Genomic DNA, 144,179 nt, shown 5'->3' on the forward strand with positions numbered 1-144,179 from the left:
AAGTAGTGTGAGTCCATGGGCCAGTATTGGTTATAGATGGCTATGGGAGAAAAACAATTTATGCTAAGCAAGAAAATTTAATTTTACAAATTAAACAGTTACCGCCCTGGAGGTACACAGTGTATATTTCTCCTATTCCCAAGTTTATCTTAGGAATTGACATTCCCCAAAATGCCACTTTATAGCCTACCATAGGAGAACTCCACTTCTAATGCAGAGTAATAAAGGCAGTGTTAAGGGGGCACGCTATGTGGTCCCAGTAAAGGTACCCTTACCCCAAAGAATTGGGTACAAACTCCCAGGAGGGCACCAAAATTACTGCTACAATTAAGGAATTAGAAAAGTAGGTATAATAATAACTACTCATAGTCCTTTTAATAGTCTATATGACCAGTATGGAAACCTGATGGAACATGGTGCATGACCATAGATTACCGAGAATTAAACAAAGTGACACCACCGCTGTATGCAGCAGTCCCAAACATCACTGGTTTATAGCAAGAAATTAGTACCCAGTTATGTCACTATCACTTTGCTTTAGATCTTTGTCTTAGTCAGCCAAAGGGGTGCTGATGCAAAATACCAGAAATCGGTTGGTTTTTTATAAAGGGTATTTATTTGGGGTAGGAGCTTACAGATACCAGGCCATAAAGCATAAGTTACTTCCCTCACCAAAGTCTATTTGGAGCAAGACGGCTGCTGACGTCTGCGAGGGTTCAGGCTTCCTGGGTTCCTATATTCCTGGGGCTTGCTTTACTCTGGCTTCAAGGTTCCTTCCTTTCTGGGCTGGCTTCTCTTTCCTCTGCGTGCTGACTTCCCAGGTCTTCAGCATCAAACTCTTAACATCAGAAATCCAGCATCAAAAACTCCAACTCTGTCGTTTGCCAGGACTTTTATCTGTGAGTCTCCTCCCACCAAGGGGTGGGGACTGGGTGGGGACTCCACGCCCTAATGATAACTCAGTCATGCCCAGGTACAGATCAGATTACAAGCATAATCCAATATTTCTTTTTGGAATTAAGTTATATCAAACTGCTACAATCTTACTAATGCTTTCTTTAACAGCTCCATACACAAGTCAAGCTAGCCTGCATTCTCTTCATGTGGGAAGGCCAACAGTGGACTTTTACAGTGCTTCCCCCAGGCTATGTGCACAGCTCAACCATTCTGTCATGGCCTCGAGGCAAAAGATCTGGCCATGGGAAAAAAACCTGCTCCTGTAACCCTGGTTAAGTATATTAACGATATTATGTTAAACAGCAATTCTCTTTCAGAATTAAAAGAAGCATAAAAAACAATAGTATCTCGGGAAGCAACTGTAGCTCAAGTAATTGAGCTCCCGTGTGCCAAATGGAGGACCCGGTTTGGGGCCTCCTGGTAAAAAAAGAAAAAAGATGTCCCAGACCTTCACAAAGAGGCACCAGGCCTCCAGACAGCGTGGGGAGGCGCAGGCCCCCATGCAGTGAAGCAATGCACCAAAAAGATGAGGACGCAACCAGATAAGAAAAACAAAAATTAGGACCTCATCTTGAAAGCCGGGGATGGGAAGTCAATTGGCACAAGCTGCAAGATCCTGGCTGCTCTGTCAAATTCTTGAGTGTTGTTTGGTCGGTAAAACAAAGGATACCCTCTGTTGTAGTTGATAAAGTACTATATTTTCCCACACCACAGACTCCAAAACAATTAATGGCCTTTCTGGGGTTGTTGGGGTACAGGAGACCATTCATCCCTCACTTGGCTCAAATATTAAAACCATTGTATGTATTAATCAGAAAAGGTCATGTATGGAAATGGGAGACCCCAGCAGGCTGCTTTTAAAAAGAGCAAAAAGGACAATAAAGCAGGCTCAAGCACTGGAGAGGGGGGTGGACCCTGACTTACCCCGTGAATTGAACGTGGCCAGAATCAATATTGGCTTTCATTGATGTGGAGACAGTGGCCGCGGGAGTTGCTGAGGGCAGGGAGAGGGAAGAAGAGATGTGACGTGGGGGCATTTTCGGGACTTGGAGTTGTCCTGAATGATACCGCAGGGACAGATGCAGGACATTATATATCCTGCCATAACCCACCGAATGAACTGGGGGGAGAGTGTAAACTACAGTGTAAACTATAATCCATGCAGGGTAGCTGTGCTCCAAAATGTATCCATGAAATGCAATGAATGTGCCACACTGATGAGGGAGGTTGTTGATGTGGGAGGAGTGGGAGGTGGGGTATATGGGAATCTCTTATATTTTTTAATGTAACATTTTATGTGATCTATGTATCTTTTTTAAAAAAGAGAAATAAAAAATTTTTAAATATTGGCTTTGGGTGGGGTTTGAGGCAAAGGCAACATTCTAAATGAGTGCCCATTGGGTTTTGGTCACAATTGTAAAAAGGGGCCAAATTATGATACAGCCCTTTAGAAAAGCAACTATGTGCAGCACACCATGCCTTTTTGCAAGTAGAGGGCTTAACCCAAAATTGTCTGGTCACTCTGAAGACTGCCATCCCTATCCAGGGATGGATTGCAGATACTGGAAACAAGACTCACTCTGGAAGTTCACAATTAAGTACCTTAACAAAGTGGAAAGTTTACCTGCTACAACACAGTGATTTCAACACTAGCCCTTTAAGTAGTGAAATGCATGAGATCCTAGGCCCAGGGTCTTACATGCAGATTCTTCAGTCCAAGTTACAGCCCCCAAGGTGGCTTTTGGGGTGCCCGCTAAAGAAGGCATAGGAACAGTTCCAGGAAAGGCATTGTACATGGATGGTTCAGCAAGTAGACAGCCTCCCACATGAAAGGCTGTAACTGCGCAGTCCAGCATTGACACTATTTGGTTGGAAACAGGTACCATGCAAAGCAGCCAGTGGGCTGAATTAAGAGCCAGGTGGATGGTTAGAGTACATGAACCTGGGAATGCACTAACAATCTGTACTCATAATCGGGCAGTATACAAAGGCCTTATCACCTGGATGACAATTTAGAAACAAGAACAATGGACTCTCATGGGCTGTCCTCTGTAGGGGAGAGATCTGTGGAAGGACGTCTGGGATGGCCGCCAGCAGCAATAGGTAACTGTCTATCATGTCCCTGCCCACTCCCTAACACCCCTCTCAGGAATGTTGAGGCAGATACCCTCATGAAGATCTGGGGCCATACCATTGAAACCCAAAAAGTGGCCAAGTGGCTCCACAGGAAAAGCAAACATTGTAACTACCAGACTCTGTGGCACCTAGCTCAGCAGTTCCAGCCGCCTGTCACTCACCAGCAGCTTGTGAACATCACCCATGAGTGTCCGTCATACTCACTCTGTCAACTGCAACAATTACCTCACTGGATGGGACATGTCTAAGCACAAACTCTGGTTGCACAATGGCAAATGGATTACAGCAGTCCCCTTCCGTTTTTGGAAGGGGCCAGGTATGCTTTCACTGCTGCAGACACTGCCACAGGCCACTATTCACTGCCTAGAAAAAGTAAGTGCCCTATACAGAGTACCAGCCCAAATTGACAGTGACGGGGAGGGGAAGCAGACTTTGCCCAGTGGTTAGGGCGTCCGTCTACCACATGGGAGGTCCGCGGTTCAAACCCCGGGCCTCCTTGACCCATGTGGAGCTGGCCCATGAGCAGTGCTGATGCGCACAAGGAGTGCCCTGCCACGCAGGGGTGTCCCCCGCATAGGGGAGCCCCACGCGCAAGGATGTGCACCCCGTGAGCAGAGCCGCCCAGCACGAGAGAAAGTTCAGCCTGCCTAGGAATGGCGCCGCACACATGGAGAGCTGACACAACAAAATGATGCAACAAAAAGAAACACAGATTCCCGTGCTGCTGACAACAACAGAAGCGGACAAAGAACACACAGCAAATAGACACAGAGAATGGACGACTGGGGTGGGCAGGAGGAGGGGGGTGGGGAAGGGGAGAAAAATAAATTAAAAAAACAAATAAATCTTTAAAAAACAAAACAAAACAAATTGACAGTGACCAAGGAACTCCCTTTACCAGTCACTTCAAGCAGCCTTGGCCTATGGACCAAAATATTGTTTGAACTTTCCATCTACCTTATTAATCCCACTGGTGCAGGTCTTATAAAAAGAATGAATGGCCTTTTTTTTAAAGAAGATTTATTTATTTTTGTTTTATTTCTCTCCCCTTCCCGCCCCGCCCCCACCTCCAGTTATCTGCTTTCTGTGTCCATTCACTGTGTGTTCTTCTGTGTCCGCTTATATTCTTGTCAGTGGCACCAGGAATCTGTGTCTCTTTTTGTTGCATCATCTTGTTGCATCAGCTCTCCATGTGTGCAGCACCACTCCTGGGCAGGTTGCACTTTTTTCATGCTAGGTGGCTTTCCTTACGGGGCGCACTCCTTGCGCATGGGGCTCCCCTATGCAGGGGACAATTCTGTGTGGCATGGCACTCCTTGCGTGCATCAGAACTGCACATGGGCCAGCTCATGACATGGGTCAGGAGGCCCTGGGTTTGAACCCTGGACCTCGCATGTGGTAGGCGGATGCTCTATCTGTTGAGCCAAATCCACTTCCCTGAATGGCCTTTTAAAGAAACAAATAAAAGGTGACAATGGATCTTTACAACAATGAACTAAGAGGCTGTGGCCCCTGCTCCAAATAAAATGCTAAGAGCAGGACCAATGCAGGCATTGAAAATACAAATTAAAGGGTCAGCTGCCCCATAGCCCAAAAGGGTAACTAATAATAATCTATCGTTGCCTATGCCTCAAACTATACAAACTGTTTAAAATGAGGTCCTTTGTCCATGGTACTGGCCTTGAAGCCTCACTGGTTGGGAATCTTCAGTCCATGGGGAATAGGAGTCACCCAACACATTATTCTAAGACCACAGTTTATAAAAAATTTCAGTAAAAATCTTTATTAATAATCTGGGGTCTCCTATTCCTGCTGGGGCTCTATGTGTATCTATGTGGACTCTTCTTGTGCCTAAACTAGTTTTTTATGTCACTGAAGAAAACTCAAGAGAATTTAACCCCCCTCTTACCTAGTACTTTGCTATCTACTACTGGAAATGTTGCTTGTATACTGTTAAACCAGCATAATCTGCCCCTTATCATTCTCCATGAACATCTTACTTTTCACCCATCGTGCCCTAACCTACACCTTCCTGCAGCGGGCCTCAGCAGTAATTCATGCCCACAGTCAGGCCCAATATTGGGTTTGCACAAACATGCCATGCTCGAGTGCTAGTGGCCTTCCTTGGACTGTCATTCCTGCGAATTGGATGGCAAGAAACACCCTGCTGGCGTGGCAGGATACAACCCATCAACTAGTTTGGGACAAGACCTTCTCATTTAAGACTAAAATACAGTTGCCGTCATTCAAAGAGACTCATAATATTTTTCCCTCATAAGGAAAAAGTGAATAGGGCTAAACCTTTACTAAGATATGCTGGATATGATAGTTAAGATGGTTAATGGCTGAATCTGTCATCCTGGATCATGTTGTCCATCTGTATGGAGTAACGGGAGGGAATCAATAATATGGGGCAGTTACCCCCTGAATTGTGTAATTTCACTGTCAAGCTAAAAAATGATAGTCTTTTCCAATGGCAGGTCTACCACTTAATAACTGGGGCTTATCAGTCCCCTAAAAGATGGTTATGAACTTATGGGCAGAAGGGTGGCCATATTTGCCATACAATGGACCAGACAATGTACGTGGTGCAGTCCTATGTTCCCACCACTTTATGTGATTCATTACCCCACACTCCCAGTAATTGGAAAATGGTTAAAGTTAGGTGCAGAGTAAGGCAGACCCCCTCGTGAGTCTATCCATTACCCACTTTTATGCCAGGTGGTGCTGCAATTGTCACTGTGAAACATATAACTATTTCAGCTAATCGTACCACTAAGGCCCTTAGTGATTCTAAGGTAGCTAGTTCATTGCTGAATGATGAAACTACTCAATTGCGTAAGGTAGTTTTACAAAATAGGATGACTTCAGATATTCTTACGGCAGCACAAGGTGGGACCTGTGACCTCATTAATGTTCAATATTGTGTATATATTCCTGACCATTCCATAACATTTCACAAGCTCTAAATCACATGCAAAAGCACATATAACACATTGATAAATTAGCCACTGATCCCTTATCTGACTGGTTTAATTCTCTCTCCCGGCCCTGGCAACATGCCTTGATAGGTCTACTAGCTTTGGGTGAAGGACTCTTATTATTCTGTTGTCTGTTACACTGTTGCTGTAAAATGTGGATGCAAAGCATGTCCTGGAGTCAACACTGGATGCTGTGAGGGAGTGGACTATGAGGGCCCAAGGCCCAGACTACCCCTCCCTAAAGGAAACACAGCCCAAAGCACGTAGCCATTGGCATATCCTAGACGCTCACTAATTAAGAGTCACAGGCCTCCACAGAGGAAAGAAGGTACAGGTGCAAACTTTAATCCTCTCAAGGCTATATATTCCCTTCCTGTGATAACATCACCAAACACCCTGTTTGTGTGCCTCCTGTAACTCTTGCAGAAACTCTGTTCTCATACGCTATGGAATGTCTTTGTCCTGAGACCCCATATGTTGCCCTTCCTTTTCTTTCTTCTTTGCAAAGTGCTACCTTCATTCTTCTATTGGCCGCTATCGAAGTGCTTCTGTTCATAAATCCCAATAAAGCTCATTTGCCTGATGTGTTCCTTGGTCTGGTGGCTGCCCCAATTCAAGCCCTTCAGGAGTTGGGCTGGAACACAACATTTTTAGGGATTCCCATGTCCAATTCCAATTTCCATTACTGGATCCCAATCAAGATTGTGGGGTGAGATGCTCGAGGTTCCATACCCCTCTAGCAGCTTTGAATAACAAGCAAGGAATGTAAAAACATCTTTCTCAACCTCCAGAAAGCAGGTAAAGGATTGCAGTAATAGAGCAAACATCAAATCAAGTAAAACGCTCCTTAAAAGCGGTAGGATCTCCTGGTATCCTGGCAGGCCCCTCCCCTACCCCTTACCAGCTCAGCACAGGGTGAACCCATGCTCCCAGTACAGTCCCTGGCCCCAGTTCCCAGGGGAGCAAATAATGGGCACATGTCAGTCTGGCCTAATCTGTCTGGCTGGGAGACTCCCTGTCCCAGAACTCGCCCAGCATGAAGAAGGCAGTTCAGAGTTCTCCTACAGAGCGCTGCATAAAGGCAGTCAAGATGTCCTGTTTGGGGCAAGAGGTTGCTAGCTGTAGGACATACCCTGCAGAGCCTGGGACAGTGAGGACACTGTTTCTAGGGAAGAGGAGATGTTGGGAGTGGTGTTGTGGGAATTCCTAGGGCCCGACATGCCTGTCCCTATAAGGCAGGATAAGGGAGGCCCTTACACTTTGGCCTGGAGCTCTTCTCTAACTCATCGTCTGGATTAACTCTGAAGGAGAGCACTCTCACAGATCAATGTGCAAAGGCTGGGAAAGGTTTTCTGGAATACTAGGACATTAAAAGAGCAAAATGTTTGGTTTCAACAAAAGATTACAAAATATACAAATAAACAGTAAGCAATGTCCCAGTCAAAGGAGAAGATTAAATCACGAGAAAGACTGATGAGGAGGACCAGAACTGGGACACACCTGACAAACTTTAAACTTCAAAAATATGTTTCTAAATCTACTCAGAGCTAAAGAAAAACTGAAGATGGGCCAGGGCAGTCCTCAGCTGGGCTCGATTGCTCGGTGCCGCAGGATAGACAGACACACAGAACTAGGGTAGGAAAGAAAAGTGGTTTCATTCACTGGCAGGAGGCCAGAGATGTACAATCTCAAATCAGCCTCCCCATTAAGGGGTTTTCTCACAGCTTTTACACAGGTTGAAGTAAAGAAGGTTAATCATCAGGATGACATTTCTAAGAAAGGTCCAGAAAATTTCATTAGTTTTTGTTTGTTTGCTTCCTCAGTTAATCTTAAAATATGCATGGCACCTAGGGCCAGGCAGTCTTGGGGTGATAAGGATGAGAGGGTGGTACATATATGAAGGTACAGATAAAGTCAGATAATGAGTGAGGGAGCACATGTTTACACATTCTTTGGTGGCGTTAAAACTGGTTCATGTTAAATCTGTAGCTCTGCATGCCTCCTGACACATGAGCAAGAGTTACACTGAACTTTTCTAACATTATAAGGTACAGTACAACACCTTAGTATTTAAGTTATACCGAGTTTTTCCAGTACTACAAATTCCTCCTAATAAATACACATTTCCATTCTTGGGAATTTGGGTGTTGTTCAATCTGGCTCCTTCTTGCTGAGATGAGACATAGTAGTTACCGGGTGGTTTGATGGAAAAGTTGATTCATGATGGGCAGATAATGCTGATTGAACTCAGAGAGATAGAGACTTGCTTCAGGGAAGGAAGGTGTTCTGAATAAGGAGGAAGGTTTGGTAATTATTTACATTTATATATGATTTCACAAGGAGATGATACATTTAAGAAGCACAAAGGTTAGAATTATTATTAGAAAAACTACAAGCCCAGTTTGGAGGAAGTTTCCTAATCAGGAACCAATTCCTGCAGGTAACCAACTGAACAAATCATAGGAACTAAAACTAGTAGTTGGAGCAGATAAGGCCTGAATCTGATTACTCATATGGGCTAAAATAGAGGAGACTTTACTTGATTCATCAGGGATATAGGTAAACCATTTTGTTTTAATTATAGCACAAGTCCCTCCTTAAGAGGCAGTTAAGAAGATGCCTCTAACAGTTGAATTGATTTATAGAGGTGGCATAAGAGTGTGCCCATTGAAGGAATAGATTATTGTCTTGTATTTTTACAGGCAGGATTTGGGAGATAGAAATTAAATACATAAGAACATTAGCCATACTAACTTTAGACAGGACCATTAAAAAATAATAATAATAGTAAGCTTATTTATGCAGATGTTCTTTTAACAAGTATTTGAGTCTTTCTAATGCTTCACAAGTATAGTTATGCTCTGGTTCCTGGCGGGAGGGAGGTGGGGGGTTTGATGACAACAGCTGATTTCTGGCGGATTGGTGGGGTATTGCCAGGCAAGTTTTGTGGCTTGACTCTGGTATGATGTATATAAGGTTTGATGCCCTGCAACTTAAGAGAAGAGTGAGTGACAGGTAATACTAGGTATGGTCTAACCTACTTTGGGTTTAGTTGTGCCTGGGGATGTTGGTCTTTCCAGGTACAGAGCTACACCCCAGTCTCCAGGTTAGTAATTAGGCAAAGGAATATCTGTGGGAAACTTGAGATAGAAGTATGATCATTTATCCAGTCAGGGTAGATCCCAGGGATTTTACATATTGTACGGCAGCTAATTCAGAGCTAGGATGCATATTGCCAGCAAATTCAACCTTTAGAAATGACATTCCGTATGTCACTTCCTAAGGATTTAAACCAACCTGCTCTGAGGTGCTACTCTTTTCCTCAGGAAGACAATGGTTAGAACTTTATCTTATTTTAGTCACGTCTCCAGGCATATATTTGTTTGATGTTCTTTTATGTTTAGTTCATACATTCTGTTTTTCCTGTGGATTAAGGTCTATAAGAAGAGTGTAAGTCACCAATCAATACCCAGCAAGCCAGAAACATCTTGTACTACTTTAGAGATGAAAGTAGCGCCATCATCACTTTGAATGGAGAATGGGAGTCCAAACCTAGGAATACTTGTTTTTAGTAGGTATTTAACAACCTCACGGGCTTTTTCAGTCCGACAAAGGAAAGCTTCTACCCATCCAGCAAAACAAACCTAACAAGTATTTACAATTTTCAGGGTCTTTTGACATCACAGTGAAATCGATTTGCCAGTCTTCTCCTCCGCCCAAACCCTGGTACTGTACTCCCTTTGTCAATGGGGAACCTTTGGGCAGAGGGAGCTGAGTGCATGTCACACATTGATGAGTTACATTTTTAATGATTTGGTGAAGATTGGGCCCCACCAGGAACTGACTAATCCATTTGTATAATGTTTCACACCCCTAATGAGTAATCTGATCAAAGTATGTAATGATGAATTTAAGGAGTCCCTCTGGGACAAGAATTTTATGTATTATCATCATATTCATTTCTACTTCTTAACCATCCTTGGTTAAGATTTGTAAATCCCCTTTCTTTTGCCCTTCCAAACCTCCTGAGCTCAGGTCCCTGTTCAACATGAGGTGAAAGTGGGTGTTTTAGACAGAACATGGCAAGAGTTGTAGAAGGGGGATTCCTTTGGGCTGCCTCCTTTGCTGCCTTATCTGTTAGCCTGCTACCTTTAGTTTCTTTACTACAGGTAGACTGATGTTCTTTACAGTGGATGACGGTTAACTCTTGGTTGTAAAACTGCATCGAGCAGCTATAGGATCAGGTCTACATGCTTAGTGTCTTCATTGGCAGTGGTTAATAAACCCTACTCTTTCCAAATAGCTCCGTGTGTATGTAGGATGGTAAAAGCATATTTGGAATCCATATATATGTTTGCCTTTTGTCCTACATGTAATTGCAGGGCTCTTAAAAGAGCAATGAATTCAGCTTTCTGTGCTGAACTTCTAGGGGGTAAAGTGTTTCGGTGAGAGTAACTACTGAGTGGACTGCCCTGTGTTTTCCATGATCCGTATAACTACTTCTATCAGTGACTAGTTCTAAACCTGGATCTGATAGTGGGATGTGTTAGTCCCAGTTGGCTTAGAATACACTTCACTAAGAAGTTGAGTGCAATCATGCCTGGGAATTATCCATTCTGGCTTTTCATTAAACTCAGGTTATAACATGGCTGGGTTGAGTTTATCTCTAATTCTTAGAGTGACATTTGGGTTGTTTAGTAAAATAGCTTGATATTTGCTTAATCTGCCCATAGTTAACCATTGACCCTCTTTCTATTTCAGTCTTGTAAGAACTTAATGTGGGCTGAGAACTTGTGTGGGGGAGGCTAGCGTGAATTTTTTCACCTCTTGGAGAAGGCCACAGGTGGTGGCAACAACACCCAGACATGCTGACCAGCCTCTAACAAGGGAATCAAGCTGCTTGGATAAGTAAGGGACTGGTCGGAGGTCCCAGCCAAAAGTTTGTACTAATACTCCCAAGGCAATGCCTGTGGCTCATGTACAAAGAATTCAAATTTCTTCTTTGGGTCAGGGAGTCCTAGGACTGGGGCTGAAAGAAGCTTACCTGTAAGCTCCAGAAATGCCAGAGAACATTCCATGGTCCAGTCTAAAGGATCTTTTTCATCCTCTTTTAAAGCTTCATAGAAGGGTTTAGCAATGAGTTCAAAATTTAGTATCCAGTACCTACAATAGCCAGTCATACTTAGAAACCCTCTAAGTTCCTTTTTATTCTTCACTTCTAACACTTGCCGTAGATTTCTTTCCTGCTGGGTAATAGGGCTCATTGCCCTTCTGACAATTAAAACCCAAGGTATTTAACATAGGTCTTCATTATTTGGGTTTTCTTTTCAGATATTTTATAACCTTTTCCCACTAGCTTTTTTAGCATTATTACTGTGTTCTGATTCGAGGCTTCTTGGGTTTTACTAGGTATGAGTATGTCATCAACATACCGAAGGAAGAGTCCTTCTCGGAGTTGTATTCCTTGTAAGTTCTTGGACAGTTCCTGTCCAAAAAGAGTTGGGGCATTTTTAAATCCTTGTGGCAATACAGTCCAATTGTACTGATGTTTTATTCCAGTATCAGGATCTTTCCGTTTAAAAGCAAAAAGTTTTTGTGATTCTCTTTCTAAGGGAATGCAGTAAAAGGCATCTTTTAAGGCCAAAACAGTGAATCAAAAGTATGCATCTGAGATATTGACAAGGAGTGTATATGGATTGGTACTATTGGATGGATATCTTCTACTACTTGGTTGATATTAATAGCTCTCAAATCTTGTACCAATCGGTATTCTTGTGTGCTTCATTTTAAGACTGGTAAGATAGGTGTGTTAAAGTCTGACTGATAGCATCTAATTAGGTCCCAGGTAAAAAATTTCTTAATCAGGGGTGAGATGCCCACTTTATCTTCCTGTGTAAGTGGGTCCTGTTTTAAGTGTGGAGGAGTGCTGTTCGGCCAGTCTTATCTTTATTTTTTGCGCATCTCTTACGTATTCCAGAGGTCCATCCTGTAGCTCATACCTTGGCTAGCACCTGTTGTTTTCTTTCTTCAGGTGCTCCAAACCCAGCAAGGCTGCTTGGAGGACACAGGGGTGCACTGCTAGAACCTGTACGTTAACTCTGTTGTTGGAGGGTTTGCTCAGGACCGCTGCTAAAAGATTAACATTTAAGTTAGCCTTATATGTGATTGTTTTCTTTTGATATTTTCTCGGTTATAAAACTCTTTGAAAGTAATCTCCACTGGGGCTGAAAATGGCAGGTCCTAACCCTCCTTCCACTTTTCGTAATTTGCAACAAATATCAGGAGTACTCTGACAAAAGATTGGTCAATATTGTGGCGTTTAGCAAGATCTTCCTGGTCTAAGTCACTGAACTGACAATATGCCTCGAGGACTCTCTCAAGGAATATGGGTACTGGATGTCCTCCCAATTTCGGTTATGAGTCCCAAATATAGACTTGAAAGGGGTCTCCATTTTTCTGGGGTCCTCTCTGTTACTGGGGACCTGATCCTTCCAATTACATAGGTCAGATATTGAAAATGGAGTATGTACCTATAAGTGCCCCTAGGTTGTCCTTGATCATCTATTCCTGCAGGTACTTGCCGCAGAGGGAACTGGCCCTGGTTTTGCCCTCCTGAGGTAGAGATGCCCTGCCTAAAAGCTGTACCACTCTGGGTGTGGTGTTGGGAGGCCATTTCCAGGGGATCTAATGGCAATCCGTTTTCATCTCCCTATATGTTGGTGAGGGAGGTATAGGAGCAGTGGTGTTCTCAATTCTCAAGGTACTTGAGACAATAATTGTATCTGAGAGTTTATCACTCAAGTTAAGAGTCTGGGAGGGTTTTTTCCTGGTTTCTATTCCCCCCATCTTTGCAAATATTTAACACAGGGTTTTGTAAAGATGGTTGATTAACTAATTCCTTATCCTACTGGGGTGTCTCTTGTTTTAGAGTGCTGGGGACCTGGGGCCTGATTAATTGTCAGTACGCTATGTCCAAAACACTTTCTCTGAAGTTTCTCATTCTGGGCTAATTCCATAAAGCACTGGATGTAAGGAATTCCATTCCATTTACTTAAATTTGTACAGAGAAGGTTTTACTGCAGAATAGTCTTATACTCTAGTGATCCTTGTGCTGGCCATTTTTTATTATCTTCTAATGCATATTGAGGCCAGACTTCCTTACACAAGTGGATCATTCTTTTCTAGTCTTAAGTTAATACCTAAATTGTTCCCAATGTTTAATAATATAATCCAGGGGGTCACTTTTTCCTTTCACTTCTGAACTCTGGTTATTTCCCAATCTAGTTAAACAAGCACAGAAATCAAACTAGGCAAGGAATCTCAGCAGCTCTTCCTTATACCAGGGCCTTCTCCCTTCCCTATTCCTTTCAAGTCTAAAAATTGAGCATGGCAAAACATTGCTTACAGATTTGGCAGGAACTAATGTGCTGCTGAGAATAGCAAGAATAGCAAAAGTACACACAATCACAAAACACATAGAACAGAGCCTATTTTCTTTCCTAGCCCACCACCTTCAGGGATCCTAGATGCCCCAGGTAGGAAATTCCCATCCAACTCTCAGAGTAAGCACTCTGGTGGCCACAGAGCTGGGATTAATGAATGTCTTCTCTTGGGGACCCAGGAGTCCACTGAGCAGTGTTGTTCTCATAAGGTCACTAGCCCCACAGTGGGTGCCCAATTGAGGAGGGGCTGAGGCTGCTGCCCTTTGCTGGGTTCATTCACTCAGCATGGCAGAATAGACAGACACATTGAACTAGGCTAGGAAGGGAAAGTGGGTTTATCTGCCAATGGGAGGCCGGAGCTGTATCATCTCAAATCAGCCTCCCAAGTAGGGATTTATCTCACAGCTTTTATACAGGTGGAAACAAAGAAAGGTAATCATCAGGGTGATATTTCTAAGAAGGATCTGGAAAATTCCTTAGCTTTTTGCTTCCGCAGTTTATCTTAAAATATGCATGGCACCTGGGATCGGACACTCTCCAGGTGATAAGGATGGGAGGGTGGTACAGATGTGAATGTACCAATAAAGTCAGATAATGAGTATACATAATGAGTGAGGAAGTGCATAGTTATATAATCTTTGGTGGCATTAACGCTGGTTAATGTTAAATCTGTAGGTTTGCATGCCTCCTGACATGTGACAGTTACATTGGATTTTTTATCATTATAAGGTACAGTACAACACCTTGATATTTAAACTATATTGTTTGTCTAGTACTACAAAACATGAACAAAGAACTAAAGGAAATCAGGAAAATGAAAGATGAACACAAAGAAAATGTCAATAGACAAATGGAAATTATGAAAAGGGGCCAACGCAGCTGAAAACCACAGCAATAAAAATTAAAAATTCCTTAGAGGAGTTTAACAGCAAATTAGAGATAGCAAAATGAAAAATCAGAGAACTTGAACATAAGACAACTGAAATCATTCAATCTGGGGAACAGAAAAAAAGAAAGAATGAAGAAATATGAAACAAACAAAGAAACAAAAACCCTCAATATATACACTGTGGGAGACCCAGAAGGAGAAGAAAGGGGCAGAGAGACTATTCAAAGAGATAATGGCTGAAAACTTCCCAAATTTAATAAAAGACATGAATATACACATCCAAGATGCTCAATGAACTCCAACCAAGATAAACCCAAATGGACCCACACCATTAGTTTTTTTTTTTTAAGATTTATTTATTTATTTATTTCTCTCCCCTTCTGCCCCCACCCGGGTTGTCTGTTCTCTGTGTCTATTTGCTGTGTCTTCTTTGTCCGCTTCTGTTGTTGTCAGCAGCACGGGAATCTATGTTTCTTTTTTTGCGTCATCTTGTTGTGTCAGTTCTCCATGTGTGCGGCACCATTCCTGGGCAGGCTGCACTTTCTTTCGCACTGGGCAGCTCTTCTTATGGGGCGCACTCTTTGCACGTGGGGCTCCCCTACGTGGGTGACACCCCCACGTGGCAGGGCACTCCTTGTGCACATCAGCACTGCGCATGGGCCAGCTCCACATGGGTCAAGGAGGCCCGGGGTTTGAACCGTGGACCTCCCATGTGGTAGACGGACACCCTAACCACTGGGCCAAGTTCACTGCCCTTGACCATTAGTTATTATAATCAAACTGTCAAATGCCAATTCTCTCTTTACGAGAGAATTCTGAAAGCTGCGAGAAGCAATGTGTCACATACAAGAGAGCCTCAATAAAAATAACTGCCTATTTCTCATTTGAAACCACAGAGCCAAGAGGGCAGTGGGATGACATATTTAAAGCACTGAAAGCAAAAGACTGCCAACTAAGAATTCTGTATTTAGCAAATCTGTGTTTTAAAAACAAGGTGGGGATTAAGACATTCCCAGATAAATAAAAGCTGAAGGAGTTCACCACTAGACCAGCCCTTCATGAGATGCTAAAGAGAGTTCTACAGGCTGAAAGAGAAGGATAGTAGACAATAGATTGAAGTAGACAATAGATCAAGAAATAAAGATCTCCATTGAGTATAATGACAATGGGTAAATAAAAATGCCAGTACTACTGTATTTTGGGTTTGTAACTCCACCTTTAACTTCCTACAGGATCTAAAAGGCAAATGTATAAAATGTAACAATAAATCAATAGTTTTGGACTCATAATGTGTAATCATGTAATTTGTGTGAAGAACTACATAAAGGTGAGAAATTGAAGAGTATAGGAACATAGTTTGAGTATACTGTTGAAGTTAAGTTGGTACCAAAGCAAACAAGATTGTTAGATTTAGGATTTTAAATTTCAGCCCCATGGTAACTACAAAGAAAAATCTGAGGATATGCAAGTTCAGAGACAGAAATTAGAGTACAGGTTGCCAGGGGGAGTGGGTGGAAAAGGCAAATAGGTAGTTATTGTGTAAGGGGTGTAGGATTTCTGTTTGAGGAAATGGGAGTTTTAGTAATGGAAGATAGCGAGGGTACTGCAATATTGTGAATGTGATTGATTCTATTGATGCTTGGGAGTGGTTGAGATGTAGAAGTTTATGTTATATATAGGTTCCCACAATTAAAAAAAAAAAGTGGCTAAGGAGACAATGACAAATGCAATATATGATCCTGGATGGGATCTGGTAAGGGAGGAAAAAAGGTTCAAAGGAACATTATTGAGATGTATGAAAAAGTTGAAATACAGGCTATTAAGCCTCATGTCAATATTAAATTTCTTAAACTTGGTAACTGCACTTAAGGTGGTTACACAAGTGAATATCCTTGTTCTTAGGAAATGTACTTGGCAGTATTAAGTGTTTAATGAGCATGATTATACAACCTACACTCAAGTGTTCAGAAACTGGATGGATGATGGATGGCTAGATGATATATAAAATGAATGATAATGGAAAAGTGGCAAAATGTCAAAATTGGTGGGCCTAGGTATTTTGTGTAGATGAAGTCAAGCAATATGTAGTATCATATGTTTATTTCCCTTACTATATATATTTTTTACCCTTACTGGAAGATTATTAATATATTACTATATACTACTGACCATAGTTTGATTTTGGTTGTATTTTTGACTGATATTAACATCTTGTAGCATTAACAAATATTGGTCCAGTTTCAAAGAAAAACAGGTTTATATATGCAATATTATCCATATTCATACTTCACTATTCAGTTTCATGTTCCATTTTTTAGCTTTCCTTCTAGTAATATACATGACTTAGACTTTCCCTTTCAATCACTATCATATCCATATAATAGCAGCACTACTTATAAACAGTATGATATGCTTTTACCTTTTCTATTCATTTTCAAAGATTAACAACCAATCATTTTACCAGTTCTGCACTGATTAATGCTCAGCTTTCCATTCTCTAACTTCATTCTATTTTCTGGTGATCTATATTCTAGTTATTAACTCCATGCGTTCACACAATATATTTAGTTCATAATAACACAACCATACAGTAGTTGTCCTTTTGTGTCTGGCTTGCTTCGCTCAACATAATGTCCTCCAGGTTCATCCATGTTGTCATACTGCTTCACGACTTCCTTTCTCCTTACATAGCACAATATTCTATAGTGTATACACCACAATTTACCCACCAGTTGATGGACACATGGGTTGTTTCCATCTTTTGGCAATTTTGAGTAGTGCTGCTATGAACATTGGTGTGCAGCTATCTGTTTGTGTCACTGCTCTCAGTTCTTCTCGGTATATACCTAGTAGCAGTATTGCCAGGTCACATGACAAGTCTATATTCAACTTCTTTAGGAACTGCCAAAGAGTCATCCACAGTGGCTGTACCATTCTACATCCCCACCAACAGGGAATAAGTGTTTCAATCTCTCCACATCCTCTCCAACACTTGCAGTTTTGTCTTTTTAATAATGGCCGTTCTAATAGGTATGAAATGATATCTCATTGTAGCTTTGATTGGCATTTCCCTAATCACTAGTGATAATGAAATTTTCATGTTTTTTTCACCATTTTTATCTCTTCTTTGGACAAATGTCTATTCAAATCTTTTTTTTTTAAGATTTACTATTTTTTAAATTTATTTATCTCCCCTTCCCCTCCCACCCATTGTCTGCTCTTTCTGTCCATTCGCTGTGAGTTTTTCTGTGTCCGCTTGGATTCTTGTCAGCAGCACCAGGAAACTGCATCTTTTTGTTGCACCATCTTGCAGTCAGCCCTCCGTGTGTGCAGTGCCACTCTAGCAGGCTGCACTTTTTTTGTATGGAGCAGCTCTCCTTGCAGGGTGCACTCCTTGCACGTGGGGCTCCCCTATCAAACTATGTGCCCTGCGTGGCACAGCATTCCTTGTGTGCATCAGCACTGCGCGTGGGCCAGCTCAGCCCATGGGTCAGGAGGCCCTGGGTTTGAACCCTGGACCTCCTATGTGATAGGCGGACACTCTATCATTTGAGCCAAATCTGCTTCCCTATTCAAATCTTTTGCACATTTTTAAATTGGGACATTTGTCCTTTTATTATTGAGTTGTAGTATCTTTTTATATATATCATGGGTATTAAACTCTTATGGGATACATGATTTCCAAATGTTTTCTCCCATTGACTCAGCTTTTTCACCAAGTCCTTTCAGGTACAAAAGTACTTAATTTTGAGGAGGTCCCATTTATTTTTTCTTTTGGGTGTAAAAGCCAAGAAACTACCACCTACCACAAGATCTTGAAGATGTTTCCCTACATGTCAATGCCTTTTGATTAGTATGGTATCTTGTTTTGTGTAGTCTCTTGAAAGCAACTAATCTGGAATAAAAGTTAGACTTTGGGAAACACATTCAAGAAAGAGCAAATAAAAATATTTTAAACCCTTAAAAAGTACCTATCCTTGAGGACAACAAGCAAGATGGCAGCAGAGCAAGGAGCTCCTAGAGTCATTTCTGGCTACAGGGCAGTTAGTACTCACCCAGAGCTATCTAAAGCACCTGTTTGGGGGCTCCAGGAGACCAGAAGAGCATCCTGCAACATCCTTGAAAGAATGGAAGCAGGAGACTGCCCATCTGCAGAGAAGATATATAAGTAGAGCACTTCATGCCTTGGAGGCTGGTACCCATCCTCCCCTGGAGGCATGAGCCACCTCAGGAGCTACTCTGTGGCTGGAATTGGAAGCTCCACTTCCCAAAAATTGGGGAGGAAGAGACAGTTGGGCACCAATTTCAGCTATTGATTAGTAAACTTGGCGGGCTAAAGTATAATCCTAAGAACAACTGAAGTTTGAACCTGTGCCAGTCAGAAAGAGGCAGGTAGCCCCCATTTTAACTCCACACTTGGCATGAGGGGAAGCAGGGTGGACAGAAAATCACAGTGTTGGTAAGGACCAGCTTCTTTCCATCCAGATCAGATTGCAGCTCTAGCAAAAGCCCCATCTCAACTGCTAGCAGGGAGGAAGCTGGGGGACCTCTGCTAGCCCGTCCGGGAAACTACATGCCATGCCACAGAGGCTGATGATCATCCTACTCTGGTGGCACAAGCCGTCTCAGCAGCTATTCTGAGGTTGGAGTTGGAAACTCCATTTCCCAAAAACAGGAGAGGAAGAGACAGTTGGCCATTGACTTCAGCTACTGATTAGTAAATTTGGTGGGCTGAAGTATAACCCTAAGAATTAACTAAAGTTTGAATCTGTCCAAGTTAGAAAAAGGCCAGTAGCCACCATTTTGACTCTGTCCATAGCATGAGGGGAAGCCCAGCTGAGTGAAAATCACAGAGATGATAGAGACCAGTTTCTTTTACCCAGATTGGCCTACAGCACTAGCCTAGGCTTCAACCCCACCTGTAGCAGGGAGGAAGCTGGCAGGCCCTGCACCAGCCTATCCAAGTAAGTGCAGGTACATGTGGCTGGCACAGACTGAAGAGTTGGAAATCTACCAGGGCAACTGCAGTCATCTTGGACAGCACTGTATAGACTGCTGCCCACAACTGTAGCTCCATCCCTACCCCAGGCAGGGGTCTCTCTACAACTACATCAGTCTCTCTACAACTACAGCATAGGCCTGCACGACTTGGATTATAGCACCCAGTTGTGGCTCTGTTCCCACCCCTGGCAAAGGAGAAAGTTGGGAGAAGCTTCATTGGTCCCTGGGGCAATGAGGGCAGCTTGAGCCTTCACTGTTTATAGCACTGACTACATTCTTGGCTCCTACTACACAAACAGGGAGAAAGGGCAGGAAGCCCTAAACTAAAGAGAAAAACTGCACCCAGAATAAATAGTCCAGTAAACTAGATGCCAAGACACCAACCAAAAATTACAATCTACACCAAGAAACAGGAAGATATGGCCCAGTTAAAGGAACAAGGTAAGCCTCCAGATGACATAAAGGAGTTGAGACGACTAAGCATAGATATTCAAACAAATCTTAATAAATTCAATGAGATGGCTAAAGAGATTAAAGAAATTAAGAAGACACTGGATGAGCACAAAGAAGAATTTGAAAGCATGTATAGAAAAATAGCAGATCTTATGGGAATGAAAGGCACAATAAATGAAATTTAAAAAGCATTGGAATCATATAATAGCAGATTTGAGGAGGCAGAAGAAAGGATTGGTGAGCTTGAAGAAATGGCCTCTGAAAGTGAATATACAAAAAGAACAGGTAAAGAAAACGAAAAAAATTGAACAAGGTCTCAGGGAACTAAACAACATAAGAGACATGCAAACATATGTGTCATGGGTGTCCCAGAGGGAGAAGAGAAGGGAAAAGGGGGAGAAGAATATATGAACAAATAATGGTAGAAAATTTCCCAATTGAAGGACATAGATATCCATGTCCAAGAAGTATAATGTATGCCCATCAAAAAAAAATCTGAATAGACCAACTCCAAGGCACATCAGAATGTCAAATACCAAAGACAAAGAGAAAATTCTGAGAGGAGCAAGAGAAAAGCAATGCATAACATATAAAGAATACCCAAAAAGATTAAGTGATTTCTCACCAGAAACCATGGAAGCAAGAAGACAATGGTATGATATATTTAAGATACTACAAGAGAAAACTTCCAGCTGAGAATCCTATATCTGGTGAGATTGTCTTTCAAAAATTAAGGTGAGTTTAGAATATTCACAGATAAACAGAAACTGAGAGAGTCTGTAACAGAGACCTGCTGTGCAGGCAATAGTAATGGGTGTGCTACAGCCTAAAAAGAAAAGACAGGAAAGAGAGGCCTGGAAAAGTCTAGAAATGAAGATTATATCAATAAAAGTAACTAAAACTGTCAAAAGAATGGTGAAAATAAAATATGGCAGATAAGACCCAAATATTCAGGAATAAACTTAACCAATAATGTAAAGCACTTGTATTCAGAAAACTACAATTTATTGTTAAATCAAAAAAGGCCTAAATAATTGGAAGAACATTCCATGCTCACAATTGGAAGACTAATATCATTAAGATGTCAATTCTACTCAAATTGATAGATTAAATGAACTCCCGATAAAAATTCCACCATTTTTTAAATAAGTGGAAAATAGAATTATCAAATTTATTTGGAAGGGTAAGGGGTCCTTAATGGCTAGAAACATCTTAAAAAGGAAAAGCAAAGTTGGAGGACTTTCATTCCAACCTTTAAATCATATTACCTAGCTACAGTGGTAAAAACAGTATGGTATTGGCATAAAGACATATTCCAACTGAATTGAATTGATGGTTCAGAAACAGATCCTCACATGTATGGTCAAGTGATTTTTGACTAGCCTGTCAAATACGCCAGCTTGAGAAGGTGCTGAGAGAACTGGATATCCATAGCCAAAAGAGGAGGACCACTATGTCACACCTTATACAAAAGCTAACCCAAAATGAATCAAAAACTAAATAAAAAAGCAAGAATCATAAAGCTTCTAGAAGAAAATGTAGGAAAATATCTCCAAGCCCTGGTGGTAGGTGATGGATTCTTAAAGGATTTAAGAGGAGGACTGAGATGGACTACTAATGTTTAATGTATGTAGAAGTTTTAGCTTTACTGTAAAAGTGCAGAAACGTACAGTGTTGATAGTAACACATTATAGTAACAGCTGGTTTATAAATGGGAATGTGGCTGAAAACAGTAGTCTAGGGATGTAAATGCCAACTGACAGAATGCTAGAGAATAATCTAGGCACTGACAAGCACAGTAAACCCAGAAGTGGATGAGAATTGTGGTTGATGGTACAAATACAAGAGTGTCCTTTCCGAGCTACAGCAAATGTACATCACTAATGCATGGGAAAAATACAAATGGAGTGACCTATAGACTGTGGTTAACAGTAAAAATGTGATATTCTTGCATCTATGCCAAAGATGTACTGTGTCAATGATGGGGGAGTATGGAAAATGTGTGCCAAAAATATGCTATGGACCTGGTAATAATCGGATATTATCTCATAATCTGTAACAAATATTTTACCACAGTGTGGTGTGTTGACAGAAGGGTGTTGTTTGGGAATTCTGCACATGTGCGTGATTGTTTTGTTAGTTTACAACTTCTGTAATAAAAATATATTTTAAAAAATAATAATAGGGTGGGTTGGGGGAAAAATACACCAAATTTAATATAAGGACTAAAATTAGTAGTAAGATTTTGACATTATTCTTTCAGAATTTGTAACAAATGTCTCACAACAATGCACAGTGTTGGTGGAGGGTTGATATATGGGACCCCTGTATGATGTTACGCATGCTTGCTTTTTAAGTTCACAACTTTCACTATATAGTTTATGTATGTTCATGTATAAATAATACAAAAATAATAATAGGGTGGATTGGGGGAAAATACTCTGGTTAGTAGTAATATTTTGAGGATACTTTTTTTAAAAGATTTGTTTTATTTCTCTCCCCTTCCCCCCACCCCCCAGTTGTCTGCTGTGTCCCTTTGCTGTGCATTCTTCTGAGACAGCTTCTATCCTTATCAGCGGCACCAGGAATCTTTTTTTGTTATCTTTTTTAATGTTACATTCAAAAAATATGAGGTCCCCATATACCCCCCACCCCCCTGACCCCATTCCTTCCCCCATAACAACCTCCTCCATCATCATGAGACATTTATTGCTCTTGGTGAATATATCCCTGAGCACTGCTGCACCTCATAGTCAATGGTGCGTCATCTTGTGTCAGCTCTCTGTGTGCGGCACCTTTCTTGGGCAGGCTGCACTTTCTTTTGCGCTGGGTGGCTCTCCTACAGGGTGCACTCCTTTTGCGTGGGGCTCCCCTACTTGGGGGACACCACTGCGTGGCAGGGCACTTCTTGCACGCATCAGCACCTGTCGTAGTCAACGGACCCGAAGGGTATCGGGAATGAAAGACAAAGAGAGAAGGGAGAAGGAAACAGAGAAAGAGTGAGAGAAAAAGAACGAGAGAGCTCGGATCAGGGGATCTGCGAGTAGAGACTCATCAAACGACTTTATTGATTACAAGGGACTCTTTATATACCACAGTGTACCTGTCTACAAGCAGGACCACAACAGCCTACGTGCCAATAAGCACAAACCTAGCACAAACCTAGCTTATGTGACATTAAGGGGAAACTCGTATTGATTATCAGCATTACCTATAGTCTAAGGAATTTTAGAAAAAAATCTAATCTCAAGGTACAAAGTCTACATTACAAAAGGTATGAGCTCATCTTTTCTTTTAGCCTTTAACAGCTTCAGCCCATTTGCTGGGAACTCCCAATCACTGCATTCCTTAGGTTGCAAGCATAGTCATGGAGACAGCACGTCTCTCCTTGAGAGGCCACTGTGCCTCAGTTTCCAACAAGCACTGCGAGTAGCCAGCTCCACACTGGTCAAGGAGGCCGGGGTTTGAACTGCGGACCTCTGATGTGGTAGGTGGACGCCCTATCCATTGGGCCAAGTCTGCTTCCCATTGAGGATACTCTTTTAACCATTAGTTTAAAATGTTTAATAACAATGGAAGGTATTGGTGGTAGGGTGAGGTATGAGAGCCCTGTATGATGTTACGTATGTTTTGTAAGTTCACAACTATTACTATACACTTATTGTCTATGTATGTTCATGTATGAATGATATACTTGAGAAACTTTTTTAAAAAATTATCTATTCTCTACCACTTCTATAAAAGTCTAGGCAATCCAGCCAGACTTTTCCTACACCAGTTACGTACAAGAATTACTTGACTGGGTGTGGTGACGCTGCTGTCACAGAATAAATGTAATCATACATTACCACACTCTCTTTGGATTCTATGTTAAAGGACATTGCACACTTGACAGATCATTAGCTCGATTCTCATGTATTTTTGGATCAAAAGCATCGAAGTAAGTTTTGCAAAAGTTGTACAAATGTGTTTTAAATCACCTTTAGTACCTACAACAGAACTCAAGCTCTACCAGATTGCATGGGTTTGAATTCCAGCTGTGCCATTTACTTCACTGTAAATGGAATAAATTCCCCATTTTAAAAATGGGGATAATGAATTTTACTCATGGAGTTGTTGTGAGGATTAAATGAGTTATATTTATAAAGCCCCTACAGTGTCTGGCAATCACAAGTACTTTCTACGTTATTATTTTAAAAGCACTGCTCCCACAGGATTTAAATTTAAAAGCTCCTTGAAAACAGAACACTGCCAAATTTTCTCAACACTCACCTCATTTTATTGGTTCCTTAGTACTTTAAAAATATTTAGAAGACCAGAGAGCAAGAAAGGTAATAAAGATTATTAAGAAAATAACAAAAACCACCTCAGGTTTTTTGCTAATTACAGATTTGCCTTCTTCATTTGAAAAATTCTGGTATTACCCTGGTAATTCTTTACGAATACTTCAAAACACACTGATGGAAGGGGATGTGGCTTAAGCTGTTGGGGACCCGCCTTCCACATGGGAGTCTGGAGTTGGGTTCCCCTGTCTCCTAAAGAACAGGAGCTGACCAACGACCAAAGGTGGGGGAAAAAAGTTACACTAAAGCAGCACACACACACAGGGAAAAATTTTAAGTAAAACGAATCCTCAGACAATCTTAGGAAAAAAGCAGAGCATTCCCTCCCCCATGACCTCAACCAGGTCTGAGTGAACAGTGAGTGGATGCTTAAACGCTGGCACTTCTGGATGGTCAGCAATTAAGATTTCACTAACACGTAATTATCAGAAAACAGCAATAGCCCTTCAAGGTTTCAGACCAAAGCTTAAATTCCCCTGAAATCAATCCTTACATTGCTAAGCATCCAAAGGCAAAGACTAAGGAGTGGAGGTGGCTCAAGCAATTATAGGCACCTCCCTCCCACAGGGAAGGCAGGGATTCGGTGCCTCCTAAAAAAAGTCGAGGGGCAGACACAAAGAGCACACAAGGAACAGACACAAGAGAGCAGACAGCGAATCCAAAGAAATGGGGGAGAAATAAATAAATCTTTTTTAAAATTTTTAAAAATGCCAAGACGAGCCTCTGAACCGGAAGGCAAGCGCGGCTGCTCCCCAACTCGAGAACAAGAGGATTTTCGCCTAAAGTCTCTCCGGAGCTTTCGCTACCTAAAACAGGGAAGGCGGAAGCGAGGCGAAGAATGAGCAAGAAGAGGCGGAGCTGCTGCTCCTGCAACCCCGGAGCTGACAGAAATCAGAACAAGACCTGACCCTGTCGCCAGAGGCCGACGCCAGAACCTCCCAGACCGCGCGCGGCAGCGGAAGTGGGCGGGAAGGGGCGAGGCCTCGGCCGCGGGCGGTCCTCTCGGGCGGCGAGCGCGTTTCCGGCGTGTGCGGCGGAGCGCTTGGGCGGGGACACCGCCAGCGCCCAATCGCGCACAATGAGACAGCGCTGAGCGCCGGAAGTGGAGCTGAAAGAAAACACCGAGAGGGAGCCCGGCAGGCAAAGCAAGAGGCGGGGGACCACGGCGTAGGAGTGGAGTGCTCTGGAGCGGTTTCCCAGCGCGTCTCTCCCAGACTCGCCTCCGGACTGGGTCTCCCTTTGGTTTCCCTGGTATCTGGACCTGGCCTCGGAGGTACGTTGACTCCATCCTCTGACGGCCTCCCCTCCTTGGTTTCGGGGACTAGCGAGCCCGCGGGGGACTGGGTTCTTAGGTTCCAGTCTTCACTTTGTGTCAGACGGTGCGGGAGCAAGAGAAGAGAGGATTTGGGTCTAGGCTCTCGGCCGGCCGGGGAACCCCAGAACCCTGCCGAGGCGGCAGGTCACTTCCTGCTTCTGATCCCCTCGGTGGCTTCGTGGCCGGGAGTGCGGGGACGCCTCCTCTTTCTCCGCCTCCGGCCCCGAAGGGTGTGGAAACTGAGACAGATTGGGGTTACGGCGATCAAATTGGGGCCGGAGAGGGCCTTCATTCCCCCAAGAGAATCGATGTTCTCGACAGGAGCAAACTTGTTTGAGGCCGAAGGTTGAGGAATGGGAGGTCTGCTTGAGTTGTCCTTGGTCAGAGACCCAGCCCCTTTAACTGGAGCGGTACCTTGGACGGGACCCCAGCCTCTTGGAAGCGATAGAAGTCGGTCTGTTGAATGGTGGTGGTGGTAAAGGGAGCCGAGGCCCGAGGTAGGGAGAAGAGACAGAAAAGTGGAGTTAAAGAGATGTACTCTGTTCACGAAAAGTTTGGATGCTTTGTATAACAGTTAAAAGTAATTGTCTACTTTTTAAAAAGGCTTTTGGGAGTTTTTTCTAACAGTATAAGTTAAACATGAGGTTTTCTTCGAAGGGACCTGCTTATAATAACCATTCTCAAGACTGTAAGGAGCTTCCCTTATTCACAGATTGAATCTTCAAGTTAAATAGTACTAATTTTCATGCAGAATATTATAGAACGAAGCATCCCTAATTTTAATATAAAGTACGGATTTTGGGGGATGTGGTGGTGTTTATTTTATTAAGATAAAAGGTGGGAAAGAGTTTCTGATAGGCTATTTGACATCTGTGCAATAAATTGAGGTGTTTATGTGCTTGATACCTTATTGTTAAAGTGTGATGCTTTCTCAAAATACCTTCCTTCAGGTGCAGAGTAATAAAACTGAAGTCAAAGACCATGGGAGATGCAGCAAAACCTTATTTTGTGAAGCGTTCTAAGGACCGAGGGACTATAGATGATGATGATTTCAGAAGGGGTCACCCTCAACAAGATTATTTAATAATGGACGATTATGCTAAAGGCCACAGCAGTAAAATGGAAAAAGGCCTTCCCAAAAAAAAAGTTACACCAGGGAACTATGGGAATATACCCAGAAAAGGACCATATGCTGTTGCCAACAATCCATATGCATTTAAAAATCCAATTTATAGTCAACCAGCCTGGATAAATGACAACCACAAAGAACAGAGTAAGAGATGGTTATCTGATGAACTTGCTGGTAATTCAGACACTTGGAGAGAATTCAAACCTGGACCTAGAATTCCTGTTATAAGTCGACCAAGAAAAGATACCTTTCAAGAAAGCGAAGATGGTTATAGGTGGCAAGATGGAAGAGGCTGCAGAACTGTAAGACGACTGTTTCATAAAGACCTAACAAGTATAGAAACCAAGTCAGATATGGAAACAGGAAGCCCTGGTAATGTGTTCCAATTTTTCAAAACTATCTTGTCTTCTTTTTCATCCAAATGAGTTTTTTTTTTTCCAGCAGTGCAGTTCCAATTTTTCACTGTTTTTGCTTTTACAAAAATAGTCATTTAATGTAATTGTTTTGAGGACTGTAATTATGATATTTGGGCTACTGCAATACATTTTGTATATTGGTCTCTTTAAAAGTTACTTTGCTATGAGGCTCAGTTTACTTTAGTAAACATATTTTCTATTGTGCTTTTTACAGAAGAAAGTAGTCATATCTGCCTAAGGACTTTATCATAATTCTGAATGGTGTGTGTATTTTGAAAATATTGTAGCTTTATTTTTGAATAATGAATCTGTTTGTAATATAAATTTCAGAATATAAAGCTTAAAAAAAAAACCTTATTTTGTGTAAAAAAATACATAGAGTGCCTATGTCTCTGCCTCAAGAAGCATTTGTGTTTTTGGGGTGGAATATCAATCTCAAGGGGATAGAGACCTCTGGGTTTTGTTTTTTTTTCTCAAAAGGAGGCATGGCAAGCAGAGGTTTAAGAAACATAAATTTAGCAAGTCAGAAACGCAGATAAAAGAATTGTAGTTTCATTTCCAGTAAAACTAAAACCCATTTTAAGTACCCTTATATTAATAATAATAGCCCTAAATGATTATGCATTTTCCTAACAGGTGAAAAGTAGATAGATTTTGCCCATGTACCTAATGATTTCTATGACAGGAAAGTAATTTTTACCTAATGTACAATAATTGCTAGAATGAAATAGAGTCACAGATTAGATGAAAAAATAAAACAAAATACTTAGTCTGATGATGCAAATTATACTGGGAAAATTGTACTTAGAAAAATGCTTTTTTAGTAGTAATACAAAATGGGTTGCAAACTGTTTAGTACTTTAAAAATTGTTTTGATTTAAATTCTTTTAGTTGACGGGGCACTTATACATACATTTCCAGAGGCTTTTTCCTTCATGTTACTGCATGGTGGTCAGTTTATATATGTGTTATATTACTTGTAAGCATTTGAGATTGTGACTCTGGCCATAGAAAGTTCTTAACAAGAAAGAAGTCATTTTACACTGTAGAGAGTCTTATGATAAAAATGAATTCCTCAAGTGTTTGTTAGTATTAAGGATACTTTTTATATTTTTTAAGGTAGGGAAATTAAGAGAGACTATCTAGAATCAATTACAAGAAACAAAATGAGGTGTTATAAAAGAATCAAATACTAGGTAGTGATAAAACCTAAAGCTGGTAAATGTTTACACGAGAACGAACTTAAAGAAATTTTCTGATGCAGCTTTTTGTTATGGTATATTAAAGGTGAAGTAGCAGTTTTACAAATCAAGTAGTTGTGACTTGGAGAGGTTAAGTTTATCTAGACTTGTTCATGCAGAGTGGCAGATGACAAAGTAGAACTGAAGTCAAACACTCTGGTACTCTGGCCAGTAAGCTTGGCCTCTGCTGGATCTGGAATCCTAAAGGAGGGAAACTAAACATTTTATTTACAATTGTTGGGATTTTGATTTGTGTTTTTCTTTTTAAAGGAAAGGCATATGTATATTTAAGTATTTCTATATTACTGTGTAGTGGTAGGAATATGAATTTTTTTTTAGGGACTGGGGATTGAACCCAGGACCTTGTATGTGGAAAGCCAGCACTCAGCCACTGAGCCACAGAGCTTTCCTGAGTTGGGTTTTTTTGTTTGTTTTGCTTGTTTGCATTTTTTTCCCCAGGAGGCACTGGGAGCCAAACCTGGGACCTCCCATGTGGGAGGCAGGCACTCAATGGATTGAGTCACATCCACTCCCTGAAAGTTTTTATTTAGTTACCTATAGTTGGTCTTTTAGAAAAGGAAGAGTTGGTTTTGAAAAGTATATTTTAAAAAGATTTTTAGATCAAAAATTTGCAATCAGACATTCAAAGGGAACATTTATAGACTGAAAAACCCTTGTATATTTTGGTTTGATCTTACCTGTTTTTAACAGGAAATATATTTTCACTATCCTTTTATTGTAAAGACAATTCAAATGCTTGCATACTTTCTATATTATAGGTGTGTGCTTTCACAGTTACTAAATAAAAATTTTTGTTCAGCTTCTATCCTTTTAAAATCTTCATAAAGGAAATATTAATCTTTGGTGCAACCCTGTTTACTATAGAGAGAAATACAGTTTAACTTTGCATCACATTGAAAGACTTCTAAAAAGGGTCTCTTTGAAGAGACAGCAGTTTGTCTTAAATTGTATCTTAATAAAGAAAGGTTGTATTGTTTGTTTTAAATGATGTGAGAAGTAATGAAAATTATCTTAGAATTGCTTTTCTTTAATTAAGAAGTTGTGGGTGCTTTTTAATATTAACTTTCTATTTTTCAGTTCTACTTTACCTCCCTCTTCCTCCTCCCCTGAATGTCCTAGATTGCCAATTTATTATATTGGGAGAATGCCATTAATGATTTTAGCTAGAAAACATCCTCAGTTACACATGTCCTTGTGAATGGAATAATGAAACATAGGCAAATAATACGTGGGAAACTTGGGAATGTTGAATATTGAAAGCTCATATTACAGTAAACATGAGATGAACCAGATAGTCTTGCTCTAAGTAATTATGGGGATTTTTCAGCCATACCCAACTTTATGTTCTAAGATTCCCCTTCCATATGATTTTGGCTCTACTATGCAGTCCTGTTAAATTCAGTTCAGAAGACTCCATTGTCTTGTCATTTCTGGTCTATTCTAAATGTGAATGGGAATACTTCAAGAAAGACCTTAGTACTTTCTTTTTTAAAAAAATTTTTATTGTGGTACTATATATCCAACCTAAAACTTTCCATTTTAACCACTTTCAAGTATACAATTCACTGGTGTTAATTACATTCACAATGTTGTGCTACCATTACCACCATCCATTACCAGAACTTTTCCAGCACCCAAAACAGAATTAGTACTTTTAAAATTCCTATATTGTTATATAAAAGCTTGAGTTTCAGAAGTATGACAATATTTTAACCTCTATTTCAAATTTCTTTACTTTGATTCAGTTATGTGTCCCTGGAAAAGTTGTTTTTTTCTGACTGTTGTTTTCCCCTTCTGTACAATGGACTAATATTAGTGTGTATGACATAGGATTACTGTAGGGATGAAACATGGCCATGCATATAAAGTGTTTGCATTGCATCTTGTGGTTAATTAAATACTCAGCAAATAGTAACTGCTGCTGCTAGCATCAACATCAGATAAAAAGTAATGCAGTCATCCACATCTCTGTACAAAAACAGTAGGGGTTAATTAATTGGTCTTTGGAGAGAGAGAGAAGTCACTATTTCCAGAAAATGGCAACAAAAATAGTTATATTGAGAAGCCTGTGTGTCCAAGAGAGAGGGTTACAAAAGGAATTGGGTTCCGTATTAATTACTGTTTTGTGAACTAACGTGAACTTTTCTAGTGGATACTCACATATTGTGTAAATCTCTAAAGAGTCTTGGCCTAAGTAAGAAACTTCTGACATGAAGAAATTGGATTATTTAGAGAAGGTAAGAGTTTATATGAATAAGCAAATTAATGAAATGAATATGCCTAAATTTTCTTTTAAGTGCTTATCTCAAAAGCTTGTTCAGACCAAGAGTATTCTTTTTTTTTTTTAAGAGATTGTGATAATTTAGTGGGGTGAGGGGAGTGTTAAAAAGGAAGTGTTAAGGTAGCCCCCATCTTCTATTCAAGTAGCTTTCTACCTGTTAGAATTTGAATTGATCAGTGCATTTTGATCGATTTCTTTCTTTTTGTTTGTTGTGATGTTTTTCTCGATATTTCTTCAATTTAAAAAAATTCACCACATACTCTATTATGTAGAAGCTGCAGAATTTCTTTGATCCATTTTATGGTAGTTTGAGCATGATGCTTGTTACTTTAATTTAGATCTCTTGGCAATAGCTTTTTTAAAATTAGAGGTTCTATACCTCCCTTTTCTGATACAGAATTCTTTTTCATTCACCTGATTGATCGTAATTACTGTACAAGTAATGAGGTTCGCTGCAAACTTGACACAGAAATTGCCTCATGCAGGGCATTGCAATAGGTTTATATTTCCAAAGACAAATTTTGAGTAAGTCATTTAAAACTGTTTCCCAAACTAAAATTATAAAACATTAAATAATTTAATTTAAAATTAAATTTTAATTTAGGAAATAAAATTTATTTTAGTCTTATGTGTTCCTAATAGCTTCATTTTTCAAACTTTATGGAACTTACCAAAATTATTTAAAACAATTTTTAGAGTTCAGTCCTACAATCATCTTCATTTTACAGATTGGAACATTATAAGTTTTTAAAACTTATAACAGATTCACTTATTAGTTATAAGACTTGCAGTACTAATAGTTTATAAACATTTAAATTAGTCTCAAAAGGAAACTTTTATTTTAACTAATTGTTTTTCTCTCTTAAAACATGTTGTGTGTACTAGTCATTCAAAGAAGCTAAAATGAAAGTAAAATTAAAATGGGAAATTGTCCTCAGTAAATTTAATTTTGGTTTGAACTTATTGACATTAGTACTTGAAGGAGGGAGAAGGAAGTGCACAGTTACATGTTATTGAAGGCTAAATTTGTAACTAAATGATTGATTTTCACTCTAGATAAGGATGTAGTTGATTTCTGAGTTCTCCAATTATATAATCCATTTTGCCCTACTGATACTTAGAAAAAATGAAAACAAATGTGGATGATTTTCACTTAGAATAACAGTTATAGACATATTAGAATATATTAGATGCATGTAAATTTTATATGATATGTTAAGTATATTAGAATTACAGGTATACTTCCCTTCAGAGGATTATAATTTTTCTGATGCTTGAGTAAGCCCTACAATAAAACAGTGATAGAGGAATGCGGATGTGGCTCAAGTGGTTGCGCACCCGCATGGGAGGTTGCCTACCCACACAGGAGGTCCTGGTTTGGTTCCCGGTGTCTTCTAAAAACAAGACAACAATCAAACCAATGAAAAACCAACTCAGGGGAGCTGATGTGGCTCAGTGGTTGAGCGCTGGCTTCCCACATACAGGGTCCCAGGTTCGATCCCCAGTTCCTCCTAAAAACAATACAAACAAGCAAACGGAAAAAAACAACTCTCATTAGGGAGCAAATGTAGCTCAGTGGTTGGGCACCTGCTTCCTATGTACAAAATCCTGAATTTGATCCCTGGTCACTCTTTAATATGTATATATATATATCAAATTGTATGATTGAAATAGAATTCTTTTTAGGTTTTCTGATAAGGTGATTTCTATAAATTGGTATGTCCACATAAGGTGCTTAATAAGTATTTGGCCATTGGAGAGGTACCTTTTTTTTTCCTTGATGTTCAGCCTAAGATGTCATTCTGTCGCCTGTTTTTAAATTAATAGATATGTAAGTTCTGCTTTTTACTAGGAGTCATATTATTCAATATTGCCAATATTTTCCCCCAACTTAAGAAAACAAGAAACAGAGGTCCAGACCTAGGAAACCAAGGAGAACTAGAAATGAGGAAAATGAACAGGATGAAGACTTGGAAGGCCCTGTGATAGATGAATCTGTACTTTCAATGAAGGAGCTTCTGGGTTTATTGCAGGCTGAGGAACGATTGAAAAGAGACTGCATTTACAGACTAAAAAGGGTACATCTTTGTCTATATATATATTTTTTTAGCTAAAATACTTATTTTGGTTTATGTTAATAATTGGTAATGCATTCATTGATAAATTAGATATCTTACAAGTTAAAAAGTAATTTTCAATTTGACTTAATAGAATTAAGAGTAGTTATCAGTCTACTTAAATACAGATGACTTGAGGATTAGGTAAAAAGGAGACAATCTATTAACATTTTAAAAAATGAAGTGGAAACTATTTTCTGGCAAATTAATGTTTAACTGTATGTTTGGATACATAATCTCTTCAATTTATAGCGACCACGAAACTACCCTACAGCAAAATACACCTGCAAGCTCTGTGATGTTTTAATTGAATCCATTGCATTTGCCCATAAGCATATCAAAGAGAAGAGGCATAAGAAAAACATTAAGGTAAATTTAATGTAACCCAAACAAATTTACTTACTTGTCAGTGATTGATACTTGTCATTATTTATGCTTTCTTTTCCTTGAGGCTCTGATATTACTAAGTTTATTAATTATGTTTATTGAATTTATTTGAGCCCCCAAAATTGATATTTATAATAACCTTAGAACTTACATTTATTGAACTTATGTGAGCCAAAATACTTTATACTTGTCAAATATGTTTTGCTGGGCAGTCTTGTGAATTTCCTAAAGGACATTATTAGGGTATATGAAGTCATTGTTAGGACTTTGGCATATTTCCAATGTCAGTAATAGTACAGTAAATAATCAGTTTGTCATTACTGTTTTTAATGTTCTTTCCTTTTATTTGCTCTCTATTCCTGTCTATCCTCTGTGATCACTGCTGATCCATATTATATCCACTAAAATGTGTGTGGAAAAAAAACCTAAAAAAGTATGTGCATGTTGATATAATGACAACTAACATAGCTAAGATGAGAGGGAATATTACAAAAAAGATTCCAGAAAATTCTATATCATTTTGTCAGTGAAGTCATAAAAACTGCATGCGAATCATATTTAATCTCATTATTTATCTTAAAAGGAGAAGCAGGAAGAAGAGTTACTTACTACATTACCCCCACCAACGCCCCCCCAGATAAATGCGATTGGCATTGCTATTGACAAAGTAGTCCAGGAGGTTGGCCTACAATGTGAGAACTTGGGACAGAGACTAGAAATTAAATGTATCATGGAAAATGTGTTCCAACACAAGTTACCAGGTATTGTCTAGATTTATTTTCCTATTTGTTTACCTAAAAGTATCTCCTTTTTCCCTCTGAGAGTTATCCTTACCTAATAAAAATTTGCTTACCATTCCTTGATGCTCTTAGTTTTTCTGTTTTTCCTGACTTCCCCCAAGGTAGCAAAGACTTCTGCTTGCATTGTCATTACACGTACCTTATAAATTTCATTTTGTGTATATACCTTAATATAAGCTTAATACCCATATTATTGGGACCTTGTTGGACTCATACATATTTGTTTACCTATCTGTTTGTCTAAATAGACACAATATTTTGAGTTAAAATGAAGAGAAGTATATCTGGGGTCATCTTTAGGTTACCTGTGTTCAAGAAAGATTTTAGATAACCAAACTTAAAAGGTTTACAACATCTAAAATAAGCTTTGAAAACTAATTTGTAATAGGTTTTCTGTACATTCGAACTTATTTTGCAAGTTTATAGTAGAATTAATTACTGTCTTCTGCCTCTTTTTAATTTTAGATCTCTTGGGGGGTGAGGAACACCTATTTAAGGGTATTTCACTTATGGAAATTTAAGGCCAGTTATTGTGAATACCTCATAGAACTGCTGACAATCCTTGACACCACCTCAAATTTACTGGTCATTCCTGTTTAGGTAAATGATTGATTAGAATAGCTTACTCATTTTCAGTCCTTGCTGTGAACCAGTTACCTGTGAAGCCATGGACAGCTATTCTTAGAAGGCTCCGTAAATGATTCTGATCTTCAGCTAGGGTTGGAATCATTTAAACACTCTATCACCCATAGAACTATTTGTCCTACTGAAAACTTACTCATATACTGTTAAGATTAAGATACAATAATATATATATATCTTTCATAAGAGTAAATGGGGTGGGAGGGTGAAATCAATATTATACAGGTAAATCTTCCTTTATGTTGCAGGTATGTTCCTGAAAAGTCACTTGTAATTTCATTGATTTTGCTATTGATTTCCATTGTAAAATTGAATGTGCTATATCATGGAAATCTGTTAAACCCCCCTCAAAAAAAGCATTTGAATCAACAATCCTTTAAAAAAAAATTCCCTGATGGGAAAGGATAGTTTTTGGTACAATATAGTAAAATATTTTAAAAAGCCAATGTACAAATAAAGAACATACATTTATATTTAAATAGAGGCAGTATACATACACATAAATATCTTCCTCTAAAGAATGAAGTGCCTGTGTTTTAAATTTTATCAGTATACTATCATCATTTGTAAAATATTTTCTAAAGGGATTGTTATATTGAGCATTGATTTTTCAGAATAAAATTCATATTGAAGAGTTTTATGCTGAAAGATCATTCTTATGATTATTGTTTTACTAAAACATGTTCTTTACAGTAAATTACACCTGTGTGCATTTTCCAAGAGGTGAAAATAAATATTTGCATTAGTTCATTAGTATACTATCAGGTTTATAAAAAGTAAATTAAAATTAGATATTCTTTTTTAACTTTCACATTTTAAAAAACACTTAAAATAGTATTTTCTACATGAAATGTGAAGGATATAAAGAGGAGTTTTTGTTATATTTTAAAACCAACATGAATATACTGGCAGTTAAACAAAACTGAAGTCAAAACCAACTTCTATGTTAAGTAAAATAAAATGAAGGGAAGGCAAAGAGCCACCCATTCCTGTCATTTCTTTATGCCAGATTTGAATACAGTTTGCTTTTTTGATGGTTCCATTTCTAAAATAGCAGTATTATCCTCTTTCTTTTGAGAAATTTTACTTTACTGATGACTTTTATTTTTTTTACTTTTTTTTAGATTGTTCTCTAAGATTATATGGGTCATCGTGTAGCAGATTTGGGTTCAGAAATTCAGACGTAAATATTGATATTCAGTTTCCAGCCATTGTAAGTACAAAATGAAGTTTCTGAATTTTCATGACTGTTTATGGGAAATTCATTCCTTCAGATGTGAGCTGCATGTGAATGTATTTTTAGGTAGAATGGTAGCCGCTTTCTTTCCTAAAATTTATATCTTTATGTCTGCTGCATGCCTTCCGTTTTAGAATACTTTTTAAAATACAGATGTTGAGCTGTTTTTATACTTCAAATTCTGCTTTTCTAACTATATGAATTTAATGGGGTACTAGATTCTGGTAGCTTGAAAAGAATAAATTCTCTTAGTAAAATCAACTTTTCAATGAATGTCAGGAAAGGATTTCAGATTTTAAAGATTGTAAATATGTAAATATTTATGACCTGAAAGCTAATTAGCTCCTGACTTTCTTCTCTTACATAAACACTTTGTTCAAAATAATTATGCTTTATAGAACCACACCTAACCTACATTTCTGGTTTAAACATGATTCAAAAGATGTTGCTAAGTCAGGATTTTTAAACTGGAAGGCATTTCAGAAAGTTATCCATTTACCCACTGGCATTTCCCACAGGCAGGTTTACAGATGTTTTTTGCCAAGCCACTTGGGTTGCTTATTAAAAATAGATTTCTGGGTCCTACCCCTAGATGTTCTGTTTGACAACCTCTCATTCTGTGGTGTACCTGAGTTCCTTATCTACATGTTTAGCTAACCAATTGGTTTTACTATTCTTTTTATCTTCACAAGTCTTTTCAGTGATTTACTAGCCATGGAAATTATTTTGATTTGGTGTCATTCATTCATTCAGTAAATATTTACTGAGTCCCTGTGGTATGCCAGGCCCTATACTAGATAGCATTCCCCGCTTCTGTAGCTCATTCTAATGAAGGATAAAGAATTACACATGTAATTAATCATAACGAGAGCTGGGCCATTGAGAAAAGGGTCTGTGATAGAGAATAACAGACCGTGTAAAGAAAGAGCCAGTCACAGAGACCTCTTTGAGGAGATAACATTTAAGTTGGTTCTAAAGATGAAAAGGTGCAAGCCCAAGGGTGGGTGAGTTAAAGGTGACAGAGTGTTTCAAACAGATTACAACATTGGCAGACATCTAGAGCAATAAGAAGCTTAGCTTATTCAAGCAGCTGAAAGGAGGATAGTTTAGCTGTGCTATAAGGACCAAAAGAAGGAGGAAGAGCATGAGATTAGGCTGGAGAGGTGAGGTAGGCTGGGGCACAACAGGCAGGATTGTGTAGATCATAGAAAAGAATTTGGATTTTTACTTAAGTGCAGTTAAAAAGCCATTAGAGGGTTTTAAGGAGGAGCATGAACAGATCCATTTCATGATTTTGAAATTATTTTGGTTCATATATGGAGCAAGGATTGGAGAAAATCAGGACTGAAGGAGGGGATCAGTAAATAATTTGTTAGAGTAGTGTGAGACGTAATATTACCAATTTGACAACTTTAGGCTACAACTTTTGACTTTGCTTGGAAGTGAGGATTGGTAAATTAGGAGTTTAAGTACATAGTAAGCTACTTCTACCCACAGTTTGTCCTCATTCGGTGCTATGCACCTGTCTTTGAGTGATGTGTGTACACAGCATGATTGATATCTTTACTCGGGTAGCAGTATACATTTCTGACTTGAAGGGCAGTGTGGGAACTTCAAATGATTATAATTATTTCATAAATGATTAACTCACTGAAGCAAAAGTATTAATTTATTATTTGATGTATTCATTGATTTATTTCTTAGATGTCTCAGCCAGATGTCCTCTTACTTGTTCAAGAATGTCTAAAGAACAGTGGTAAGGCCAAATTCTTTTCACTTTTTACTCTTAAATTTTTCTTTCGTCTAAAATTTAAATATATCTTATTGCTCAAACTTGAAAGTAGGAATAGTCATGTTTTTGAATTACACATGTATGTAATATCCAAGCAAAAACCCAAAGCAAATGACCCTGAATTATTAGCAAGTTAATTATAGAATCCTAGTAGTTCTCCCATGCAAAATAATAATTTCTTAAGTAAAACTTTTAGCTTGTTGATAATGGCACTATTTAAAAAAGGTTAATAAGTGAGTCCTACACCAGGGCTAAGAAATATAAGTATGTGAAAGTTACTATTAAGGGTAAAATTAAAGGATACATTGCTTTACTCATTGGTTCAAATAAAGCTTAGTAAACAATAAATAGGTGTGCCCCCAATTAATGCGCTCACAAGTAGTTGTTTCCAGTTAGCTTTATCACTTTCTGTTATTCCAATATAATGGTCACCTTGGGGCTTTCTGGTTTCTTATGCTTTGCTTAATTCTCATCAAACTGTCTCATCCATCCCTTGAATTAGTCTTTCCTATTTGTAGGAGTTCGATATGGTTCATGAATTCCAAAAATAGATATTGGATTATGTTTGTAAACATCTCTGTACCTGGGCGTGATTAAATTATAATTAGGGCTTTCATTGGACCACATCAGTAGGGTGTTGGGTCCCTATTCCTTGGTGGGTGGGGACTCACAGATAAAAAACATGGCGATAAAAGAGAGTTGGAGTTTTGATGTTGGAATTTTGATGCTGGAGTCTTGAGCTGGAGCCCTGGGAAGTAAGGACACAGAGGAGCTTGGTTGTGAGGAAAGAGAAGCAAGCCCTGGGAAGAAAGGAACCCTGAGCCAGAGAGAAGCAAACCCCAGGAAGAGGGGAACCCAGGAAGCCTGACCCCTGGCAGATGTCGGCAGCCATCTTGCTCCAACACATGGCAGAAGACTTTAGTGAGGGGAGTAACTTAAGATTTATGGCCCGGTAACTATAAGCTCCTACCCCAAATAAATATCCTTTATAATAGCCAACAGATTTCTGTATTTTCCATCAGCACCCCTTTGGCTAACTCATACAGAATTTTGTAGTGGGGAAGTGCTTTTACAATTACCAAAATGCTGGAACGGTTTTATAAATGGGTAAGCAGTGTATTTTGGAGGAATTGTGAGGTGCTTGATAGAAAAGGCCAAGATTGCTTTGCAGAGACTATTGGTAGGAATGTGCACACTAATGAGATTTTATGATGCCTTAGAAGTAAATGATGAAACTATTATTGGAATCTGGAGGAAAGGTGATCTGTGTTATAAAGTTGCAGGGAATTTAGCAAATTAACTTCTGGTGTTTTTATGGAAGGCAGAATTTGAAAGTGGTGAGCCTGGGCATTTATTTAGCTGAAGAACTTTCCAAAGTAAAGTTGGAGAATGTGGCTTGCCTTCTCCTTGGAGCTTTTAGCAAAATGCTAGATAAGTGAGATAGGCTGAGGACTGAACTATTGAGCACAAAGAAAACAGAAACTCATGCTGGAAATTCCAAGCCTCTGGAAATTAAGCTCCCAAATGATAGTGCCCCATTTGAAGACTTAACTAAACTTGAAACTTGTAAGTCTGGACTGAAGATTTAGTTATCTTGGAAAGACTTGTGGAAAGTCTTACTGTCTGATGGCTTGGACCCTTGCTTCTTGCATGCTAAACCAACAAGCTTTCTGAGAGAGATATATGAACACAACCACTGTCACCTTGGGCTAAAAGGGACATGGGAAGGAGAGATTGAAGGAGAAACAGCTTTAAGAGAAAAATAATGGAAGGAAGCTGAGATCTGGAATTACGACATCACCTTGGGCCAAAAGAGGAACCCCACCCATGTGTACAGAGAGGGTGAGTTTGCCCCAGCAGTTGAAGAGGGTGGTTGTTCCCACCTGGTGTTCAGGGAGAGTTTTGCCACCCCAGGGTACAGAGAGGGTGGAGCACATTCCTTCAGGATTAGGGTGGTTAAGGTCAGCACCCCATAAGTCTGAGAGGGGTACGCCTATCCCCCCTGGATTAGGGAAGACCAGGTGGTCTTGTTCTGCGAGGGTCGAGCCTGTATGCCAAATGTTAGGGAGGACGTTGCCTTCATTTCACTGAATTAGGTGGGGTTTCGTGTCTAACCTGAAGATTAGGTAAGGTGTGGTAGTCACCACAGTGCTCTCGAGGGTGAGGTCTAGAGCTTGGTCAGCACCCAGAAGCTTGATGAGGGTGGAACCAAGAAAATGGCTGTTGGGCAAGTCTGTCGAAAGGGTGGGTTGCCATAAGTCACCAAGGAGAAGAAACCATCATCTTAAGAATGACTCTCGGACTTTGACATCTAATGAAGCATGTTCTGCGAGTCTGCTGAAATATAGAGGACCGGTGACTCATGTTTCCCTCCCAATTTCTCCTTATTGTAATGAAAATGTTTATCCTTTTTCTGTCCATTTGTGTATTGGAAGAAGATAAATTGTTTTGTAAGTTTCAGAGGTCTATAGCAGACCGGACTTTGCCCCAAGACAAACTGTATTTCTTTAAATTGATTGTGATATGATTTAGTGCTTGCATTGTTACTGATTTAAGGTTTTTTTGAATATTGTGATGTCTTTTTTTTTTTTTTAATTTCTCCTTCCAAACTCCCCCACCCCCGTTGTCTCCTTTCTGTGTCCATTCGCTGTGTGTTCTTCTGTGTGTGCTTGTATTCTCATTAGGCAGCTCTGGGAACTGATCTTGAGACCTTACAGAGAGGGAAAGAGGTGATCACTCTCTTGCGCCACCTCAGCTCCCTGATCTGCTGCTGCTTATATTGTCTCTCCTTGTGTCTCTTTTTGTTGCATCATCTTGCTGCTCCAGGTCTCCACTCAGGCCAGCACTCCTACGCAGGACAGTGCTCTGCACAGGCCAGCACTCTGCGCAGGTCAGCACTCCATGTAGGCCAGCTCACCATGTCGGCCAGCTTGCCTTCACCAGGAGGCCCTGGGCATCGAACCCTGGGCCTCCCATATGGTAGACAGGAGCCAAACCGCTTGAGCCACATCCGCATCTCATATTGTAATGTCTTCTTGGAATTCAGAGGGTGGAGTATAGCAGTTTGATATGGTTCGTGAATTGCAAAAATAGATACTGGATTATATTTGTAAACTTCTCTGTACCTGGGCGTGATTAAATTATGATTAGGGCTTTGATTGGGCCACATCAGTAGGGTAAAAGACATGGCAAAAGAAGAGAGTTGGAGTTTTGACGTTAGAGTTTTAATGCTGGAGTCTTGAACTGGAGCCCTGGGAAGTAAGCACACGAGGAGCTTGGTTGAGAGGAAAGAAAAGCAAGCCCCAGGAAAAGAGGAGCCCTGAGCCCGTAGAGAAGCAAGCCCCAGGAGCCTGACCCTTGGCAGATGTCAGCAGCCATCTTGCTCCGACATGTGGCACAAGACTAATGAGGGGAGTAACTTATGATTTATGGACTATAAGCTCCTCTGAAATAAATACCCTTTAAAAGCCAACAGATTTCTGGTATTTTACATCAGTCCCCTTTTGGCTGACTTATAACCATCCTTATTGTTTTGGTTGAATAAAACACTTAAAGATTTCTTTCTCAGTCAATATGTATTTGCCTCAACATTTTAGCAGTTTTTGTAACAATTTTGCTTTTAAATCTCCTATTCATATTTATAATTCTTTTTTTTTTTAAGATTTATTTATTTATTTCTCTCCCCTTCCCCTCCCCCCCACCCCAGTTGTCTATTCTGTGTCTATTTGCTGTGTTGTCTTTGTCCACTTCTCTTGTTGTCAGCAGCTCGGGAATCTTGTTTCTTTTTGTTGCATCATCTTGTTGTGTCAGCTCTCCGTGTGGGCAGCACCATTCCTGGGCAGGCTACACTTTGTTTCGCACTGGGGGGCTCTCCTTACGGGGCGCACTCCTTGCGCGTGGGGCTCCCCTATGCGGGGGACACCCCTGCGTGGCATGGCACTCCTTGTGCGTATCAGCACTGCGCATGGGCCAGCTCCACGCGGGTCAAGGAGGCCCGGTGTTTGAACTGTGGACCTCCCGTGTGGTAGACACACGCTCTAACCACTGGACCAAGTCCGCAGCCTATATTTATAATTCTGTTATCCAAGTAACATTTAAATGTTTTGACCCAATAATAAGTCATTTCTAATCAAATATTAGTTTTGCAAAAGAAGAGTTCTTAATTAATTTGATTAGTTGGTTCTTGCATATGTGCTTTTCCTATTCAAGTCATTTTAGAGCTTTAGTTACAGTATTTCAAAAATTGAACTGTTAGGTTACAACTAGTACTTGTACTTCATCTAGTTCTGCTTTTCAACAAAGCTTTGATTAATCTACTAAATATTGTTTTCTTCTTTCCTCAGATTCTTTTATTGATGTTGATGCAGATTTCCATGCTAGGGTTCCGGTGGTGGTGTGCAGAGAAAAGCAAAGGTGTGTTTCTTTAAGCTGTTTATATATTAAATATCAACTTTCCAAAAACACTTATACTTTACTAAAGCTTAATGTCCAATATAGAATTTTAAGTTCCTTTCATAGTTATTTTACATGCTTACTACTGGCATTCTGCCTATGCATTTGGCATTTGATACAAGACAGCAAAAATGTTTTATCTTTAAAAGAATAAAGTTACTTAAAAGGAAAAAATGTAGGGAGTTTTTTTGTGTGTGCTCTTTTGTGTTTTTTTGGTCAGATTGTCACTTGTTCTAATCACCTTTATTTGCCATCCGATTTAGGAGCTTATGTGGTAGTACTGAGTTACAGTTAGTGTGACTGTGTCTGTGTATTTCCCTCCATCTGGAAACATTACCATCACCATTGTAAATGAATGCTTTGTAGGCTGTAATGATTCCTCATTAGGCAAATTCCTCATACCTTTTTACTATTACATAGATGAATCATGCCCCATTTGAAACATTTTACAATGTTTTCCTTATTTGCTTTCCCCCAAAAAATTGTTTTAATATATGAAAACCTGAAATTTAGATCTGAAAAATAAGGCTTACTCAGAAAATAGCTGCCATATCTTTTCTTTTAAAACCAATTTCTTAAATGACCTATAAAAATTGAGTTTTTTCAATTACTTTACATTTAAGGTATTATTGTATTATCAGTGTAAATCACTTGTTGAGATTTTTTAAAATGCCTGCATAATGCTTTTTTTTTTCTCTTTTTCTTTGCCATCCTCATTCCCTTTCCACACCCCCACCAGTGGTCTTCTTTGTAAAGTGAGTGCAGGAAATGAAAATGCCTGTCTGACAACAAATCATTTAACTGCCCTTGGAAAGCTAGAACCAAAACTGGTCCCTTTGGTGATTGCATTTAGGTATTGGGCAAAGGTAGGTTTGAGTTCCTTTGAGTGCATGGATACATTCTATGTATGCATAAACTTTGAGTTTAACTTGGTTAATTTATTTTAAAAGTTTTTATGCATGTTTGTGAACATTGAGAGTATGGCATCTGAATAATGAAATAAATTTGAAGAAAAATTCAGTTTTTCTATTTCATCATAGCAGTATTAAAGATCAAAATGATCTATAGTGCTTATTAAAAATCAGATTTCTTGGCCACATCCTAGAGTCTGTAGCCCAAGATTTTGCATTTTAAATAGTTTCTGAAGGCGATTCTTAGGCACCGAAAAGTTAGAGATAAAGCAAAAAAGCTTCTCATAACATTTCCAATACTGTACTCAGAGACTTTCCAGCAAATGAAAGACACTCTGTCTAGTCTTGTTTATACTTCTGTAATGTTGTAAATGGCGTGTCCCAACTGGAATACTCTTATTAACATTAGAGTATTAAACATTCCTCTAAAATGTAAGGTCAAATCATGATTATAAAGTTGAAATTCTTTGTAGGTGCTTTTTAGAAAAAAACGAATGATTGATTAAAGTATAGTAATAACGATATAAAGTTCCTGTTTATACCTTATAACATTGATATAAAATGGTTCAAGATGACTGGAGGATGCCCCACTTTTAAATGGGTGAATTAATAATTACAGTATACCAACCTTTGAAAGCCCTTCCTATTTCATCACTAAATAGGCCATGTATTTTAGTTGTTATTCTGTTAGTGCTGATGAATTTACCTACATTATCTTCCCTAATACTTTTTTGATCAGAATATGCATTTGTAGGGTAGTAGGTTAGGATGAGGAGACTATTAGACTGAGCAAAGTCAGTTTACTTACACTTGAAATTGAACCATCATTTTGACTTCATTTAACATATTTAAGCCAAGTGCATGGACTTAGGATGGATGTCAAAAAATAAAACAACAAATATGTTTTAGGACCTTCCACAAGTAAGTTTACACTTCTGAGAATTAGAACTATTATTTAACCCACCATGTGGGGAAGCGGACTTGGCCCAGTGGTTAGGGCGTCCGCCTACCACATGGGAGGTCTGCGGTTCGAACTCTGGGCCTCCTTGACCCATGTGCAGCTGGCCCACGAGCAGTGCTGATGTGCGCAAGGTGTGCCGTGCCACGCAGGAGTGTCCCCCGTGTAGGGGAGCCCCATGTGTGCCCCGTAAGGAGAGCTGCCCAGCATGAAAGAAACTGCAGCCTGCCTAAAAATGGCGCCACCCACACAGAGAGCTGACACAACAAAAAGAAACACAGATTCCCATGCCGCTGACAACAACAGAAGCGGACAAAGAAGACGCAGCAAACAGACACAGAGAACAGACAACCGGGGCGGGGAGGGGGGAAATAAATAAATAAATAAATCTTTATTAAAAAAAAAAACAGCATGTGGTTGCTGCAAAAGTGTAAAAAAGTTTTGTTTTGTCACTGTACTTAACGTAATATACTGTAATAAAGTTGCAGGTTTGCAGTTTTTTTTTTTAAGTTAGATTGTATAAGTGAGAAGTTGCTACAAAAAGAATGCATATCCTCTTTTCTCTAATTTACAGCTTTGCAGTATAGATCGCCCTGAAGAAGGAGGCCTGCCACCCTATGTATTTGCCCTGATGGCCATTTTCTTTCTTCAACAGAGGAAAGAGCCCCTTCTACCTGTTTATCTAGGATCATGGGTATGTAAGTTTTTGCTTATGTATCTGATACTGATTTTATTACAGAGCCACAATCACTGATGTATAATTTCAAAATCTAAAACCTAACAACTGGCATGAATTTCCTTGTTTTACTATATATGAATATTCATGTTTTAAACTGCTGACATGTACATGTGTTTGTTAACACAATGCTACCTTAACACCCTACTAGGGACTATGAACTTTTTTAAAATCGAAAATTCCAATTTTTGGAATATATGTTTCTGAGGGTTTCAGGTAAGAGACTGTGAACCTGTATTAAATTTAGCATTTGGTGCATACTTCATTTGGGTACAGTTTTCTAATTTGATACTTGAATTTATGTATTACCTCAGCACATTCTGTAGGAAGCATTTGATTTATTCCCCAGATTATGAAAAACAAAAGACAATTTAAGTGTTAAGATTTCTACCTATACCATAGGATACAGAGCTCAGTAGTCAATTCTTCAATTATATTGTAGTAAAATCTTAAAGATGAATTCATCTTCAAAAATGTGACCATTCTTTTAAAGTTCTGATTAGTTGTTCAAATAAGATTTAAGAGAAAACCATCTCAAAGAGTCAAGATTATGTTCATTTTTAATATCTAGATGTTTATCTTCTTGGGCTGCATGTTTTTTTAATTTATTTATTTTTAAAGAAGCTTTAAATATTGCATCAAAAATGGAGGGGAGGGAAGCAGATGTAGCTCTAAGTGGTTGAGCACCTGCTTCCCATGTACGAGGTCCTGGGTTCAAGCTCTGATACTTCCTAAAAACAAACAAAAAAAGCCCAACTCTCATTGGTGAGTGGATGTAGCTGAGTGGTTGAGCACTTCTTTCTTATGTATGAGGTCTTGGGTTCAATCCCTGGTACCCTCTAAAAATATATATATGTGCGTGAGATTGCCCTATACTTTACCCCCTCCCCCTCCCACACCTTTCCCCCCCACCACCATCTATCATTACTGTGGTACATTTGTCACAATTGATGAACACATATTGAAGTATTGCTACTAACCATGGTCTGTAATTTACATTATGGTTTACACCTTACACCACACAGTTCTATAGGTTTTGACAAAATGTATAATGACCTGTATCCGTCATTGCAGAACAATTCCTATGTACCAGTAATACCCCATGTTACACCCATTCTTCCCTCTCTCTCCTCTCAGAACTTCTGGTGACCACTGCTTTTATTGGTGACCACCGCCTTTATATCAGTGTTACAAGTTCTTCCATTACTAGGATACTAAGTCTACGTTAGTCCATAGTTGCATACCCACCTTAGGTTTGTTCATTCCTCTATTTTGAGGATTTTGGGATGGTGATGCCCACTCTGCTTCTGATTGAGAGGGGACTTAGATCCCATGGATCAGATGGATAGAACTGTCTTTCTTGCTGTTGTCGATACTCTGTTTTGTGGGATAAGTGTCCAACATCATCCTTTTGTTAGTTGTCCTGGGTGAGTCCAGTGAACTGGAGAGTAGGCATTGGCTGCAACTCCGCTGAGATTCAGGGCTCAACTGACCCATGAACAGCTGGAAGATTTAAGTCCCTGGGACACAATATTTAATGGGTATAGTGCTAATTATAGGTTCAAATAACAGGGGCATAAGAACCATGTATAGGAACATTATAAATGAGCCCAACTCCGATACATTGGTGAGATAGGTTATTGTATATTCCAAGGTGAGGCCCACTGACAGGCTACTAAATTCCTGGGGTTGTCTGCCCTACCTAGAGTATCCAGAAGCCTGTAGAGCTGTCAGGAGCCCCCATGCTTGAGGCATCGTTTACCTTGGCAGTCAATGAGAGCCTCCTAATGTGAGCATAGGCATAACCCCTGGAATGCCTTCCTTACTTTGAAATTTCTTAGCCATAAAACCTATTTGTATTTAATATTTTCCCCTTTTGATCAAGGTCTTTTTCTAAATACATTGCTAATTGGTGCTTGGTAATAGTCCGTTGGTGCCAGGGAGACTCATCCCTGGAAATCATGTCCCACTCTGGGGTGAAGGTAGTGAGATCATATGCTGAATTTGGCTTAGAGAGATCCCACATGTGAGTAACACTTAGGCAATGTATGATACTTGGCTAAGTTTCAACAAGGTTCATAAGTACAGGCATTGATATCAAAGGCCTGGCATGTTTATCTGTCTTCCTTTCCTAGGCACTGCCCATGTACTCTAGGGATTCTTGTGTTATATAATCTTATATGTGTACTTTATAGAAAGACTCAATTGGTTTAAAGCTGACTGGCACCCTGGATATTTTAACTGCCTTTCTTACTACACACAGATTTCTTTCAGTATTTAAGGAGGATATGTTCTCAAGCAGTAGTTCTTAACTATGGGTACACACCAAAATAAGTTAAAACTGTACAGGATTTTTTCTTTATATTTAATGGACTGAGAATTAAGCAGGGACTTTTATCTGCCAGGCCGTGAGAATAAAGACTGAAATAGAATAAGTCACTTATAAACTCTGTTCTGGCATAAGGGAGTATAGTACTCTTGTCCTTTGACCTAAAGGTCACTCTCTTGGTGCCTTAGGTACTAAAATGAAAGAATTCAGAGCCCCAAGAGAGTACCTCTGCCAAACTTCTCTCCTGTTAGAAAGAAGAGTAAGGGAACAAAGCGCACTCCTGACTTTTTGACAGAACCAAGTAGGAATCTATGAGAATCTCTTTTCTTTTCACTTTGATCCAAAAGAGACAGGAATTAGGGCTGAAGCAATAGGACTCCCAAGCCCCAAAGGACTTAGAATATGTTTGATCTATTGCCATGTTCACTACTGTCTTACTGTGTGAGATCTGCCTTTTCCCGTGGCCTGATCTTTTCTCCAAGTAATCATGTAGTCACCTGTCGTTGATGTGAGGATGCAGGAAGAAAAGGGTTTCTGTTTGGGTGATTAGATTCTCCTCTGGATTTGCTTAAGACTAGTATTAATACCCTTTTCTTTAACAAATCTCTTATTTCTTTGGCATTCATACTGGAAATTCCCAAAAGTGACTCTGAATTTGATTTTGATTATACCATTTGTTTATTCAAGATTTAATGATAAAAACAGGTATGTGGTGACCAAACACTGGATTGAATTCTGTGAATTAAATAAGGTAGACTATACTTCCTGAACTTGAAATAATCTGCAAAAACTTGAAATAATCTGCAATTTTCAGCTTCAAACTAGTCAGATATCGTTGAGTTAGCTTCTGCCAGAGTCCTAGTCAAAAATATAAAGCAAATGAGGGGGAAAGAAATAATAGTTACTCAGTACTTTATTCATGTTAGTTGTTAATACATATATTATTTTTATGGAACATCCACTGAGATCATTATAACGTTTAAAGTACTGTGCAGGCGGCGGACTTGGCCCAGTGGTTAGGGCGTCCGTCTACCACATGGGAGGTCCGCGGTTCAAACCCCGGGCCTCCTTGACCCGCGTGGAGCTGGCCCATGCGCAGTGCTGATGCGCGCAAGGAGTGCCCTGCCACGCAGGGGTGTCCCCCACACAGGGGTGTCCCCCGCATAGGGGTGTCCCCCGCGTAAAGGGGCCCCACGCGCAAGGAGTGCGCCCCGTAAGGAGAACTGCCCAGCATGAAAGAAAAGTGCAGCCTGACCAGGAATGGTGCCGCACACACGGAAAGCTGATGCAACAAGATGATGCATCAAAAAGAAACACAGATTCTGGTGCCACTGACACTTCGCTGACAACAGAAGCGGACAAAGAAGATGCAGCAAATAGACACAGAGAACAGACAACTGGGGTGAGGGGGAAGGGAGAGAAATAAAAATGAAATAAATCTTTAAAAATAAATAAATAAATAAATAAAGTACTATGCATGTCCATTGTACTAGGTCCTGAAGGGAATAAACTGAATTCGCTGTCAAGAAGTTTAGAGTATCATGCGTTTATACTGTCATGTCTTTTCAAAAATCTTAAAGTCATTCTGTTCAACTTTTCTCTCCTACCTTTTATTCCCAATCAAAACTCCCAGTTATTGTCAACTAAATCTTGATAAGATTAAAGTTAATTATAGTGAGTTGTGAATGACAAATAGATTTAATTGTGTTTCCTCAAGCATCTTTAATCCCCTACAATGATGATTTTACTAGTCTCCCAGTAGATGTATTTGGAATTTTCCCTGTTTAATGTTACATAAAAGTATCCCTTCATAAACAGTTATACTCGAGGGAAGGCAGGGTTATTTAATCTCAGAGTTTCAGAATCCTTTTCTGAAAAATTCTGAAACTTAAGTGTGATGATGAATGTAAAGCTTCTGAAACATGGTAGGAAAACAAATATTAGTCCTTCCCTCCTTCAATAGAAAGTCAAGTTCCACTTACGGTATGGAGGAGTGAACTCCAAACAAGCAGCTCTTCTGCAAATAATAGCTATAAACTCTGGACAAAATACAACATAAAAGCCCTGGAGACCAAACCAAAGTAAACAGACTTTGGAGGGGAGTCAAAACTTGGAGCAAGTGACCAAAATAGTGAGTTTGCTGTTTTTCTATGGCTTTACCCTTTAGGGCAGTATGATAGAACAGCTCGTCCCCTTCCTGGCCAAAGGAACCAGGGCATCAGATAATAAGGGAGGACACCCAGAAAGGAAAAATCCTGAGAAGTGGAACCCTTAATTCTGTGTATAAACTCAGTACATCTCTGGCTAGTCCCTGAACCATGCATGTGTAGGGCAGACTGAAAACAGCTAGAAGTTGAACCTTAGAGAACTGAACTGAGATGGGAGGACTGTCTACTGGAGACATGACAATCTGTAATTTGAGTCTAACCAAATTAATTACCTGCTTAAACAGAAACAACACTCTTTGGAGTAACCTAAAGAATCCAGTATTTTCAACATTATATAGCATTCACATTGTCTAGAGTACAATCCAAAATTACTCAACATAAAAAGAGCCAGATAAATGGGACCCACTCTTAAGGGAAATTATAATCAACAGATATAAACCCTGAGATGACCCATATGCAGAAACGATCAGACAAAGACATTACAGCAGCTATTATAACTGTGTTTCATTATATAGAGGAAAATACAGGTGCAGTAAATGAAGAGATAGAAAATATCACCAGAGAAATAGAAAATGTTGAAAGAACCAAATGAACATTTCAGAACTTTAAAAAATACATTATCAAAAATAAAAACATTTATAGATGAGCTTAATAGAATAGAAATGACATAGGAAAAGTCAGCAAACTTGGAAATAGATAAGTAGAAACCATCTACTCTGAAAAAGAGGGAAACAAAAGATGGGGGCAGAGAGGGAATTTAAAGAGCCCTTAGGGACTACAGGACAATTTCAAAAAGTCTAATCTGTGGGTAATTCGAATCCTGAAGGAAAAGAACAAGAGAATAAGGCAGGAAAAAAAACAATGACCAATAATTTCCCAAATTTGCTAGGACATAAATTTGGAGGCTCAGGCTCAGCAAACTCCAAGCAAGATAAATTGAAAGAGAAGCATGCCTAGCACATCATAGTTGAATTGCTGAAAACTAAAAATGAAAGAGCACAACTTGAAAGCTGTTTTCTTATGTATATATAGAAACAGCTTATGTGTATATTGAACAGTTATTTGAATGATGTGTAAGTACTCATTGTGATTTCAAGGCCAGCAGACATTTTTTAACTGTTGAAAAAAAATGGCAACACAGAATTCAGTATCGAGCAAAAATATTCTTCAAGAATAAAGGTAAAAAAGAAGAGTGAAGGTGAGGGAAGCAGATGTGGCTCAAGCAGTTGGGCACCCGCCTACCACATGGGAGGTCCCAGGTTCAGTTTTCCCAGCACCTCCTAAAGAAGATAAGCAAGACAGCGAGCTGACACAACAGGCTGGCGTAGTGAGCTGGCCAACAAGATGACACCACAGAGACATGACGAAAGAGACAGAAGCAGAAGCAGAAGTGGCTCAAGCTGTTGGTTCCTCCCCTCAACATGGAAGGTCCTGGATTTGGTTCCTGGTGCCTCCTAAAAAAAAAAAGAAGATGAGCACACAACAGAGAGCAGACAAGCAAGCACAAACACTGGGGGCAGGGAGAAATAAATAAATATTTTTTTTAAAAAAGTGATATAAGGACATTGTTGGGTAAAGGAAGTCCAAGAGGCTTAGTTACCACCAGACTTTCATGTAAGAAATGTTAAAGGATGTTATTTAGGCTAAAGGGAAATGATACTAAAGGGAAACTCAGGTTTTCAGCACAGAGTGTATGGGTAAATATAAAAGACTTTTTTTTCCTCTTAATTTCTTTGAAATACGTCTGTTTAAATCAATAATTATAGTGGTGTCTTAAGGGTTTTGTACTGGATACAGAGAAAACACATATGCAGACTTTAATGTAACAAAAAGGATGACAGGTTACAAGGTGCCTATATTTTGCATGAAGTGAGACAATGTTAACTCTTTAAGTATATGATGTTAACTCTTTAATTATATGATGAAGAGTTAAGGCCATGTATTGAAATCCCTAGATCGACAACTAAAGAAAGAGGGAGGGCAAAGAGGCATAGCCCAAAACCCAACAGATAAAATCATATTCAGATACATTCAAACAATCCAAAAGAAAACAGGGAATGAGGAACAATCGGGAACAAAACTCAACAGACAACAAATAATGAAATAGTAGGCCTAAATCCAATACCAGTAATTGCCTTCAGTATTAATGGAAGGAGCTGGTGGGGCTCAGTGGTTGAGTGCTGGCTTCCTGCATTCAAGGTTGTCCTAGGTTCAATCTCCAGCCCTAGTACCTCAAATATATTTTTATATATGGAATGAATACTTCAAATAAAAGACAGATTGTCAGCATATATTTAAAAAGCAAAACTCAACTGTATGTTCTCTAGAAGAGATGCAATTAAAATATAAATACAGGTTGAAAGTAAATGGATGGAAAAAGATATACCATGCAAATGCCATAAGAAACTGGAGAAGCTAAATTAATATCAGATGAAATAGTTTTCAAAAGAAAAGAAAAAACAAGGGACATTTCATTATCATAGGGCCAATTCATCAGAAATACATAACAACCATAAATGTGTGCACTTATTAAGAAAACATCAAGGTAAGCAGGCTTGGCCCAATGGACGGGGCTTCTGCCTGCCACATGGGAGGTACAAACGCCGGGCCTCCTCGACCCAGGTGGAGCTGGCCCATGAGCAGTGTTGATGCGTGCAAAGAGTGCTGTTCCATGCAGGGGTGTCCCCAGTGTGGGGGAGCCCCACTCGCAGGCAGTGTGCCCCATGGGGAGATCCACCCAGTGAGAAAGAAAGTGCAGCCTGCCCAGGAATGGCGCCACACACACGGAGAGCTGACACAACAAGATGACGCAACAAAGGGAGACACAGATTCCCGGTGCCGCTGATAAGGATGGAAGCGGTCACAGAAGAACACACAGCGAATGGACACAGAGCGGACAACTGGGGGGTGGGGCGGGGAGAGAAATAAAAAAAAAAAAAAAGCATCACAATATATGAAGGAAAAATTGACAGAATTATAGGAAAAAGGAGGTCATTACACCATTAGTAGGTTTTAACACCCCTCTCACCACTGACCTCTGTCTCAGCTAAATAAAACTCAAGTTTAAGATATAAGGGATCCAGTAGATACAATCCATCATCTTGACTTGATGTTTGTAGGACACTCTACCTAGCAACTGCAGAATACACATTTTTATCAAGTGCGTTTGGTGTGTTCACCAAGATAGCCCTTATGCTGGTCTATAAAATAAATTTCAATCCATTTTAAAGGATTGAAATTATGTAGAGTGTATTCTCTCAATCATAATGGATTGAACTAGAAATTGCTAATAAGATTACCAGGAAAGTCATATATTTAGAAATTAAACTGCACTTCTGAGTACTCCATGAGTCAAAGATATCACATAGAAATTAGAAAAAATTTAACTAAATGATAAGAAAATACATCAAAATTTGTGCGATGCATCTAACACAGTGCTTATAGGGAAATTTATAGGTTTAGAGGCTTAAATTATAAAGAAGAAAGGTCTAAGATTAGTGATTTAAAGTTCTACTTCAAGAAGCTAGAAATCAAAGAACAAAAGAAATAATAAGATAATAGAGTAGCAGTAAGGAAAATTAACAGAGGAGTAGAAAAAATTAACCCACAATATAGATAAAACCCCAATTGACTGATTAAGAAAAAGATACGTTTGTTTTGTAAGTTCACAACTATTGTACATTTATTGTTTGTGTATCAGTGATATATTTCAATAAATGAAGAAAAAAAAGAAGAACATCATGTCAGAAATGAAATAGGGGGTTATCACTCCCAATCTTATAGATATTAAAAGGATAAAAAGGAAATGTTACAATTTCATGCCAACAAATTAGAAAACCTATAAAAAATGGACATAGTCTTTGTAACACTAATATAAAATATCACTTAATGAAATATATCCTGATTAGCTCTCTTTCTATTAAAGAAATTGAATTTGTAATTAAAAACCTTCCTACAAAGAAAACTCTATACCCACATGGCTATATTCTAGTGAATTCAGATATTTAAGGAAAAAATAATGCCAACTCTACATAAACTCTCAGAAAAATAGAAGAAGAGAGATAGGAGGCCAACCTTATCCCGATACCACCACCAGAAAAGATATAAAATTCAAGAAAGGTATACATCACTATTCCTCAAGAGCATGTACACCAAAATTCTTAACAAAAATTTACAAAAAGAATATGTCAGAACGAAGTGGGGTTTCTCCCAGAACGACAAAGTTGTCTTAGCTTTAAAAAATAATATAATTCACTGTCTTAAAAGAACAAAGAAAAGCCATGTAATCTTTTTAATAAATGCAAAAAAATTTTGACAAAATTCAACACGCATTTGTGAGAAAAACTCTGCAAACTAGGAACAGAAGCAGACTTTCTCAACCTTAAGATGGGGCTCAGGCGAGCTGACGTCTCTTCAGACCCCCTCTGTTGGGAGAGCTTCCCAATAAACTTCTGCCTGCCAGCAAAAAAAAAAAAAAGGGCATCAGGTTGCAGATGTAGCTCAGTTCAATCCCTGGTACCTACTTGGGAAAAAAAAGTAAAGTAGGTGTCTATGAAAACCATCTATAGCTAAAATCCTACTTAATGTTGGAATACTGGATACTTCCCTTGTACCAAGAATAAAGAAAAAAGGTCCCCTCTCACAATTCCTAGCCAATATTTTCAGGAAGTCCTGCCCATTGCAATAAGGAAAGAAAAGAAAAAGGCTTAAAAATATGAAAGAAGTCTGTATTTGCCTGTGATATGATTGTTTACATAGAAAAATTTCAAAACTACCAAATTACTCCTAGAGCTAATAAAAATGAATTTAGTAGTATCATGGAATACAATGCTAAAGCATAGAATACAAAAATCAGCTGAGGGAAGCAGATGTGGTTCAAGTGCTGGGGCCTCCGCCTACCATATGGAGGACCCAGGTTCAATCCCTGGGGCCTCCTGGTGAAAAAAAAAAAAAAAAAGGCAAGTGTGCCTGTGTGGTGAGCCAAGAGCCTGCGCGATGAGCCAAGTGCCCGTGTGGGTGCCCATGCAGCAAGCTGAGTGCCTGCCTGGTGAGCCAGCGCCCACGCAAGTGATTCACACAGCAAGGTGATGACACAACAAAAGAGAGACATAGGCGAGAGTCAAGGTGAAGTGCAGTAGAGACCAGGAACTGAGGTGGTGCAATTGACGGGGAACTTCTCTGCACATCAGGTCCCCAGGATCCAATCCCAGTGAATCCTTGAGAAGAAAGAAGACGGAAAAGAGCAATAAATACAGTGAATGGACACAGCAAAAACAGCAGGGTAGGGGAGGGGGAAGGGAAGAAGAAAAAAAATTTAAAAAAAAAATCAGTTGAACTTTTATATACTAGCAGTTGGAAATGAAATTTTTAAAAATTCTTTTAAGAATTTTTCCAGAAAACAAAATATAACTGTAGAGATATAACTAGTCCATAGATCAGAAAACCGTTAAACTCCTAGGAGAAAAATTTGCAGCCTGGTGCTAGGTAAGGATTTCTATAAAACACTAAAAATATAAATTGTAAAAGAAAAACATTTATAAATGAAACTTTATCAAAATTTAAAACTTTTGCTTTTCAAAAAACACCATTAAGAAAACAAAAAGACAAGCCACAGAATTGAAGAAAATATTTGAATCTATTCATCTGACAAAGAAATAGTCACCACATCTAGCATTTTCCAAAGTGTTTTCTATGAACAAGTTCAGTTAGTCAGCAAATTGTTATTGAGCATTTGCCTTGTCCCAGGTACCATTCTGGATGCCAGAGTTAGCAGCAAACAAAACAGTCCTTGCCCTCGAGAAGTTTATGTATCTAGTGGGGTGAGAGAGAAACAAATACAAAGCAAGTGGTGGTCATTCTCTGAGAAAAAGGAACCAGGGTAAGGACTGAGAAAGGAGGAGGTGCTATTTAGAGACAGTGATATTTGAGCCAGGCCTGAATGAGATGAGGGGAGTCAGCCATGTGGTGTTTTGGGTATAAGAACATTCCAAGTAAGAAGGAATAGCAAATGTCACCCCTGGGTGAGGAGTACAGAAGATAGAACAGAGAAGTAGAAAAGGGTCAGTTTATATAGAACCTTTCTAGGCCTTAGAAAGGGCTTGGAATTTCTTCTTGAGTAAGAGGAAAATCATTGTGAGCAGGGGAACAACATGTTGTCTTATGTTTCAGGGGGATTTTGTTTGCTAAATCAATAAAGTACTCCATCAGATATTCCATCCCATATCCACACCCAATTCGTTTACACTAACTTGTTTAAAGGCTGTGCTAACCCATTTTACAATAAAGAAACCTGTTCAATTTTGTTTACCATTTCCCAGAACTTTTCAGCCCACACCATTTTCTTTCTTCTATGAATAGCCTGTAGAATATACTTTTGGAAGTATTTGATTTAACCAGAATTAACAGCATTTGAAATTATGAGTTTTCTAATTAGGAGGCTCCAGTTTTTGCAGTTTTCATCTCTTAATAATAGCACTAGTGATGACTGCTTTTGTTTATTGATCATTTCTATGTGCCAGACCCTGTATTTGAGTACTTTATGTCATTTTGTATCATCACAACTATCCCATTTAGGAGGGTGTAGTGTTATCCTTTTTAATGGGAACCTGAGGCTTAAAGAGATTGAGAGGACAGCTAGTACATGAAGGAGCTGAGATGTGGGTCCAGACAGTTTTATTCCAGAATCCATGACCTTAGCCACAAGGTCATGTTCCCTTCTCTTGCAATGTTTACTGAAGATTTGTAACTTCTTTTGTAAATCACAACTTTGAATTTTTACTTAAAAAAATATATATATATGTGTGTGTGTGTGTGTGTGTGTGTGTGTGTATAAAATTTGCAGATGTTCCAGGAATTCCTTAAATGGTGCCATCTATATTTTCAGTGAGCCATGAATATGTTGTCATTTCAGTGATTCCTTGCAAGATTAATATGCTCTGATTCGATATAAAATTTCTTCTGCCTTATGATTGTATTTGTCTCATTTTTCCTAGATTGAAGGATTCTCCTTAAACAAACTAGGCAACTTCAACCTTAAAGATGTTGAGAAAGACGCTGTGGTCTGGGAATACAGTGATGATCCTGTAGGGAATGCAGACCCAGCAAAAGAAGAGTCACAGAGAGAAACAACAGTTAAGAGGGGACAGGTCTGCTCTCTTTCCTTTTACTATTTCTTTTTAATTCAGATGTTAATTGTGGAGCTTATGGGTTAATCAGTCTTATTCTCTTATTTACTTAACTGTCTTAACCATTTCTTAGTGTTCTCTTTAATAGCCAAGCAGTGAGAGAAGGTAAAATTCAGATCATTAAATCCACAGATATTTATATGGTTTCTTTTGTGTGCAAGGTTCTTTGAAAGAGACTTAGGATTCAAAGACAAATCTCTGTCCTCCAAGGTCTTACATCTTGGATGTGTTAATAACATTTAAATATATATGAAAAGTTAACTAACCTCAAATTACTAAAGTAATAAAGTGAATAAGGATAGAATTTAATGTTCTTGTCTTCATCTATACCCTTGGGGTTGGAGAGGGGAACTTATACATCAGGAAAGAATTGCCATTAGAATTTCAAATAAAAATCTGATCAGTATAATAGACTCATAATAATAGATTCTGCCCCAAATTGGTGAATAGCCCCTGACCCCACAAACTTCCCCTTGGGGGTGAATTGACAATAACACCCACAAAATACTTTGAGACAAAGATTGTAATCTCGGCTCTATACAGATAAGTCATGTCATTCCTCCTGTCCATACTGAAAATGAAATGGTGATAAATCTTAAGTTTTCTATTTGAGTCTTGTAGAATCCTCGAGCATTGAGGGGAAAAGTGAGGTACTGTTACTACTACCCCTGCTGCCACCAGAACAGCACCACTTTGATGTTTTCTATTTGGGGGTTTCAGTGATAGATAAGAGCACAAGCTTTGGACCTAGAACACGTGGATTTGTATCCCACCTCTCCCACTTCCTAGCTGTGTGTCCTTGGGCAAGTTATTTAACCTTTCTGTGCCCCCGTTTCCTCGCTGATGAATGGATAATAATACTGGTACCCTCACAGGGTCACTGATTTATAGAATACTTAGCTCAGTGCCAAGCATATGGTAAGCACCCATTAAATGTTAGCTGCTATTCTTATTTTATTTGAAAAAGAAAGTGCTTTCTGCTTTTAAAAGTGTTAAGTACCATTAGTCTGGATAATTCTAAGGTCTGTTTTAAGTTCCATGTTATGATGTCATCAAATCATTTTAGTGAGATGCTTAAAAATTATCAGTAACTCAAAAAGGTTTATGGATGAAGAGGTAAAACCAGCTTTCAATATCTGAGGGTTTTGTCTGTGTCCTCAACTATAATGTTTGGGGCTTAGACAACTGCCATTTTTAATCAGTTTGCTTTGTAAATCCACCAGATGACTTTAGTATTTTGACAGTTTTTGTGATTGGTATTTAATAATTAATAAAATACCACGCCACTTGTTTTGAAACTTGGTATAATAAAGTAAGATCGGGTACAAATTTGTATACTTTAGGGGAAAGAAATTTCATATGAATTATAGGAATAATGTGAAGGAAAAGCTATTGCTATAAATCCAATTAATTTAAATACTTTATACTTTTATATTATTTGGAGAGATTAATCATGCTGCCACTTCTGAAATGGAGTGAGATCTGGACTTTGTTGAAATCACATGGTGTGGTGACTGGGTTGGGAGATGGTCTTGTTCTGCCACTGGCAAGCCATGTGGCCTCTGACAAGTCACATAAACTCTTTGGGCTTTAGTTCTCTCTCCTTGTAAAATAAAAGAGTTAAACTAGCATATCTCTTATGAGCATCTTACAATTCTGACATTACATTGCAATAATATATGGATTTCTTGTACTTAAAAAAAGGCTATACCTGAGTGAAAAAAGTACAGACAGCAACCAAGTCTGCCAGATGCTTTCCCTTGTTTCTAATTTAATCCTCATAACTATCCTGTGTTATAGGTGGTATCATCCCTACTCTGCAGATAATGGTAGCGACCATTTTTTGAACATTGTGTGCCAGGCACTGTGCTAAGCACTTTACAGACACTATCTCATTCAGTCCTCCCAACAACCCTATGAGGTGGGTATCCCCATTTTTCAGATGAGGAAACCAGGGCTTAGACAGGTTATATACCTGACCAGGATCATACACAGCTAGTATACAGCAGAGTTTGATTTCAAACCTAAGCTTGTCTCATTCCAAAGCCAGGCCAATGTGCTATACTGCCAGTCTGAGAATGCAGAAGCTAAGTCACAGAGCATATGAGACCCATGAAGTGGAAACTTGAGTATTTGAATCCAGTTATTTTCTGTTCTAAGCCCCATGCACTATCTAGTATATTACATCACAGTATGTTCCAGTTTTTTGTCTATGACTAAGACTAGTATCAATTTCTGATAGCAAGCAACAGTTATTTGATTTTAAAATTAATTGCTGCTGGCATATTCAGTGTGCTTATTATGTAGCTTTTCAGCGCAAATGAGTTTTCCCTTTTCACCGTGCCTTTAGCTTCTGTCCATTTCTGCGTGTCTTTAACTGTTTAAAGGTACCCTCCAGCAGCAGTAACAGGAAGAGTTCAGTGCTGAGAGTATTAGCAACCCATGCACAGTCCTCTCTACCTGTTATTAATAGTTGAAAATTACAAGGAGTACTCTGGTTAAACTGAGCTGATCCTGTCTATTCCTATGATAATGATATATTTTAACATACTCTAATCCTAGGAGTGCAGTGAAATAATGCTATTTTACCAACAAGCAAAATATAATCTAGAATTGCATGTATTTAAATGGATTGTCAAATTCATTTCTTTGCTAAGGTTTTTCAGTATCTTTAATTTAATGCTTAAATAATCTCTTAATTTTTCAGACTGTGCTGACATCTCAAATAAAACCTGTATGTTTTCTTTTTGCTATTGATAGGTATCATTAATATTTGATTTAAAACACCACCCTTCAGTACCAGTTGGGCAGCTCTGGGTGGAATTACTTCGATTCTATGCTTTAGAATTTAATTTGGCGGATTTAGTCATAAGTATACGTGTCAAGGAATCTGTATCTCGTGAATCAAAGGACTGGCCCAAAAAACGCATTGCCATTGAAGGTATCGCAAAATGTTTACCTTTAATTCTTTTTTTTTTTTTAAGGTACTGGCCTAACAGCATGCCTTTATTTCACTATCTTTTCAGCTCCTGTATGTGAGGTAGGCCTGACCTCAAAGGTAAAATAAAAGTAGTCAGAATCTTGCATGTGTTAGAGCAGGTCATTCCAAGGGAGCAAGCATTTCATCTTGGGTTTTTAAGATGCCGCAAAAATATCTTAATTTCTTAAGTAACTAAAATAATGGCTGGCTGAGTCTTTGTTTTCTTTGTGAATTACATAACAACCCCAAAGCATCCAAGTTTTTCCCAGTGATATGTGAATCCCCCACTCTTTACTATTCTTACTTTTGAATTTTAACTCAGTATTTTTGTGGTTTGTCATTGATATAGTTTAGTTTTGCAGAGATGAGAAAATTACTTTTTCTCATGAAAAATAAAATTCTAAATGGCCTGAATGTCTAAACTTTACACATAATTGGATTCTTCTCTTTAGAGAATAGTTATTTTTGAAAGGTCTTGAGACTTATTCCTTAAAACACTTTTTAGTGAAGGTTCATTTAAATCAGTTATAAAAGACACACTGATGTGCCCGGTAGACTTGGTTAAATGGACTAGTTCTCATTTTTTCAGAGTCAGGAGGTTGAAACCCCTCTAGAAATCTTAATTCTCCTCCTTTAACTAACTTAAAGAACCTCCTAAATGGAATTCTCTTTCTTTTTGCTTGATTTTTTTTCAAGCTTTATGTTGCATAAGAGGGTTTTTGCATTTTACATAAATTCTGTGTGCAGTCATGGGGATCTCACATTTTTAAACCCTCCCCTGCAGTTTCTCTGGCTCAGCTCTTCTGGCCAATTGCCTAACCTGCTGGAGTTCTAGGGGAGGAGAAAAGATTGAGAGAAGTGGTGTCTCCTCCTGGTGCCTCCCTCTCGCCCCTGAAATTCAGTCCAGCCAATTCAGTGATGGGGCTTCCCAGGGCAGAAGAGTGGAGGTAAGCTCTACAAACCACAGGTTCTGGCCTAGTGGGGAGGCAGAGCACTCAGCAGAGCCTGCCAGGAAGACCTCACTTCCCAAGGGCACGAGAGCCAGACTGATGACTTTTCTCCCTCCACAGTCACAAAACAAATAGGGAAGGGGTACTGGTTCTGAACAGAGTGGGTTCCCTTCATAGACAAGATATTTTAAGATGCCATTTCTTTTGATTCTTTAACCGTATCCTGTCTCATTCCTGCATCCCCAAGTTTTTTTTAAAAGAATATAAAATACATGATAAATTTTATGGTCATTTATTTGTTGTCCATTTTTATCTACAGCAGGTTAATTTTTAACACTTGAAATAGAAATGTATGATGTGGTAAATTTTATTTGTTTTTGTTACAGATCCCTACTCTGTTAAAAGGAATGTGGCCAGGACCCTAAATAATCAGCCTGTGTTTGAATATATACTTCATTGTTTAAGGACAACATATAAATATTTTGCTCTTCAACCCAAAATGACAAAATCAAGCCTTCCAAAGCCTCTGAGTGCAGTTACACGTATTTCAGAACATTGTAAAGAAGTAGTAAATCATGATCCAGAGGTACAAGCAAAACATGACAAACTCAGAAATTCAGCTTTGGCTCAGGGTCCTGGTGCTACCACTTCATCTGCAAATACCTGCAAGGTACAGCCACTTCCTCTTAAGAAGACAGCTAATAGCTTTGGAAACTCACTGACAGAGAAAATGATAAATGAGCACTGCAGTGTAAACCTGGGAAACTCAGACTGTGTTGAGGCAGAGGTCAGTTGTGACTATTACGAGGATGTTAAAGTGCACTGTCAAGAAATTCAAAGTAAAAATGAGAAAGAAAAAATTGGAAGGGAAGGCATTCATCATTTGACTACTGATGATCAAGATATAAACAGAAGCAAACATGGAGATCATGTAATATGTGGCAACACACATAATAATGAGAGTGACAAAACTTTGGATTTAGAAGTCTTCCAAAATCTTACAGTTAAAGAGTCTGGTGACTTTGTTACTTCAGATGACAAGGCTGATATTGATGAAGAAAGCATTGAAGGAACTGATGAACTAGAAGACTCTCTAAATCACTTTGCCCCTTTGTTACAGGGCCAGACATCAGCAGTCATTCACTCTGACGAAGAAGAGGAGGAGGAAGAGGAGGAAGAAGAACCCAGACTTGCCATTAGCCAAAGGGAAGAGGAGGATGACATTGCTAATGAGGAAGACTTAGACAACACTTACACTGCATCAGGGGATGAGGATGCCCTTTCTGAAGAGGATGATGAACTGGGCGATTCTGCTAAATATGAAGACTTGAAAGAATGTGGAAAGCATGTAGATGGAACTCTACTAACAGAACTTAATAAAATAACTCTTAAAGAAGAAAATGCATGCGAGGAAAATTCAACTGTGGATCAATCTGATCTCTTTTATGAATTCAGTAAACTTCTCTTCACCAAAGGCAAGGTAATCAGTGCCACTGCTAGACATAAAGCTAGGAAATTTTAATACATGCAATTGGAATTTTCCTATATTAGAATAGGCTCTCCCCTTTTTTGGTAGTGGCTAATGGATTGATCATTCATCCTAATACAGTCACTTGGTACACTTCCCTCCTTAAGACTCATGGGAATTTGCTTAGGAAGATGGGAATGACCTTAGCAGTGAAAATAACTGCCCTTTTCTTTTGAGTGTATCATTAAGTGTGTCACCCTCTCAGATAATTTAGAGTACCTGCACATCCTGTTTTCAGATAATTTAGAGTTTTGTACATTTTACTTTCACTCCTTGGGAGGTGGAGAGTAGATGTATACTTTTTTTTTTTAAGTGACCATAACCTCAAGGTTTTATTATCTTCATAATAAAACAAAAGACAAAGCTTACAAGTGATCACTTGGGCCTTTGTCTTCTTGTTTCCTTCCAGTCCAGAATGTTTCCATTTCTTAACAGCCAGCATTTCTCTTACATTTGTATTTGAGCTCAGCACATTTAAGCCTCAACACAATCTTCTCTGTAGTTTTTTCCTTCTTCCAGAAAACCTGCTTAGTCTGCCCACTGTAGCCACTCTGCTTCATATCATAATGCTGCCTTCCCTGGACATAAAGCCAATCCTTGCCCTTCTTGTATGTGCCACTTTGTGCAGTTGGTGCTAGCCACACTTCATACAAGAAGTCTGGTGGGTGTTAGCAAAGTTCACCATGTTTGTAGGATTGCAATCAGCACTAGAAAAAGAGATAGGTGTACTTTTTAAAAAAATTCAAGACCCCTTTATTTGGCAAATAAAGTTTTATCTTCTTTTGCTTTTCCATGTTCCTTCAGTCTCCTACAGTAGTGTGCAGTTTATGCAAACGAGAGGGTCATCTAAAGAAGGACTGTCCTGAAGACTTTAAAAGAATCCAGCTGGAACCTTTGCCACCATTAACACCCAAATTTTTAAATATCTTAGATCAAGTTTGTATCCAGTGTTATAGTAAGTTGTTAACATTTCTTTTGGTTTGTTAAAATGTTAGGTTGAATATTCAAGAGTTATCTGAATCACATTAGCATAAAATCACCATAGGGACTAATCATGTCCATTCTTCATCGTATTCACAGTGCTCTATATAACTCCTGTCCCTTTTGGAACATATAATAAGTAATCTTTGAAGAAAGGAAGGGATGGAGAAAATTTTGGTACTAGTGTTTCCCAACTGGTATCCCTTGAAATGTGTTTTCCAGGTGCAGTTAGTATTATTTCATAACATGAAGCATTCCACAGTATAAGTAAGGAATAACTGCAGACTCCCATAGAGATTTAAGGGGCACATTAGCATAAAAAGGTTCTGAGAAACATAATAAAGAAACTTATTTAACTCTTTAATCCAACAGTACTAAAATTTGAACATAGAATACTTTTTAGATAACACTAATTAATAACTTATATAACTGCTTTTAAGGAACACCAATTTTGAGAAGCATTGGTGTGGTATGGAAGAGGGTTTAAAGTTCTGCAGTAAAAAAAAAAAAAACATTTAAAGCAGAGGCATGCAGCTACTTAGAGTAGAAGAACGTGATGTCTCCAGTTACTACATCTTGGAATGTCCATCTGTGCGAAAAGACACTGGTTCTAAATCAGAGATTTTTTTTTAATCTTTTTTGAGGTTGTGAGCTATAAAAGAAAATTATAGGTTCTTTGGAAAAATGTATATGCGTATGCATGCACACTTTTATATTCACACTTGTGAGGGTCAGTCCCTGAAGGCTAACCTTTTTAGCCCATTGGGATCAGTGAAACCAGGGTTCATATTAGTTTCCATTTCAGGGGCAGTTCTTTAGAGATAGACTCCTTAATAAAAGGGCATCCTCCTTTTCACACTGCTAAGCCTAATCTACCGAGAAGACACAAAATTTTGTAGTTTTCAGTTTTTTTTTAAGCTTGTTAGGTTTTGTTTATAGATTTATTGCAGCCTTTTCCCCCCCAACAAATGTCAGCAGTTCTTTTTTTCTCAATGTGTCTATTTATTTTAAACAGAGGATTTTTCTCCAACTGTTTTAGAAGATCAGGCTCGTGAACACATTCGGCAACACCTAGAAAATTTCATAAAACAAGAGTTTCCAGGTAAATAGTTTTTTATCTTAAAGAAAAGAAAGGTAGCATGACCTTTCTTAAGAATGAGTACATGTGTTACAAGCACATAATTTTGAGAATACTAAGGTAATCTTGTGATGGTGGTGGGGGCAGGTCTTAGTTGTTTTTTGTGCTGTACCTATGATGGTCTCTGGTCTGCCAAATCCTAGTTTACCAACAGAGAAAATAGTAACAATGTAGAGTTTTAATTAGCAGGTGTCATAAGTGAATTTCATTTCATGATTTTTTTTTCTTTTTTTTAAAGATATATGTTATTTATTTATTTCTCCCCCACCCATTTTTGTGCTCACTGTCTGCTCTCTGTGTCTGTTCCTTGTGTGTGCATCTTTTTAGGAGGCACTGGGAACTGAACCTGGGACCTCCCATGTGGGAGGGAGGCACCTAATTGCTTGAGCCACCTCTGCTCCCTGTTTGTTGTGTTTTCTCATTGTGTCTCATCGTTGCATCATCTTGTTGCATCAGCTCTCTGTGCCAGCTTGCTGTCTTGCTTGTCTTCTTTAGGAGGCACCAGGAACCAAACCCAGGACCTCCCATGTGGTAGGTGGGTGCCCAACTGCTTGAGCCATATCTGCTTTCCATTTCATGGGGTTTTTTTTGGTTGGTTTGTTTTTTTAGTTTTCTTCCTATCCTCCTCCCACACTCTGCTGTTTATGCTGTCTGTGTCCATTCACTTTGTGATCTTTTGTATCTGTTTCTCTTTTTGTCTTTTCTTCTCATCTTTCTCCTCTAGGATTCACTGAGATTGGATTCTGGGGACCTCTGATGTGGAGAGAGGTTCCCTGTCAATTGCGCCACTTCTGTTCCTGGTCTCTGCTGTGTTTCACCTCAACTTTCCCTTTCATCTCTCTTTTTTTTGTTGTTGCATCATCATCCCGCTGCATGACTCACTTGTGTGGGCATTGGCTGGCCATGCAGGCACTTGGCTCGCTGTGCAGGCACACTTTCTCTTCTTTTTCACCAGGAGGCCCCAGGGATCGAACCTGGGTCCTCCCGTATGGTAGGCGGAGGCCTCATGACTTGAGCCACATCTGCTTCCCCCATTTCGTATTTTTGAGTCAAAATTAACAACTCCAGAAAGTGAATTTATTTAGAAAGTACTAAGTTTCATTATCATTGAAGCAGTCCACATTTTCCTTCAAATGTCCTTGCATTTAAGATTAAAGTGGCATGTGGTAATCTTTCATGCCACATACAGCTCGTATTTATTTGAAGTAAACTTTGAGAGACAAAATTTCAGAATAAATGGCTGGTTAATAGGACATTATAATGATATTAAACATAGGATAGTTAATAATAACTTGGTATTTTTAATTCATGACAGGACCATTTTGATCAGAAAATTAAATGTACTCAAGTAATTTGTTATTACTTTTCATTTATCCTTAACAGGAACTAAATTGAGCCTGTTTGGCTCCTCCAAAAATGGATTTGGGTTCAAACAGAGTGACCTTGATGTTTGTATGACGATTAATGGACTTGAAACTGCTGAGGTACAGTGACCACATAAAACTTCCGTTTGCTGTGGCAATGTGATTTGACCTATCTTGACTGACAGTACAGCTTGGGATTTTTCTGATTTGTCAGAAATACCATATGGAACACACTTGTTTGGCACAGTGTCTCTGGCCAAATAATTAAGAAGCTTAGAGGTGAATGTGAGGAGTAGAAAGACTAGTTCTTCAAATGGAGTACAAATGAATTTGAAACTGACATCTGAGAATTCTCCAAAGCCAAACCAGCCTCTCCAGTGTGCCGCTGGCATGTCCACTAGGCTGACCTTGTTGCACACACTTTTTTTTTACCAGGCAGGCTGTGTGGTACAATAAGATTGCTAAAATTATACTCCAGAGACCTGGATTTTAGTCAGACTTGGCTTCCTCTTGGGTAGATCTTCAGTACGGTGGAAATCATTTTTGTTCCTCTTGACTCTGAAAACTTTTGTTCACATCAACTTGGATTATCTGTGTCAGGAATGAACAAACTGTGGTCCATTGGCAAAATTCATTCCTCTGCCTGTTTTTGTAAGTAAAGTTTTATCAGAGCACAGCTACGCCCATTTATTTACTTTTTGTGGGATGGCTGCTTTCACTCTACAACTTCAGAGTTGAGTAATTGTGACAGAGGCTATATTGGCCTGCAAAACTGAAAATATTTACTTTCTGACCCTTTACAGAAAAAGTTTGAGGCCCCTGATATATATGAAAGCATTTATAAAATACAAAATACTGTATAAATAGTATAAAGTGTTGAGTCTCTACTCCCTTTTTTTTTTTTAATATATTAACAGTCCAGATGAGCAATGCTGTTATTGTTCATGAGCTTCTTACGTGTTTCCTTAGTTTCAAGTCTTTGTTTTTTGAGGGCGTGTCTGATTTGGGGAAATTGCCAAAAATTACCTAGCCAAGGATGGTGAATAACATGGATGAGCAAGCTTGGGCCTGATACATGGAATACCTTATACATCCTCAAGGCTGGTTTTTTTAACATGACTTAGAAAATACTTTTGAGTACATTTCTATAAAGTAAAATTTCAGATATGTTCTGGGATATGTATATGTCAAAGAGGTTTCTGTCGAAAGGATCAGCCCATATGTATTATAGTATGATTTTTTTTTTAATTCGTATTTGCTGTATGATTTTTATTTTTATGCATTATATTTTTGCCTAGCGCTATGGAGAAATAATGTGAGGTTAATCACTGTCTTCAGCAATTCATCCTCTCTTAATTACCCAGAATGAATAAGAGGGAACAAAGAGGCCCCCTGTTACTTATTCTTGCACATAGAGTACATGTGTGGGATGGTGCTATAATTACATAGAGGAAAGAAAAGAGCTATAAGCAAGTTCCTGAATGATTTCAGCCTTTGTTTCACCTCCAAAAGCAATTAGTAAGTAGGATATTTCTGAGTGTATTTCCTATGAATATTGACTTTTCCCCTATCTCTGATATTTGCCTAAAGGGGAAAAACTTTACGTAGAATGGATTGAAATTATTTTACTTATTTCTGAAGATGATGGAGATTATTTATGACCAGAGTAAGAACCTGTTTTCTATTTTTGATTAGTAGTTTGTGCTGTCTTGTTGCAGGGGTTGGACTGTGTACGAACAATTGAAGAATTAGCAAGATTCCTCAAAAAACATTCAGGTACCTCTATATACTTTTTCCAATTATCTTTTTCTCTTTTTTTGTTAGTGTTTTGCATACTTAGAATTTCCTAATGCCAATAAAGCAATGTACTGCTAAAAATTATAGCATATTTACAATAATAATATCTTTTTAAAAGCCTTGTGTAATTAAGTTTGAAGCTAAGCAATCAGTGATATTGTTGTCTAGTGTAGTGCAGTTTTAAACAGTGCATATACCAGACAGGCAAGGCATTTTGGAAATGATTTTTTACCTTATCAATGTTGTACAAGACTTGAAAAAGGTCATGTAAAGCCTTTATATGAAAAGCACATTGTGCAGGGATTATGGTTTATGTTTGCATGGCCTTGCTCAGTAAACTGTGTGTGATCCTGAACAAGTCACTTAACTCACTTGATCTCTTTTTCCTTGACCTATAAATTGAGAAAACTGAACTGAATAATTTCTAAAGAACTTAACAGCTATAAAATATATCGATTTTATAAATTGTACACTGAAATGAAATGCTATTACATATTCTTTTGCTGTTGGACAGCTATGAATGCTCTTAATATGAAATTTTTCTTTTAAAATGTGATCCAGCAAACTTGTTCTTAAGAGGTTAGAATGAAGGCAAACAATTTATGGTCTCTGCCCTTGTGGAAATCCATGTTCTTTTTTTTTTTTTTTTTTTTAAAGATTTATTTATTTATTTAATTTCCCCCCCTCCCCTGGTTGTCTGTTCTTGGTGTCTATTTGCTGCGTCTTGTTTCTTTTGTCCGCTTCTGTTGTCGTCAGCGGCACAGGAAGTGTGGGTGGCGCCATTCCTAGGCAGGCTGCTCTTTCTTTTCACGCTGGGCGGCTTTCCTCACAGGCGCACTCCTTGCGCGTGGGGCTCCCCCACGCGGGGGACACCCTTGCGTGGCACGGCACTCCTTGCACGCATCAGCGCTGCGCGTGGCCAGCTCCACACGGGTCAAGGAGGCCCGGGGTTTGAACCGCGGACCTCCCATGTGGTAGACGGACGCCCTAACCACTGGGCCAAAGTCCGTTTTCCCGGAAATCCATGTTCTATCCATGAAAAGCTTTCTTGTGTTTCAGTCAAGGGTAGACTTTTCATTTCACAGTATGGGCACGCACATATTTACTTACTTGTATACACACACCTGAGTGCCCCTTCTCTTTGTATTTTTTATTTCTAGGAGTTTAAAGAGGACACTCTCAAAATTTTTTTTTAAATCTTAATTTTAGTTTATTACCAGTGAATGTTAACCTAGAATGTTATGGGTTTTTTTTTTTACATAATAAATGTGCATTGACATGATTTTCTTTGGTCATTAAAGCAGGCATTTCCCTCTAAAGATCATGTACCTTTTTTTTGAAGGTTATACAGTCTCTAGGCATTTTAGACATTTGGAAACCACTGAAGTTTCCTGAGGACAGGAGAGACTTAAAAGCAATACTTAAGGAAGCTTTTTAGGAAGCTAGTTTAGTCTCTCTTAGGGAAAGTATAATGTAGGTGGCAGGGCAGAAGGGCCTCAACCAGAATGCCAATGGAACTAAAGGGGAAAGGACATATGAGAGATTTTAGGGGGAAATTTTCTTAGCTTTAGTACCTGTATGTAGGGCATGAGGTTAAGGGTGACTTGAGAAAAGGAAATGTTTGCAGAGAATACGAGTGTGGAGGCGTTTAATTTTCCATGAAAGTATAACCTCCAAGAATTATCAATTCAGCAAGCCACTAGAAATATGGGATGTCAGAACTGGACAAGAAAATAAAACAAGTTTGCATTGGAAAGCTTTGTAAAATCTAAGCATAAAACAATTCTATTGGGTCATTTGAAAGAAGTTGAGGACTACACCTTGATTTTTGTGGGTAGGAATTAAGAGAGGAGACTGAAAAAGGAGCCATTGGAATTATAAAATGAGAACCAGGATGATGTGCTTAGAATAAATACTAGAAGACAGGTGTTGTAATAGTAAACAGTGTCACATTCCAGAATGGGAGGGATTTTGAGAAAAAGGTCTCATGTATAGGCTGTATGGCATAGTATTTGATAGGGAAGGAGCAGGGATTCCAGAATCAGACTGTGTTTTTAAATCCTGGCTCCCCACTTGCTGGGTTTGCTATCCTAGAAAGTTCCGTCAACCTCATTGTAACCCTCAGTTCCTCGTCGGTAAAGTGGGAATAATAATAATAGCGTTTAATATTGAGAGGTAATACAGTAAAGTTCAGGGCCCAAAATATTTTACGTATTCAGTAAATACGAGCTTCCTTGTCCCTCCTTAGCATCAGTATAAGTTAAATTTCATGTCTCCCACATAGACCTTTTTTTGCCTGAAATTTCCTCTCTTCTACATAGACTTTTTTCCTGTGTTCTGTATCACTGTATATCTGCCTCCTAGATGTCACCACTTAATTCTCTCAGAAGAAATTCAAACTCAGACATCTCAGGGTGAACTCTTATTCAGCTTTACCACTTCCCTCCTGCTGTAACCACTACCACTACCTGCCCTCCCTTCTCAGTCTTCTTTCTTGGCTGTAGACATTTGTATCCTTGATGTCACAAAAATGGATAAAGTGGACAGTTCGTCTCTCCTAGACTAGGTAGTGGACAACTTTAGAGTTGGTCATACCTAGATCTGAATCCTAACTCCACAGTATACCAGCTGCATATTCCTAAGCAAATGACTCCATTTCTTTGAGTCTGTATTTCCTCATCTGTTTAGTGTGGGTGATAAGTCTTAGGAGGTACTTTACAATCTCAAGTTGTAAAGTACTCTCCCCACACACCTTCATACATTAGATGCCCAGTAAATGGTAACTTTTACCCTCTCTTTTATCACCCCTGTCCCCTCCCCAAGCCCATCCAGTTCCAGATGCTCTCAAACTTGTCTTCTGCTCTGCATTCCCACTGCCACTATGAATGCATCAGGCCCAGATTGAGTTTCCTAAGTGGTCACCCTGCCTCTATTCCAGGGGCCTCCAGTCTATCAATCAAATAGATAAGAGTCATCAGTTAGCCCACCTTAATACTGGTTCGCTGGCTTCTTGCTTTTAAGGTTACTTAGCAGGACATACATGTTCTCCATTCATGCTCTTCCCAGTCTCTATGCTTTCTCCTGTTACTTATTATTTCTTTCCCTTGGACCACTCTACAGTCTACACGATTCTGTTGAAATTTCCTGAATATGCCATTCTGTTTCCGCCATCTCTCCTTTTCATGTGCAGTCTTCCTTGCCTATTAATCCCCTCAACCTCTACTTATTTTGCCTTTTGTTCTCCTTTTTAAAAACCCAGCTCTGGCAATGTATTCCTGTCTCATTGGAGTTGATTGCTTTGTAATGTCCAGCTCCCTGTGAGCAACTTCTGTTTGGAGGATTCAGGGATTGCCCCATAGACTTTCCTGTACATTGGATATGGTCATATGGGAAGAATAGGCAGGAACCATATAGACCAGATTCTAGTAGTCTCTTCTGTTTTGTTGTTTATCAGTTTGACACCCTTACACACACACACACACCCATACACACAATCTAGTGAATTCCTGGAGGGCAGTGACTGCCTTGTAGATTCTTATAGTTCAGACATCTATATGTGTTTAAGAAAATGTAAACTGTGCCAAAAGAGACTTCCCAGATATTTGTTAAAAACAATTCTTTAGTCCTAGGGAATGCAGAAACAAGCTAAGTTTGGTTTATATTGTTTTATGTTAGAACATTAATGTATATTATTTATATAGCATTAACATAACTTATACTTCCCTGGCTGATGAATTTAATGAATGCTGTCTTACTTCCCAACCTAGGTCTGAGAAACATCTTACCTATTACCACAGCAAAAGTGCCAATTGTAAAGTTCTACCATTTGAGAAGTGGCCTTGAAGTGGATATCAGTTTATATAATACATTGGTAAGATTTTTTCCAGGCTTTTTCTTTATGGAATTTAAGAAGAAATGTCTATTAACTTATAAAATCTCAAGCTGAATAAGCCATTCACTTCATCTTACTCATTCTTTCAACTATTATTTACTGTGTGCTTGCTATGTGCCTGGCAGCGTTCTGAAGGTAGGTATATATCAGAAAATTAAGTTAATATCAGTATTCATTTAAAATGAAGTCAAACTCACAAGAGTTTTGGTTTGGCTTAAACTGCATTTTGATTTTTGCAATGTGTGTGTTGTGTGTTAGTGTCGAAACACTGATGCCCTTTTAGGTGGGCTCAGTGTAATCTGGGTGCCCTGACTGTCCTTGATGTCCTTGGTTTTCTCTAAAGGCATTTAATTTAAGTAATGCCATGGGTAGGGGTCATTCTTTCATCTACTTAAAGGGAATTGATTATTTTGATGGCCCTTATTTTCTAGATGTTCAGAATAAGGGCACATTAATACCTTTTAAGTCATGATCAGATGTTACTTAAAATTCTTAGTTTTCATCTGGTAAATTAATGAAGCTTGTCTTTGGGGGAAAAGATTAATCTCAGTCCGATTGTCTTCCTAAAATGAATCACAGTATAAACCTTTTATTGTCAGAATATTTCATCTTAAAATTGTTTCTTCTAATTAATAGCCTAATTTTCCTTTTAACAGGCCCTTCATAATACAAGGCTCTTATCTGCTTATTCAGCCATTGACCACAGAGTGAAATATTTGTGTTACACCATGAAAGTATTTACAAAGGTGAGTATGCTTCCCATTTTGATCTACTGGGAAATTTCATTGCATCTTCAGACCTTGTTAAAAACATGAGTCTGTATTTTTAAAGAGCCATATCCATGGCAAGTTGTTCCTTTAAATGTTTTAGAAACCCTACTCATTGCTAAAAAACATTTTTTTTAAATTATGTGAGAATGTCTTGATTGTGGCTGTAGTTTACTGTTTTGTTGTTTTTTGGTTTGGTTTGGTTTGGTTTGGTTTGGTTGGTTTTGGGTTGGTTTTGTAGCATATTTTAGCATTTGAAAATGTGAATTACACTTTAGCCCCCTAAACAAACTCCATTTTGCATGGGTATACCTTACTTTCATAGTTAGAATAGCTAAAAACTGAGCAGAAAACATTGGTGATCTTCCCTTCATTGCTTGTTTTCCTCCCTATAGATGTGCGATATCGGGGATGCATCTAGAGGCAGCTTATCGTCATATGCATACACTCTCATGGTGCTATATTTTCTCCAGCAGAGAAATCCACCAGTAATTCCTGTCCTTCAAGAGGTATTATATTTCTTATTTACTAAAGCTGGGTGATTTCTAAGCCCTCTTCTTTCTCTAAAAGTTTAGTGGTTCTGTAGTTAAATTTTTAACTCTCAAGTTTTTGTTTAAATGTATTGTTTGTAATCTATACTAATATTTTTAAAATTAATTTCAGATATACAAAGGTGAAAAGAAACCTGAAATATTTGTTGATGGCTGGAATATTTATTTTTTTGATCAAATAGATGAACTGGTACGTATTTTAGGAGTAAAGATTTTTCTTATGTCCTTGATTAAAAGTTAGCTATCTTATGCTGTAGTGTAGATGGTCAGCAACTGCATCATCACTAGTTATATATATTTAACTAGCAATAGTAAAAGACTAGCATTTACAGATGTTTGAAGTTGAAGACATTTTAAATATTAAGCCAAGTGAGTTTCTAGAGACTGCAAAATTTCTTTAATGCCTAATAATTTGAAACTTTATTCAGAATGAGTACATATTTGCTTTTATGGTACTGTACAGAGGCTTTGGAAAGACTTTCTTTTTCAGTTGTAGAGCCCTAATAACCTAATAAATAATTCTAAGGCCCTTGGAATTTATTTTCAGTTCTTCCACTAACATGTGTTCTGAGACTTGACATTTACAAGTATGAGTTCTCCCTATTTCCAAACGTAGGGTAGAGATTAATAATTTCATATTTTAAAATATGGGAAATAGTTACTCTTTAAAGTATTTATATTCTAGTTAATTAGAAGTAAGTCTAAATTTGCTCCCTAAGATACAAATGAATATTAACAGTTAAATATATAGCATAATATTCCTTGTTGCCTTTTATTTCTAGCCCATCTATTGGCCAGAATATGGAAAAAATACAGAATCTGTTGGGCAGCTATGGTTGGGACTCCTTCGTTTCTATACAGAGGAATTTGATTTTAAAGAACATGTTATTAGCATCAGGAGGAAAAGTCTGCTTACAACTTTTAAGAAACAATGGACCTCAAAATACATTGTTATTGAAGGTACAAATAAAAGCAAATTTAAAATTGAACATAACATAAGGTTAGAACTATGAGGGCATCATTATTAATCCTTGCAGAGCTCTTCTGGGCCTGCTGTGGACCACTGCCCAGGATATGCATTGCTGTGACCCAGTTGTTGTCTCCAAAAGGCAGACCTACCTATTTCCACCCTAAAGATTTATTTTAAATGACTGACACCCTCAGGTGACGTATCTAACAAATCTAAAGTCTTTGTTCACTACAACTTATCTTTTACTATTGTTGGTTATATACTGCAGAGTAAAGAAACAATAGAGATAAACCATTTTTAAGGAATTGAGGCTTTTAAAACCTTCCTAATTGAAGGTTTTAAGGGTGCCACTAAGAGTGAGTTTTCAAAATCCTTATTTGCTATTGCAGGGGTAGTTTACTTATAAGGAATTAAGTATAAATTTTGATATTCATTTTGGCAATGCTGAGACCTTTAGTTTTTCTATTGTGCTCCAAGGAACCATTGATGTTTATAGTTGATTATTCAACTTGTGGGATTTTGATTTTAAAAAGGACAAAATGAAGTTTAAAACTTTAGAGGGAAGTGGAAATGGCTCAGGCAGTTGGGTACCTGCCTACGACATGGGAGGTCCCTGGTTCAGTTCCTGGTGCCTCCTAAAGAAACCAAGCAAGACAGCAAGCTAACATGATGGGCTGGCACGGCAAGATGATGCAGCAAGATGATGCAATGAAGAGACACAAGGAAACAATGAGAGGCACAACAAGCAGGGAACAGAGGTGGCTCAAGCAATTGTGCTCCTCCCTTCCATGTGGGAGGTCCCAGCTTCAGTTCCTGGTGCCTCCTGTTAAAAAAAAGGAAGACAAGCAGACACAGAGCACACAACGAGCTCAAACAGTGAGGCGGGGGATAAAATAAATAAAATAATTCTAAAAAAAAAAATTAGACATGAACTGACAGTTGGCCTAAGAAAGATTTTGTCAATTTTAGTAGTATTCTCTTAGTATTTTATTTTTTAAATATACTAAGAGCACCTAAATAATAATGATATGTGTTTCTCTAGGCTATGCTTTCATCATTACTTCTGTCTTCTAGCAATATTAAAATAATTTGAACATTTGTGAAATGAAAGATCACAATGGGTTATTGATATGTTTTTCAATTTATTTTTTTGTTGTTTGGTTTTTTTTAGGAGGAACCTGGGTTTGAACCTGGGATCTCATACATGGGAAGCAGGTGCTCAACCACTGAGCTATATTCACTTCCTAATGAGAGTTGGTTTTTTTGTTTGTTTGCTTTTGTTTTTAGACGGTACCTAGGAGCAAACCCGTGACTTTGTACGTGGGAAGCAGGAGCTCAACCACTTGAGCTACATTTACTCCCTCAATTTGTTTTTTATGTTTACATTCCTTTCAATGAACTATCAGTAATAAGTTATACTAAAAAGAGAACTTTGTGCATGATTATATATAACCAGTTCTAGAACTGAGAAATTTAGCAATAATAGTAGTGCTTGTAACTGTATGGTTGTTAATATTGTGGTAGCTCTACTACCTTGAAGGAACAACCAAAAATACCTCCACACAAGTACACATAAAAATCACCAGGAAAAAAGGCATGTTGACTAAACTAAGAACACATCCTTCTCATAGCAATTATTAGTGTGTGATTAAGATAAGGGAAAGGTCCTGTATGCCATTAAACTGTTAATGAGTCTATCTTGCAATATGAAATTCCTTAGCCATTATACATTAGAAGTGCAACAAACAACCAGGAGGAGTCCTCTTTTTATTTCTTTACTCCTGTTTGTATATATTGTATACATGCAAGTCTATTTTCTCAGTGAGATAATCCCCAAGAAAGGTTTTGGCTTTTTTTTTTTTTCTCCTTCTTCAATATATGTATGTTTTCAGAAATATAGAGGAAATAGTTAAATATCTACCTTCTATACAAAATGTTTAAACTGAATTATTGTGCATATTACTTAAAATCAGACATGAAATATTTTGATATTAATATTTACTTTCAATTATTACATGATTTATTCAGACCTCAAATACATTTTTTCATCATCTTTTTTTATCATTCCTAACACTTTCTTAGTCATCTAACAAATAGTATTCTACAACTTGTCACCTATATACCCATGTAAGATATTTGAGGTGCAGGTATTTAAGATCATGAGAATCCCTATATTATACTTTTACTGGAAATTGTATCTCTAGATCCAGTTAGCTATTTACATGCCATCAGGAGAAGAGGAGAAGGATTTATGTATATATGTGATTGTGTGTTGTAATTTATCTCATAAGTCAATTTTATAATCTTCATAATGAATTGTTTTCTAAAATGATCTTTTTTTTTTCAGACCATGTGCGTTAAGTTCTGTTGTTTACACACAAGTGAACTTAATTTATAGATTTTATTTTATTTTATTTATTTTTTGTCCTGAATGATATTGTAGGGACAGATGTGGGACATTATATATCCTACCATAACCCACTGAAGGGACTGGGAGAGAGTGTAAACTGCAATATAAACTATAATCCATGCTGTGTTAGCAGTGCTCCAAAATGTATTCATCAAATGCAATGAATGTACCACACTAATGAAAGAAGTTGTTGATGTAGGAGGAGTGGGGGGTGTGAGGAGTGGGGTATATGGGAATCTCTTTTATGTTTTTTTTATGTTTTTTTATTTTTATGGAAGTATATCATTCATTCATGAACACCCATAAACAAGTTTATGGTAAAGATCGTGTACGTACAAAATAAACATACATAACATCACACAGGGGTCTCATACATCACCCATCCATCAACACTTTGCAATGTTGTAAAACATTTGTTATAAACTATGCAAGAGCATCCTCAAAATATTACTACCAACTATAGTCCTTATCTTACATTTGGTGTATTTTTCCCCAACCTACACTATTTGTTGTTTTTTTAAAATATATTTTTGTTACAGATGTTGTGAACTTGCAAAACTATCATACAGATGTGTGTATTTCCCATACAACACCACACCATGGTGGAACATTTGTTACAGATTATGAGATAATATCATCAGACTGTTACCAATCATGATCCATAGCATACATTTGGCATACACCCCCATTATCAACACAGTACAGCTTTGGCATTGATGCGAGAATATTATAGTATTGCTGTTAACCACAGTCTATAGGTCACACCAATTGTAGTTTTCCCATGCTTCTCCATATTCTCATCACCCTGCAATAGTGATGCACATCTGCTCTAGCTCACAGAAGGACAAATGTAACATTTTGTGTGATCTATTTGTCTTTAAAATGATCTTGTTAATTAGCAGAACATTCAGTACTAAAGTGTTTTAATGTATTTGTGATCTTGGTATACACACAAAACTGTCATCAATTAGATAATATCAGGCTAATATGTCTTTTCCAAATAGTATTTTGGGAGGCATCTTTACCAATATGTTTTTTTTACTTAGAGAAATTTTAGGTTTACAGAAATATCATGCATCAAGTACAGAGTTCCCATATATCCTCCTTTGCATACACACAGATTTCCGTATTATTAACACTTTACATTAGTGTGGTACAAACAGTACTTTGGTTTTTAACATGACGTAAACTGTCATGAGATGAAAGACTTTATAAGAACTCAAATATAAGGCAACACCTTTTTTAATGGACATTTTTAGGAAAAATTTTGCCTTATATTTAGGAATAGAAACTACTTAGCTATATTATAGATTTGAAACTCGTTTAAAAGGTAGTCATTTAATGCTTTTAATTATGAAAAGCACAGTATATGATACTTTTTCTTGTTATATATACCTCATTTATTGGATGAATAGTTGCATTTCCTGTTTGATATCTTGTTTACTGTCCTTAATTTTCTCTACTTAGATCCCTTTGATTTGAATCATAATCTTGGAGCAGGGTTATCAAGAAAAAGTAAGTTCCTTTGTCTATAAATTTTAATGAGCTCTTTTCTCTTTAATCCATCTAATTGAGCTCTTACTCTTTTCTCCTAGTGACAAATTTTATAATGAAAGCTTTTATCAATGGTAGGCGAGTATTTGGTATTCCAGTCAAAGGATTCCCAAAGGACTACCCCTCAAAAATGGTAAGTGTCTGTTGGAAAAACCCCCCAAAAAAGAAACAAGTCTAAAAGCCTTTGTTAATCACCTAATTTGTGCACATTACCTCAGTAATGACAAAAAATAATCTGAAAGTCTGGTGTGCCTAGTGAAGATAAATGATACAATACAAAATAATTCTTAAATACCTTTTTTTAACTTCCCTGTTTTGGGGCCATGAATCAGGAAAATGGGAAGAAATAGCAAGAAGTGTCCTTATGTGGGAAAATGAATAATTTTGCTGCCTCTGCCTCTGCTTTTCCTTGGCACAACAGAGTAGGTAGCATTGCTGTTCCACCAAAATTCAGCTTCCTACTGGCCTCAGCCAAACGTAGTTTGTACATTTGCAAGGACATCCTCCATTTCCCTCATAATGGCAAAGCAGATGAAGTCTAGATTTGTTTCTTGGTTTTTTTGTTTGTTTTTTTTTTGTAGTCCTCTTGCAAAATAAAATGAATCCCCTTAGCAAGGTTAGGAGAGTGACAGTGCTCCCATGATAGAGAACTGTCTCTTTTGCTATACTAAATAGTCCTGTTTCTAAGGAACTGTATTCACTGAAAAAATTAAAATTGTGTTATAAAAATGTGTATTTCAAAAAGTGTATTTCAGAGAGAGAAAAAAGGGTTAAGGACTATAGGGCTTCATGTTTTGAAGGTTTTTTTTCACCATGCATCAAGACTTTTTAAAGAATTTTAAGTGTAAAGGTGAATAGGCATATTCAGCATTTGATTACATATGTACATCTAGTTCTTGTGGTCTTTGCCAATGCTTCTGAAACTTGTTTATACAAATTACTTGTGATCTTGTTAAAATGCAGATTCTGTTTATGTATTTCTGGGGTCCAAGATTCTCCATTTCCAACAAGCTTCTAGTTCATGCAGATTGCTACTTAATTTAAGTAGCAAAAGGGCTAGAGTCCAGCCCATTGTCTTTCTTTTATTTTTCCTTCAGAATCCATGGCAAAACAAATATTTTTTCTTTTAATCCGTATAATCTGAGTAATGCAAGTTGAGTCCCTCAACTCATCCGATATAAAACCTTTTCATTTTATGAGAAGACAAACCTTTCACCTTTCCTCACCTCACTTAAAAGTCCTAGGGAAACTGATTTATTTCAAGTGTTCTTTTTAAAAAAGTTACCTTCAGGGTTAGAGTTAAACAGCGCTTTGAATGATTAAAAGAAATGAGCAAAAATGGATTTAGATAAAACTATCCTGAACCAAACTTTTAATGGCCTTAGATTTTAATAAACAGTAATGATATGTTGAAGTTGAGATGTAAGATCCCTTTTTGATAGATATGGTTTCTTTGTTTTGATCTCACGTTAATAGTTCAGACTTTTATATATTCTTCTAGGAGTATTTTTTTGATCCAGACGTACTGACTGAAGGAGAGCTGGCCCCAAATGACAGATGTTGCCGAATTTGTGGGAAAATTGGACACTTCATGAAGGACTGTCCTATGAGAAGAAAGTAAGTAAATATTCAAAAAAGGATGGTTTTGCTTTAATTCTCTCTTAATGTTCCAGTTTTTAAATGAGGTCCTATTGTAACAAAGGAAATAAACTTATATGAAGGCCAGCATTTTTTCAGATATATTTAAGATTTTTTTAAATAAAGCGAAGTGATTTCAAACATGGCTTTAAGTAGAGTTACTTATTTGACTCAGATGTACAGGTGACTGTCTTGTTAAATTATTTTTTTCCCTTTGGCATCTTCTGTTGCTCCTTAACTCCTATATATGGAGTTGTCTTCATATTTTTGTTAGATTTCCCTTTAGATTTTTCCTCCTTGCTTTCTGTCTTCTACAGAGTGAGGCGACGGCGAGATCAGGAAGATATCCCAAACCAAAGATATCCTGAGAACAAAGAAAAAAGAAGTAAAGAGGACAAGGAACTTCAAAACAAGTACACAGAAAGGGCAGTATCAACAAGGGAAGAAAAGCCCCTGCAGTCCATACCTCAGAAAGCCAAGCCAGTGAGAGCAGCTGTTGACCTGGGAAGAGAGAAAATTCTCAGGCCACCAATGGAAAAGTGGAAGAGACAGGATGACAGAGACTTAAGAGAAAAACGTTGTTTTATTTGTGGAAGAGAAGGGCACATTAAAAAAGAATGCCCCCAGTTTAAAGGCTCCTCAGGTATGGACACCAGCCACTCCTTCGTGTTTGCACTAACATCTTACATCTTAAGAGAAATCTCTTTTTAGATTTCTTTGCTATTTCAATATGTTTATTTCTTTAACAAATATATCAATTCCAGAAAAGTAGATTTTGTTTTTTAAGAAAGCAAATTCCACCCCCACCCCCTCCTTTAATTCTTATCCTCTGTGTATCCTAAACACTGAGTCCTGGTTTTGTATAGTGTCATGGAAAGTCATTTGGTTGACATTTCTAAGATTACCCTGAAAAAAAAAGTTCCCTAGCCACCCCCATTACCTAAAATACTATAGCCTGAGTGATCAGAAAACAAGCTACAGCTTGAGCTTTACTATTAGGTGTTTTTCTGGATGTATGAAAAGTTAGTAGCTTAAATTCTCTCGGGATACATTCTATGTATGCAGGTGAGCCAGTTAAATTTTTCTTTAAGTACACACATGAATAGAAAAGGGAATAGAAAGAAATATATTGCATTATTTAAGAGTGGTTATATCTGCAGGGAGAATTAATGGAGGATTTAATCTGTAATTTTTCATCATTTTAATAATGTTTCACAGTGAGTATGATTATTCTTATAATGAAGAAAAATATAATTGTTAAGTAGCTCGAAATCATCCTCAGATCTGCCCCTTTGAGTTATTGGGTATCAATTGAACTATTAAATGGATAAAATATTCTTTGTGGGGATCTTTTTAACAAACTATTAAAAGTAATAATTTCTTAAGTGTAAATAATCGGTTATGATTTATAAAGCAGTTTGCACACTCTCACTTTGTTTCTCAGAACAGATTTGTGAGAGTGGATGAAATTGATAAGCACAGAAACTAATCACTGGAAAGTAATTAATTTGATTCTTTATAGAAATCCAAGATTGATCTAGGTAGTAACCCTATTGCTATCTACAATTGTATATGTTTGTAGAAAATAATTAAAAAAAAAAAAAAATCAGTACTGCTTGACAATTTCCCTAAAAATTCTCGCTCCAATTTTTATTGTTTTTGGGGCAATAATACTTCTGTTCCATTTTATTATATTATATTCAGCAAGATAGTGAATCTTCTTTTAAGGCAAGATTTTTATGTCACTCATCTTTTTTTTTTAAAGGAGCTTTATATGGAAAGAAATATATTTTTAAAAATCTTTAATTATTGTTTTTAAAATAGGACTTAAACAATTATGGAAGATATAGTTTTGGCTCTAGCATACAAGGCTGAAATAAGTCTTGCCCTACTTCTGAGGAACTCAGGCAAATTCAGGTTTTTTTGCCTGGACCTAGGACATATGCCAGAGTAAATAATTTTCTTTAATGATCATAAGAGGGAAATGTATTTAAAAGAAATTAAAATAACAATAATTAACATTCATTGAGCATTTACTATGGGTCAGGCACTATTTCAAGCATTTTACATGGATTGTCTCATTTAATTTTTACAACAGCACCATCCAATGTGGTATTATTAATATCCCCAAGTTACAGATGAGGAAACCATAAGTGTATATGTAAGATTTAATACAGTTTTAAGAAAATTAATTTTGCAGGCTACCCGTCATGACAACTCAGGGTCTGTTTACTAATATAATGAAGCAAATCATCATTGTACTCCTAGTACAACCGATTGGTAAGGGAATGCCTGTATATTCCCCCAGCTTTCATAGATTTCTTTTTCTTCCTAATAGCAATTTTAAGTTGTTTACTAATAGAGTTCTCAAAATAGAGTAGTAGTTCTGATACGAAGAGGGGTCAGTAGCAAATCAAAAAAAAAGATAGGATGTCTGGGGATGAGACAGATTACATTATCAAACCTGAGGAGAAACACTCAGTATAGTCTTGGTTTCTTTAGAATGTAATATTTACACATAAAGTTAAATAGTCATCATTTCCAAAAGAAAGTGAAGGTAGAAGTAGGAATAGAGTATGATGAATTTCCTTCAGTAGCAAGTAATTAGAAACAATCAGCTGCTTCTCCCTGTCTAAAAATTATGTTCTTCTTGTTTCTTCAAAAAAATTACCTTGTCTACACAATTTATTGAGGGAGCTTCAGTCATATTATCAAGAAATCCTTATGGAAAGCTTGAAAATAGGGGTACTGCTTTCAATTTAAACTAGGAAAAAAAGTGCTAATTTCTTTCTTTAGGTATATCTAAATCAGATTGTGTATTTGGATCCCTTTCTTCACCTAGCCCTTTGAGACCAACTGGCACGTGCGTTCAGGTAAATCTAGCTCCAGACTCAAAAGGCAGCCTTTCCACCATGTTTTGATTCAGTAAACACTCAGTGCTAGAAGCTCTGTATCAGGGTCTCAGTGATGCTGGGCAGCCTGGCCTTGCCTGCCTGCCTTCCTTCCTTCTGACTAACCCTCGTAATCCCTTCGCTCTGCCCTCATTGTGGGTGTCGTGAGGCTTGCTGTGAGCTGGATGGCAGGGTGTTGCTTACATATTCCTGCATATGTGTCTTCCTTGTCAGTTAACTTGCAAAATTCTGCCACCCACATTCCTAATTTTAGTTCTCCTTCCTGGATATGGTTACAGTTTTAAGGCTGTTTTCAGATGCTATTCTTTTCAATTTTATAAACCAGTCTATTTCATTTTTTAGGCAGTGCTTTTTCATGAAGACAAAAAGAAACAAAAAACACCAATATTTTTGAGTCCCCAGTCAGGTATGTGGGTTTAAAAAAACAAATGTGTTGTTATTTTACTTACTGCATAGTTTGCCACATGCCTTTTGAGGTGTACTACCTTTGTAAATGTTTCTTAACAGGAATTGAACATCAGAGTCATTTAAGGAACCTTTAAAACTGTAGTTGTCCTCCCCAGCTCTCTCCCCCTTAATTTTTAAAATTTGATTCTTAAGTGGTTAGGTTTGGGCCTTCGTATTTTAAAATGTTCCAGGTGAATCTTACACCACCCCTGAGCAAAAACTAGAGTTTTCAGTTACTTGTTTCTCATACATGCTATTTGTTTCTGCTTTGAAATTGCCATTGCTTTAACAGCAAAGTAAGTAAGGAAAAGAAGTAATTGTTAACCTGAGCTCCACTCTTTATCTCTCTGGTGCTTCATTCATTTATTCATTCATACACCCAACCTGCTCAGTACCAGGCACTCAAGACACTCAGGGTATAGCAGTGGACAAGCAAAGCCCCTTTTCTCCTTTACTCTATATTCTTGTCAGAGGTGGTAGACAATAAAGAATTACATAAATAGTATTCCAGGTGGTGATAGGTGGCAAGAAGAAATACAAACCAGGGAAGGGATAGGGACATTGCCTCTCTGATAAAAGTAACATTGAAGCAAATAATTGAAATTTAGGAGCAAGTCAAAGGGAATTGGAATTAGACTCTTCTGTCCTGAGCTAAAGATACTATTTGTCCTTTCACATCACTGAGTTTAGTTTGGCAGGAGTAAAGAAGAATGAGCAAGAGGAAGAGACATTGGAGGTGGTCAGCAGCAGGAGGTGCTACCATTAGTAGAAGAAATAGGGCCTGGATTTTTCTGAATTGGGAAGCCATTTGAGGGGTTTCAGCAGAGGAAAGGTGTTATCTGAATCCTGTTTTGAAAGGATAGAGTTATAGCTGTTTGTGGAGGCAAGGGTGGAAACTCAGAAACTGATCAGGAGGGTATTGCAGTAGTTGAGAAACAAGACCATGATGGTTTAGACTTGGGTGGAATCGGTTGAGAAGGTGACTCAAGTTCTGGATATTTTAAAAGATATTTTTGGATGGGAAAGTATGAGAAAGAACTGCGTCAGAGATGACACTACAGTTTTTGGCCCAAGCAACTAGAAGAATGGGGAAGACTCAGGAAGGAATGGATTTGGAGAAGAAATAGCGTTCAGTTTTAGAGATGGTCATTTTAAGTCACCTATTAGGTATTGAGGTGGAGCTGTCGAGTATAGCTCAATATACAAGTTGGATATACAAGCCTGGGGCTCAGTGAACAGGTTCAGAGCACGGATAGAAATATAGGTATTATCATATAGAGAGTTTTTGAAGCTCTGCGTCCAGATGAGATCCTCTAGGAAGTGGATGCAGATAGAAAAACAGAAGAGAGAGAAAAAGTGATCAGCGTGGTAGGAGAAGAACCAAGAGAATTGGGTTCTGGTATCAAAGCAGAGGCATTGATCATTTGGATTACTGTGTACAGGTCCGTTGAGATGTATTCTGAGAACTAAGCATGGGATATGACAGTGTTCCAAAGTCCTGGTGACTTTGGAAAATGCTATTTCTTTGGAGTAGACAGAAGAAAACCTGATTGCAGTGAGTCCAAGAAACACTTAGAAAAGGAATTGTGACTGCTTAACCTCAGCTGTGGGTACAAAGCAAGCATCGTGGCCCCCATGCACACCAGGCCTATGGGAAGAAGCTAAAAAGGAACAGCATCTGAATCAGGAGAGGTGTGTGTGTCTTTGTCTTTATTTTTTTCAGGAGTACTTTCGATTCTTGAAAGGGAAGGGAGAAAATTGAGGGGGAAAAAACAAAGTCATTTTAACATACTGAGTAACTTTTCCAGCATTCTTTAGGAAGAAGGAATGAAATTATAAAGCATTATGCAAACCTTTGGCTTGAAAGCACGTTTAGTAACTTTGCTTCAGCTTTGCCTTGTTTAGTAAAAATCAGTTAAAGGTGGGAAACTATATAAGCCAGGGGGTTCTTAAACTTTTTTGTCCCATGGACGCCTTTGCCAGTTAGGTGAAAAACATGGACCCCTTACTAAGTCGACTATACTGTGTATTATTTAATAAATATATCACACCTACACCAACCCGTTTCCACAAGAATAATGCTTTTTTTTTTATTTCATTTCAAACTCCTGGAACCCTTGCTAAGAACCCCTGATATAAGCAAATAGAGTATTTTATTGTTTCTAAGAAAAATTAAGTTTTTGAAATTTTAAAACTTATTTGGTATGACCTGACATTTATGTAAGAAGTAAAACAACATGCATATTTTATGCTTATCTTTTGCATATTGTATCTTATAGCTAATGAGTAAACAATGTTTTTAGATTATAGAGATGCCTAATTAGTTACAGGGTATAAAGAGTTTTAGCTGTTCTGTTTCTATCATTTGTCAGTTATTGAAAAATAGTCCTACAGTCACAGCAGCCTCTCAAATCCCACATAACTCTTCCTTGGTTTCACTAGCCCAATCTGTAATAAGCAAAGTCACAGTGGTCCCATTCTGGGAAAGCTAAGAAGGTTCTAGGCTTAGGAGTATTTGTTTATCTCTATTTTGAATGTTAACAGTAGAAAATAAATGAAACCATTAAGTTATTTAAATAATAAGTTTCTGTCAGTACCAAGATAAATAAGCTCCAGTATATATAACATGTGAGTTTTTGATATGTGGGTTGTATAGGTTTTGTTTGTGTGTATGTTTGTTTTTTAATGATTAAGGCAAACCTTTGAAGGGGTATTTAATCACTTCATAATTAAAATCTAAAAGAAATAGGGATAAATTGGTATGAGGAGTGAAGCCAGATGATTCAAAGAGAAAAGAATCTTCAAATAATTAGCACCCTTAACCAAAAGGTGAATAGTAGGACAGGAAGCGTAAAGAAGCAGGAAGTGGGAAAACCTGATAGCAGCTGTTCACTAGATAGGTTTTGTAATTTTTCTCAGTGGAATGCAAAGACTTAAAAATAAGGAAAGTTACCAGGGAAACCCCCAGCCAAAATCAGTTAGAAGTGAAATCAGAATGGGGTCTGCTGTGGGATAATTTGATTGAGAATGAGATTAACTATGAACGATGAAGAGACCGATGGACAGATTGCAACTAAGCAGATTCTGGACATGATGCTGACAGGTATAATTGTGTGGAAAGCAGACTCCACCGCAGTTTAGGGGAATTCTTCCCACAGATCCCTGAGAGTTTGAGGCTCACATAGCTACATATATAAACAAGCCAAAAGAGTATTATTTTTACAAGCTTCAGCCTTGAACAGATATTTTGAAAATATTTTATGTAGGAAAAGTCCCCATCCTTGCTTAGTTGAGATGTTCCTTTTACCAAGGATAAGGTAGCATAGTACTTAAGAACATGGGCTCTGCCTTGGCATAATTGCTAACTTTGTGATCTTGAACAATGTACTCATCCGCCGTATGCCTCAATTTCCTCATCTGTAAAAAGAGGATAACAATAATACCTGGTAGGGTTGGTAAAAAAAATCCATGTGAAAGCATTATATGCAGGTAGTGAGAGCAGAGAACAGAGGCAGTGATTACACTGACCTGTTATTCCTGCAGGGAATTCCAGCCAAGTCTCCAGTCTCCAGCAGTGTTCCTGCTAAAGATTGTACATGTCTTCAAAGTTGAATTTTAATACAATTTTGTAAGTTTAAAAAAATTGGGGGAAATACAGATGCTAGACATATGCATAGAAGTGGCATTATCAATTAACAGTAAGTTGGCATTTCTGTAATCATCTCCTGATTAAAAGGCCTTTTACATCTTTTGAGCAACTGAAAAATTTATAAACTTAATTTCCTACAGAAAAACTTTTTAACAATGTCTATTTTATATCATAAAGCATATAGACATGGTTAAAATCTACTCTTTTCAATAAATTCTTCAGGTAAGTATATGACAGCTGTTTGGACTGTCAGATTTTTATTATCCATGTCATTATAAATGTGAAATGTCTCAACTGTAAGTAATACTAAATGTCGCCAAAGCTCTTCCTTTACATAGTGATAAGCATGTCTGTGGCCCACTAGAGTTTCCCAAGGAAAACCTGATGGCCTGGATTGCCCCTGCTCTCGCCCATTAGCCGTGTTGACCAGAAGCAAGAGATTTTGCTTCTCTGAGCCCTCCAGAGGTCTCATTTACAAAATTGGGGGTAACACCATCTACCACATAGGACACTGAGGAGACTGAAGCAGTTAGCCCATAGAAGGCACTTGGTCACGTTCTCTTTCCTCTCCTGAAACCTGCCTCCATTACTTTCCACTTGGCTGCATGTAGTTCTTAACTTCCAAACTAGATAGTAGTAAATAGATAATTCCATGAACCTCCCTGCTCTTCACTGTTACCTGCCTTCCAACCCCCTGCCGCTGACACAGTGCCATAGATATTCAGTACATTTTATTGATTAGAGGTGTACTTACTTCAAAGGAGTAAAGAGGACAAAGTAGAATAGTCAAGAATAAGAGCTTTAGAGTCAGAAATACATTCTTCAATTTGAAATCCAACCCCACCATTTACTAGCTAGCTATATGACCTCTGCCAAGTTATTTCTCTGTGCCTCAGCTTCCTTATCTGTAAGACTCTTATAAGAATTCATATATGTAAAGCACTTAACAGCATCTGGCACGTATTACTTTAAATTCTCTCTATTCTTAGTTGCTGTAGTTAGCATAAAGTCTCAAAGCTTGCTGTGATTTATCTCTTCTAACATAGGACTGATACATAACGGAAATTTTTAGCAAAACGAGTATATAGAGATTTGCACTACCATAGTCATAACAAATTTTTATGCATAAAATTAATTATTCTGGTTTACATATAGCAATTTATTGTCTGAGAATCTCAAAAAACTTTTTTCCATTAATTTTACTTTCTGAAGAAAATTAGTTTAAAAAAAAAACCTCATTTCTTGATTTACTCAGATTAAAATAATCTGATAGTTTAAAGTCTTAAATATTAGAGATGCTGTAACAGGTTGTGGATATCTTGGCTCTCATGATGGTATATACTTAAAAATGTTATCCTCAACCAGAATTGAAATGCATACTTATTTTTTTTAAAAAAGGTACAGTGGTCTTTATGATAATAAATTAAAACTAGGAATAACTTCTAACTATATGGCAAGATCTCATTGTCAGTGAATACAGATTTTTTTTTTTTTTGAGGTACCAAGGGCCGGGGATTGAACCCAGGACCTCATATGTGGGAAGCTGGCACCCAACTGCTTGAGCCATATCTGCTCCCAGGTTATTTCTATTTTATAACTTTCTTTATAATCCAGTACATGGATATGATCAATCCTTTCTAATGGACACTTAGGCTGTTTTCAAAATTTGATATATCAGGTATCTTCAAATTGTTTTGCTTGCATAGTCTCACCCCAAGTTTTGAAAGTCCATATAAAGTATCAAAGTATAAACATTTCTTCTGAATGCAGTTTTTACAATTAGAATATATACTTGAACAAAACAAATGGGTTATACATTTTTATTAAAAATTATTTTTTATGTTTACTTAAAATCACTCATTTAATTAGATGGAATTTTCCCCCCATGCATTCATATATCTAGGTGAATAGTAATTATTGCATGGGTGAAACAGTAGAGGACAAACACTTTCATTTCTTTTCCTAATCTTTTTGTTTTTATAGTTGGCAAACATTGAGAAATCTCAGTGGTCTTTATGATAGCCTTTTTTTAAAAAAGATATTATTTATTTATTCTCACCCCTGCCCCCCATTGTTTGAGGTTGCTATGTGCTCTCTGTGCCTGCTTATCTTTTCTGAACTGAACCTGGAACCTCCTATATAGGAGAGAGATGCTCAATTGCTTGAGCCACCTCAGCTCCCTGGTTTGTTATATTTCTTTGTCTTTCCTCTTTGTGTCTCTTTGTTGCATCATCTTCTTGTGTCAGCTCGCCACACCTGCCCATCACACCAGCTCGCCTTCTCCAGGAGGCACCAGAAACTAAACCCCGGACCTCCCGTGCGGGAGGTAGAGGTCCAGTTGCTTGAGCCACATCCACTTCCCAATAGTTGTTTAAACAATAAAAATACCTTATTTTAACCGAGGGAATGAGAGATGTTATCTTAATTCCTTTTTAATTACATGACCAAAAATCGCAGTTTGGTTGGTATCATCAAATATTGTGATGATCATCAGCTATCAGTGTGCTTTCATGGAAGCTAAAAATTTGGATTTTTATTAAAAGCATTCAGATTACCAGCATTTTGTTTACCTACTCCCAGGGCAATGCACCACAGTAAGATTTGGATGGGTAGGAGATAAGCCTTTCTTTCATAAAGTAGAATAATTGTAAAAGTGGAGTTGGAAACTGGTATGATTTCTGAGAGTGTGCCCACATCCTTGACTACAAAGGTATTTTTTGACCTATTAGTTTTAAGAAAGAGTCCATGTAGAAGTTGGGGGAGCTGGAAATGTACTCTCAAACTCTTCTTGCCCACCTACCCTGTCTGGTAAGCTCAGTGATACGTGTACCCAAGTTTAAAGACCACTGTTTATATAACACACCTAATGAATAGTATCATATTTGCCTAATTCTTAAAGATAAATTCCCAGTTATGATAATGATAAGTTAAAGAGTTTGCATATTTTGACAGTGACGCCAAAAGGTTATGATTGCTGACAATCCAAGTCGATGACAACCTGTTTTTCTATATGCTTACTATCATTAGACGGGTCCTTTTAAAAGTTTGCTAGTGTTTGGAATTTCTATGATTACCATTGAATTCCAACATTTTTCAAGTGTTTTCATTTGCATTTCTTCCTGTTTATATCTTTGGCCCAGTTTGTATATTAATCTTTGTTCTTAGAATTCTTTCTACATAGGAATAGTCATGCTTATGGTACAAAATCCCTCACCTCCCTTCAAGTTTATTATTCATTCAACATCATTTATGATGTATTTTGCCTTACTAATGTTTGTTTTAGTAGTTTAATCTAGCAGACTTTGGGGGAATTTTGTAAATCACATGTTCTTCCCCTGCATTATATAAAAGTTGATTCATATTCTATTTCTAATACTTTTATTTCTTACATGCAAATATTTTATATGAAATTTCTTCAGGTACAATAAGTTTTTGATGTTTTTATATAGGACATTTCCTGTTTAAGTATATATATAAATAAGACAATTAGTATTCTTAGAAGAGTAGTTTCTTAACATTGGCTTTGAGAAAACTATAAAAAGATAGTAATAATATAGCAATAATTTATCTTCTTCTAGAGAATTGGCATTGTTTTTTCACATTTTCTTAAAAAAAAATTTTTTATTTTTAATAAGAGCTCACAAAGCTGGTAGAAATTGCCTTTTGACTGCCATCCCCAGGCTCATTCCCCTCTGTCATATCCCCCTCTACCCTAAAGGCATCTACTAGTCTGAATTTACGTATCTTTCCAGTTCTTTTTCTAAAACCCTTATATATGTATCCCTTAACATATTTATCCTTGGTGAATTTCTAAATTTAAATGACACCCTACTGAATAATAAGAATGTTCCACAACATGCTTTTTCATGTCTATTTAACAAAATCTTTTTGGAATTTATGTATGTTACAGTATATTGATATAGTTTGTTTCTTTTACATTATTCTATAGTATGAGTACGTTTGTCCATTATCTCATACATGAGCATGTAGGTTGTATCTGATTTTTATGCTGTTGGAAATAGTGCTATGGAAAACATCATTGTGTAACTCTTGAGGAAGTGTGAGAGATTCTTAGGGTTTGTGTATCTAGATTTCACATTGTTAGGTCATAGCATATGTATATTTTCAGTTTTGTTAGATGCTGTTAAATTCTCCTTTTTGACTGAAACACTTGCCACATACACCAGCAGTAGTGTACGGGTTCATATTTCCACACATCCTTGCAAATACTTGATTTTGTCAAACTTTTCATTTTTGCAAATATGATAGGTGTTTTTCTGGCTAACGTGTATTTTGACTCTGGTGATGCCGAGTACATTTTTCTGTGTTTTTGGCCAGAGTTCCTCTTCTGTGACTTGCTATTCAAATAATTAGCTCAGTTTCCTGTTGCATTATTTTTTGCTTCTTAATTTGTAAGGATTCTTCATTTATTCTGAATATTCTCCTTTGTTATATACATATTCGAAATACTTCTCCAGTAAATGTCATCTTTCAACTTTTTGGTATTGGTTTGTTTTTGGGTTTGTTTTTTTTGCCGCTCCAGAGTTTTTAATTTTGAGATAATCAAATTATTGGTTTTTCATGATTAGTTTTCATGATCATGCAGCTCATGATTTAGGGTCACCTTTAAGAAGTCCTTTTCTAACCTGAGTTCATAAAGATAATCCATCTATATTTTCTTCCAATAGCTTTAAAGCTGTGTGTTTTCTGTTTAGATCTTTAATCCATCTGGATTTATATGTGTATTATGTTTGAAGTACAGGTCTAATCTTTTCCTCCCCAAATGAAAATTCTATTGTCAATACTTTGTGCAGTCCAGAATATCAAAGATGTGTGCCTATAGACAACAGCTCTTCTTTGATGTAGTATAATAGAGCGATGTTTCTTCTTAAATTATATTACTAATTTTTCAGTGTGAATTGATTACCTCAATGCTTTGCTTTGAACAGTGTGCTTTTGGGGCAGGGAGGAGGAAGAGTTTTTATTTACACACTTAATATATTTGCATTAGAAAATGTAGAAAATATAGTTAATAAAATGAAAATTAAAGCCATCTTTACTCCATTCTTACATTAACCACTGTAAGTTCTGGAGGCAAAGTCTTGGTTTTTTATATCAATGTCATAGTAATAAACATTTATTGAGTACTTTCTGTGTGCCAGGTACTGCTCCAGTTGCTTCACATGTATTCATTTAGTCTTCATAATAACTCCTCAAGGAGTTAGATATAATTATTGCCCCCATTTTACAGATAAGGAAATGAGGCCTCAAATATATAATCGATGGATTTTGTTTTTCATTTTCAGTTTTTATGAAAAGAGTATTCATGTGGTTTTATAACATGTTTTTTCCATGTTATTAATTATCCTTCTGTCCCTGCCTAGTGTTTCATTATGTGAATGTCCATAATAAGTCATATCACATGTGTTGAACATCTAAGTTTGTTAGCATATTTTATAAGTAAAGCATATGATGGTGTGCTTAGGAAACTTCCCTACTCCAAGAGTATATAAATACTACTTGTATTTTGGTGGTTTCACTTACATTTAGTTCTCTAATTCATTTGAAATTGAGTGGGGAGGGGAAGGGTATGGTGTTAGGAAAAAAATTAACTTTCCCTTCCCCACACCACAAAAAATTAGTTATTCAACATGCCAGTTATTAATCTATACTTTTCCCTATTAGTTTGAAATGCCACCTTTATCATATACTACTTTCTTATACATAATCTCTTGAGAATTTCTCAACTCTTCTGTTGATCTATTTGTTCAGACTCCAAAACCAAAATTTAATTGTTCTGTGGTATGGTTTTAATTCATAATCTTCATGCCTGTCCTTCTCCTGTAAATACAATAAATTTCTTTTTTTTCCCTTGATATCAGTGAGTTATTACTATAATGTCACTATCCATAGCTTCAAATCTGTAGAATAATGAATGATACAAGAGATTTATTTCTGGCCAAAGGGATTTTTTGCAATCTATTTATTCTCTTTGATTACTAATGTAAGCACTGATCTATGCAAAGAAGAGCCTTTGAAAAATTAGGTACGCCTGGCCCTCTGCATTAACATGGAAATAAGGAACATGAATATGTGGTTAAGCCACTCTAGCAGTTTGTCTCCATTTAAAAAGAATTTTGAGTAAGTTTATGTTTAATAGATCATGTTCTGTACATACTTTTTATATCTACCCTAATTACTTGATTCAAAACAAGTGACTAATTCTGGTGTGAAAAGTTTCTGTGAATAATTAACAATAAGAGGTAATTTTATAGCTTTTCAGATAAAGTGAGGCTTGTTTTATTTATGTTGGGTTTTGTTTTTTTCCCCCCTCCTCTAGGTAGCCTTTCCAGTAAATATATGACTCAGGGAAAAGCCTCACCGAAGAGGACCCAACAGGAATCATGAGGGAACGAAAATGAAGCATTCTAAATGGCCATTCAGGCATTCATATTCACTTTGAAAATTAGGTTCATTTCACAGGACACAGCAGCATAGATCAGGCTTCAACTTAATATTCAAGGAAAATGTCAGATTTTTTTTTCAATTTAATGAAATTGTTAATGAGGAAATAAAAATTTTAATATAGTCTTATTTCCCACAGATCCCCCTAGGTTTAAGGATTTTAATAGAAAGCCATGATGTATTTAAGCCAGATTAAAAAAAAAATGTAACTATGGGCCAGTATTCAGTGAATACAGTTTCATGGTTTTTAATTCTTTCAGGGTGCACTAAAAATTGTGCACTGATAAACCCCAAGTAAATTAACCCTTTTTTCCTTACAAATCCCTTTTTTGTTTTGAAGAGGGAAAATTATATTTATTGTTGTTTACTGAATCCTTGTGTGAAAGTGTATCAAATATGTGTGAACTGCTACTACTGTATTTACAATTTACAAGCATTATTTTATTGATATTTGTAGAAAAAGTGATAACGTGAACATGAGTACATATTTATGTGAGCCTTCAGTGATGAGCAGTGCCACTGCAGGGTTTTTTGGTTTTTTTTCCCTCTCTAATTTTAAGGAAGTTGGCATATTAATTACTTTGCTCATAAAAATGAAGTTAAGGGAACAAGTGGGCCTGTTTGCCACTAAAAACATTTTCAAAGGAAAAATGACAAAAAGTGCTTTTTACTTTTATGATACTTCAAAAATTAGGGTGGAGAACTTTTAAAAATCCCTGAAGATGATAAGAGGCTATCTCTGCTGATCATAAGCTTGGTTGGTATTGTTTTTGGTCTGACTCGAGCCCTCATGGAACTGTTTCTCTAACTCCACAACTCCTTCAGAAGTAGCAATGGTCAGAACTGTGCCTCAGTTTATCATTTTGAAATAAAATCAAAATTTCAACCTGTAATTTTATCAACATTATTTTCTAGTGAAAAAATCCTAAATTTCTTTAGGAAAATAGATCAAGGAGTAAGAACTGTCTAAATCTCCTTTTTGAATAGCGTGTACAGAGAGTTCTCTTTGACTGTGCTCATGCACTCATTGGTGTTTATAGATACCCACTAAGTGGCAAATTGTGGAAATGCACAAGGAAAAGGACCTGCAACAGACTTGGATGGATGAATACCTAGGGAAGAATGCAGAAGGTGCTTGCTGGGCAGGCATTCCCAGACAAAAGAGAGCTCAGAAAGAGCATATCTATGTACCCTTCTTTTAAAATTTCTTGAAGACGTTCCAGCTGAAGAACAATCATATCAAAATAAAGAATTTTAGAATTAGGAAGTTGTGGTAAAATTAGTGGGAAGCGGATGTGGCTCAGGCAGCAGCTCCTGCCTACCACATGGGAAGTTGCTGGTTTGGGTCCCAGTGCCTCCTGGAGGAGGCAGCGAGCTGGCGCAATGGGCAGGCACAGTAAGCTGACACAAGAGACACAAGAAGAAAAAACAATAAGAGACCCAACAAGGTGGGGAGTGGAGGCTCCCAGTGCCTCCTAAAGAAGACAGCAAGCTAACGCAATGGGCAGGCGGGGCGAGCTGACGCACCAAGATGATACAACAAGAGACATGGGAAAGAAAAAACAGATACAACAAAAAGCAGCAGAGGTGGCTGAAGTACTTAGGGACCTCCTTCCCACGTCAGAGGCCCTGGGTTCTGCTCCCAGTTCCGGCTAAAGAAACAAGGAAAACAAACAGACACAGCAAGTGAAAAGCAACAAGGGGGTGGGGAGAAATAAAATGAATCTTTAAAAAGCAAAAACAAAAAAATTAGTGATCTTTTATTACTCAGTGTAGATACAAACTCATGAATTACAAGTAAATTAAGAAACCTCAACTGAAACTTGGCTCTACAGGGCTTTTGTCAGCTACTTTTCTGATGTCTTCTTTCACCGTCACATGAAAGTCACCTTGCCTGACCATAAAATTGTCACACTTTTCTTTGGAAAGTCTGTTTATGCTGTTCTGTTGTCTGCTGGCATTAGAGAAGTGTGAGGCCAACCTAATTATTGTTCCATTGTAGGTCATATTTTCCTGCTTGGATGCTTCTGTGGTTTTTGTTTTTAATTCCATGTAGTTTAGAGAAAAGAAGCTGCCTTAATCTGGGCATATGTCTCCTCAGTGACTCTTTAACAGGGCTGGGGGTTGAACCCAGGACTCCGTATATGGGAAGCTGGCATTCAACCACTGAGCCATATCGGCATTTCTGAGTTGATCTACTTGTTTGCTTGTTCTTGTTTTTAGGAGACGCTGGGAACTGAACCCGGGACCTCCCATGTGGGAAGCAGGTGCTTAACCACTTGAGCCATTTCTGCTCCTTCCTCAGTGACACTTGTCTGAAACAAAAGTGAATCCAATTGTATCTCTCTACTTAAGAGAATTTTGTTTTTTGTTTTCAGTTTAAGTAAATCTTATTTTCTGAATTTTTTGTCTTTTTTATTCTATCTTTCCTTTTCTTCATGCTAGGAAAACCTCTCATGTTTAATATCCACATGACTAGAGCTATTCTGTGTTTCTAAAACAGATTTAGTCATTGCACTTCTAATTTTCTTGAATGTACCTCATCTACCTTCCTTGTCTTCTCATATTCTCTTTACTCTTATATTCTCTTTCTTTACATAGAAACCATATTTTCTTGTAATCTTTAGAGGACGTTAAAAGTTTCCTAAGTTTTATTCTGATTCCTGTAATAGTTTTTAGAGATGGACTTCCTCTTAATCTAACTAAAAATAATCTTCCCTTGCTCCTTTCCTCCCCAATGGTATTTTGACGTTCAGTGCTTCACCTTGGATCATTGACTAGTGTTTGCCAGCAGACCTGGTGAATTGTATGGCCCTGGATTCTTCACTTCTCTCATGTGGAGCTGGTCACTGCCCCTTCTCAGCTAGAGGACAGGTGCATCTATCTGCTCCATGCCAGGTCCAGTTCTTAGGGCGAAGCTATCTTTCAAGTGCAGATGACTTGTCTCCCATAACAAGCTTGACAAATGTTCACTACCAAGGTTCTTGTTTTCCTCTTTCTCTGGAACAAACAAAAGCTTAAAATCTTGTTTAAAGCAGTGGTCCAGTGGCTCCAATCTATACTTTCTTAATCTCTAGCTCATTGTGTACAGTATCAGCAATTTGAGATTGAAAAATCTTTTAAAAATATACTTAGATAACATGTTTATTTTTCATCTTGAAAATGTGTTTCACAAATGGCTTCCCTTTTAAAATAAGACAATTTCCTGAGTTAAAAAATATCTTGAGTAGGGAGTGGATGTGACTCAAGCAGTTGGACACCCACCTACCACATGGGAGGTCCTGGGCTGAGTTCTGGCACCTCTTAGAGAAGACAGGCAGAGCAAAACAACGAGCAAAAATGAGCAGATAACAAGAAAAATCAATGAGCAAAAACCGAACAGTACAGAAAAAAAAAAACCAAGGCGGGAGCAGGTGTGGCTCAAGCAGTTGGGCATCCACCTCCCACATGGACCATCCCAGGTTCAGTTCCTGATGCCTCTTAAGAAGAAACAGATAAGGAGCAAAAAAGAGTAAGCAACAGACCAGGGTGCCATCAGGCAGGGGGAGGATATATATCTTGGGTAGATAGGTCAATAGAGTTTATGATGTTGCAGGCAAAAAATGTCTAGAAGAGAACACAATTTAACTGTAAAGATGTGCTTGGTACCTTTTTGCTTTGAAAGCAGAGGTATTTGCACAGCTGGAGTCAAGAACTGAGCACACACTTCACTGAATGGAATTACCCTTTTTAGGTTTCTGGCTCTGATGGTTTTCTAGCTCTTCGTGTAGCAAGCTCCTTAACCTCTTGCCAGTTAAGCTTCCTTAACCTGCAAAATGGAGATCCCACCCACACTTTCATAGAGTGGTGAGAAGCAAGCAAGATATTATTAGAAAACACTTTTTAAAATGTTTACAGCTGTGAAACTAAATCCTGAAGCACAATATTGAGCATATTGATCCCGGCTATGTTAGTGGAAACCTAAAAGTTACAACTTGCAAATTAAAAAGCTTCCACACCCATCTCATTTCCACACCAAAGGACAGCTGCTGCTCTGAGATAAAGGAGCTCACATACTTTCTCTAGTCACCAAAACTTCTGACATACCACTTCATTTAAGGGACCTGTGCCATTTTCAAATGACATCAAATATGCCTGATCCACTGACAAGGAGATTGTGACAGAGCTTACATGCAAAACCGCTAGCCAAATTAAAAGTTGTGTGTTAAACAGAGCAAAGTAGACAGTTAAACACCTTTGCTGGAGTTTAAACCTCATTTGTAAAATAGCCAAGCCAATGCACCTAGTCTACTCACCTCAAAGTCGTGAGGCAAGTATGAGATAGTGTGTGCAAGAGTTCTTTTGAGACCTGCAAAGGGCTACAAAACTGTATAACATCATCACAATAATTGAAAAAATGGTATATGACATCTTTAAACATCCACTAGTGCCAGGTGCTCTTCTAAGGGCTTTTCGTGTATTAACTCGTTTAGTCCTCACAACATCTGAGTGAGGAAAGGCACGAGCAATAAAATGTCTAACCCCCAAGTCAACAATGAAGACCAGGGGTGAAGCCAATCAATCCCAGTTTCTACTGTGTGCAGCAGGGAGAAGTGGTTAAAAATAACCGCCTTTTCATTGTCAATGCCACTACAGTTCCTTAGCAGGAAGACAGGCCTACTTAACGGCATTTCTAACTACTCTTTCCCATCCTGTAGGCTCTAAGGGGTGAACTTTTCTAAGTTGGGCCCTAAAAATAGGCTTCACCGTTTTTTCCCATGTCAAAACACAAAACGAATCATCTAGCCTCTTTTCCAGCACCATTCCGCAGAACCCCCTCCTTTCTTTTCCCCTTTACCTGTAGCACTTCCAGCAGAAATGCCGCCAGCCCCGCTGTTCTCCTTCCATCCACTAATTCTGATGCCCTGCCCTACCAGGATCTCTTCTTACCTGGACTCTGCATTTGCCCGGACCCTTCCTGTGTCTGCGCGGCGTCTGCTGGCACAGTGCCTGGTGCACAGAGGGTGCTTAGGAATATCTACTAAATTAACAGGCAGGCTGAAGCCCCTAAATCGTTCGCATCGTGAACGCTATTACTTGGTACTTGTTGTGCATGTGGATATTCAGTGCTGCCGAAGAAGCCAGTTTACTGTAGGATTGAGTTCCAAATTCGCTGCATGCCATCCCTCCCCCCGCCTTCAACGTCCTGTGCAGTACAGCATGCTTGGGGAGTGACAGGGGCTGTTTATTACACTATTCTACTGTAAATTAGCTGGACCAAAAGGAAGAATGAAAATATATGTGGTTGTCTGGGCATCGGAACCATCATTGAGAGCCATCAACTCCCTTCGCAGGGTGGACTTTCTCCGGTGCTCCTATACTCTACAACCTCTTAAGAAGGAGCTGGTGGCGCCGCACCTTGGCCGGGGGCAGGTGGTGAAGCGAAAAACCCCCAGAGTCCACGAGGACAAGAGGTCATTCTGCGTCCTCCCACGCCTTCTTCTCCGCTGGTGACGACTTTCCCTGACGCACAGTGCCGCAAGCTGTGCTGCCAACCCAGGCCGAACCCGGATGCCAGCTGCTGCCCCGCCCACCCAGCCTGTCACTCACCCAGCCCGTCCAATGGCGGTGGCAGGGGCGTGCCCCGGCGCAGGGCGGGGCCTAGAGGCGCCGTGCGCCTAAGCTTGTGGCGTCAATGCGCCCGCCGTGTCCATGGAGAGAGGCTGAGGTGACCGAGCTCCGGCCGTAGGCAGCCGGGCGCCGGGACGGCCAAGATGTCGGCTTCGTTAGTCCGGGCCACTGTTCGGGCTGTAAGCAAGAGGAAGCTGCAGCCCACCCGGGCCGCCCTCACCCTGGTGAGTGCGCGGGGCGAGCAGCCTGGCCGGTGACATTGGTTCACCTCCGCCCCTGGCCAAGGGAGGTCACGGTGGCGCGGAGTGCGGAGCAGGAGGTGCGGGCACGGTCGTGCGCTGGATCCCGCTCCGCAGCCTCAGCCTCGCCGCCCCCCATCTCGGCTCCCTCGTGGGGGACGGTAAACAAGCCCCGGGCGGGGCTGCTCCGGGAGCCGCGGGGCGCCCGGAGGGAACTACATGTCCCAGCAGGCCGTGCGGCCCCCAGGACGCGTGCGGTGGGGGGGAGGGGAGGTGGCGTGGGCGTGTCGACCCCCGCCCAGTTGCTGCGCGATCTGCATCCTCTAGAGCCTAAGGGCGGTTCTAAAGCGTTGCGTCTGGAGGGTCTTGCTGGCCTGCGGTTGCTTGCTGTCTGAGGTTGTTTAGAAGTTCTGTGCTAAGTGCCGGGTATATTTTTGGGTAAATAAATCAGAATTCCTTCCCTTGAGGTGCATCGGGCGGGGCGAAGCTCTCTGAATGACAATACCGTAAACCCAGTGAGCCTCTGCGGTCGGCACAGCGGTAACAAAGCCCACCCCTCCTTGCTGGGGTCCAGGCTGCGTTGCACGGTGGGCGTCCTGGGTAGTGAAACACGCCCTGTGTCCCCAGCTATCCCAGGCCGTGGTGGGTCCTTACAAAGAACGGATGAAGATTTCTACCCTGAGTGAGTTTACCGAATTTTCTGGGTGAAACGCCATACACCCTCAAAGAGCACCAGGATCCATAAGACAGATACTTAAAGAATTTGCCATGCATACAGTATCCCAGCTGTACTGTGTGTGCGGATTTGTGTGTGTTTTTAGGTGAGGGAAAACTCACCATTTTAAAGTAGAATTTAGTGGCATTTTGTACCTGACAATGTTGAATAACCATGACTCCTATCCAGTTCCATAGCATTTTCATCCCCTGGAAAGGAAACTCCATATCCAGAAAGCATTCACCTGTATTTGCAATTTTGAAAGAGATTAATTTCATAGGAAAGCTTATGATGGGTTCCTCTTCACACACCTGGCTTTTATTTAAGGAGGAGCCTTTGTACAGGCTTTCTTTCAGCATCTAGAGACTGGGAAAATCAGTGATTTAAATTGAATCATGGGTTCCATTCAACTTAATGGTATGGAAAAGACCTTTTGCCAGAAAGTTGGTTGTAGCAAAATGGAAGAAAATCATATCAGGTGGGAGAATTCATTTTTATAATGGATAAATGTAATAGGCCCTTAAGAAGGTATCCTAATTATATCATACTATATTCTTTATTATTCTACCACCGGCTTATTTTCATGTCTGGAACTGTGTACCATTTGGTCTTAGAATTTTTCAACTTATAGAAATTGCGAGGAACTAGTTAAAAGGAGGAAGGCATGATTTATTTTGTGTCTCCTTTCAGAACTCAGTAAAAAAAAATTGTATTTAGAATTTTTAAAAGTTGTCACTGCTAATGGTAGAGCCAGGAAAAGTCAGACTGTGAGAGAATTTTTTTTTTTTTTTTGCCTTTCTCCATCTCTGTTTGACATGTCCTGTTCCTTCAAGATGTCTGAATCATCCCTTCCTCTCCATTCCTTCTCATTCAGCAGACATTTATCAAAACCTACTGTGTTTTAGGACTAGAAATAGTTATATACTGTTCCTGTCTTCCAAGAGCACAATCCTAGGCCAGGCCTTTGCCACCTCTTAACTAAGAATAATAACGCATCTCACATTTTCAGACTTAGTCTCTCCAGCGTTGCTCCCTTCCACCTTAAAACACGTTACCACTTATTAGGCTAATTCTGCTAAAAAGCAGTCTTTTATCATACCAGTATTCAGGTCACAAGGGCTCCCTGTTGCCTTACTCAACTGTTCTTATTAGTTTGCTGGAGTCCATTGCCTGAACTCATCCTACTGAACTATATGGCTGGCTTTGGAAAGGAAAGATCTTTTTCCTTGTGATCTTTCTTAGAAGCTGGTACCAGCGAAAAAGCACCTCAGTGTTGCTTACCACCAATGGCCAGCTTAGCAGAGTTGCAGTAATTTTAGTCCTAACATATGTACATTAGTCTCAAGACACTGTGGCTTAGCTTTTAAGTGTTTAGCATACATTTTTAACCGCAGCATGTTCTGTGATGTGCAGAAGCAGTGAGATGATCAAAGGACTAATGAGAGGAGACAGAGAAGAGCAAACAGAAGTAGAGAAAATTCAGTGAAACTGGTAGGAAAAGTTAAATGCTACCTGGTAAATGGGATGATAAGTTTTAAATTTTGATGACAAGAATTTGACATGTTACAACATTTGAAAAGTGCTGGAACTATGCACTTTTCCCAAGGTCAGCAAGATGAAAAGTAATGGATGAAAGGAAGAATGAATTGATATCAATATCAAATTATCTGCATTAAAGAATTTTAATCCCAGACAAGTCTGGTGTTCTACTAGAGAGAAGGGCTTAGACTGGTGACATGAAACTTTTATGCCGACTAGGGATGGTTCCTTGATGGAAGGCTTTAAGTGAGTACCCTCAGACACCTGCAGAGAACATCCCAGGACAGTGGTAGACCCCACCACCCCACACACCCGCTTCCCACCACCACCATTATTTTGCTGCACATCCAGGAACTGACAAATGGAATTGAATTTGTAGGAGCCAGCATAAGATGTGATTGAAGAATCCAAAGACATAAGGCTACCCTGCTGACAGAGACTTTCATTTTCATTAAAGAGATAATCATTGTGCAAGTCACAATTAGTGCACTCCTAATTTAGGATTAGGGATGTACCCACAGCTGTTATTAAGCAACCGTTAATGTAAGTTTATGATACTAGAAAATGAAATTTTCTTTGGGTAAATATTTTAAGAATACTGAAAAGAAGCAAGAGTCAGATGTTTTTTTAAGATTTATTTACTTCAGGTAACACCAGGAACTGATCCTGGGACCTTCCAGAGTTGGAGAGAGGTACTAAATTTCTTATACCTCCTCAGCTACCTGGTCTTCTTTGTCTCTTATTGTCTCTCCTTTGTGTCTCTTTTTGTTGTGTCATCTTGCTGTGCCAGCTCTCCATTCAGGCCAGCTTGCCACGCAGGCCAGCAATCCTCTCAGGCTAGCTCACTGCACCTGCCAGCTTGCCTTCACCAGGAGGCCCCAGGAATTGAACCCTTGGCCTCCCATATGGTAGATGGGAGCCCAATCACTTGAGTCAGATCTGTTTCCCAACAGTTCTTTCTTAAAGCATAACTTTCATATATTGGTCTTAGTAACTTTTAGAGTGTCACCTCAGACTATAAATGGACTTTAAAAAAGAAAGTAGTGTTTCTTAAGTAGAATTGTTCTATACTCTCAATACACAATCTCCACTTCAAACTTTTCTGCTGGATATATGGGCTTTGCTGATTCTCACCTCTCATCCCTGAGAGTAAAATGATTTCTCAAACATATACACTTTTTTTTTAAGATATAATTTTTTAATTTATTTCTCTCCCCTCCCCTTCTCCGCACCACCCCCATCCAGTTGTCTGCTCTCTGTGTCCATTCGCTGTGTGTTCTTCTGTGTCCACTTCTATTCTTGTCAGCAGCCTGGGAATCTGTGTCTATTTTTGTTTAGTCATCTTGCTGCATCAGCTGTCCGAGTGTACAGCGCCACTCCTGGGCAGGCTGGACTTTCTTTTGCACTGGGCAGCTTTCCTTACAGGGTGCACTCCTTGCATGTGGGGCTCCCCTACGCAGGAGACACCCCTGCATGGCACAGCACTCCTTGCGCACATCAGCACCGCATGGGCCAGCTCTACACAAGTCAAGGAGATCCTGGGTTTGAACTGCGGACCTCCCATGTGGTAGGCAGATGCTCTATCCGCTGAGCCAGGTCCACTTCCCAGACAAATACACTTTTGAAACTCTTTAGCTAATTTGATTTTTCTCACCATAGTTCAATTCCTGCTTTATGCTACCTTCTCTGAGTTTGATTCCATCTGCTCTGTATTTCTTGTTCTTTTACTTTTTCACATTACAGTTTTTGTAAGGTAGTGACTGTATCTTATGCTTGTTTTTGTTTTGTTGTTGGTTTTGTTGGGTTTATTTGTTTTTTAAGGAGGTACTGGTGATTGAACCTGGGACCTCATACATGTGAGGCAGGCACTCAACCATTGAGGTGCATCTCCCACGCTTGTTATTTATCTCTATAATGCAGCCTTTCTCAGCTAAAGTTCTCAGAGTATGACAGTGCATACACAATATCTTTTTGGGTGCACAGAGAAAAGTTAGTTGATTATATACAATGGATGTCTTAGGGTTTTAGGGCTTAACTCTCTTATGGAACCTGGTTGAGAAGGGCTGGGAAATGCTCAGTGCTATGTTAAATACATGGAGGCACAGTAAGGAGCTGTTAATTACTTGAAGGACTAGCACCAGAAGCCCTTTAGAACAGAGAACAAAAGTGGGTGCCAGAGCACTAGATTTGTGAATACACCCAGGAAAAATTGGAAGTAGCCGAAATGGATAACAATGAAGGAATGGTTCATTTACTTAGGGTAAATCCTTTTGATGAAATAGCATATAGTCATTGTAAATAATGATTAAAAACAACAAAAAACCCAAATGTTTTGGAGTCATCGCTCTGTTCTTTCACCTGCTTGCCCTTTGATCTTGTGCAAATTATTTAATCTTTAATACCTAAATCACTGAATTGTAAGAATAAGATGATGCATGTAGTCATTGAGTACCTGAAAGCCACTCAGTAAATGTTGTGTATGTTTATTACTATGTATCAAATGAGAAAAAATGTAAATTTTTTAAACATAGGCTACAAAATTGGGTATATATACTATGATTACTAATGTTTTGTATGTAAAAAAGACAAAAGGGAAACAACACCGTAATGCCAGCCATAGTTGGTAAAGAATGGGTTAAACAAAATAAATACTGCAGCTTTTTCATTGCTGCTATTTATCTACCACCTTTTAAACCTTAAAATGTCAGATTTATAATTAAATTAAAATAGGTTGTCATGTTGGCACATTTTTAAAGTACATAATCTTAAATTTTGTTTTCTTAAACAACATGAAATGAAATTTACCTGGGTGGTGAGGCTTACATAAGGAAATACAGTGTTGAGGATGAAAAATATCTGCTACAAGAAATAGGGACATTTAGGAGCAGATGTAGCTCAAGTAGTTGAGCGCCTGCTTCCCATGTATGAGGTCCTGGGTTCAACCCTTGGTACCTCCTTTGAAAAAGTAAATAAAAAATAATTAAGTAGGGGTAATGGATAAAGTAAAAGTGTGTTGCTATGAAGCTATTAGACACTTTTCAGCTACAGTGACTTTTCCCATAATTTTAACAAAAGAACCTGCAAATAAAATTTTCCTTTTTAAAAAAGGGCCAAAATATCTTACTCAGAGATAGTCTTTCACTTTAAAGACGGTTGTGTTCCTGTGATTTATGTATGAGTAGATTAAAAACCCACATTATATTTAGGTGGGTTTTAAGAATTTTTAATTCACAGGCTAAATCTTGGGTGATTTGCAGAGTCATTAATTGTACATGAATTTCTTGGAAAAGTATGAATTTCTTAAATGTTTTGGGCAATGCATTGAAACTTGAAGGCAGGCTGCTAGGCCAGCATGTCATTTTGTTAAAATTGTTACACTGTTTCCCAGATTTTTTTTTTAAGATTTATTTGTTTATTTTTCCCCTTCCGCTACTCCCACCCTGCTATTTTTTTATTTATTTTTTTGCTGTCTGTGTTGCTTCTCTTCTCATTTTCTCTCCTAGGATTCACCGGGATTAGATCCTAGACACTTCTGATGGGGAGAAAGTTTCCTTGTCCATTGCACCACCTCAGTTCCTGGTTTCTGCTGGGCTTCATCTTGACTCTCCCCTAGTCTCTTTTTTGATGCATCATCATCTTGCTAGGTGACTCACTTGCGCAGACACTTGTGCGGGCACTGGCTCACCGCACAGGTACTCGTGCAGGCACTGGCTTGTCATGCGGGCACACTTTTTCTTCTTCTTTTTCACCAGGAGGCCCCAGCGATCAAACCCAGGTCCTCCCATATGGTAGGTGGAAGCTCTATCACTTGAGCCACATCTGCTTCCCAGATTTTTTTAAATTTAAGTGGAAGGTTGGCAGAGTATGCAAACTGACTGAGAATGAAGTGGTGGGATCCTTTGCTTCTGCCTGATATTGAGATACAAGAAGTACTTTAAATATCTTGAATTTTAAATTTAAAAAATTTAAAAAATTGTTCTGGAAATCAGATCAGCCGCTTGGAAAATTATAAGAACTTCACCTTTCCCCTTGATTGAGCCCTGAGGAGTTGGGTATCCATCATTAGTAACATTCTCCCAAGGGAATATTGTTTTTGCCTGCCAGAGAAAAATTTGTTTCCTGTAACAACAGTCCCTAGCCACACAGATTCCTGTTTATGTTATTTTTCCCATCAGTACTATTCGGTATGAGATTGGAATGTCAACTACTTTGTGATAGGTGGACTGTTGTCTGTGAATTGCTTTCATTACTATATAAGTGTTTTCTACTAGAGTTGAGAAAAGAAGAAAATATATTATTTTACAAAACCAAAAGAGATGATTTAGAAAATCTGTTAGAAATTAAAAAAACACCTGGGCTGGTTGTTGAGTAATGTGCAGTAGTCCCCCTTGGATTTGTTTAGAGCATGCTGTGGCACATCAGTCTGCACTTTTGACTCTGCCAACATCAAACCAAGACTGTGCGTTGGATTTTAGTTCTACAAATATTTTCCCATGGTTATGTCTATTTTTAACTTACCAGAAATATTTTTTTGACAATTATTAATTTCTTTAGCACTTACATAGAAAATATGGCCATGAAAATTTACATATAGAAGAAAACTGGCTTTTACTGGCTATCAGTCTGAAGGGTGAATAAGCACATAGAAAATCGGTTTTTATAAATATTTCCTATTTGAGGTTGATATTCTGTGATCTCAACAACAACCCAAAAAAGTCATAATCCTGCTCTTAAGCATTTCCTTCTTCCTCCCGCTGTATAGCCCCCATATATTGTCAGGTTCCTTAGCTCCTGTTCGAAGAGAATCCTGTAAAGGGCCCTTAGAGACTAACCTGCTGGTAGTACTTTTTTTGCAGTGCCAAACTGAAATGTATATACATACACTTTGCCATACATTAATAACTAAAATGAAAGTTTCACTAAACAACACTTGCTTTTTTAAGTCCAATGCATTGTTTTCTTTTCTAGTCTAATGTTTTTAAAAATCCTTGTCTCAGCCTTCTAAATTGGTTTCATGACCTTTCTAAATTGGGCTAACATTTCTCATCTGGTTGAACTGTTACCCAACTAGAGCAGTACACACTCTATGGCCAGTCATTGGGTCTGTTCCCCTAGCAGAGCTTTGAGTTCTGGCTGCAGTAACTACCAAGTTATAGGTTATAAGATCCAGATTTGGGAATTTCACAAATGAATATAAATTGTCAGTACAAAAAAACTGGAGGACTAGCATAGCATTGCCAACAGAGGAGCTAATTGAAGTAGGAAGGACATAATCTCTCCATAATTTCACAGTTGTAATAATAGCTAGTTTATATTGGCTCTTTGTGTCTGGGCCTGTACTAAATGCTTTTCAAGAATTAGTTTATTTAATCCTTGCAAGAATTCTGAGAAAGGGGGGCCATTTTACCAGTAAGGGACCAGGGAAGCCAAAGTAGTGTGAGTGCCATTGGGACACAGCTAGGACACATCTGGAATTCAAGCAAGACTGTTCTTTTAGTTTCCTTCCTGAGAAAGTTGGGTTGGTAGTGCCGACCTGTACACATACAGTGTTGTGAATAACGTTTTTCCCCTTTTGAGAACCACTGGTCTAGATTAAACTGCATTTTTCCTGAAAAATGCCTCCCAGTTTCTGTATCTGCTGGTAACAAGCTTAGCTCTGTGCCTCTAGATTTCTTAGATGTTTGTTTAATCAAGAGTTAGTATCTGTGTAAACACTCAATAGAACTAGTAAAAGAAGCACATACTAGGTTATTTGAAATTGGTACCACCTGTTCCTCTATGGATTTTGATGGCTCTGAAATAGGTTTTGGTAAGCAAAAAGACAATAGGGTCAATAATAAGAAAAAAGAACACCTAAATGTTGGCTTTTCCAATGTGGTACTTCATTCATTGAATATTTTAGTTCCTTCCATATTTTAAGATAGTGTACTTGTTTCAGGCACACCATAGGTGCACAAAATAGGTGTTGCAAGAAAAAAATTACATTTGTGATATATATATAGCTAGTACCAAAGAGATTAAGACAGAAAGCTAACCTGGAATGGAGGGGCAAGATTAAAAGAATGTTGCTAGACAAGAGAAGTGACTGTTCCCAGAGCCAAATCTTTCACTGTCGTTGCCTCCAGGGCTGGGGCCCTCAGCGTCACCGCTGTGTGCTCCACACTCCACAGTGCCGTCTGAGAAGACCTTCCAGCAGCGCGCGCCTTCCAGCGAAGTAGAAGGTATCTGCCTTATCCAAGAGTAGCAATCTAGTAGCATCCTACCAAAATCCCGGTGGTAACAGAAAGATACAGGGGTGAGAAGCAGCTTCCTGTACTGGATAAAAGCAAGTTCCTTGTGCCAGACCATGTCAACATGAGCGAATTAATCAAAATAATTTGAAGTCACTTGCAGCTCAGTGCTAATTAAACATTCTACCTATTGTGAACAGACACAGCACGGTGAATATTTCCACAACCATTTCTAAAGTGTGTGAAAGCGAGAAGGATGACGATGGATCCCTGTACGTGGTGTACGCCTCAGGAGGCATTTGGAGTGAAGTTGCTGGTGTAAGGCTGGCAGGCACATCTACTTTAGAATTTTTAAAGCCCTTACACCGAGGCCAAATAAAGGAGGGGATGTTCCCAACTCAAATTGATTGGTCATCTAATCACAGGTCATCAAAGAGCAGTGTTCCACCTAGGAGTTGTAGGAAGTTGTTTTTGTATTTCAAGCAGAAAAACTAAGCTTCAAATGAGCACATTGAGTTTTAGAAAACTATATTATTTAACCCAGAGAATCTTGTTTTCAAGTTTTAGAAGTTTTGAAATGAAATACTTTGCATTTTAAGTTGCCAATAAAGGAGAACTTTGACTTATTTTTTGCATTTTTCCTCCAATCGGAACTTGGAATTTGAGTGGTAATTTAAAGGCATTCAGAGAGACACTAATTTCTCTTGAGGTTCACAGAACCTGCCAACTTTTTAGAGCAGGGTTTCCATTCAGCTAGAGAAATCTCCAGAGGAGAATCTTTAAGCTTATGTCTCATCAAGCCCAAGCCCCCCCCAAATCATTTGCCATAATAGTTGGCACAGAGCGGGGTACATGGGGTGTGTAAAAGCATCTCTGCCTCTGAGCTGCCCTTCATGGGTCCCGACTCCTAGTAGGGCGGATACCAAGTCAGGGCTTCCGCAGCATTAGGAAGTTTGATAAAACACCAAGCTGCTCCCTTGGGTTGTTCTCAGACAGCTACATGCAGAAAAACAGCACAGCGTTGTAGGAATTTTGAATACCTTAGAATTTTGGTCTATCTTCTGAAAAGGCTGGAGAGGAAAAAAGAGTGGCATTTCTTATTTTGGATTTTCTCTGAGAATTCAATTTGGTAAACAAGCAGTTGCATTACTTTCATTAGGACAGTGATAAAAACTAAAACTCAAGCACTAAAATTCAGATATATTCCCTTCTACCTTTTGACTTAAAGCTGTAGATGATTCATGTTATCTGTTAAGTGCACGACTAAATAAAACATTATTTAAGTATTCTCACATTTTTAAGAGTACTTATCACTCTTAGGTGAAACAACCATCAGACTTTCTCCTCTCTTAAATGCAAGTCAATTGTGAAGAAAATGCAGAAAAGGAGACATAGTTCTGTGCAAATATTAATGTCAAGAATTGAACCTTTTCCAAATTCTCCCTAGAATAAGTGACTTGATGCTTTCTGCTACTTGTGTGGCATTTACTGCTGTCTGTGGGAGTATCACAGAACGATCCGTTATGTCGATTTAGATTGTCTGTGTAGCAAGTCAGCATTTCTGCTGCATGTTTAGGTGTGTGTCAAATGCCTGTGTCTCAGTGGTGTGGTTTGCCATCGTGGTGAAGCAGCAGCCTTGCCTCTGTGGGCACTCGTGCCCAGCCTGGAAGGGATCTGCAGCCTCTTCGCCTCCTGCTCCGTTCCTCTGTCCACATTGTTGACTTTGTATATGGATAGTTTTACCACATTATGTAAAGTCGCAACAAGGCTGTCTTGTTTAGGCTGTGTATATCATTATATCTGACATTCTCGTAAAAGTACAGTGTGATCAATAAGATTTCTATAAGAATTGCTGATTTTTGAAGAAAAAAAAAACATGCCTAGAGGGGTGACTTCTATCCCACATCAATGGGTTGTCTATAAGATCTTTTAAACAAGTACATTTTAAAAATAAGGTGAATGAAAGTACAATGGGGGGGGACACAGATGTTGCTAGAAGATATTTAAAATATAGAAGAAAAGGAACAAAATAAGAAAAAAAAATGTAGAAGTGAATGCTTTGAATTGAGTGGAGTTTATGTGTGTGTGTGTATAAAATCCACAAAGTATTCTGGTGAGGATGAAACAAATTTGTCACATGAATTTGCTAAAGATGAAAGTTGAACAATCTTAGAGACTTAGGAAATATGAGGCTTTGAAGAATACAAATTTTGTAGCTAAAAACTTATTAAGTTTTCTTTTTTCAGACACCTTCAGCAGTAAACAAGATAAAACAGCTTCTTAAAGATAAGCCTGAACATGTAAGTAAATCAAATATTTAGTAGACACCTAAAGTTGTAGACTAAATTTGCCTTTTGATAAATAGTATGCTTTTATTAGAGGGTTTTTTAAATTAAAAAGTATATGCTCATGATTTTAAAAGGTTCAAATAATACAAAGGATATTCAATGAAAAGGAAGTTACTCTCTCGCCCCAGACTCCCCAGCCTCATTCTCTATTGCATGACTCAGCCTCTTAGTGTCATTCCATAGATAGTCTGTACATGGCACGTGCTGGGCACCTCAGCACTGTTGACATTTCCATCTGGATAGTTCTTTGTTGGGGGTGAATCGTGTCATGTTTAGATGGATCTCTGACCTCTACTAACTAGATGCCAGTAGCATTTCCCCCCAAGTTGTGACCACCAAAAATATCTCCCTGGGGGATATATTCCTGATAGAGAAACACTAGCCTAGATTATGTTTCTGTGTGTATCTGTCCTTTTCTCCTCAGATGCTACAGTTACAATTTGCTTTTTTGCCTCTAATAATATATCTTGAACATTTTTCCACATCATTACATACAGAGTTGCCTTATTCTTTTTTGTGGCTGCATATTTAATGTATTCCACGAAACAAGTTTGACCTATTTAACCAGATCCCTATATAAAAGTCATTTGGGGTGTTTCTGTTCGGTACTGCCACAAACATCATTCAGTGACCATTTATTTAGTGGCTACATTGTGCCAGGCACGTTCTCAACCTGCAAGCTTGTCTTAGTTCACCTAGGTAGGATAGCTTCCTAGATGTGGAATTGTTGAATATGGGGTGTGTGCATGATTTGCACCTTTGTGCATTCTTAAGTGCCAATGGAGTTTATACAAATTATTTCAAATAATAATTAGACTATGGTGATATATTAATTAGACTACCCAGCAGTTTCTCAGTTGACTTATACAACCTATATTACAACGCAATAAGGACTTCTAGCCACCTCCCTTCTGAGAATATCATTTGTTAAGCACTAAAGGATATCAGTATTCTAACGCAATTTGGATAGATATATGACAAGAGTATAAATTAATCAAACAAAATAAGAATTTACTCTTGTAGATTTGGGGGTAATTTGTTTATTTCCATTGAAATATAAGAGGATTGAGCACGCCATCAGATGTAACTTGGGTATAAGGAATCCCTTTTCCAAAGTCCACTACCTAAAGCTGTATTTTCATGTACTCTTTCAGTCACTCAGTGCTCCTCTTCATCTGGGAACTTCTCCGTAAACCATATTTTAGTTAAATTTTATGGTCTAGATCTATTCCTAATATTTGTACTTCCTGCTTACTTGAGTCATCCTGTTTACAAAGATAAAACTAGGAAACAAATGCTTATGACATGTGCTTCAAAATTTTACCTAGGCAATTTTTAAGCATTGAACAGGTAAAATCCTCCCACGTTCTGTAAGCTGTCACTATGAGAGTGACTAGCAGTAGAGTTCTGTCTCGTTGTTGTTGAAGGACAAAAGACTATGCTTCAGGATGTCAAAGCTCCCAGACATTTTAACGTTTCACCAAATTTCTTTCCACTTCATGTGATTTTACACTGCTGCTTTTCAGGAAATCAGAATCTGCTTGGTGAAATACTTTTATAATAATACAATTATCATATATATAAATGAAGAAGTAGAAAGGCTCCAAGATTTTTTTTTTCCTTCAAGTTTTTTATTTCACAAAGAAAAGGGGGCTCAGTCTTTCTTGGCCGCCGCTTACCTCATGGCAGCCAGGACGTTGCTCAGCTCCTCTCTCTTCCTCTTAGCCCAGATGTGTGTCCCCACCCTTTTCTTGATGAACTTGAGCACCCGCTTGTCCTTGGAGACCTTGAGCAGCTCCATGGCGCTCCACTCATACGGTGCGAAGCCGCACACCTCTCGGATCATGTTCCGCGCGAACTTGGTGTGCTTGGGGAGGCGCCCGCGGCGGCGACTGTGCCTCGGCTTGCTCACGTTCTAGGTCACCTTGTGGCCCTTGTTGAGGCCCACGGCCATGGGGAAGCGCAGAGCCATGGCTGCTGCCTCTTCAGTGGCTGCTGCGGTGGAACCAAGACTTTAAAATTAAGTAGGTATTGTTAGAAAATTACATTAACATGGTGGTATTTAAAAGTACAATTTAGTAATTTTTGTTTTTAACTTCTTAAATCTGAGTTGACTACGGTATTTTACTTTCTGGTATTTGAGAATTAAGACCCTCTGTGCAGAGGTAGTATAATTGCCAGGTGAGAGCCTAAGAACCTTTGTAAACCCTCACCAAAGGGGAACATCTAAAGAATGTCTCACAGAATGATGGGGAGGGGAACAGGGGGACAGGATCATTTTTAAGAAAGTCCAATTTTCTGGTAGGTATCTCTGCCAACATTCTTTTTCCTTTATAAAAAAAAAAAATTACTATTAAGAGTTTTTTTCACATTTTTCCTTATTTTAATTAGAGCAGTTGTGGCTTTACAGAAAAATCATTCAGAAAGTAGTCCCATATACCCCCATACCCCTTCACACACAGAGATTTCTCTGTTATTAACATTTTGCATTAGTGGGTACTTTTTATAGTCCATAGTTTACATTAGGATTTACTGTGTTACATAGTTCAGTGGATTTTTAAATTTTCAGGTAACATAGATACAACCTAAAATTTCCCATTTTAACCACTTACAAATACACAATTTAGTGCTGTTTAATATATTCACAATGATGTGTCACCCTCAACACCCTCCATTACCAAAACTTTTCCATCGCACCAAACAGAAACTGTACCAATCAGGCATCAACTCTCCATTCTCTTTCCTCAAGCTGGCCCTTGGTAAACTGGCTACTTTCTGGCTATGTGATTGCATATTCTAATTCTTTAATATAAGTGAAATCATAAAATATTTTTCTTTTTATGTCTAGCTACTTCACTTAACATAAGGTCTTCAAGGTTCATCCATGTTTGAAATTAGAACTCTTCCCTTAGAAAACGTTAATGCCAGCCTAAATGTCTAATAATAAGTGTGAAGTTATTCACTGGTATCAGTACAGTAGGATACTATATAGACATTTTTATTAGGGTTCTCTAGTGTTTTCGTTTTCCAAAGGGCTGCTGATTCAAAGTACCAGAAATGGGTTGGCTTTTATAAAGGCCGTTTATTTGGAGTAAAGCTTATAGTTCCAAGACCATGAAAAGTCCATCTCAAGATACCATAACAGGTACTTTCTCACCCAAGTTACTTCCCACATGTTGAAGCAAGATGGTGGGTGATCTCTGCCTGGTCTCTGCCTTCCCACACTCCCCCACATTCCGGTCCATACCGTCTCCCAGAGCTCAGCTGAGGGCAGCCAGGTGTAGGGCTGGTCTCTTTCCGGGCCTCCTATTTCAGTCTCAGCTGTTCTTCCTTCTTCCCAAGTTCATCTGTAAGCTGTCAGGCATATAGTAGGGCTGTTCCCCTCTTGAGCTGCCCTGTGGGCACAGCCTCTTGGGGACTTCATGCTTAACCAGTTCTCTCTCTCCCACTGCTGAATCAATATGCTGGCTCCTTTTTTCCTTTGTCTGTGTGGGTCCATTTATGTCAGACCCAGCAAGGGGGTGGGGACTCAGCCTGTTGAGTAATGCCTCACTGATACAGTACCATCAAAAGCCCTAAAGCGGTCTTACCAAGTAATCTAATAAAAGGCCTCTCAACTGAATTTAATGCGATCAAGGGGTATCACACCCAGAGGAATAGATTAGCTTACATAGTATTTCTCTGTTTTGGGATTCATAAAATAATTTCAAAGTGCCATATTTAGGGAAACAGAACCAACAGGAGATAATCTGTAAATATTATTAGATTTTATAAGAATTATCTCAGTGCCACTATGGGGATTGATGGGCAAGTCCAAATCCTGTAGGTCATGCCTCAGGCTGGGAACTTCAATGAAGGTTTTTGGTAAATTCCCTCAGGATAAGCTATTTGGCTAAAGTAGAGGTGGAAATTCCCCCTTCTGATTGCTGAAATCATCACTCCTCCTCTTAAAGCTTCAAGTAATTTGATGTCTCTCAGTGTTGAAGGCAATTTCTCAGTTGGTTCTAGATGTCATCAGTCATAGATACAATCAACTCACTGATGATTTAAGTCTATGAAATGTCCTCACAGTAAAAATTTGGCCAGTGCTTGCTTGCTCAAGCAAGTTGACACATGGACCTAATCACAGCATTACATGTAAATAATACTTACGAAGATTAATTACATGGAAAAGTGGTATCTTAAATGGAAAAAGCAAAGAATAAAATTTTATTTCCATTATAATTAAAATTATGTGCAGATTATGTATATGGCAAGAATTGGAAGAAAATACGTAAAAATATGTTTTGTTAGTATAGTAGTAATTTTACATTTTCTTCTCTGTATTGTTTCATTTCTATGTTAATTGGTTTTATTCTTTTTGGATCCCCATTAGTGTTACAATGATGTTTGTTCAGAGTTAATTTTTTTTCATGTTTTGTTCTCCATTGTATACTTTATACAGGGACCTTTTTTTTTTAAGGTGGTACCAAGGATTGAACCCAGGATTTCTTAAATGAGAAGCAGGTACTCAGTCACTGAGATAATCCTCTCCCCTACAGGGACATTTTATAGCCAGGAGTCTAATATTTATTTCATTTTATAGCTTATGAGAAAATGAATAATAGTAAGCATTTTTAAATTAATATTAGTGTTTAATCTGTAGCACTTTAAAACTTAGTTTATATTTACAATTCTTTTTCAGGTAGGTGTGAAAGTTGGTGTCCGAACCAGAGGTTGTAATGGCCTTTCTTATACTCTAGATTACACAAAGACAAAAGGAGATTCCGATGAAGAAGTTGTTCAAGATGGTGAGTATTTAATAAACTTTTTCAGTAACATTTATATACAGTATCTGAAGGAGGATGATACTGTATTATCCCCATTTTGTAAATAAAGAAACTGAGGCATGGAGAGGTTAGTTTACCTAAGGTCCACACAGCTCAGCAAGCATTTTAACCCAATCAAGTGCACTCCCAGAAGCTCTTAATAACTAAATGATAGGCTTGCTTGTTTATTTCAGTTACCAAAGGTCATCATTGCATCCAGAGGGTTTTAAGATACTAAAATGTCAAAGTGAACCAACTCAACCATCTTTATGTGAAGAAGTTTTACATCTACGTCAATAAGTGTAATGTCAGCTCATGCTTTTGAGGAAGTCTGTATTTCCAATTTTAATTAGAAACTGTAGTGCTTTAAATACTGTATTTACCACTACCCCTACCCCACCCAATACTCTGATAAAACCTAGTTAAAACAAAATGAGTAATGCTACAATTTTGGGGGCATCTCAGTGTGTATGGGTTTTGCAGTGGTGGTTTTGTGCACTGAAGGTGTGTTGTTAGCGAGCTTGCAGGCCTTGCCTTCGTGGGAGACATGGATTCCTAAGTGTGGGTTCCTTTCATTATACTGAGTTGTACCAACCAATAGACATTTTTTGACATGTTATTTTTAAAATCAGCTCACAATATCTTATACCTTAAGATTTTCGTCTTAAGGTTTATATTTCCATAATGGCTCAGTTTCTTATAAGGAAGGAAACTTTCTGTAGATATTTCACCTTGGTTACTTTTATAGTCAAATTGATTTTATCTACAAAAGTGCCATACTCTTACCTACGTAATTACTAGGGAGTTACATTATTACCAGTTTTCTGGCCCTTAACCAGAAAAAGAGAACTATTGCCATTGTATTGATTAGTTTTATTAAAATACCCCATTAAACCCCAGTTCTCCCATGTGTGTCTAGGCTTTGCAGTATGTTGTGCATATAGAAAATGCCTCAGTTTCCATAAAATTTATTGACTCGGTCTTTATGAAACTGACACTGAGAATATACACATTTGTGAAAGGGAAACTCTTTTAAGTTTACACAGATTTGTCTTGAAATTTAGTTGTCTAAAACCATCTACCCTAACACAATTGTTTTTGACATAGATTATCAAGTGGGAAAGAGGGGCAGACAGGAAGTTGAACACTTAATCCCTTAAAGGAAAAAGGAAACATATTCAAAAGCTTCCTGTTTGTCTTTTGTTCATGGTTACTATTTCAAGTTCACTTGTGTTTTGAATTGGCAGGTTCAGATAAGACATGTAGACATTGTGTGACACATGTTTTCTTTTCCCCAAGGAGTCAGAGTGTTCATCGAAAAGAAAGCACAGCTAACACTTTTAGGAACAGAAATGGACTATGTAGAAGACAAATTATCCAGTGAGTTTGTATTCAATAACCCAAACATCAAAGGAACTTGTGGCTGTGGAGAAAGCTTTAATATTTGAAACCTCAGGACTCTTATCAGCTGTAGGCTTCAGGAGTGCTCTTGAAAGACTGGGGGCTTACTGAAGAAATAACGTGACGGTCACATTGTTAAGGTTTATAACATGGCTGCCTTATGAGGAAATAAAGTAATGCATTTTGAAAACAAGGCCAGTGTGTTAATTCAGGAAGTGATTATTTGTATTCTTTTTAGAGGATGAAAAATGAGAAGCCATTACTCTCTTCAGATCATTTTTCTGTTCTGTAAAGAAAAAAAACAAAACCCTACCCTGCATTTAACTCTTATATCCTTTCTTTTAGAGCGAGCTTCATTGAAGTTGCCTTAGTGGTAGGATTTCAGGTAGATCCCTGATCAAGTGGCTTGAATTGTGCAACTCCCTCAGCATTTTCCCAACCACATTGATGGCTCTTGAAATTTAGAGGCAAGAAATCCTGGCTGTTTTTAGTAACAGGGCAGTGCAGTGATTTTCTACCCAAATTTGGAATGGCCTTTTTACATTTTACACTAAAATTGGCGAATGCCTATTTGCCTGCCCTTTAGCAGTACCAGCTATTAGATGAAAGTTTTGGCAAAGTTTTCCTAGAACTGAATGATGGTACAAAAGGTAGAAAATGCTTCACCACCCGAGTCTTAATCCATTTCTTTTAACACTGTAAATACCTGCTCAAAATGGGATCTGAAGCTCACTTAGGTTCCTTTAGTTCAAAGTCCTTAAGAGCCATCCTAGCCCACACCCTCCTGAGTGCTACAGTTGACTAAGCAGAACCCCAGGGAAGCTAAGGGCTTGTCCATTCTCACTCTAAGGGCAGTGCCAGGACTCACCCTCAGGTCTCCCTCCCTCCTTTGCCTCCATTGTAGGTGACACATTCCCTGCATTCTTTGGCAGTCAGGAAAGTTCAACGATCTGGTTTCTCTGGTCGACATTTTGATAAAATTTTTTAGTAATTTGATGGAGATCATATAAGTTTTTATTTTGAATAGGAAGAGTCTTATTTTAAAATCCATTTATGTGAATTACCATCTTGTTTCTTCTAGGAAACAATGGTTTACACTAGCAGGGAAGACATTATAACAGCCCAGAATTATTCTTTAAGAATGTAGTGGTAATTGTGAAGTAGAATTTGGAGGTCTTTTCTTAAAATTTACAGTGTGCTTAAACTTTCTGAACCTTTAAGTCCAATTGCTAAAATTTTAAACCCAAGATTTTATCACCTAATGTTTTTATCACCAGATTTTCTTTAACAGTTTTCATTTTGCCATTTAGCTTTTGATTTTCCTGGGTTTGACATGGTATTCCGTGAGGGGCAAATATACTTTTTTTGAAAGCTAATTCTCATGAATTGAAAAGGCTCCAAGTTCCTTTGTTTATCATGTCCATTAAAGTACCTGGCACAAAATGCACCAAACCAGAACAGCAGCTTTCTGTAAAATGTTCATGAATTTTTATTGTTAATATAATTGTTGATCCACTTATGATTTGTGCAATACCGTGTGTGTGTAGAGATTGAATTATCAATAAAAACAATGTGGCTTCTTTGTGATCTTAAAATTGCCTTTTTTTGAGGGAGAAGGGTTTGGGGCAGAAGCAGTAGGGCTACTAATAATTGCCATATTTTTCTAGCTAATCTCCCTTCCTCCATAATTTTTCTCCACCTAGTTCTATTGCATCCAGAGTTTTACTTGCTGCTTCCTCCATGCAGTCCCTTGAGAGAACCATTTAAAATAGCTTTCATCTCCAGAGTTAAAATCCCCTCCTTTTTCGTTAGCCTTGTTTTCCTCCACTTAAGCAGATTCCCACATAGCTTTCCTCCTTAGTGTCGTCATTGCTACTGGGAATGTCTTTTCCCTCTTGACACCAATGAGTGTAGCCTTAAGTTCACCTCCTCCAAGAAGGCTTTTTTTTTTAATTTATTGAAGCGTATCACTCATACATGAACATACATAAACAATGAGTGTATTGTAATAGTTGTGAACTTAAAACACAAACATAACATCATACAGGGCTTTCATACCTCACCCTGCCACCAGTACCTTGCATTGTTAAACATTTTTAACTAATGATTAAAGAGCATCCTCAAAATATTACTACTAACCAACCCACCCAACCCACCCAATTTTTTTTTATCATTTATATATGAACATATATAAACAATAAGTATATAGTAAAAGTGAACTTACAAAGCAGACATGCATAAAATCATACAGAGGCCCCATACACAAACCCCCTACCAACGCCTTGCATTGTCTTAAGACATTGGTTAAAAATTATGAAAATATTGTAAAAATATTACTAATTATAATCCTTATCTTATATTTGGCATAATTTACCCCCAACCCACCCTATTTTTTTTTTAATGTATTTTTATGGCAGAAGTTGTAAACTTACAAAACAATCATGAACATGATGCATTCACATATAACACCCCTCTCAACACTACACCATGTTGGAATATTTGTTACAGATTATGAGATAATATCTGATTATTACCAGGTCCAGAGTATACATTTAGCACACATTTTCCTTACTCCCCCATTATCAACACAGTGCATCTGGCATAGATGCAAGAATATTACATTATTACTGCTAACCAAAGTCGATAGGTCACTCCAGTTTTATTTTCCCATGCTTCTCCACATTCCCACCACCCTGCAATGAAGATGTACATTTGCTCTAGCTAACAAAGGATACTCTTGCATGCATCTATACATCATTCACAATTCTCATCCACTTCAGGGCTTACTGTGCTATTCAGTCCCTAGATTATTCTCTAGCATTCTATCAGTTGGCATTTACATCCCTAGACCACCATTTTCAGCCACGTCCCCATTTATAAACCAGCTGTTAATTCACTATAATGTGTTACCATCAACTCTACATTTCCACACTTTTACAGTAAAGCTAATTAAAACTTCTACATATGTTAAACATAAGCAGTCCATCTCAGTTCTCTTATCTCCTTAAAGAATCCAACACCTACCACCAGGTCTTGAAGATATTGTCTTACATTTTCTTCTAGAAATTTTATGGTTCTTTTATATTTAGGTTTTTTATTCATTTTAAGTTAATTTTTGGATAAGGTATGAAATAGGGGTCCTCTTTCCTTCCCTTGGCTATGGATATCCAGTTCTCTCAACATCATTTGAGCTGGGTGGGTTTGACAGGCTAGTCAAAAATCAATTGACCAGCTTCTGCTCTTGATCTCTGCACTTTTCACAGAGCCTCCAACAGCTCCGTGTTGGGGCAGAGCATCTAAAGGTTCACGACCTCTGTGGTCCATAGGAGCCACTATGAGGAGGGTCCAGGGAAGAATTTGCCCTTTTCAGTGGAAAATAAGTTGTATTTACTAGTTATGACTTTGTACTTTGGATCCAGATTTGCCGCACCGTTCTTTATAGTGAGACATCAACTGCTTAAGAAATAGATATTTTAGTTCATCCAGGAAACAGCTACAAAGAAGAGAATTTTAAGAAGCTCAGTGCTGAAATACAAATCATTCTCTGTTAAACTCATATAACATTTTGGTTGTGTTTGTAAATAAACTTACTACATGAATGCTTAATGCCTCTTACTTGCTGAAATATGAAATGTACTATTTAAATCTATACTTAGATTTTACTTGGTAATATTCCAGTATTAGTTTTCTGATTAAAATAGGCATGTGTGATTTAGATTGTTTCGTGGTTTTAAGTTTTGGGATTTTATTTTCGATATCTAAATTAGATCTTTGGGTGTAATTTACATTATAAAAGAGAGATGCAAACTCAACTCTGGGTATCCCAAAATAACTTTATTTAAAGGGAGAAGATTTTTGTCTTACCCTTTAAAGGAGTAAAATTTTTTCACTATGTATGATAACTAGTTAATCATGAAGAAAATCAGCAGTATATATCCTTTCAAGTTCTTGTTAATTAGATGTATATGAGTTTCATTTTTTTCTCTAAAATTTTTTTAGCCTAAAACTGAAATTTTTGCCTTGATAAATGAACCCTAACCAGTATGGATCTTGTTCAGACTGAATAAAACTAGAGTATCTGAAGTGATTAATATAATAGCATATAAAATAAAATACAGGAAATATCACCAATTAAAAAAAAAAAATCAGTTGACCATATAAGTGAGGGTCCGTTTCTGAACCATCAGTTTGGTTCTGTTGGTATATGTGTCCGTCTTTATACCAGTACCATGCTGTTTTTACCACTGTAGCAAGGCAACATGATTTAAAGTCTGGAAATGAGAGTCCTCCAGCTTTGCTTTTCCTTTTTAAGATCTTTCTGGCTATTCAGGACCCCTTACCCTTCCAAATAAATTTGATAATTGTGTTTTCCATTTATTTAAAAAATATTGGTGGAGTTCTAATTGGATTGCATTGAATCTGTATATCAATTTGAGTAGAATTGCTATCTTAATGATATTTATTCTTCCAATCTGTGAGCTTGGAATGTTCTTCCAATTATTTAGGCCTTTTTTGATTTCTTGTAACACTGAGTTGTAGTTTTCTGAATACAAGTGCTTTACATCATTGGTTAAGTTTATTCCTGAATATTTGAGTTTTATCTGCTATATTTTATTTTCACCACTCTTGATACTTCTAGTTACTTTTATTGATATAATCTTCATTTCTAGACTCTCTTTCAGATCTCTCTCCCCTTATCTTTTCAGGTTGTAGCACACCCTTTAGTATTTCCTACAAAGCCGATCTCTTGGTTGCAAACTCTCTCAGTTTTTGTTTATCTGTGAATATTCTAAACTCGCCCTCATTTTTGAAAGACAGTCTTGCTGGATATAAGATTCTTGGCTGGAAGCTTTTCTCGTGCAGTATCTTAAATATATCATACCACCGTCTTCTTGTCTCCATGGTTTCTGGTGAGAAATCAGCACTTAATCTTATTGGGTATTCCTTATATGCTATGCATTGCTTTTCTTTTTGCTGCATTCAGAATTCTTTTTCTTTGGCATTTGACATTCTGATTCGTATGTGTCTTGGAGTTGGTCTACTCGAATTTTTTCGGATGGGAGTATGTTGTGCTTCTTGGACATGGATATCTATGTCCTTCAATAGAGTTGGGAAATTTTCTGCCATTATTTCTTCAAATATGCCTTCTGCCCCTTTTCCCTCCTCTTCTCCTTCTGGGACACCCTTGATACGTATGTTTGCATGTCTCTTGTTGTCATTTAGTTCCCTGAGACCTTGTTCAATTTTTTCCATTCTTTTCTTCATCTGTTCCTTTGTGTGTTCACTTTCAGAGGCCATTTCTTCAAGCCCACCTATCCTTTCTTCTGCCTCCGTAAATCTGTTACATGATTCCAATGTGTTTTTCATTTCATTTATTGCGCCTTTCATTCCCATAAGATCTGCTTTTTTTCTGTGTATGATTTTAAATTCTTCTTTGTGTTCATCCAGTGTCTTCTTAATATCCTTAGTCTCTTTAGCCATCTCATCAAATTTGTTAAGGAGATTTGTTTGAACATCTTTGATTAGTTGTCTCAACTCCTTTATGTCATCTGGAGGCTTATCTTATTACTTTAACTGGGCCATAGCTTCCTGTTTCTTGGTGTGGATTGTAATTTTTTGTTGGTGTCTTAGCATCTGGCTTACTAGAGTATTTATTCTGGGTGCAGTTTTTCTCTTTAGTTTAGAGCTTCCTACCCTTTCTCCCTTTCTGTTTGTGTAGTAGGAGCCAAGGGTGTACTTGATGGTATAAGCTGTGGAGGCTCAAGCTGCCCTCATTGCCCCAGAGACCAATGAAGCTTCTCCCAACTTTCTCCTTTGCCAGGGGTAAAGGGACAGAGCCACAGCTGTGTGGAATAATTCAAGTCATGCAGATTTAGGCTATAGTTGTCTAGAGAGACTGATGAAGCTTCACGCCCCTTTCTCCCCAGCCTGAGGTGGCGATCGAGGTACAGTTGTGGGCAGCAATCTATGCAGTGTGGTCCAAGATGACTGCAGTTTCCCCAGCAGACTTTCGATTATTCAATCTGTGCAGCCAAATGTACCTGCAGTTACCTGGACAGGCTGGTGCAGGGCCCACCAGCCTCCTCCCTGCTAAAGGTGGGGCTAAAGCCTAGGCTAGGGCTGCAGGCCAGTCTGGGTAAAAGAAAATGGTCCCTACCATCACTGTGATTTTCAGTCAGCCTGGCTTTCCCTCATGCTGGGGGTGGTGTCAAAATGGCGGCCACCGGCCTCTTTCCAACTTGGACAGGATCAAACTATAGCTGTCCTTAGAGTTATACTTTAGCCCTCTGAATGTACTAATCAGTAACTGAAGTTGGGGCCCAACTGTCTCTTCCTCCCTGGTTTTTGGAAAGTGGAGCTTCCAATTACAGCTGCGGAACACTCCCAAGGCGGCTTGTGCCTCCAGTAGAGGATGGGCACTGGCCTCCCTGGCATGGAGCGCTCTACTTACGAATCTTCTGTGCAGATGGGCAGTCTCCTCCTTCCATTCTTTCAAGGATGTTGCAGAATGCTCTTCTGGTCTCCTGGAGCCCCCAAACAGGTGCTTTAGATAGCTCTGGGTGATTGCTAACTGCCCTGTAGCAGGAGCTGACTAGGAGCTCCTTACTCTGTCACCATCTTACTGGTTGTCTCTAAGAAGCCTTTTTACAGTGAACTTTAAGCACATTAGTAAGTGCCTGCTCTACACCAGCCTTAGGGTTTCACAGATGAAGACTTTGAGTATCTGACCTCCGAGATCTTAAAGGCTGACGACAATGAAGAATATCAATATGATAAGTTAAGAGCTAGTATTTGTCATATATTTATTATGTGCGGGGAGCTGTTTTAATATCTTCACAATCCTGTGACGTAGGTCTGACTACCATTTTGTCTTGGATAACACTAAGGCACAGTGTCTTGGTTTGCCAGGCTGTTATAAATACCACAGAGTGGGTTTACCAAGACACCAAGCATGTATTGTCTCATGGTTTTGGAGGCCAGAAGTTCAAAATCAAGGCATTGGATAGACCATGCTTTCTCCTGAAGTTGGTAGCCATTCTTGTGCTGTCTTGCCACAGTTTTTGGGTTGCCTTGGCTTACACCTCTGCCTCCTGTCACATGGGGATCTGTTTGTGTCAGCCCTACCAGTTTCCACTGGCTTCTGGCTCCTCGAGAGTGGGTTTCTCTGACTTCTGGCTTTCAGTTTTTTCTCTTTATATGGCTTCCAGTAATACAAAACCCATCCTGATTTATTTGGGCCACACCTTAACTAAAAATAACACCTTCAAAAGATTCTGATTATGCGTGCATGCACACCTACAGGAACTCAGATTAAGAGAATGCGTTTAGTTGGAGTACATAATTCAGCCTACCCACAGAGCTTGTGTAAATATTTTGCCTAAGGTAACCTAAGTGGACAAGTCAGAATTACAGCCTGTGTCACCTGCCTCCAGACCCTGTTTTCAGCAATGATGCTATAATTCATGTCATAATAAGAACCAAGACTGGTGTCCTCAGACAGGCTGCACTTGAAAAAAAATGGTATCCTAGAGTTTTTGATACCTGAACCAAGTCTTTAAAAGACATAAGAAATTTGGGGAAGAGAACCAAAGAGGTCTGAAACAATATAGTATATGAGAGGTTAAGCACTCAGAAAAGACCATGAGGTCAGAAAGGGCCAAGATGGGAAGCTGAAGAAGGTAGGAAGGCCTGGTATTTTGGGTTTTCTGTAGGTTCCGTAGGTGTTAGAGAGCCACTGAAGCTTTTACAAGAGAGTCATCAGAAAACAGATTTGCATTTAGATTTGTCACCAACTCCACTGGGGAGCATGGCAGTAGCAATACTGAACTGGTGTTTTGATTTTTGTCCCACAATACTGAAATGTTCTTGTCGCTCCTTTGATGCTTACTTGCACCAGACAATTACTTTTGAAAAATGACTATGCTACAGTCATATCAAAGCTGTATTGTGTAACCCTCAGCCTTAATTAGGATTCAGTCCCTTCTACCCTATATTCCTTCATCCAAGCTCTGCTTGCACAGGTTCATTTGACAGTGCCCTTGTGCATCACAGAAACCATCAGATGCTGAGATAAGAGCCTTGGTAGAAACATATCTGATGGGTTTTATGATCACAATTTGAAGCCTACTCTTCCATAACAGGATACTAAATTGAGTTGTTCAAGCCACTGTGTGGTTAAAAATAATCCTTTAAGAATTTCAGAAGACAAAGAGGGGCCTGCTGGTTTCATTGTGATAGAGCATCTCCCAGTCCATCTCATAAGACCAAGAAGAATGATTTTTTTTCCTCAAAGGAAGAGGGAGTGGGTAGAAAAATCTCTGCAAGATCAGATGTCTCTAAGAGATTTCCACTACTTCCTAGTTTTCATTCAGCAGGAAATACCTAAAAAAAAAATAGCCTTTCTTGTCATGTTTTGATAATAGAGATCAGGAAATAGAAAAGCCTGTGATGTTGAGCTGCCTAGTAATTCCAACCCCATCTAACAGCTGTAAGGACCCCTATAGACTCCAAAGGAATTAAACTGTTATTGTTTTTGAGCCTCAGAGTACATGTGACATGGGCCTATCAACCCAGAGGAAGCACAAACATGAGAGAAATATGATTTGCAGGATGCTAGAAGGAAAGTTACAGGTTTGGGAGTAAAACATAACCTGGATTTGAATCATGATTCTTTCATTTTGTAGCCATGTCACCTGACACAGTTTAGGTCATTTCTCTGAGCTGTTTCCCTTCTGTAGAGCAATATCAGAATTTGGGGGAGTTTAATGAGTGAACTACACATAAACAGCCTCCAGCTAAGAGTTGACAATGTATTGTCCCCTTTACCTTTTCCCTGTACCAAAAGGAATAATGCACTAATGGATTATTGATCAAAGCACAAATTTAGGGAAATGAGAGTTTCAACACTATTAGGGGATGGAGCTGCAGGTGTGCCAGCAATCTATGCAGTCCAAGATGACTGCAGTTGCCCCGGTAAACTTCCGATTTTCAGTTTCTGCCAGCCAGAGTTACCTGCAGTTACCTGGATAGGCTAGTGCAGGGCCCGCCAGCCTCCTCCCTGCCAGAGGCGGGGCTGAAGCCTAGGCTAGGGCTATGGGCTGATCTGGGTGAAAGAAACTGGTTCCTACCATCACTGTGATTTTCAGTCCTGGCTTCCCCTCAGGCTGAGGGCAAGGTCAAAATGGTGGCCACCAGCCTCTTTCTGACTTGGGCAGATTCACACCCCAGCTGTTCCCAGGGTTATATCTTAGCCAGCCTAGTCTACCAAAATCAGCAGCCAACCATCTCCCCTCCCCTGTTTTTGGGAAATGGAGCTCCCAAAACCAGCCACAGAATAGCTCCTGGGGCGGTTTGCACTGCCAAAGTATGATGATCACTGGCCTCTGCAGTGTGGCCAGTAATTTCCCGGAGAGGCTGGTGCAGGTCCTGGCAGCTTCCTCCCTGCTGGAGGTGGGGCTGTGGCCTCGGCTAGAGCTGCAATCTGATCTGGATGGAAAGAAGCTGGTCCCCACCAGCACTGGGATTTTCAGTCCGCCCTGCTTCTCCTCATGCCAGGTGCAGAGTTAAGATGGTGGCTCCTGGCCTTTTTCCAACTTGGACAGGCTCAAACTTTAGCTGTTCTCAGGATTATACTTTAGCCTGCTAAATTTACTCATCAGTAGCTGAAGTTGGTGCCCAACTGTCTCTTCCTCCCCTGTTTTTGGGAAGTGGAGCTTTCAATACCAGCTGTGGAACAGCTCCTGAGGCAGCTTGTGCCTCCAGTGGAGGATGGGCACCAGCCTGCGGGGCGTGGAGCCTCTACTTATGAGTCTTCTCTGCAAATGGGCAGTCTCCTCTTTTCATTCCTTCAAGGATGTGGCAGGATGCCCTTCTGGCCTCCTGGAGCCCCTAAACAGGTGCTTCAGCTAGCTCCAGAGAGGCTCTGGGTATTTACTTACTGCCCTGTAGCAGGAGCTGACTCTAGGAGCTCCTTACTCTGCCTCCATGTTGCTGGTCCTCCCTTATATATTTTTTTTTATTTTGAATTAATTTGAAACTTACAGGTCAGTTGCAAAAAAAAAAAACAAAAACAAAAAAAAACCATAAAACCACCATATAATGAGAACTCCAACACACCTGCCGCTCAGATACCCAGATCCACCAACTTTTAACATTTTGCCATATTTGCCATATCATTCTATCTATCCATCTATCTCTTCCTATGTTTAATAAGCACTTGAGAGTAGGTTATATACATTATGCTTCTTGACATTTAATGCTTCCATATATTTTTCCTAACAACAACGATATTCACTTACATAACCATCTTAAATATATTTACCTAGTTCAAGAAAATTAGCATTGATATACAAAGCTTATAGGCTATACGACAATTTTTTTCATATGTCCCAGTAATGTCCTTTTTAGACATTTTTCTTATCCATTAGTAGATCCAGTCCAGGGTCATATATTTCCTTTAGTTGTTATCTTTTTTTTTTTTAATTATGGAAACATATACCACATGAATTTTCCCATCTCAACTGCTCCCAAGCATTCAATTCAGTGGGATTAATCACATTCAGAATGTTGTGCTATCTTTACCATCATCCATCATCAGAAGTTTCCTATCACCCCAAACACAAACCCTGCACCTATAATTCATTCATTATGCATTAGCTGCCCCCTCCCCAACCCAGGAAACCTGTGCTCTACTTTCTGTCTCTGAATTTACACATTCCATCTTCTTCATTGAAGTGGAATCATACAATTTCCATGCCTCTATATCTGACATATTTCACTCAACTTGTCTTCAAGGCTTATCCATGTAGTTGCATGCACCATAGCCTCATTCCTTTCTAAAACTGAACAATTTTACTGTGTGTATACACCACAGTCAGTTTCCATTCTTCTGTTGGTGGACAAATGGGTCGTTTCCACCTTTTGGCAATTGTGAACAACACTGCTATGAAAATGTGTGTACAAATATCTGCCTGAGTCCCTGGTTTCAATTTTTTTGCATATATACCATATACCAGCCATGGCAGTTTAAGATTATTTATAAACACCAAAAAAAAGTGAAAACTTATGTTTGTAAACTAATTTGTATCTCTGGATGTGATACTCTTTGAATGCATTAGATTCAGTTGATATTTCTTGATTAAATTACCTGTTAAGATTAGGCCTTTGATTCAACCACTTCAGAAAGGCATGGCTCAGATTGATTCCCTGCCCCCTTGGTGGGCTGATATAAAAGAACACTCACTCAAAAAGACATATGGAAGAGAAGAGAACTTAATTGTTTTGGTCCTGCCATGTGACAGAAAGGACAAGTCTCAAACTGCTAGGGCCCTGAGAGAACTGAGCCATTCACCTGAGAGTTTGCAGCTGAGCAGCTGAGAAAGCCTAGAAAGGAACCCTAGGCCAGCTTGATATAGAAACCCTGAGAAGCCCTATGCCAGCCTAGAGCTGAGATCAGAAGCTGGACCCATGGAGCCTTAAGAGGAAGAACAAAGGAGAGGCCAGGCAGAGGTCACCCGCCATCTTGCTTCACCTTGTGGCAACTGATTTTGGTGGGAAAACTGTAAGCTTTTACCCCAAATAAATACCCTTTATAAAAGCCAATAGATTTCTGGTACTTTACATTTTGGCTGACTAATACACCAGGTCACATGGTAATCCCAAGTCCAACTTCCTGAGGAACCACCAAACTATTTTTTTCACAGTGGCTGTTCCATTTTATCATTTCCACCAACAATGTACTAAGGTTCCCATTTCTCCACCTCTTTGCCAGCACTTGTTACTTTCTATTTTTTGTTTTTTAAAAATAGCCATTCTAATGAGTATGAGGTGGCATCATTGTGGCTTTGATTCATATTTCCCCAATGGCCAATGATGTTGAGCAAGGAGATGTTTTTAATACTTTCTTCATCAGCATGAGAGCCTGGCCTAAATGCTGAGAGTTATTGCTGTTTTCTTTAAGCCATGCTGTGGAGTCCTTAATTTCTCAGTTGTGAAGTTGTCATTTGATGATGTGTTTACTGATGGGTTTGATCAATTGGGAACATTTCTAAGAGAAGCATCAAAAGGTTGCATTCTATTCCAGTAGATCAAATTCTTCATGAACACTTGAGACAGAAACATCAGGTATAATCAAATAAGTTAAATGTGTAGAATTTCCCTCACTATTGGAAAAAAAAATTTTTTTTCAGCTTAATCAATAAGAATTTATTTGCTCATGGTTTTGAGACCAAAAGAAAGTCCCAATAAAGGCATCATCAAGGAAATGCCTTCTTCCAGAAGAACTGTGACATTCTGGCCCTGGCTGGCAGTGATCCAAGGTCCTTAGCACATAGAGGCATCTCCTGGTCTCTCTTATCTTCCAGGTCTGTTTTTTGTTTGTTTGTTTGTTTGTTTGTTTGTTTGTTTTATTACATTCAAAAAATATGAAGTCCCATTCAACCCCACCGCCCCCACCCCCCACTCCCCCCACAGCAACACTCCCCCCCACCATCACGACACATCCATTGCACCCAGTAAGTACATCTCCGGGCATCGCTGCACCCCACAGTCAATGGTCCACATCATAGCCCACACTCTCCCACGTTCCATCCAGTGGGCCCTGGGGGGATCTACAATGTCCCGTAATTTTCCATGAAGCACCACCAGGACAACTCCAAGTCCCAAAAATGCCTCCAGGTCTCATCTCTTCCTCCCATTCCCCACACCCAGCAGCCACCATGGCCACCCTTCCCACACCAATGCCACATTTTCTCTATGGATATTGGATTGGTTGTGTCCATTGCACATCTATGTCAAGAGGGGGCTTAGATTCCACGTGGATACTGGATGCAATCCTCCTGCTTTCCGTTGTAGGCACTCTAGGCTCCAAGGTGTGGTGGTTAACATTCTTCAACTCCATGTTAGCTGAGTGGGGTAAGTCCAATAAACCAGAGTGTAGGAGCTGAAGTCTGTTGAGGCTCAGGGCCTGGCTATCATATTGTCAGTCCAGAGATTCAAATCCCCTAAATATATCTTAAACCCCAACACCAACTACAATTCCAGTAAAGTAGCATGAAAGTCTGTGAAAAGAGATCCCATCTGAGTCCAGTTCCATCACATAGAAACACCGGCTCCAAAGAAGGGCCAACTGACATGGCAGTGAACCCCATCTGCCATGACCATAGAACCCGTGGGTCTCTTTAGCCCTCAAAAGAACCAATACCTGGGGTTGTATCTACTTTATCTGTCTCTGAGACTCTGCTCAGGTGTGCATAAGGGCAATCCTTCTGACAACCTCCAGACTCTTTTTTAGAGACTCATAGCCATATAAACTCATTTCTCCTTTCCATTTCCCCCTTACATTAGGTCAAACAGCATTTTAAAGTCATGTTATTATATGTAGACAGGGATATTCTGCTGATCCACGTTGAACCTTTAATTCAAGGTCATTTTCTAGTTGCATCTTCAGCTGGTATTTGGTAGGGATCCCTCGGTGCCAGGGACGCTCATCCCTGGGTGTCATGTCCCACACTGGGGGGAATGCACTGCATCTACATGCTGAGTTTGGCTTCAAGACTGGCCACATTTGAGTAACATGAAGGCTGTCAGGAGGAAACTCCCAGGCACAATGCTGCTCTAGGCCTTGTTCTTATTTCAGGCGTATAGGCTCACAAGCATAGTCATTAGTATCAGACTGTTGGACCCTCATTCCTTCCTGGTTCTTACCGTTGCACCTGGGGGACTGCCGCTGCTCCCCTAGGGACCACGACAGAGCCCCCCCGGCCAGTAACCCAGTACCCCCCCAGCTGTTGTTTTTAATAGTTTCCACTATGAGTATATCCAAACATTACCATGCACCCTGGACATATGCCCTGTATAACTCCCTGTCAACCATATATAGCCTGTCAATAACATCCCATACCAGTATTCCTCCGCCGCCATTGTTGAACCACTCTGTGATCCAAAACTTTCTGAAAAGCGAAGCCCCATATAATGTCAGGTTCCCTTACTAGTAAAATGGAATATAGCGATGAGTTTAAAGGTTAGATCTAGAGGATGTATTGATTTGGAAAAATTCTACATCCTATCTTTTTCTTTTCTTTTTTCCTAATTATTGAGCTTCTCTTCACAAGAGTCTTAGATCACAGTAATTCATATATACTCACTATTGGAAAATTAAGTCAAGTTGACCAATTTGGTGCTGTAACAGATTTTTCTTATTCCTTATTTTCTGTATTTCCCAATATTCAATCCATTCATTCATTCACTCATCAATCAATAAGTCCTTACTCCATGCCTACTTTGTGCTAAACCTTTTTGAGGTCCTGGAGTTGACAAAACCATTATGATCCCCAGATCTTACAGATAGAGCTTACTAAAAATGAATAAAAAATGTTGTCAAAGGTTGGTGTTTGTTTCAAAGCACTCATAATTCTCAAGCTTTAGAAAACAGAAAAAGAAGGCTCTGGCCTACAAAGTGCTGTAATAAATGGCTGCCATGTGAGCGATGAGCAAGATTGGAAAGAATGGAGGGGGGGGATGTTGAGGTAGGTTAGTACAGGGAAATGGAGAAGATGATGAGCCACGACATGGCCGACAGACAGCATGGCTGCAAGACCTTGCCGAGACCTTCAGTTTAACTTTGAGGTCCTGGTTTCTCTTTCTGGGACCTCCCCTTGGCCCCAGATATTCCAAACAGGCCTCACCATTGGTCCCCACCATTGCAGGGTAATCAATAACAGCTGGGGCTCCTCCCTTTAGCATTAGCAAGGGGGAGGGATACTTAACGTTTAAAAGGCAACCACGTGAGGCACAGCTGGCTCTCTCTGCCCAGAGGAGCCCGCACCAAATCTTGGTGTGCATTTCTGTCTTTCTCTCCCATTTCTCAAGAAGCTCTGTTCTTTCCCACATTTCCCAAATGAATTCTTTTTACTGGCCTAAAAAAAAAAAAGATTGTAGAGACTCGTCAAATATTTCAGATGAGGTTTATATAAATGTAATAAAAGGATGGGACAAAATAGATTTTTACCATACCTACCAACCTGAGAATTTGTAATTCTTTGAATTTTCATTTTTAAAAGCTTTTCAGGGTAGAGAAATAAAATAGCACTTATTTTAAAAACAAAGCTGGGAAACAGATGTAGCCCAATGGATAGGGTGTCCACCTACCACATGGGAGGTCCACAGTTAAAACGGAGCTGGCCCATGCGCAGTGCTGATGCGTGCGCAAGGAGCGCCGTGCCACGCAGGGGTGTCCCCCGCAAAGGGGAGCCCCACACGCAAGGAGTGCACCCTGTAAGGAGAGCCGCCCAGCACGAAAGAAAGTGCAGCCTGCCCAGGAATGGTGCCACACACATGGAGAGCTGATACAACAAGATGACGCAACAAAAAGAAACAGATTCCCGGTGCCGCTGATAAGGATAGAAACAGTCACAGAAGAACACACAGTGAATGGACACAGAGAGCAGACAACTCAGGGAGTGGGGGGAAGGGGAGAGAAATAAATAATAAATCTAAAAACAAACAAACAAACAAAAAACAAAGCAATTTAGCATTAAGTCAGCTTACAGGGGTGGAAATTCAGATTGTTTCAGAAAATTATGCTCCATTGTAACATAGCATGCTTTTTTTATATCTCAAACTCAAAAATACTACAAAAATTCAGACAACAGTATTTTCCCCCTCTTAGAGGGAAGCAATAAATACCATATAAATTCTGTAATATCAAAAAATAATAATAATAAGGCACATAAAGGATCAATAAAACCTATCTAGGGAAGCGAATTTGGCCCAACTGTTAGGGTGTCAGCCTACCACATGGGAGATCCAAGGTTCAAACCCAGGGCCCCCTGACCCATGTGATGAGCTGGCCCATGCACGATGCTGATGCACACAAGGAGTGCCGTGCCACACAGGGGTGCCCCTGCATAAGGGACCCCCATGTGCAAGGAGTGCGCCCTGTAAGAGAGCCGCCAAGCACAAAAAATAAAAGTGCAGCCCGCCCAGGAATGGTGCTGCACACATGGAGAGCTGATGCAGCAAGATGACGCAACAAAAAGAGACACGGATTCCAGGTGCAGCGGACAAGAATACAGGCAGACGCAGAAGAACACACAGTGAATGGACACAGAGAGCAGACAATTGGGGGGGGGGGCGGGGGGAAGGGGAGAGAAATAAAAAATAAATAAATCTTAAAAAAAAAAAAACCTACCTAAAGGCCACTCCTGTTCCACTCTGCTCTAGCCTGTGGTCATTGATATTCATCATTAACTATACCAAATTGATTCCTGTGCATCCCCAAAGACGAGGGTGAAGCTCTACCCTGATTTGCCCCGTCAGTCTCAGTCTAGGCCTGTTGTCCCAGAAGAATGCTCAGTAGAGGCTCCCGTCCACTCTCAGAAGTGGCCCTGTTTGGCTGCTAAATTACACGGCCACTCTACTTATTGAAACACATCTAAGGTTTTCTGTATTTATTAGATTCTGTTTAAAATGGGTAGTTCTCAGTTAACCACAACATTTAATTACCCAATAGATTCCATACCAGGAAATGGTTGTTTCAGCAAAATTTTCAGTGATTGCTCCAAGAATCACCTAAATGGAGAGGCACTTAGGGTGAAGAAAGACTCCAGAGCATGGTTGCATGGCACAGGGTAGAGAATTAGCGCAGCCATGCAGCCCTAAATATGCTATCCAGGTGGTGTAGGTTTATCTCCTGTCTATACAACTGCCTCAGTTTCTCCTTTTTTTCTTTCCCCTCCCCCTTCCTGCTGTTTTTGCTGTCTGTGTCCATTTGCTGTGTGATCTTCTGTATCGATTTCTCTTTTTGTCTTCTCTTCTCATCTTTCTCCTCTAGGATTCACCGGGATTCGATCCTGGGGAACTCTGGTGTGAAAAGAGGTTCCCTGTCAGCTGCGCCACCTCAGATCCTGGTCTCTGCTATGCTTTGCCTTGACTCTCCCCTTTGTCTCTCTTTTGTTGTGTCATCATCTTGCTGCGTGACTCACTTGTGCAGGCACTGGCTCGCCACAGAGGCACTTGCACAGGTACTTGGCTCGCTGTGTAGGCACACAGCTCACAGCATGAGCACTTGGCTCACCGCGCGGGCACTCAGCTTGCTACGTGGGCTCTGGCTCACCACGCAGGCATGCTTTCTCTTCTTTTTCACCAGTCCCAGGGATTGAACCTGGGTCCTCCCATACGGTAGGTGGAGGCTCTATCACTTGAGCCACATCTGCTTCCCTCAGTGTAGCAGTTTAATATTATTGATGAATTCCAAAAAGAAATATTGGATTTTGTTTGTAAACTGATCTTTTCCTCTAGGCTTATTAGATTATATTGAATTCGTAGGTTTACTTGATTAAGTAATTATGTAAACCTCTCGTGCCAGTAGGGCGTTGAGTCCCCATGGGGGGGGGGGCACACAGATAAAAGGCATGGCAAAGAACAGAGTTGGAGGGTTTTTGATGTTGGAGTTTGATGGTGAAGCCTTAAGCTGGAGACCTGGTAAGAAAGCACACAGAGGAAAGAGAAGCAAGCCCCAGGAAGAGAGGAACCCTGAACCCAGAGAGAAGCAAGACCCTGGAAGAGAGGAACCCAGGAAGCCTGAACCCTGGCAGACGTCAGCAGCCATCTTGCTCCAACACGTGGAAATAGACTTTGGTGAGGGAAGTAACTTATGCTTTATGGCCTGGTATCTGTAAGCTCCTACCCCCAAAAAATACCCTTTATAAAAACCAACCAATTTCTGGTATTTTGCATCAGCACCCCTTTGGCTGACTAATACACTCATTTTCTTCTTTACACTTTTCCCACATCATCTTTACCATAGAAAGATTAGAAATTATATTCACAATTCAACTCTTTATTGTTCACATGCCCATACGCAGGATGACAATCCCCTTGGTGTCACAGAGTTGTTGATGCAACCTTGAGAAAGTCCAAATGTCACAATGGACAGTTACTCATTTACTCAACACTTACTGAGCATTATCACATGCCAGGCAAACTGGGCCAGGTCGTGGGGCTCCAAGATGAATGGGATCCAGCCTCTGCCCTGGGGAGGCTCAGAGGTTCCTGACAGAGCTGGCCACATAAGCAGATCATTGTGAAACAAGTGGTAAGTGCGGCATAGATAGAGTCATGGCATTAGGAGGACATGGAAAAGTGAAAATTAAGCCAGTCTGGGCTTGGTAGGGGAGAGGTTGGGTGAGGTGGCTTGTGGGGGAGAGACAGAAAGACCAGAGCTGAGAAGCAGGCTGGTGGCTGGGTTCATTTCTACAAATAGGAGGTGGGGACTTCTCCTACAGGCAGGTCATGCTACCTGGAACCCAGCTGGTCGTGACTGAGCCTACATGATCTCCCTTTCCTCTTCTGCCCTTCACTAACAGCACAGCTCTCTACCCCTAGACTTCTCTGCCTTCTTCCCTGCCACCACATTCCCACTAACTGTTGGCCCTAAATTCACTCTGTTCTCACCATGCCCGACATCCTTGCTCCTTCCTCTCCTCAGGCCTCAAGGATGTGCACTCCCAGTAGAGGCGAGAACTTGGCCATTCTGAAACAAGAATGGCAGAGAAGCTCCCTTTCCTCTTTTCTGGACCAGGGTCAAAATTGAATGGTAGGGGAGTGGACTTGGCCCAATGGATAGGGCGTCTGCCTACCACATGGGAGGTCCGCGGTTCAAACCCCAGGCCTCCTTGACCCGTGTGGAGCTGGGCCATGCACAGTGCTGATGCACACAAGGAGTGCCCTGCCATGCAGGGGTGTCCCCCGTGTAGGGGAGCCCCACACATAAGGAATGCACCCCGTAAGGAGAGCTGCCCAGCGCGAAAGAAAGTGCAGCCTGCCCAGGAATGGTGCCACATACACGGAGAGCTGACACAACAAGATGACGCAACAGAAAGAAACACAGATTCCCGGTGCCACTGAAAAGGATAGAAGCAGTCACAGAAGAACACACAGTGAATGGACACAGAGAGCAGACAACTGGTGGGAGGGAGGGGAAGAGGAGAGAAATAAATAAAAAATAAATCTTAAAAAAAAACCTGAATGGTAGGGGAGCAGGTGCCACTCAAGTGGTTGAGCACCTGCTTCCCATGAACGAGGTCCCAGATTCGAGCCCATCTTCCCGACCTCTGGGTCATGCCACAAATTCATGGGCCCAGGCCACCCGCACGTCTGCCCAACTGGCTACAGATTTGAGGGTTCCTAACACCCCCCTTAGGTCTGAAGGAATCACAGAACTCACTGAAAGTGCTATATTGACAATTTTAGTTTGTGGTAAAGTAAAAGGGTACAAATAAGAACAAGTTAAAAGAAGAGATGTGTAAGGCAAGGTTTGGGAGGGTCTCAAAAACAAGTTTCTGTGTCCTCTCCACATGGAGTCAAAACGTGTCACCCTCACATGGAGATGGATCTTACTCATCATGGCGTTCTGGACTTCGAGTGTCCCCGAGTTTATTCAGGCATGACTCAGAGGCCAGGAAGGTGGACTGAAATAGACTGACGTGAAGGGACTCAAAGCTCCTGACCGCCGGTTTAGCCTTTCTGGTGCGGCTGCCCCACGTGGTAACGATCAGGTGTGGTCTTGAGAGGAACAAAAGACACTCCTATTACAGAAAATTCCAAAAAGATCCAGAGAGTGTTTCCCCAGGAACTGGGGACAAAGACCAGCCAAGTTTCCCATTATGCCACAGAAGAATAACCCAGAAATGGCTTAGAGAAATAAAAAGTCTAATTTAACCCACCCAATAGGATATTTGCTTTCCTAAGAAAATTCAGGTTTTCAAAACATGCATTTTAAAAGCAATTATTTCAAAGGGAGAAGGGAGAATTGATAGTTCCATACACTCTACCCTCTAAAAATTTTTCCTACAAAAATTTAAATAATAAAGGGCATTTTTAATAGTTGGGTATATATGGCCATAAAACCTACATGTCATAAAGCAACCTGTCATATGCCTCTGACATCTGCTCCAGGCTGATGACCTCTCTGCCCATTTGCACTAGCTGAGCCCCCACTCTCTACTGAGGCTAACTGTGACAATACCTTACCACCTTCATCATCCATTGTGTTGGCTAACAAAGACACTCACCTGATCTTGGCAGATGTAGCAGACTTTTTCCCTTGAGGCACTAAATCTGATGGGTACATGTTTCTAATTCTGTTGAGTTGTAATCCACAGTGGTGGGAAGCGGATGTGGCTAAAGCGATTGGGCTCCTGTCTACCATATGGGAGGTCCCAGGTTCAATTCCCAGAGCCTTCTGGTGAAGGCAAGCTGGCCCACACAGTGAGCTAACACAAGATGATGCAACAAAAAAGAGACACAGGAAAAGACAATGAGAGACACAACAAACCGGGGAGCTGAGGTGGCTCATGCAATTGAGTGCCTCTTTCCCACATTGGAAGCTCTCACGATCACTTCCTGGAGCCTCCTAAAGAGAAGACAAACAAACACAAAAGAACGTGCAGCGAACGGACACAGAGAGCAGACAGCGAGTACAAGCGGCAAGGGGGAGGGGGAATAAATAAAATAAGTCTTAAAAAATCAATAGTGGCAAACTGTATTCCCTAATCAATCACTGGTGTTTTAGTCAATTCATCTCACAAGAACCCAAGCCGAAGACCTCTGCTTACTGAGCACCTACTCACTGCCAACCAGTGCTGTGCAAGTAGGAAGACAGACTCCAAGGCTAAGTAATCAATGGAAATCAGCCAGGAAAGCCCACTGGTCAAGAGCTAATGAAGGCCTGAAGCGTGATAGCATAGAGAAATACTAATAAGTATGGGAGAGATGTTGCTTTGTTGGGTTGGATAGTCTCCAGCTGCCTAGAAATGAAGGACGAGAGGGAGGAATGAAAAAGGCCTACTGCTCCACAGTGAGTCCTGATGGCCTGTGGGCACTGCTTGCTCCGAGTAGCCAGTCATCTCCCCTGTGGACCGTAAGAGCTGTGTGGATTTCAGAGGAAAAAGCAGTGAAGCAGTTACAGTCACATACATTTCCCAGATTGAAAATGCAAAGTTGCAATCATTTCACAGAAATCCCATCATGTTCTTTGTAGCCACTGCATATTTAAATGTTGAACATTTTCCAGGATGTTAATGTTAGTAAGGTTGACTTGAATAGCATCCAGTTAATGTTGTTGTTTTTTTCCCACACCATTTGCTTGTTTATTAAAATTGCAATCTTTATTATGGCTATTGGGTTATATTAGACTCAATTTTATTTTTTAAAAAACAAGATCAGTGGCTTAAAAGCATTCATTGAAACAAAAAAAGTGATGGAAATAATGTGCATCCTACAAATCAGAATAACCTTCTGAGCACAGATGGTAACTATGAATCCAGAATGAAAGTAGAATGTCACTCACTAGTTACGGAGTCAAGCAAATCTGCAGGTGAGATGATTTCACCCAAGCAGTTGAAAATTGAAACTGAATAGGAGGTGATACAATGAATATTTGAAAACTAGATTTGATTGGATGAATGTTCCCTTTGCCACAGTCCCCAGTGCAGTTATAAAATTTGGTCAAATGATACCACTAAAGGTTTTCAGTCATTAAACAAGCAAGTGTAGTGATATTCTAGTAAACCAATAGAGCTTTTCCAGAACAAGGACAAAATATTGCTTTCCATGACAAAATTGATCAATTTCATTGCTAAACACAAAGTGGAGACAAAGATGCCCAACACATTATTCAAAGTTGGTACTCATAGAGCAAAAATAAGAGCATGGTGCATTGTTGCTAAGAATTTGATCAATCTGGCTACAGAGTTAATCACATATGCTAAGAGAGAAGCAAAATATAAGCCATTGGCAAAATAGCTTTATTAACGCTCTTATTGAACAAATACGGTAAAAATGAAACACAACAAACAATGTGTCAAAGCATTTACAATTGCAAATGTGAGATAGTCTACAGTTTTGACATATACTTTGGATACTCTGTTAATCAGCCAAAGGGGTATTGATGCAAAGTACCAGAAATCTGTTGGTTTTTATAAAGGGTATTTATTTGGTGTAAAAGCTTAGTTACAAGGCTGTGGAAAGTCCAAGTCCAGGTACCATAAGGGGCGTTTTCTCACCAAAGTTAGTTGCCGTGTGCTGAAGCAAGATGGCGGGCGGTCTCTGCCTGGTCTCTCAGGGCTCCCTATCAAGTCTCTGGCATGGGATCGTTTCTTTCCAGGCCTTCTCAGCTGCTCAGTCGCTTTGTTCTCTTCAACTTCAAACTATCAGGCGAATGGCTCATTTCTCCCTGGGACCCCGGGATCAAACATGACAGAGTTCTCTCCTCTTGCGTGTATCTTCTTGAGTGAGTGGACTTTTACATCAGCCCTTGTGGGGGGCGGGGGGTGGGAATTCAACCCTGAGTCACACCCTGCTGCTATGGTCCGTCAAATCAAAGCCCTAATCCCAACAGGTCATGTAATCGAGACACGTTAGCTGAATCTAATGCATAAAAAGGGTATCACACCCGGAAGAATAGATTAGTTTACAAACAATCTTTTTCTTTTTTGGGAATTCATAAATAATCTCAAACTGCCTCAAATATGTAAATGAAGAAAAAAGACACAAGGATGTTTTGTTCTCTTTGCCACTGAAAATCTGGGGAAAAGTTTTTGTCGGAGCTGGGACTTAGACTTAAATGCCCAGATGTCCACACAAAAGGACACCCAGAAGGATGCTATGGGGAAGATTATTGCTCCAGAATAAAGGAAACTGTCTCTGAACATCCATCCATACACTATTTTATTCCCAAGGAGCCTAACTCTTGATTTTGATTTAGAGTTGGAAGATTTTGTGAAAACTGCACATACAACCAAATTGTGGCTACTGAGGTTTCCTCCTTTCATGTGAAGACATGGGTAAAGAATAAGACTAATGAGTTGCAAATTAAGATGCTGCACAGAAATCTGTATGTCATTTCATTCCCCCTGCAGTCCAAGGATTTAGTTTTTAAAGACATAACAGAGATGAGCTCTGGAGAGATGCAAACAGCAATAACACATTAAAGCTGGAAGGCAGATGAATGAGGAGTTACTGCCTTCCCAGACCAGAGAAAAGTGAAGAAGTAGAACACAACCTTACACCTTAAAATTAAGGCTCGGCTATAGGCAGTACCCAGTACTCTGAGAACTGAGGGTGAAGGGAAAGATAGACTAGCAGGTGGATGGCTGAGTGAGCTCTGGGAGAAGATTGAGCTCTAGATCCCCTCCTCTACATTATACCTCTGGGCTAATACCCCTCCCCAACCCTGACTGAAATCTGAATATTCTTTGGATAGAATAAAACAGAGTCTTTGGACTGGGCAGTGCCATGCCCAGCTGAGGGGGCAAGTATCATACCAAAAATACCCAGGCTTTCACCCCATCTGCATTCGACATTCTCTAGCAACCAAACCCTTTCCCTCCACACAGGAGAATGGAAATCTTATCTGGGGAATCTTTCCAGGCCAAGAAGAAAGACATAAACAGATTTACATCAAGGCCTCTTCTCCAAGATGGGCCGCCCAGAGTCCACAAGCCTATCAAGGTGCTCAGAGTTTTGTGCCAGCTTTCTAGTACCCTCCTCTGATTCATGAGCAGACGGCCAAAGGGCACCAGGCAGGTGAGCGCTGTCTCTATCATGGAAGTTAGAGAAAAACAAAATGGGGAGGGGGGGGCATAAAGGCAGCTTGATGGAAACAGAGACTACGTTGGGAGAAGAAAACTTCGAAGGGACAATCAAAGTATCTTCAGAGAGATAAGAGAAGATATTGCATCATGAAAACAAAGGAGGACATGAAAAGGAACACTGGGAAGCGAAAAAGAGCTCTTACAAGTTAACGGCATGATGACAAAACAACAAAATCGGAGTTAGAAAATAGAGTGGTCAAAAAGCAGATGAAAAAGATACCCAGATTTAAAAGAGAGAAAAGAAAGGACATTCCTTGCACCTCAGAGGAAAGTTCTTTTTGAACCACTTTCTGAGGGTAGCCATGGTGGGCTGAGAAACAGAAAATAAAGAAAAAAGCTGAGTACCACCCCTCCCTGGCCATATTTTTGCTGAATTTCCATCTCTGGCCCACCTGATAGTCCTGCCGGATGCACCAAATGGAATGAACACCTCATTGCCCAGTTTGCCCTTTGACTTCCCAAAGGAAGTCCCGGAGACTCCCAGGAAGCGGAAGCCAGACATAGTCCTGCTGACGCCAAGGTTGCTTTCTCTGGAGTCTTCATCTAACCAGGCAACTTCATTTTTTTCCCATTCGTAGCTTTCAAAAGTAAGTAGTGCTGTGTTAGGGATACATGAATTGATGGTGAAACTACGAAGAAACCCAAGGAATGATTTCTACAAAACTGGGGGGTGGGTGTTCATTTGGGGGGCATCTAGGGGGTTCTGGGGTTCAGGTAATGTTCTATTTCTTAGCTCTCTGGTAAGTACATGCTGGTGCCTTTTGTTTTTATTTCTTTAAATAATGCACATACATTTCATGCCCTGTATACTCACTCAAGAGTAACAGATGGGGAAGTGGATGTGGCTCAAGTGATAGGGCCTCCACCCACCGTATGGGCAGACCTGGGTTTGATCCCTGGGGCCTCCTGGTAAAAAAAAAAAAGAAACTTGCCCACGTGGCGAGCCAGTGCCTGCACAAGTGAGTCACGCAGCAAGATGATGCCGTGACGAAAGAGAGACACAGGGGAGAGTCAAGGCAAGGCACAATAGAAACCAGGAACTGAGGTGGTGCAAGTGCCAGGGAACCTCTCTCCACATCGGAGGTCCCCCGGATTGAATCCCAGTGACTCCGAGAGGAGAAACAAGAGGAGAAGACAAAAAGAAAAATAGATACAGAAGATCACACAGCGAATGGACACAAACAGCAAAAACAGCAGGGGAGGAGAGAGGGAGGGGGAAATAAATAAATAATTTTTTAAAAGGAGTGATAGATGTTGATAAAGTATTCGTAAAGTTTTTGAAATGAGAAATGAGGTTTTTAAAAACTGTTCCTTCACGAGCTGATAATATCAGTGAGGATTAGCTTTATCGCATGGAGTGGTTTCCCACAGCACGTCTTCTCTTTGTTGTGAGAATCATGCCCTGCACAAACCTGCACATCAGGACCGAAAAATCTGGATTATTAATGTGGAGGCTGAGGTGTCAGGGTCTCTTAAGACCAAATGGTAGTGCAAATGGCTGAGTTGCTGAAAGTTTTATTTTCCCCCAACATTTGATAAATGTCTTCTCCCCTCAGCAAAAGACATCAATGGCATATAATTTAGTGTCCTTTAAAACCACATCCAAATGCTGCTAGACAAGCTAAAGAAATACTTTCTGGAGCTAGTATGTGTGGGCTTGCAATCTGTTTGCCACAATCTCCTCAGCAGAAAGGCCCAATCGTCCAGCTACTGAACAGGCATGGAAGGCGTTTTCAGAGAAAAATCCATCTGCAGATGGTAAGCCACCAACAGAACCACTAAACACCGCCTGTCCTGTTCCAGAAAACAAGCCATTTTCCTATTCTAATGGAAACGAGGTAACAAGGAGTCTGCTGAGTGAGGAAATTGACTTTGTATCCAGGAACATGAAGGTTTCTTAGGGAAAGAGAGATCTCTCATTCAAAGGGCATAAATAGTTTAGTCATATTTTTACTTTAAAGAAAATCGTGATAACTTTTCAATTGCCCAGTACTGCATGGTGACCCCTTGGAGGCAAGTCAAAGAAAACCCAATTTCAACGGACACAAAAGAGTGGAAAGCAAGTTGCAGGAGAAATCTTACAGTATGCTTTTATTTACATGAATAAACAGCAGTTAAGCTCAACTTGTACCACCCACATTGCAAATATCTGAGGTGAATTGATGGCATTATGAACAGCATGTCCAATTTCACACAAACACAGACCATGCGGGGCCAACATGGACTTTCAGGCCTGATTGACTCTGAGATGCGACCTGCTTTTCAGAGATGTTAAAATGTATGAAATTGGGAAGCAGATGTGGCTCAAGCAGCTGGACCCCCGCCTGCCACATGAGAGGTCCTGGGTTCAGCTCCCAGTGCCTCCTAAAGAAGACAAGCCAGACAGTAAGCTGACATGAAGGGCTGGCATGGTGAGCTGATGCAACCAGATGATGCAACAAAGAGACACGATGAGGAAACACAATGAGAGACACAACAAGCAGGGAGCAGAGGTGGTTCAAGCAATTGGACGCCAACCTCCCACATGGGAGGTCCCAGGTTCAGTTCCCGGTGCCTCCTAAAAAGAAGACAAGCACACAATGAACAGACATAGAGAGCAGACAAGTGCAAAAAAAAAAGGTGGGGGAGATTAAATAAATAAAATAAATCTTTAAAAAAAAAGTATGAAATCAAAGTGAAAGGGTAGTTGTCATGCAACCGTCCACAGTGTGGGGACTGGTTATTGCAGAACCTAAGGACAATGGAGGGAGATAGTTCTGGGAGCAAAGCAAGAAGTGAACCTGGAATCTGACCATTGGATTGAGGAGCTGTGATTTGCTGAAAGTGGTTTTTGTAGCCATGTCAAGCTCCTGGAGCCTGCAGAGAAGTGGATGAAGGTAAAAAGGCTTGGTAAACCAGGCAGGAGAGTGTCCCACTGTCTGGAACACATCGCCAGCAGGTGCTTGGGGAGACCAAGTAGCTACATGCGCAGACACCCCAGCTAATGGCTTCTGTATTGGGATTTCATCTCCAAACCTTTCCCTTCTGTGAGATTGAATGTGTTGGAGGACTCATGTTCCCAACACCAAACCCACTCTCTAAGATCACTTCATGGCTCACCGCATATGCTTTTCCTTTGCAATTTTTGTTGTCAAAGTAGGTTTATGCTTAAAACAGCTAACTCCTGTATTGTCATTATGTTGGATTTAAGCAAGACAGAATGTTTCAAGTCCCAGTTTTCCATCTTGAAAAACATTCTTGAGGGTAGAAATTGTTTCAAATCTTGTTTATCCCGCATAAACAAGATGCGGGATCATGTGACTGATACATAAATAACTCCCCTGAGTTGAGAAGATGTAGGTTCTCTTTCTTTCCCATCTGTATTACTTTCTTCTCCAAAGCAGGAAGTCAGCCATGACTCTAAAGGTATTGTTTTGTTGTTTGTTTTTAGGAGGTACCGGGGATTGAACCTGGGACCTTGTATGTGTGAGGCACTTTTGTGCTCATGACCCTGGAGCTACACCTGCTCTTAAAGGTATTATTTTGACATTACAAAAGGAGCATGTGCTTACAGGGAAAAAGAACACTGAAAAACATTATAAATAGTAAAGAGCAAAAGCTCCACTTTCATCTCCTTCCAACTTACTTCCTTCTTTTGAAATCTGGTCTGTGGACTTCCAGGCCATATGCTAGGCATTTAGTATTACCTTTACATATATATTTCTTTTTATTTTTTATTTTTTTAGGAGGTGCCAGGGCTTGGACCCGGGACCTTGTCCATGGGAAGCAGGCGCTCAACCACTGAGCCACATCCCCTCCCCTGTATTCATTTTACCTACAGACATATTTTCTCTTAGACCTAAACAGCACATACATGGCTTTATTTTTTACATGAATGGAATCGTACTGGGTAATTACCAGTGAATTGAATCGTATCCCCAGTGAAGACAGGTTCAAGTCCTATAACCCTCAGCATGGTGGGTGTGAACGCATTTGTAAAGAGGCTCTTTGACGATGCTATCAAAGGTGAGCCCAAGTGGAAGGAGGGGCGGCCTCCACCCAACACGACTGGAGGCGTCAGCAGAGGAGATCCGGACAAGGAAGGGGAGGACACAGAAGAAGACAGGCGGGCATGTGACAGAGCCAGAGACCGAGTCAGGGACTGCCGGCAAGCCGTCGCCCGACACTACAGCCCTCAGAGAAAGCGCGATCCTGCCCGCACCTTGATGGGGACTTCTGGCCCCCACACCTGTGAGACAGCCGATCCCTGTGTTAAGCCACCTGGTGCATGGCCTTTGTTACAGCAGCCCTGGCGAACTGAGACACACTGATATGTTTCCAGCGTATTTGAACAATCTTGTTTCTCAAACGGCCAGTTCCTTTTAAAATGGGAGTCAGAACCTGTCAGTGCAGCACTCAAATCCTGGTTTGGCTCCCCAGTTCCCTCAGAGGAAAAGCCAAAATCCTATGACACCAGACAGGACTTTCTCTGTCTCCTGAAGCTTATCCCCTTACTTCCTCCACTTTTTTAAAATATATTTTTTTATTTTTAAAGAAGCTTTAGATGTTCTTGATCCCCCCACCCCCATGGCTCCCTCGACTGTTCTCTCATTGCTTCTGCTCATTGTCTTCTCATTGTCTGTTTGTCGTCTTTTTTCTTTATGAGGCACTAGGAACCAAACCCGAGGCCTCCCGTGTGGGAGGTGGGTGCTCAACTGCATAAGCCACATCAGCTCCCTGCTCGTTTGTTTTTGCTTGTTGTCTGCTCATTGGTTTTGCTCGATATCTGCTCATTATTTGTTTGTCTTCTTTAGGAGGCACCAGGAACCAAACCCAGGACCCTCCCATTTGGGAGGCAGGCACTCAATTGCTTGAACCACATCCACCCCCCTTCCAGTTTCTCTTGCAACCTAGTCTTCCTCCAGTCAGCCCAGCAAATGGCATTTGCCCTGACCCTTCTTCCCTCTGCCTGTAAGATTCCTTCCCCAGTTATCTTCAGGGCTAACTAGCTCATCTCCAGCAGGTCTTTGCTCAAAGGTCACCATCTCAGCAAGATCTACTGGGACCACCTTTTTCAAAGTAGCAATTCCCACCCCCCAGCTCTCCCATTTCCCTTGACCCTGAACTATTTTTTCCTTCATTACACTAATAACTTTCTACTTTATTTATTTATTATATGTATTATTTTCTGTAGGCCTCCCTTAGTAGAATGTAAACTCCACAAGAGCAGAAGTATATGTTTTGTTTATCAGTGACACAAAGAGGTGTTCCATAAATATTTGTAAATGTTTTAAAATTTTTTTCTTTATCACAGCTTTTACAATCAACTCATTTGTCTTTATATT

At 39.2% G+C, this 144,179-nt stretch overlaps 3 protein-coding genes and 1 pseudogene across 12 annotated transcripts in view; 3 read left to right on the forward strand and 1 right to left on the reverse strand.

The window, feature by feature from the left end:
- Positions 1–24,799: 24,799 nt before the first annotated feature.
- Positions 24,800–93,204, forward strand: TUT7 (terminal uridylyl transferase 7). 10 transcript variants are annotated; one of them, XM_058301565.2, is made up of 30 exons: positions 24,800–25,475; positions 26,468–27,018; positions 32,502–32,683; positions 32,975–33,091; positions 33,693–33,870; positions 35,676–35,764; positions 37,493–37,544; positions 41,924–41,993; positions 42,772–42,898; positions 44,476–44,595; positions 56,127–56,279; positions 59,079–59,259; positions 60,635–61,728; positions 62,581–62,731; positions 63,773–63,859; positions 65,279–65,379; positions 66,978–67,035; positions 70,824–70,927; positions 71,605–71,694; positions 72,111–72,224; positions 72,379–72,456; positions 73,049–73,226; positions 77,114–77,161; positions 77,242–77,333; positions 78,702–78,817; positions 79,156–79,481; positions 81,635–81,711; positions 82,093–82,156; positions 87,345–87,425; positions 92,187–93,204. In XM_058301565.2, exons 2-30 carry the CDS (start codon positions 26,499–26,501, stop codon positions 92,252–92,254), a joined length of 4,716 nt encoding a protein of 1,571 aa, XP_058157548.1. In that variant the 5' UTR covers positions 24,800–25,475; positions 26,468–26,498; the 3' UTR covers positions 92,255–93,204. The 10 variants fall into 10 exon arrangements, with proteins under 10 accessions (XP_058157548.1, XP_004461583.1, XP_071072745.1 ...); XM_071216643.1 differs by having other exon boundaries at positions 24,823–25,475; positions 63,797–63,859; XM_004461526.5 differs by lacking the exon at positions 87,345–87,425.
- Positions 93,205–97,931: 4,727 nt separating this feature from the next.
- ISCA1 (iron-sulfur cluster assembly 1) lies at positions 97,932–116,796 on the forward strand. The gene is made up of 4 exons (XM_012526370.4): positions 97,932–98,145; positions 108,891–108,944; positions 113,677–113,782; positions 115,100–116,796. Exons 1-4 carry the CDS (start codon positions 98,065–98,067, stop codon positions 115,246–115,248), a joined length of 390 nt encoding a protein of 129 aa, XP_012381824.1. The 5' UTR covers positions 97,932–98,064; the 3' UTR covers positions 115,249–116,796.
- Positions 110,602–110,974, reverse strand: LOC101429492 (large ribosomal subunit protein eL36-like; annotated as a pseudogene).
- A 16,383-nt stretch (positions 116,797–133,179) lies between the features above and the next one.
- The window catches only part of C8H9orf153 (chromosome 8 C9orf153 homolog), a 24,744-nt gene continuing 13,744 nt past the window's right edge, over positions 133,180–144,179 (forward strand). The window contains exon 1 of the mRNA XM_058301569.2: positions 133,180–133,295. The gene's annotated coding sequence lies outside the window, so the exon portion shown is untranslated. The remainder of the gene's footprint in view (positions 133,296–144,179) is intronic.

This window comes from Dasypus novemcinctus, chromosome 8, assembly GCF_030445035.2.
Source record: "Dasypus novemcinctus isolate mDasNov1 chromosome 8, mDasNov1.1.hap2, whole genome shotgun sequence".
NCBI classification, from domain to species: domain Eukaryota; kingdom Metazoa; phylum Chordata; class Mammalia; order Cingulata; family Dasypodidae; genus Dasypus; species Dasypus novemcinctus.

Bases quoted from the DNA above. Each gene is read 5' to 3' on its own strand.
- TUT7 (XM_058301565.2), top strand. From the start codon at position 26,499: ATGGGAGATGCAGCAAAACCTTATTTTGTGAAGCGTTCTAAGGACCGA. The intron at 37,545-41,923 runs GTAAGGCCAAAT...TTCTTTCCTCAG, and splicing joins AGAATGTCTAAAGAACAGTG to ATTCTTTTATTGATGTTGAT. The intron at 72,457-73,048 runs GTACGTATTTTA...TTTTATTTCTAG, and splicing joins TTGATCAAATAGATGAACTG to CCCATCTATTGGCCAGAATA.
- ISCA1 (XM_012526370.4), top strand. From the start codon at position 98,065: ATGTCGGCTTCGTTAGTCCGGGCCACTGTTCGGGCTGTAAGCAAGAGG. The intron at 108,945-113,676 runs GTAAGTAAATCA...ATTCTTTTTCAG, and splicing joins TTAAAGATAAGCCTGAACAT to GTAGGTGTGAAAGTTGGTGT. The intron at 113,783-115,099 runs GTGAGTATTTAA...CTTTTCCCCAAG, and splicing joins TGAAGAAGTTGTTCAAGATG to GAGTCAGAGTGTTCATCGAA.